We start from the raw sequence: 144,179 nt of genomic DNA on the forward strand, positions 1-144,179 counted from the left end.
TGTTGGAATCAGATTTGTTTCGGATATCTTTCTTCGGATTCGTTCGACTTTTTCTATTTTGATATTACCACTGTTCATGTTTTCCAGAATATCCTTTTCCGTTAAATTTTCGCAACATCCCTAACTACTCCTATGGTTTGCTTGAATCTCGCTGGTACATACACTTTGTATTTGAACTGTTCGTTTAATAATCTCGAATTGATCAATTGTTCCGCATCCCTAGGTTTCTTAAATGTCAGTTGGAAACGACCTCTACCCACTGATTTCATCTCTAAGTAGTATTGTATTTTGATACTGTGAAGCATCTTAGCCACTTCCATAGGGTGTGGATAATTATCTTTGTTGTTTTTGGAATTCTTGGTCGAGTTCTTAACTGAGTTATCATCATTGTCTCGTTCAATGAAAAAGGTTGTGAAATCAGTATTTTTAATCCAACCATCATTGTATCCCTCACTAGTCTGATCCTTTATTTGTCTCGAAGTCTGTTCATTTTTGCTTTCTGTCTGTGTTATTATGTCCACTGTTTTTTTAATTGTACCTGTTATCGTTTGTATTTGTCGTGTATTTGTGTGAGTCGAATCAAATGTCTTGTTTTCAGTTTGCGCGTTGTCATTTTGTTCTTGCGCTGTATTAGTATTAGTGTTCTTTTCCTCTTTGGTAGTCTGGATTGTCTTGTTTCGCTTGCAATCGACGCCATTTTCTATGTCGTTTTTGCCTGCGTTATTTGATTTCAACTTCCTTTTTTCTTTTATGATCTTGAACGTTCCATTATGTAATGGATCGTCGCCATTCCGTCCGTCCTCTTCGTCAATATCCATTATTCATCTAGCGCACGAACGTGCCCCCACCACAATGGTCTCAGTCTCCAAATGTTTTCTCTATTCAGCAATATGCTTATCCGAAAAAAATATGGTGATGGATGTTTTACTTACAATAGTTTAAATGAAATATTAACGGTAAATATCCACATCACTATTTACACTTTTGGATTATCCAAACTTTTTAAGAAAAAAAGCAAAATTCGACGCGATGAAAAAAAAACCACAAGCCTTGTTTCACTTTTCGATGCTTCCCTTTCAAACGTTGAAGAGCCAATGATTTCCCATATTTAGTTCCATTCCTTCCTTTTCTATTTTCCTTCAGAAATAAGACCCGAAACAACGTTTCTAGATAAAACTACCGAGAGATATTTTGTTTGCATAAACACTCGCATACTCTTTTTTTCGGATTAATTTTGCTGCCCTTATACATTAAGGCGGCGGTGACACTGGATGCAGAAAAGTGGTCGTACGAATTGTATGCAATAGTGAAAGTAAACAATCACATTCAGTTGTATTGGTTTGGTTACATTGCTTCCCCCTTGCTTCGTTCGAATTCGTTAGCTTCTATCGAACAAAATTGTTTGTTTCTATACGTACAATCAAATTGCTTCCCCCTTGCTTCGTTCGAATTCGTCAGCTTCTATCGAAAAAAATTGTTTGTTTCTATTCGTACAAACAAATTTTCGTGCGTACTCCGAGTCAATGTGGTTGTTTACTTTCACTATTGCATATAATTCGTACGACCAGGTTTCTGCATGGCATCAAGCACGAAATCGGTCCACTAAAAAAGGTAAAATTAAACTTCCTTTTTACGTTTTTAAGAACTATAAGTGTTGTGTCCATCCGTGTATAATATCAACAATGAGAAAATTGAACAATGTTTTAGAATAGTTTTAGAATTTTGTTGAACTATTTAATTGAACAATATTCTAAAACAGGAAAAAGTCATTTGTCCAAACAAGTTACTCCTATACTCGCATCGGTCTCACAAACCGATTAAAGTGAAAAAGTGACGCTCGTCCCCTTCGTACCAAAATATGCGATACGCTAAACAATGACGAAAAACCAATGAGTAGGCTACCAAGAATTGCAGTCATAGTGTTGATATTTTCTAAGAAATCAACGAGCTATTGATTTTTCGGTCCGTGAGACCAGTGCGTGAGTATAGGAGGGTTAAAAAATATACAGAGACCCAGCAGTTTACTGCATAACGGTAGGTCTAGACTAGTGCTATATTCATGTAAAGAAATATGATGAGATTTATAGTAATCGCATCAACCGTTTACACAAGCACGAATTTATATAATGAATATATTCATGAAGTCTTTCATGCTATTTGAAGTTATGAAAAATGTGCAACCCGTTTACATATGCATCTATTTATCTTTAATTGTGCATTATTCTACTACTTGAATGAACAGCAGTGAAGGGCAATTTTGGATCAGTTAATTGATTTCGACTCTCATCAATTCTTTTTGCTCGCTCTTATCGGTCATCGCAATAAACTGACCGTCGATGGCAGAAGCAAATCAATAGAAAAATTTTGGTTTTAAAAATAAGCATTGTTTACATCGGCTGGCAACAAACACATTCAATTGCCTATGAATAGGAGTGCAAAAAAGAAAGAATGAGCCGTCTCTCTCTTTTCGGTGAACTTACTCACCAGAAGTAAAACTTTAGTGGTTTATTACCAGTGAGAAATTCACCAGCGTTTACATAAGATGAATTTATTCTATTCATAGTACTTCTATATATCTCGAATAAGTGTATCATATATTTTCTCGGTCGGTTACAACTATTTTCACGTGAATAAATCCATCTATAGCTATAAATCTGCCTAATGTAAACGCACCATTACATAATTTAATCAAATGTGTCCATTCGTGTTGACAGTGGAATAGTATCGATGTCTGGATGCGACTTCCAATTAGGGGCCTTAATTTTAGTCCCAAACTCGTTAGTGTAATCTCTATCAGATTAGAAGACACGAAGCCAGTTTCCAAATTTTAAAATTTGAATGAAAACTTTTACTTAATTTTTTTTTAATTACTTGAAACACGAATTCCGATCTCTATTTTACTGTTTGTCTATACATTTCCAGCATTGTTACTGAAACTTTTCATTATAATATAAAGTTGTTTTCAACTTTCGCATTTCGAAGTTGTTTTCAAAAACAATTTTCGCATGAGATTGTTTAACCACCTGCAGAAAAAAAGTGTTTTCATTTAAAGATAATACTAATATGATACAGAAAAGTTAATTTTCAATCATGATTTCAATTTATTTTTTTTAAATTTGAACACGCCCATTTCGCTTGAAAATAAATTATTTTTTGACGCCCCCCTAAGCCAGTAAACGAAGCTCACTGCCGGCAACGCGGATTATTACTCCAATATCAACCTGATCAGCCACAGGGTAATCGCCGCATCGGCCAAACAGTTGCTCTACCATGATTGTCACACAAGAAAAAAATAAAGTAAAAAATAAGTCCTCTTCTGCAACACAAATACACAATTCATGTTCTGCCGAAACTCTGTTCGGATATTACGATTTTAAGAGTATTACTAAACTAGGTTAAATGTTTTTAGTGGAATTTTACTTAGGACACGCAAGTGCTATCTGCTAGATAAAAGAAAACATCTGAAAATCTCCAAACATATCGTGAAAGGGTGTGTATTTTCTTAGTTTCCAACAATGGCTGAGACGTCCGACATTTCTGTGAATGAACACCAGCAGCAGCAGCCGCAACCTACGCCGGATATTTTGGATGGTTCGAAAAACATTGATAACGTTGAGCCTGCCAGTGGTCGTTCGTCTGGTTTTATATGTGGAGTGGTAGAAGGCTTCTACGGACGACCTTGGACAACCGAACAACGGAAGGATCTTTTCCGAAAGTTGAAACAATGGGGAATGGATTCCTACATCTATGCCCCCAAAGATGATTATAAGCATCGAGCCTACTGGAGAGAACTCTATACCGTCGAAGAAGCGGATCATTTGACTGGATTAATTTCTGCGGCCCATGAGCAGAACATAGATTTTTACTATGCTCTTTCACCAGGACTAGATATCACGTACAGCAGCAGTAAGGAAATAAGTGCTCTGAAACGTAAACTCGATCAAGTTTCGCAATTCGGCTGTAAAGCATTTGCGCTTCTTTTCGATGACATAGAGCCGGAGATGAGCAAAGCGGATAAGGAAATTTTTCAAAGTTTTGCCTATGCACAAGTCTCGGTCACGAATGAAATCTACAATCATCTGAATTGCCCCCGCTTTCTTTTCTGTCCCACCCAATACTGTAGCACCAGAGCAGTTCCCACCGTGAAACAATCCGAATATCTCAACACATTAGGATCTAAACTAATTCGAAATATTGACATTTTGTGGACCGGATCCAAGGTGATTTCTAAAATACTAACTGTTGACGATATACAGGAAATCACTGAAGTTCTCAAACGTGCCCCGGTCATCTGGGACAACCTGCATGCAAACGACTACGATCAAAAGCGAGTTTTCCTGGGTCCATATTCTGGGCGCTCTCCGGACCTAATTCCTCTGTTGCGTGGAGTCGTCACCAATCCGAACTGTGAGTTCCATGCCAATGCAATTGCCATACAGACTCTCGCTTTCTGGAGTAAATGTAGTTCCGATACTAAAATTAGTTCGTCGATTTCGTCCGACATCAAGTTGGAGACGGAGAATGAGGAAGGAATCTGTCAAGAAGAAGCACCAGCGTTCCTACCGAAGAATGTTTACCATCCCAGATTGGCACTGAAAAATGCTATCGCCAACTGGCTACCCGAGTTTTTCCAGGAAAAACAAGCATGGGGACCTATTAGTAAACCGCAGCCGGCTGTCACTAGTAAGAAGAATATATATTGAACATTTCTGTGAGACTTTTGGAAAAACTTATGTTTATCTTTTCAGTGGTTATGCCAGTTATCCCAATTATACCTTCCGTGAATACCTGTATGACGTTAACCTCGACCAGCACAACTACAACCACCAGCGCGAATATCCTACCAGTTCCAGAGGTTAATACAACCCAATTACAGCTATTCGCTGACGTATGCAGCACAGTTACGAATGCTTCGGAAAATGTCCCAGCGCCCATAATGAACTCCTTAGTATCGGCAACGAAGGTGATAACTAATGAGACATTGCCGAATCCGGTGGCTGCTGCGGTAAGCAATATTTCGATCCCTTCAACCATACCTATTTCCAGTTATCCTCTCCCGATCATGAGTATTAAAGCAGTCGAGGATCCTGCGATCGGTGCATCTGTGTGTGAGGATTTAACGGTTAGGAAGGACTCCATTGAAGGTGAAACCGAAACCATTAGTAAGCCGTTGGATGGAGACACTGTTATTGAGAATGATTTGGATCATAAACAGCTGCTCGAATCCAGCGAGAAGCAAGCGTCGCCTGCCTCGGATATTCCTCTGCTAGCGGACGAGGAATTCAAGACTAACGAGTACGCCGAGGTCCAACTGGACCAGACGACTGAAATACGAATGGTGGAAGATGGCGATTCCGAAGTGAAAATGATTGATCTGGAGGAAAATGAAGTGAAGATGGTGGATGCAAGTGAAGTTGACGAAAAAATGATCGACAGTGAGGACGGGGTTCTTAACCCGATTAAAATTAATGTAGAGGATCAAGACGTGAAGGTCGATGGAGCGTTGAGTACTATTCCCCGACCATGTTCGACCACGATAGGTGCAGAACCAATGGAATGTGGAAGCAATTTTACGTCGCCAAAACACGTTCTGAAGGCACATTTTGATGATGTAATGATGTCGGAAACTACTTCGGTATGGCGGATGCTATTCTGGTATAGTCTATCTTTTCCAAGTTCTATTTTTCTTTCTTATTACAGACATGTTCAGGCAGTATGCAAGTGGAGAGTTCTGATACTTCCCTTATGTCGAATGCGGAAATGGTCGAGGACAAGTGAGGAACATCGAACATTCTTTTATCAACCGATATTTTTTCGTAACTCATTTTCAGAAGTGCTAGTGACAAGGAAATTACGACTCACGACATAATGCTACTCTGTGATCTGTTTTATTTGCCATTCGAGCATGGGAGCAAAGCGCTGCAACTGCTGGCTGACTTTTACTGGTTGAAAACGAACGCGAGTGTTCTTTCCCGATTAAATCTGAAAAAATCTACCCCTGGTTCTTCTGATGCCAAATCCACTGGAGCATGCAACAGTGCAACAGATAACCGTGGAAATGGTGAACAGCTAAACGGCATTCCTCCGGCCTGCCTAGGTTTAAATATAAAAGATAGTGGCATAAGAAGTGAAGTACAAGAGTGGTTACGTCGTTCAGAATCGTTTGAGAACCTTTGTCAGAATATTTTCCAGTTGGCAAGAAAAATTGCCCGATGTGCCAACAAAGAACTCTGTTACGATTTGTTCTCCTACGTGTGGGATATCGTTGCCGTTTTGTCGCTGTTAAGCGCGTTCGTCAAATGGTTAGCGCTAGGTCATTTCCCAGATAACGTGAATTCGTTTACTCAGGGTGGATATACCTGTAAGTATCTCTTATCTCATTTACGTTGCATTATAGATATTAAATGAGGAAATTTTCCATTTTGGCAGGGTTCAGCAAAGGCTGGAAGGAAACGTTCATGTCTGGTGATCAGGAACCTTGGGTTTTTCGCGGTGGTCTCGTGTCAGATCTCCAACGTCTTATCCCACTAGACGCCGGAAACGATTTGTTCCTTTACAAACTGCCCGAAACGTCTGCTGTAAACTTGTATACGCTACGACCCTACCTATATACCGACGAGACATCCTTGTACAGTATTTGCAATCGCACAATACAGGACGGTGACGAAATCAGTGAGAGACTACCGGATGGTTTGTCGAATTTGTATGCTGATCTGGACCTTGGACCATTTCTGACGCTTGCTCCGGAATTTTGCATACTAATTGAAGACAACAGCGCTGGTGTTGTTGGGTACGCTTGCGCTGCGCTTGACACGAAATCGTTCATTCGGAAAATCGAACAATGTTGGATACCGGAGATGTGTTTAAAATACCCACTTTCGTTGCTACAGGGCCACGATTCTAGCGAAGATTGTTCGAAAGAGACTTCAAACGCTGTTCCGCAGCGTGTTCATGATAGTATTATGTACTTCCATAACTTTAAGAATGATTATCCTGCCAGTGTTCTTAATACGCATCCGTCACTCATGAGCTGTCACATTCTGAAAAGCGTTCTCGAAGAAGACGAAACGGTCTGCAAGCGAGTTATAACGGTTTTATTGGCTGCACTTCGTTCGAACGGATCTTCATTCGGTGTACACGTGTGCATCGACCGTTCGGATAGATTTCTCCATCAGTTCTACACGAAATTAGGTTTTATCGATATTTACAGAGACGACGGCGACTCTAAATTGTATTTAGGAAGGAATTTCTGATAGAGGAATATTGCTGTAGCGTGTTTTTTTTCTTGTTGCAAATTTCGGTATCTCGCATTTGTTTTTTTATCGGTGCTCATAATCAGAACTTCGACATATGACATTATGACAAGGAAATTATCTTGCTATACTTTGTACTGTACTCCTATCAACTAGAACGAAACGATTTGTTTAGTCTTATCATGATCATAATATCCACTATCGTGCATATGAAATAGCGATTTTTTGGAATGCATCACTATTGTAAGCAGTATAACAGCTTCAAGCCTAATTAATTATTTGTAAATTTAGTTATTTATCGGAAATACAAAGAAACAATAATCATGTTCAATTTATTTCAACTCCTCTCGATCTGATGACTGTGTTCATACATTTTTAAATTCAGAAGCAAGTGGGAACGCCATTTGCCTTTGAGAACACTGGAGGCGATCTGGTGTAGTGGTTAACATCCGTGTCTCTCACGCTAAACATCGCGAGTTCGACTCTCACTCCCGTCATTCTTCCTTCGGAATGGAAGTAAAGCCGTGGTCCGTGTGTCGAACCCAGCCATAAGATTGGAAAGTCACTATATTACAGAATGCTGAACGACTTATCTTGTTCATAATCATAGAACGGAATTTATTAAATGAAATCAAACTAACCAGTGAGCAATAGGATTCGGCGATCTCGAATCGATTTTTTACATTCCGATTTTCGATTTAGTAGATCGATCTTTTGTACTCGAGAAAATCGATTTTTTCGGTAGAGGAAGTGGTGGCATAGTGGTCACCCTAAGAAATATGCCCATTTCCAGCGTCTACATACTGATTCAATCCCTGTTTCTCGAAGAACATTGTAGTTTAACTCATCGTTCTTCAAGATAGCAAACGGCTTTAACTATAAAAAATCAAAATAGTACACTTTTCATCATAAGAAAAATAAAGGTGAAAAATCACACTTTTTTTTGCTTGTATGTAAAGTGGTCACTCGCACATATCAAGTTAAATGGGATAGATTTATGCGTTTTTTTCGTCCACATTTGTTCAAATCATACTTGATATAGTAGGTACATGTATGAAATAAGCTTGGCCTATACACCTAGAGTCTCAATTTAAATTTTCTCATGCATACTAAAACGTAGTAAGAAACACAACGTTCCGCATAAAGAGGCTTGGTTTAGTGAGAGTCGCATATTTATCCAGGGTCAAAGCCACAAAAGGATCTTCTTCAAGAGCAGAATGTGATGCGGTATATCAACTTTAGTAAACAGAACGATGTAAGTTGTTATTCACCTATGATCACTTTGACCCCAAACATCAAAGTAATTTATATGCTAACTAATCGCTGAGGTTAAACTAAATATTTGTTCACCTCTCCCAAAATATGTTAACAGTCGTCCAAACTGATGATTTGTCCAATATATCAGTTTGAATAAACTAAATTTCCCGAGAAATTCCTTAGAAAGTCCGAAACTCGTCCCTCTACACTAGAATAACCCTTAAAAATGGTTACGATTTCACGAAGTATTGAAATTTCATAAATTTTCAAAATATAATATCTCCATTTTGGAGAGTCCGACACGGAACCACTATACATCAAACTTTGTCAAATTAGAAGGGCTTTTCAATAGAAATATCAAAAAAAAAAATCGAAGGGTGGGTGTTTTGAGATATTTTGAGATAGAAAAGTTTTTGAGCAAGATTTTTCAACAGTGTGTTTTAAAATGTTATTTTTTCTCCAATAGCTAATTGGCTTTCCAACAACTTTGTCGAACATTATATTTAAGTCAGACATCTGAATTTTGAATTACAAATTTTTGAACGAAAAATCAATCATTTTGAATGTGCCCTTTTCAAAAATCACTCGTAATTGAAATTGGTTATATTATAATGAAAATTATGATTTTAGGTAGTTTCCATCATAAGTACCCAGTACCAAAGAAAATTGGAGAGGATCGGGTCAGCGGTCGGTCGATTTGACATGGAATTGCTCTATAACAAAAAATTCCCGAGATATCTTATGTAACCGAGCCTGTAAAAATAAACGAATGAATAAAATTCCCGAGATAGAGCTGATTTTCAGCGTCCTGATTTTATATGGAATTTCTCAACTTCTGCCTAAACTCTGTGACCGTGTAAGGATTTTCATAATTTATTTATACTCCTGCTATTAGCACCAAGGTCTTTACTTCACTAATGTGTTATAAATAGTTAATTCGTAAATTGTCTCTCGTTCATAGAAAATCCCAACAAATACACTTACTTCTACCGTTCATTCAAGTCCAGCTTACGTTACTTTTGCGTTTGTTTCGAAGCCCGATTTACTTATTGCAGAGATTATTTTTTAAAAACTTCCGATCGGATGAAAATCGATCGACGGAAATTACGACTTGTGTTATGTCTCATCGCTTGTATTCTTCATGTTCTCGTTTTTGTTGCTGTTAAAGAATTTCATGGCAATTTGCTTCTAGCTCTCGATTTGTATCGCTTGGGGAAATGTTGAAATATTTCGTTGTTAATTGTTTCCAATGGGTTTGAAATTAGTCTACTTATGTACAAAAACCATTCGTTCTAAAATGTTACAAGTTCTCTATTCAATTGTTGCTGTAGTGGAAGCTTGAGCTTATTTTCAATATGTACAATATGCCTGCATTATGTCCGCTGTTCGCTTTTGGATAATTTTATTGCGTTCATTCCGCTATATTATTAACAAAATTAAAACATTTTTGGACATCGTACTCAGCGGCGTCCGTAAATTTGTTTCTCTGTAGGACAGGTGCCGAATGTAGGGATTTTCAACTACTATTGCCAAACTCTATTCTTTTGATATGTCCTAGACATTGCGTCGCCTCTCTTTTGTTTTCTTGAGGTAGTTTTAACCAGTAGTAAATGTTATTGGCTAGTTTCAGTCAAAGTACACGAGGTACTGCTATCTCTGCTGATGGTCATGGCGGAGGCTGTAGGGGCAGTTGACATTCCGGGGTGCACAGCCACCGAAGATCTGCGGAGAAGCGAAGCGATTAGATAGGGAATGTATGATGTGATTTCAGAAATGTACCTGTTGTGTCGCATGTGACTCCTGACTAGATCGCTGTTTACCAGCGCAGCCATGAGACTCAGTTCTCCAGCCATGACAGTAGCACAAATTACGCGGGCCAATTGTTTGGAGTGTTCGGCTGGATGTGTCGGGTGGGCACCCCTTACTCCTAGCATATCTAGACATGCACCCTGTCCGGGTAGTCCAGTTCCGCCGCCAACGGTTCCTACTTCAAGCGATGGCATAGTGCAGGTCATATATAAATCGTCACCGTTTTCACCATACAATTCCATGTTTGTCGAGCAATTACTACTAGTTACATTTTGAGCAGGGTCCTGACCGGTGGCAATGTAAATAGCTGTTACCATATTTGCTGCGTGAGCATTATTTCCTCCAATACTGCCAGCTACAGCAGATCCAGTCAAATTCTTAAGTTTATTGCACTGAACAAGTGTGCGGGAGTTGGTTTTAAGAATCGTTCGTAATTTGTCAGCAGGAACAATAGTCTCACAAATGACCCGCTTTCCACGTCCTTTGATCCAGTTGACGGCAGCAGGTTTCTTATCTGAACAAAAGTTCCCACTCAGCGAGATGATTTGCATATCGGCAAATGAGTTCTGCACAATACGGAGCGCCATCTCAGAGCCTTTCGAAACCATATTCATTCCCATAGCATCCCCAGTTAGCGCTCGAAAACGGGTATACAGTACCGGACCATCCATTGCGATGTAAAGTTCCTGTAGACGTGCAAATCTACTGGTGGAATCGAAAGCTTCCTTAATCTGAGCGAAGTTTTCCGGAGTTTCCATCCATCGCTTGGCCTGAGCTGCCCGCAACACATTCGGAAATTTAATACAGGGAGCACGAGTCATTCCAATATCTTCCACGAAGCTGGTAACTCCTTGCGTTGATATAGCTTTGCAGCCTCGATTGGTGCTCGCAACCAATGCACCTTCCGTAGTTGCCATCGGTACGTAGTAACGAGCGCCATCCAATAGAAGGGGTCCAGCATAACCTACAGGGATCTGTACGTATCCAAGAACATTCTCACAGCAAGCATTCATCACCTTGGAGTAGTCATAATTTTTGTAAGACAAATGCTTCAAAGTATGAACTGGTAAACCAGCCTCTTTTGTGATCAAATCTCGGCGAATCTTGACGCCACGCTCTGCATTTCCAATCACACTCTCAATTTTATATAACGGGCAGTATCCATTACCAGCCCTAACAATCATTTTGATTTCTTCATCCGTCAGATCCTCTGCACCATATTCGCTTCCATTCAGTATCTTCACGCAGGTATCCAACGGCCTGGGCTCTCTTTCCACCAACAACTCATCCTCAAATTCATCGGAATCTAATTCATCGTCAGCCCCCATACTCTTTGCCCGCAGTTTTCTTCCTGGTAACAGCGAAAGCTCGCTCTGGGTAGCCTTCTCCTCTACCGGAACTGTCTCGGCCAGTACGAATGTAGCCCTCTGGCCTACTGCTGCTTGTTCCAACGACAATTGTTGGACCTCACTGTTTACGGCCAGCTGCTTTTGTTTGTGGGCCGCAGCTGCTGCTGCAGCGGCCGCTGCTTCGTTTGCCACCGATAGCAAAATCTGGTCGGACAGATTGTGACGGTCGAAGAAGACGAATTTGACGCCTAGCGCGACGATGAGGATGTACGTCACGATCTGCTCGGTGCTGATCGAGAGCCACCTGGAAGGAAACAAGGAAAGAAAAGTTTTGATCAATTTGTTGTGTCTTGCTTATCTATGACACTCATCAGAACCCGTGACCGGAATAAATCGCAGCAGAAAATAGCTGCAACAGAAACGACCGCTCAGAAAAGTGTAGAACTAGAAACATTGTGGTGCGGGAAAACATAATGGGTATAAATACCTCACAGGAATTTTTTTTATAAATCTATCTATCTATCTATATATATAAAAATGGAGTGATGTCTGTCTGTCTGTCTGATTCTTATAGACTCGGAAACTACTGAACCAATCGACATGAAAATTGGTATGTAGGGGTTTTTGGGGCCGGGGAAGGTTTTCGTGATATTTTGAGACCCCTCCCCCTCTCTATGGGGGGGCTGCCATACAAATGAAACACAAATTTCTGCATTACTCGGAAATTAACCAAGCAAACGAAACCAAAGTTGGCATGTGAAAGTTTTAGGGTGCATTAAATGTTTCTATGATGGTTAGACAGTCCTTCCCCCACTCAAAGGGGGGGCTGCCATACAAATGAAACACAAATTTCTGCATTACTCGAGAATTAATCAAGCAAATGAAACCAAATTTGGCATGTGGAGGTTTTAGGATGCAATAAATGTTTCTATGGTGTTAAGATACTCCTTCCCCCTCTCTTAGAGGGGGCTGCCGTACAAATGAAACACAAATTTTTGCATTACCCGAGAATTAATCAAGCAAATTAAACCAAATTAGGCATATGGAAACTTTAGGGTGCAATGAATGTTTCTATGGTGGTTAGATACCCCTCCCCCTCTCTTAGGGGTGGCTGCCATACAAATAAAACACAAATTTCTGCATTACTCGAGAATTAATCAAGTAAATGGGCGGGACGAAGTTTGCCGGGTTAGCTAGTATTTTATAAATTAATAATCCGAGTCCACCGCCGACCCTTCTTCAGAAGCGGCGGTGTTTCACACCCAAATCTGTGTTCCACTGATTGCTTGGTTAGTTTGAAAAATAGGATCCTTTAGCAAGGTCCGATCGAGCTTTAGCGAGCGTTTGCCCGGCGCAAAATCATAACAAAATTATAATCAATACATACTCGCACACGGTATCACAGACCGTCTTCTACCCATAATATTTTCCAGTGTTGCAGTGTTCCATTCAGCTGGCCCCGCTTTTTCCTGCACTAATCAGCTAGGTGAACTATTAATAAGATTCCTTCTGAATTTTATTCATACTAAACACTTAAGAGACCCGCGTCGGTCCCTGGGGATTGACGCTGAATTTTCCGCCTTTTCACGCCGGTCTCATCGGACCGACAGTGGACTTTTCGTTTGAGGAGTGTCGGCACTGGGAATGACAGCAAAGTCCACTAACGATCCGCAGGGAACGATATGGGCCAGACGAAAAGTTCATTGTTCGCTCCCCAGTTTGGTCGAGGCTCAACGTATTAATGCTTATTTTTCACGCATCGAGTTTCGCGGGATCTTGTAATGAACACGGGTATTCGTAGGCACCAGTGAAGTAACGCGAAGTGATGTATGGGTTGTCCGTGAAGTTCGTGCCGCTACTAATGATATCCAAATTTGGATGACGATCAAGAATATCGATACACGACACACATAATCATTACAGATATAGGCAAACCCATTAACGATCAAGCTGTAAAAATTATTTTTTAACAAAAGCCATTATTCATGAATAATTTTTTCCGCTATTCCGTTTTCCGGAAAATGATAAAAAATCGAAAAATGGCCAAACAAGAACATTGGCCAAAACCTACATTTTTGTTCCTGTAGGAGGTTCGATCCAATGGTTTTTTCGTACATCACAATATCTTATCTTTGATCAAAGTAATACTGTAGAAAATATTACATATTTTTGTATTTCATAAGGTTTTGTTTTTCGTGGTTATGTGAGGTTATGTACTTTCCGCACATAGTTGATTTACACCGATTTTATTCCTCAACTAGCTGACCCGGCAAACTTCGTCCCGCCCAAAATTTGTTTTTTTGTTATCAATACCTTCAAACATTCACGTTTCTTACTAAGCGCAAGTTCATGAGTCCAATCGCAGAACTGTTCATTGATTGATCTTCTAATCGACCCCGTTCAATTTACCTTTTACTAAAAGTACTAGTACTTCTACCAAAACTCATAATTATTTTTAGATACAATTCTCGTTCAAGATTTTTCAACCACTTGCAAATAACATTTTTCTCCGTTACATGGAATAAATGTTCGATACAGAAAATATGATAGAATGAAGACAGACCCCTCCTCTCTTCTTCCCTTAGAGAGGGGGAGGAGTGTCTATTCACCATAGAAACGTTTCGTGCCCCCTAAAATCTTCACATGCCAAATTTGGCTCTATTTGCCTGATTAGTTCTCGAGTTATGCAGAAATTTGTGTTCCATTTGTATGGGAGACAACCTTAGAGAGGGGGTGGAGTGTCGAATAACCTTAGAATCACTTATTGCACCCTAAAACATCCACATGCCAAATTTAGCTGCATTTGCTTGATTAATCCTCGAGTAATGTAGAAATTTGTGTTCCATTTGTATGGCAGCCCCTCCTTAAAGAGGGGGAGGAGTATCTAACTACCGTAAAAACATTTATCGCACCCTAAAACATTCACATGCCAAATTTGGTTTCGTCTGCTTGATTAATTCTCGAGTAATGCAGAAATTTGTGTTTCATTTGTTTGGCAGCCCCCCTTAGAGGGGGGTGGAGTATCTAACCACCATAGAATCATTTATTGCACTCTAAAACCTCCAGATGCCTAATTTGGTTGCATTTGCTTGATTAATTCTCGAGTAATGTAGAAATTTGTGTTTCATCGGTATGACAGACCAACTCCCCCCCACCCCCTTAGATAGGGGGGAGGAGTACCTAACCACCATAGAATCATTTATTGCACTCTAAAACCTCCAGATGCCAAATTTGGTTGCATTTGCTTGATTAATTCTCGAGTAATGTAGAAATTTGTGTTTCATCGGTATGACAGACCACCTCCCCCCCACCCCCTTAGAGAGGGGGAGGAGTACCTAACCACCATAGAATCATTTATTGCACTCTAAATCCTCCAGATGCCTAATTTGGTTGCATTTGCTTGATTAATTCTCGAGTATTGTAGAAATTTGTGTTTCATTTGTATGGCAGAGGGGTCTCAAACTATTATGAAAACCTTCCCCGGGCCCAAAATCCGTACATACCAATTTTCATGTCGATCGGTTCAGTAATTTCCGAGTCCATAAGAATCAGACAGACAGACAGACAGAAATCCATTTTTACATACACAGGTAAAGTTATACAAAACTGAATTAAACTGATAGTATGTGGTAGCTAATAGACTAAGCTATCGTTTGATGCCAAAACCTTACCATATGGTTGCTTTCCAAAGCCATGAAAAATTATCAAAGTTGCCGTTTCTCGAACGCTTGGCATAAAATGCTTCAAAAAACAGTAAAAAGTAAATTTGAAAAAAAAATTATGGATCGGGACCGCATAAAAAAGTTTCCTTAAATAAATAACCTAAATCCTAATGATTTGTGATTAACGTCCGATTAGACATGTTACCTCTTCGTCTTTTTGTGCGATTACTTTTCAGCCATCCAGCTAGCAACCAGTCGGTGCCGCGGAAAGGGCGTCCAAAATGGCTTTTTTTACGGTTGAGAGTTTGAATGAGTTTCCCAATTGGCCTTTTTCAATGACGAATGAACTGAAAAAGCTTAAAGACTATAAGACTGTTTCTCTTTATCTTTTACACTCCATTACTATTGCGAAGCTAATCACACCAAAACCGAAGAAAAAAAAATATAGGAGGTTGTGCCCAAGATACGACCGCATTTTTGACGTAGAACTACGCTGTTATTGTATATAAGTCGCTTGTTTATACCTTCGGATATAATTCTATAATGCTGTGAAATTTTAGAGACAACTGCTTAATAAAAAAATCTCTGAAATGGTTTTTTCATTGCAGAATCAGTTCACGATAATTGATTGATCATTCATTCTTGTCCTCGCAAAACAATACACTAGCTGATCGTATATCGCAATTAATTTCATGTCAATGCATTGAAAATTTACCTCGAACGCTATTCCAGTGGCCTTTTTAACAATTTACTTCCTTGGTGACTCAATAAATGAAACGATCTCTTTCTGTTAACCACAATAACCTCGAAAAGAGAAGCATTGCTTCATTGTGATCGAGATTAACGCAATTGCAATCCTAGTTGAAGGCAGTTTTGCGACTGGCACGCGAACCCAAATAACTTATAATATTCCAGTAAGACATTCAAGATGCTTGGTATTCCCCAAATATTTTTTTAGCGCACAACCTTAACGCCTGCTTCGTCATAACGTCAGTTTAATGCATTGATGCATTCTCAAAGGCCCTTCTGATGACGGAAAATTCTCAATGAAGCCCTTATGATGACGGAAAACAAACAATGTTTACTGCTTGAAAAAAGACTGAATTATGCCACACAGCTTGTACTCTGCTGTAACACCCATCAATGCGAATTCGCTGATGAGTTTGTCAAGAGCGACCGCCTTCACCACCAGCGGGGGGAGCTTGATTTTGGTTGCTGCATAGGTAACGGCGTTTACATTTTCGACCGACGCGCCGAAGTCGCCTACTTCGCTGTTGTTTGATGCGGTGTCACACTCGCAAAGGCTCGGTTCAGTGCGAGCGCTTTTTACTGCACAAACATCGCGTGCATCATTAGATGACGCTTGCCTCGAAATTTTATTGCCCCTGGCAATGCGTTCATTTTTGGCAGGGCTCGAGCCTGCCTTCCTCTTCTTGCTCATCACACACTACGCGAAGCGTCCAATTTATGACGCGGAAAGGAAAACACGATACGAATAACGCGAAAAACGAACAGAAAAGTCAAACGACGATATCCAAGTTGGATTACCACTGGTGGGGTCCAATCTTAGATCGAAGCGCAGCGAAATCAAAGTGAACTGGATAGCTCAACAGTCCGATGCCGAATGAAAGTTTGCCTCAGCGAGATCCATTGTTTATACTCTAGGCAAGTATTCCCATTCATTCTTCTACTTTTCCTTTGTTCACAGAGACTTTAACTCCTACGATTTCCCCTTCGTTGTTCGTCGATAAGTTGCTCGTTATTGACAGCTCTGTTCGGGGCAGCACACAAATGGACAGAGCAAATGTATGGGAAAATGGAAACGCCTAAAGTTTCCATGAATTTTAACCATTTATAAACCAGGGGATTCTAATGTCTAGCATATTAAACAAATCTTAGAGAATTTCCGATTCGTTTGGTATGTAAATCGCCAAAATCCGTTCGCGCCAAAAATAGTTATTAACGTTAACTTCATTTCATAAAAACGTGACCTGTTTTCTGATTTGGCACCCTTAATGAAAGACGTAGTTCTACGTCAAAAAAAAAAAAGGATTCGCGCGGATAGTTCGTTCGCTGCTGCCTCTGATATTGCATCACAGAACCGAAACGACTTCATGGCAAGGCAAACATCATCAGAATGTTCTGTATTAAGGATTATGGATACGTTTTGACGACGAACGTTTTAATTTGTCACAGAAATCACTCATTAGTATCGATTAGCATTTCTTGGAAATACAAGTTGAGATGAATTATGAATAGAATAGAATGTAGAATGCGTTAAATGCGTTAGGAAACAAAACAAGGTGGATGCAAACCTTGAAGTGGGGGAATATGATTTAAAAGTCTCTTTTTTCTTCTGCTAGAAATCCGATAGCATGATTCAAAAACGAAAATTATTCGTACAAAGTGACGAATTTTGTGACTTCATGGAAACAGTTGACATATCTTTTTACTATAATTTTTTTTTCAACATTCAAATCCAAAATATTTAAAATTTCCGAACCGATTGACTAATAGATTAACTTTTACGCAGGTTCTCCAATGTTTGTTACATGCATCCAATTCTCTCATGACGATCATGACGCAAATTTTAGTTCAATCGAATGAAACTATTAACGAATTCTACTGACGTCATTATTGACGTCAAAGAGCTATGTTCATAGAAAACATACACAAATCGCCAAATGTCGAACAGTTCGAAAGAATAAATTTCCCTTTTGTGTTATCCAAATCTTGTTTCCTATAACTGCCGTCAACAGATTCCCGTTTTGAAAGGTCTTGACGACACCAATCCTTCTTTTTTTTGAATCGGATTTACGTACACATTGGATAGTTTGCATCAAAAAATCATAGAGTCATAAATAACAATATTAACTCTTTGAGGTTGTATGTCTACCAAAATAAGAAATCATAGAATCGTTCTGTGATCACAGTCTTGTTCTGTGATGGGAATATGTGCGTATTTTAAAACATTCTTAGATACAATAAATATCGTAAGACTAGCAGATGTTCGTCCTCTGAGATAAAAAGAGCTATGATAATGAAGATAATATTTTACGTAATGTTGCCCATGTGCAAAATGAAAAAATAGCGTCTACGAACGACAGAATTATTGAATACAGTTCAGAAAATATGTCTGTTCAATCTGAAATAACTTCCATCTGCGAAAGATAATTTATGTGGTATCTTGTTCATCCAGAGTTTCATGCTCACCTCATTATAAATTCGGAAATCTCGTTCGGTTCAGTCTTGTTCAATGCAGCCAAATGTTCGTGACTGTGCGAGTTGATAATATGTTCAGCAGTGTCCGAGTCCTTTTCGGAGATGGCCAGTCGGCTGAGCACGTGCACTATCATTAGTCCACTCGACATGATTAGCTTGACCCGCTGTACCACTGGATTTGGCTTCTGATCCTCCTCACTCAGCACACGGGCCAGTAGATTTTCCTTTTTGTTCTTCTGCACCAGATTGCCCGCGTTGCGAGAAAGGTCCAAAATCAGCGATAGGCAGGCAGGATAAAAGGTCATGAAAACGATGTAGTTTACGATCGCCGACAGGACGGCAAAACCGCTCAGCAACTCGAGCCGCTGAACGCCCGATAGGGTACCTACACCTATGACAAGAGTTTCCACCAACGTGTCAAGGGTGATGGCTGGGCCGAGAATTTCCAAACCACGGGCGATGTTCATCGTGACCTCCGACTGACTCGAACCACAGAGCGCCAGCTGAGCGAGGATGCCGGCTTTCGAGAGGTCAATCAGAAGCAAGAAAAAGAATAGAGCATCTCTGAAAATGAAAGTAAGATCGTTAATCGTATGTACGATTACAGTTAACAAAATAGATGTTACTGGCTTAACAAATTCACTCACTATTGAAGGTTACAGCAAGAGTTCTCAGCCAATTATCTTTGAACAGTGTTACATCATTGATTGACACCATTGAGAACATCGATGAAACGTTGAACTTTTGCGTTGCAGCCTTCAGCAGCAAATACAACCAGAAATATCTATCTGTTAAATAAAGCCAATTACAGTCCAATACTCACTTAAGATCGGAAACTTCACTACCGAGGAAGTTGATCACAGTCGACGTGAAGATGAAGCTGGAGAACACCGTAAAGAGACCTGCAATGCCTGTGAGATGAGAAGACAAAAAAATTGGAGTCATAATTTGGCAAAACTGCAAACATAAATAGCAAAAACTCATTGAAGTCTAGTGAGTGACATGTAGATTCAATACATTCTAAGTACGAGTTAATTCATGAAGAATTAATAATAAATTTAGAATGTCGTCGACGAGTGCTTATCGCTTATTTCGTGTGTCGAAATTAAGATTACAGCATAGCAGAGCCGTAAGGGTGCGTGACAAATGAGCATATCTCTAATTTTTATCATCGTATTTTGAACCAGACAGCTGCTTTCTAGTGCACAAGGTGTTCAATCTAGAAATTAGATCAATAGGAGATTCGAGTTCGAGAGAGAAGTTTACTTTCTATGATCCGACGCTATTTTGTATAAAATTCATATATTTCGGGGAGCTCGTAATCTCTAAGGCAAAGACCACATAGTTGGGACCCTTATGCAAATTTGTGTTTTATTCGATGTATATTAGATAAAGAATGCATAACTAATGTATCGTACAACAATAATGTAGTTAGTCTGTGCATTTAGTGCTCCTTTGCAGATGAAAACAACACAATAAAAAAAAACTGTCATTAATTATCACATATTAGCTATGATAATGAGCGAAAATGGGTTGTGTTTGTAGATTATTAATATTTGTTTCTAATAGCGTATGGTTCGAGTTTATCAGGTCGTGATGAGGAATACATTATATTTTATCATTCACTCGTGATTTTTTTTGGCATATAGCAAGCATTTAGTTTCTATGTTTCTAAAAATGGAAGGCCAAATGTGTTGCTAAGCGCAGAACCTGAAGAAGGAATAGTACGATTTGAGCCGTCTTCTTTTTTTGTATTTGTCTCGGCCTATAGATCAATATAGTGAAAAGAAAAATCGGAAAATTTTCGGAAAACTCTGAACCTTTTACTGTAAAATTCCTAGTACTATCACATTATTTCCAGACACAATTCTCATTCAAGATTTTTCAACCCCTTGCAAATAACATGTTTATCCGTTACATGGAAAAAAAAGTTTGATACGGAAAATATGATAGAATAAAGACAGCTTTCGAGTTTTGCTCTCATCAACACATTCGGTGATCCATTTTTATTTATATAGATAGAAGACGATATAGGGGTGCGTTTCATCATAATAAAATCCATTTACACATTCGAACAAATATCAATTTTATTTCATAGGAGGGAGGGGTACTTTACTTTCATAGAAACATTTCTCGTACCCAAAAATCCTCACATCCCCAATTTGGCTCCATTTGCTCGATTAATTTTCGAGTAATGCTGAAATTTGTGTTTCATTTGTATGGCCGAATAGAACTGGAGTGGTCCGTGTGCTCGTTGGAAGTTACTCCTCGTGTGAGCAAGCAAATGGAGAGATGTTTCCAATGTATGGGCTTCGGTCACCAGGCGAAGAAATGTAGCGGCCCCGACAGATCCAAACTGTGCAGGAAGTGCGGCGTGGAGGGTCACGTTGCTAGAGACTGCACTAAGCAACCGAGGTGCATGCTGTGCAAGGATGAGGAAGAAAATGGCCATGTGACAGATAACTTCAAATGTCCGGAGTACAAAAGGGCGATGTCGGGTTCGCTTTCATGGATGTTACCCAGATCAACCTCAATAATTGCGACATAGCACAGCAACTATTGTGGCAGTCAACAAACTAAGTGTGACGTTGCAATGATCGCAGAGCCGTATCGAGTTCCTCGCGACAACGGTAACTGGTGGCGGATAAAGCAGGGATGGTGGCAATATTGGTGATGGGAAGGTATCCCATCCAAGAAGTGGTAGAGAGCTCACAGGAAGGATTCGTGATCGCCAAAATCAACGAAGTCTTCATGTGTAGTTGCTACGCACCCCTAAGATGGTCAGCGGAGCAGTTTCACCAGATGCTGGACGTACTTACAGATAAGGTCATTGGCCGCAAACCAGTAATCATCGGAGGAGACTTCAACGCTTGGGCTGAGAAATGGGGAAGCAGATGTACCAACGCCAGAGGATACAGTCTACTAGAAGCCTTCGCAAAACTAGACGTCGCACTTCTGAACGTAGGCACTAGCAGCACCTTTCGAAAGGATGGTCGCGAATCCATCATGGATGTAACTTTCTGCAGTCCATCACTGGTGGCAAACACGAAGTGGAGAGTGTCGGAAGGATACACACATAATGATCTCCAGGCAATTCTGTATAGTGTCGGCCAACGGAACCCTGAGGTGGTACGAATAACAAGAACCTGTGAGCGGAAGTGGAGGACAACGGCTTTTGACAAGGAGCTCTTCGTCGAAGCACTATGCACAGACAGCAGAACCCCGTAGTCTGAATGCCGACGAACTGACAGGAGCATTGGTGAGGGCTTGCGACACAGCGATGCCGAGAAGACTGGATCCGACGAATAAACGACGCCCACTATACTGGTGGAACGAGACACACAATTTTGAAAAATACAGATCAGCGCTTTCACACTTCATGGCAACCCTTAGGTTGTCTTACTTACCAGATCCCGACGACATCTGATTCCAGGAGCTTTCCGAAACAGAAAAATTTGTTAAAGGTTCGGATCTGCCTTCTTGGAGAAAACCATCACTATCGTCCGGTGCCATATTGTGGGTTTATGGTTCGCTTTGGTTGAATGCAAATTCGTTTTTTTACAGTCTGCTACACAGAATTTTCCATTTGGAGCTATTGTCAATTGTACGAATGAAATGGTCACTTTATAGTCTATAGATTATTATTTTCTGCATCCTATGGTGTATGTAACACAATTTTGAAAAAATGGCGCTTGGTTCGTTTTGGCAGAACCCCGACCAAATGTGTTTCTAAGCGCAAAACCCGAAGAAGGAATGGCTCGATTTAAGCCGTCTTTATTTTGTTGCATTCGTCTCTGCCCATAGATAAAGAAAAAAGACGGGTGGGTAATGTCGGGGACATAACCGGAGTGACGTAGGACAATACAAAGGGGACAGCTTTTGTTAAATATATATTTTAAATATATTGTTTAATTTCTTCTCCTACGTGAATACCTACCTATCTACCTGAAAAATGGATTAGTTTACTGTTTACTCTTTATGAATATGTTGATGGTTCTGAAAAGAACCTTTGGTGTTGTGTTTTTGTTATCACTCGATATTCCCATCTTGTGTTAAACCTTCCTGTTTAGCTATTGCGTTTGCCACTCCCCACAGCTTTCACAGTTGGAAAATTTCTTCCCATCCAGCTTGGGACATGTTGTTCAGTAAATTACATTTAATGCAACGTGCCGGAGAAACACTTTGCCACTCACTGAAACTAATTGTTGCCTTGAAGCTGCTCTGTTCTTGATGCGGGTTTTCTGATTGTCGTGAGCAGCTTTGCAAGGCAACTCGAGCACTCCGACGGCCGAAACTCTATAATCGCTGTTAGGTATACTGGTGCTCCGGCACCAATCCGTTCGGCCTAGTTACCCTTGCGGAGCAATCAGTGAATGCGACCAACAGGGAACTGGAGACCTGCACGGTTCGAGTGAGACTTTGCCTTTCCCTTAACTTGTCCTCCTTTGTTACGTCCACGATGCCGATGCCGTACAACCACACGGGTTTACGGTTTGAAAGAAAATAAGATATTTGTTTGGGGTCCGCGTGTTTTATACTCTAGCGGTACACACTCACAGGATAGAGACAAATCGGCAGACTCAGCCAGAGGGGCGAGTCCAACGAGACGAACGAATGAGCGTTAAAAGGGAGCGATGGCAAAAAAATAGATTCATTACGATTTGTTCGCTCGTTGGATTCACATGCAGGCTAAAAAGGGTCCTTTTCAGGATCACAAAATTATCTTCAATCTAAAGAGTTTATTGTTTTGTTATCACTTGATATCCCCATCTTGTTCGGCTAAACCTTTCTGTTTAGCGATTGCATTTGCCACTCGCCACAGCTTTCACAGTTGGAAAATTTCTTCCCATCCAGCTTGTGACATATTTTACAGTAAATTACATTCAATGGCACGTCGCATTACCACCACTCAGTGTCGCATTGGAGGCGATTTTAACCTGTAATTGAACATTTGCGATGACAGTGGTACAGTGTCGACTTTCAATGTGGGGTCATAATTTGGACCCCGAACTCTATGTTTACAAAAATGTCCAACTAAATAAATCGCATTACATGTCCGTCCAATTAGCTAAATGTCGAACTAATTGTAAATTACTGTACTTTCAATCTGGAAACAATTTAAGAATTGGTGAAAATTGAATAATCAGGAAAGTCCTCAACTATCAATAAGCTCAGAACAACTGCCAAATTCACATACTCATCAGATCCTGGCAAACAAATTATGAAAACATCAATTTGTGTTTTATTATTATTTTGGATAATGTTTTAGAAAGCATTGAACTTTATTTCCTAAACTCTTTTTTGGAAGGTTTAATGGCCCTGAAAAGCGCCTTGTTTTATGGAATGGTTCCAATTTAGAAAACTTAGTACTCGTGGTTTTGAAAAAAACCATTTCGAACGCCCTCGATGCCGCCTTGTTCTGGATTTGCCACCAAAGCATATTATAAAAAGAACAAACTTTTTTCTTCTGCTACCTGCTGCCGTTTTGCGATTGCGTTTGCCACTCGCCACTCGCCACTCGTTGCAACTGCCTGTTGTCTTGATGTCCACCGAACCGAATGTGTTCTGTTCCGAATGCGGGCTTTCTTATCGTCGCCAGCAGCTTTGCCAGCTAACTCGATCGCTTCGGCGGCCGAAACAATATAACGCCGGCTAGGTGGACTGGTGCACTGGTACTAACGCGCTCGGCCTAGCTACCATGGCGGGGAACTCCAGATCAACACGGTTCGAGCGGGATTTTGCCTTTCCCTTCACTTTTCCTCCTTTACCATGTCCAGACATGGCTGCTTGGGTTTGTTTGTTGATGTGTTGTGATGCGAACCGATGTGGTGTTCGGTTTGAATGAGAATGATCGTTACAGGAAGGAAGGAAGGTATTGTATTATAGAGACTTTAAACTTTTGCAGTTCATTCGTCTCTAGCCCTGAGAAAGGCCCTTTGAAAACTCTACTCTATTCTACTCCAGCGCTACCACCTCCGCCCTCTTGCCTTGAGAAAGGCACTCGATCCCTCGCCGTTCAGCTCGTCCAGCAACGATGTTGTCCAGTCGGTGTCCACACAAAGAATGATCGTTACAGCAGCGGAGCGGGGATTTTTAAGCTGACTGGCTGGCACGAGAATTACGCATGTGTGAGACTGCGACCAATGTTTCCCTCATTTTTTTTCTTTTTCCTTTCCAATCGTGCTTCATTGTATTTCGCTGCTGCTCTGGTTGCCCGTTTTGGTCGGTACGAATTGAGAAGCACAAAATGGACCAATCAAAAATGGGCACATAGTGCATTTGGACAATGCTTGATATTTCACAATTATTCAATTATTTATCTCAAGAAAAATGAAATGTTATTCGTTATGATAGATGCGTAGATATATTTCCTATCAATTGATGCAAAAACCTTTGCGATCTATTGAGAAATGCTCGAGTTATAAGCGTTTCAAATCTTGCATTTTTTCCTTCTTGTTCAGTGCCTAGATTTCCATTTCACCCCCTATATCTTCCGGTTAGACGTAGTCCTACGTCAAAAACAATCTCATACGTTCCACAATGACATTGTTGTTAGTCCAATTGGATTACGCGTTCGCGGAATTATGCTTGGTGTTCCGTTAGTGTGAAGCGAAAATCATTCTTATAAGATTTCTAATAAATAAAAATTTTGGATGAAAATAGACTTTTATGGATCAAACACGTACTCCATGTAACGGAGAAACATGTTATTTACAAATAAATCAAGAATCTTGAGCGAAAATTGTGTCTGAAAATAAATTTATATTGCAATGGCGAGTTTTGGTAGAAATAATAGGAAATCTATAGTAAGTGAGAATCAATGGAGAGTTCTGCGATTGAACTCACGAACGTTCGCTCGGTAAGAAAATGTGAATGTCCGAAAGAATTTATATCAAAAAATAATTTTGGGCCGGACGAAGTTCGCCGGGTCAGCTATTTTTTCATAAAAATTTACCGTTGAAAACTTCTCTCACTGTAAGAAATGTCGCGGTTATTCGAAAAACCAATGAAAAAACTTCTGGTATTTCAAACAGACTTTAATATGACAGAATTGAAATACCCTTCGGAGTAAATTTAAGGAAATATTCGTACACAAATTACGTTATGCTATTTTCAGGACCATAGCGTTTCTCTAGTAATGACTGTTGCGTATACGATGTCGTATAGGATGTAGTAGATCATAAAACGACAAATCGCGTTAGAAACGGCTAAGATTTCATCCTGGTAGTAGACTAGACCTCAGAACAGACATGCCACGTAGCGTAGGTCTTCTGCTGAGATAGAGGATGGTGCAGGTTTCGCAAAATATACATGTATACATACAAGACAATACATACCACAATTTATGACTGGACGAGACAGATCGTAGCACTAGATCAGATTAGAGAAAATAACCCGAGAGAGGGTATTGAAAGTCTCATTCTCAATTTTATAAAGTCAATTTTCTTGACAATACCCGAATTCTGTAGCATATTCTGGACGTATAATCGTTTAGTGATGGTTTCAGCATCTGCGGCCACTGTGAAGCCTACGAGATGGATGCAAAAGTAGGTGGTTGGATTGCTCAAAACACGACATAGTCATTAAAATATAAGAGAAAAGTTCGCAGTGGTCATTTTGAGGCTCGGGTTGAATCTGCTTAATCACGAAAAGCCATATACTTTCAGCATAATCTCCTTTTATCGTAAGAATGCTTATACTTGTCTTGTCCGACTTGGATCTTTCCAATAACTGTCTATTTATATATATGTCCGACTTGGATCTTTCCAATAACTGTCTATTTATATCGACGGGTTCTAAATAGACACAGGCTTTTTATGGCGATTCATCAACAAATTGTCAAAGAAATGGAAAAATGTATGTTTATAAACTCTCCGTTCTGTTAAAGGAAAAGGAAGCCTGATTCCGGCCATCCGACGATTCTGTGCGACCGTAAAGTGCAGCAGAAGCTGACAAGGAAGACAGAGTGCAATGTGGCTTCCTCGTTCCACATTTTGGGTCGAGAGATCGGAGCAACCGGTCAAACGATGAAGAAGTATTTCGCCGTAATGAACAATTTCATGCGGAAACATCAGTTGAAGCTGGCCGTGACTGAGCAGCATACAATCACTCAGAAGGAGCAGCTGAATGTGCTTGTGGAAAATATCTTTACAGCGCGAAACCGGACGGTAACACTTGGCAGGGGACCGGGTAGTTTATGTCCCCCACCAAGGAAGTAAGCCATGATGTCAAATATATTTCCCACACAAAATTCCCGAACGACCTTCTGTGTTCCAAGTCGCTGTTCTTACCTTCGGGATTTGCGGTGAACGAGGAGATACACAGTACGAAGTGCCTGCCGGAAGTTACCAGCATCAAGAATTATCACGCGAAAGAGGATGTGGTCTTTTAACCGGATCTGGCCTCGACCCTTTATGCCAAAAGATACAGAAGAAGTAACGGATGAAGATAAACGTTGTACCGAAGACGTCCCCGTTCCCAGCTGCGACCGATAGACAACTTTCGAGCGAGCCTCAAATGGAGGATCTACTTCAATAATTTGGTGGCCACAACATGTCCCTACTGATACTAACCTCAAAAAAGTAGCAGATAACGTAACTCCGATCCGTTCTCCATTGGCGCGTTACGTGACGCAATAATTTTTTTCCCACACCCAATACTAACAGATAACAGCGTGGGGGTGATTTATTATGCCGAATGTGACGGCATTTTAAAGTAGTGCGGAAGCAGCAATAAGTGCCATCGCAACACTCCATGAAAGCTGTTGGCAATGATAGTCGTAATGGTACGAAAATTACTGCGAGTAGTAGCAGTGAAAGTGCTATGTAAGATCCTGCCCCCGATCCTTGATGTGATTATGCCATCGAGAGCAAGATGGATTAAATTGAGTGTAACTGATAGTAATCGAAATACCTGAGGCGCGTGTTACTATGGAAGCAGTTGTATCGGATATCTTTTTGCTGTAAAAATCGTCTAGTAGCTATGACGTCGTTTCTAAAGCAGAGATAAAAGCCAATGAGAATACGAAAGTTTGAAGACATATTAATTTGTTTATGTTTTGAATGAGCAACAACGCTTTTTATCGTTACTACAATAGCTGGTATTATGCGTTTCTAAGAGCAATGACTGGCGGAATGACCGCGTAAATGGTGCGGTTTTGTATTGACTTTATACTTTAAAACAACAACTGTGAAGATCCACCCGAGACACCGATCTTCCGTATGCATTGGTATGGCATGGTACTGTGCAGTGTGATGCGACAGGTAGTATAATATGAGCTATTTGAACAGTCATGTGCATGGTTGCATTTTATGTAACCTATTACTAAATAGACAGTGCAATTGGCTCAGCTAGGCGATGGTGCGGTATGGCAATCACTATGCGATTTTTCTTGCTCTCTGTTGTTTTCATTTGGCCATGTGCTTACTCGCAACTCATCGCTAGCGTCGAAGACGAGCCTCGGTCATGTGATTGCCAATATGAGTTTGGTTGTTTTTGTGGGGTGATTAGAGAAAAATAATTGCTTTATATGTCGGAACTTCAAGCCAACCGAATATGTTGCTTAACCTTTGTTAGAAATAGAATACGTTAGATAATCCCTATGAGCACTGAAGAGATGAGTTTGGTAAGGTATTTGGATTCACGTGCTGGTCGACCGATTACTTACCAACTTCATACAATTTCTACGTGAAATGTGAACTCCAACTAGTATTTACGCACCTAAAAGATTTCCGAAATACCGCTTACCGCTTGCGAAGTACCAAAGAGCAAGCAAACGATGCCATGCAATCTTCCTGTGTGATGTTTAGGACACAACCTCAATTTTGGAAGTATGTCGATGATCAATGCATGGAATCTACCGTCATCTATGTTAGTATTATTGGCTACAAGCAGCATTCTACCTTCTATTTTTTCGGTCCACAAAAAGAAACACAAAAATGAACATCGACAATTACTCTCAATACGGTTTTAAACTTTTCGAAGTCGTGGTTATCGAACCGATGTTCAAACACTACAAACGTTTATTTATTTATTTATTTATTTATTTATTTACAATCATACTACATCGCATTGAGGGATTAAATCTTCTTCACAATGTTTGCCAGTAAACCCGATCCATGGCTGCAGTTCTTCTATTCCTGACGGTTCCAATTCTTCCTAAGTAAACACTACGTCTCTTAGGTTCATGCCGAAGTGAAACTACCGCAACGAATCTTTTGGTCAAATATTTCGCTTTTTAGAGAAGAATAATCAAACAGTGATATTAGATCTTATGAGGAACAAATTAAGGGAAAACATAAGAACATGATATTTCAGTGCAAAAATTTGGACTATCTAAGTTTCTGTGGCAATATTTTACATAAAAGCTTGATCACAGTGAAAAATGGAGATTGCTTCTCTGAAGAATTTTCTGGGGAACATGGATAGTTTCATGGCCTTGAATATGTTTGTCACGTTCCTTCTCCGTCGCCTCGAAGAATTGATGTTCCGGAAGCTGCTTGAAGCCTGCACGACGAGGACGAGGAGTTTGAGGCTCTGAACGACGACGTCATAGTCAACATTGTTTTGCATTCAAACACATATTTCTACGATGATGAAAATTCAATTCCGATTGCCGAGGGACCATCAGTTTTTTAACTACATCAGTTTTGATGAAGATGAAGAGTCCGAAAATTGGGTTTCAAATGCTACAGCCTTATGTGGAATCGAAAAAGTTATTACTTGGACTAAGGAAGACGGATTGTCATTGAAAAGACAAATTCTGCTGCTAGAATTACCTTAAAAATATTTTAGAGAAAAATGTTAATTTTTCAATTTTGCTTTGTTGCGTATTATGCACATTAGAGTGCCAATGAATGTATGGAAAAAGGTGACCTTTGATTTTTCGAAAGGGATTTCCTGCAAAATGTTGATTCCCGCGAAAAAATACCGTATGCAAAATTTCAGCTCAATCGGGCTTTATTTACAGTCATCAAAGTTTCAGTTTTTTGAAAACCGTAGAATCACCCAAGAAATATCAAAAATCGAATATCGGAATTTATATCATAAAAAAATCGAGATGACAGTAGATCTCGGTACTGTACTATTACTTGTCTTCAATGTCCAGCAAAGCCAATTTAGACACCGGTCTGCGAAACACTCCGTTGGTCTGAACCCTTGCTCTTCGGATTCGTCCATCCGAACCTTTCATCACCTCGATGACTTGAACTCTAGTCCAACCGTTCCGCATCGATGAGTCGACCACGATTACCAAAACGCCTTCTGCGACATCCTTAGCATCCTCGAAGCACATTGCTCGAAGGGCAATAACGGGCAAATACTCCCTTATCCATTGACGTCATCGACGTTCAACACAACTTGAAGACATTTAGCATCAACTTTTTTTTTCAAAACTCCGATTCCAGGCACAGGCATTTTTCGGTTTTCGGAAGACTCAAACTTCGGCGTCTTTGCGACATTAGTAAATAAAGTCCGATAAAGCTGAAATGTTGTATAGTGTATTTTATCGAGGGAATCAACATTTTTCAGGAAGTTCCATTTATAAATTTGAGATTTCACATTTTCATTGGCACTATAATGCACATCGTTACTCATGAATTTGCTTTTAAATCGAAATAAATAATCATTTACCAAACAAGTTTTATTAAATCCATTCTGCGATAATTTCGTAACATATGAAGATGCTTATTAGACATTATTCGAGAATCCAACAAATCAAAGGACTATCCAAGCGGATTCAAAGATTCATCACTTGTTTTGTATTTTTTGCAACAATCTCAAAACTCCTATCCCAACTTTTCTTTTTCCTTACTACGTCCTTGATTATTCGAATGTTCATATTATACAGGCAAACCTGTTTTTGTGCGGTCCCTTTTCGCGTGATTCCTCGTTTGTGCGACTCTTTTTGTGCGATTTTGTTATGACTAGCTACGTTCAATTTTGTTCAAATGATCATATTTATGAAGTACTAGCTAATCCGGCAAACTTAGTCCCGCCCAAAATTTATTTTCCGTTATGACATCCACGTTTTCTTACTAAGCGCTGTCCATGGGTCCAATCGCAGACGCAGAATTATTCATTGATTGATCTTCTAATCTACCCTTTAAAATAACCTTTTACTATAAAATTCCTATTACTTCCACCAAAACTCCACATTATAATATCAGATTATTTTCAGACACAATTCTCGTTCAAGATTTTCCAACCACTTGCAAAAACATGTTTCTCCGTTACGATACATGCCAAATTTGGTTTTATTTGCTTGATTAATTCTCGTGATGCAGAAATTTGTGTTTCATTTGTATGGCAGAACCAGCTCCACCCCTTCCTCTTAAGAGAGTATCTAACCACCATCATTTATTGCACCCTAAAACCTCCACATGCCAAATTCCATTTCATTTTAATACTCGAGTAATGCAGAAATTTGTGCTTCATTTCCCGTATTTGTATGGCGATCCCAACACCCCCCCCCCCCTTAGAAAGTGGGGTGGGGTCTCAAACTGTCACGAAAACCTTCCCCAGCCCCAAAAACCCCTACATACCAATTTTCATGTCGGTCGGTTCAGTAGTTTCCGAGACCATAAGGATCAGACAGACAGAAAGACAGACAGACATCATTCCATTTTTATATATATAGATATTAACAAATTATTCAATATGTCTGATAATAAAATTAAAACTAAAATGTTCCAACAATAAAGTTCAAATTGCTAGTTTTATTAACGAAGATAGTTATATGGATATCCTACCAGTGTCTTAAAATATCAACAAATGTTCACGAGTAACGAATTTTATTTTATTTCAGTTTAAATTGATCTTTAAGCTTGAAACACACCTGACTATACATATTGGAGACAATCACCCCTATTCCATATTTCGATCGACTTGATAAAATTGCATTCTGTATTCCGTTCGAGTTGTTTTTGCATTTTGTTCGATCTGCTTCTCTTCGAACATTGAATGGCAAAACGTTCGAATTAGGGAATGCAAAATTATAACTCGAACGAAATAATGGTGTTGGCGAGCATCTATCACCTCGTACAACACATTGAACCTTGAGCTCCGCTAACTTCCGGTAATAGAAACTACGAGAATACGTAAAATCACAGTAGGCAATACCCGTGGAAAATTGGTTGCCATGAATACCAAACATATTTTTTCACTTTCGGACTGGCTTTCAGTGGAAGCGCACGTGCTTCTCAACGGTTTACATTTATAATTAGAAAATTGTATTTCTGAATTTAAAACTAATGTAAAAATAAATGTAATTGTTGCTAGTTAGAAAATACATGTGTTCGTGAATAAAAATTGGCTACGAGAGTTTATTGGAGAGGGAAATTGGAACTCTGGAAAATCTCCAATCGATGTGAGGGAGCCAATCTATCGAAGGAAGGCTACCACATCCACGGCTCCCCTACATTTGGTCCTTTGAACCGGATCAAGACCATCAGAAAGGATTGGAAGTTTGGATATTTTGGAATTAGGATAATTTCACACATTCAATCGGATTGGACTGGACATAAAACCCCGGATACAGTTTCCTAGGTGAGTGGAACTTACAGATATATGTCCAGTCGAGCTAGGCACCTGGAATGATACTAATTTTGGCATTCGATTTCCTCTGAACTCTATCTTGCGGATCCCGATTTCCTGTGAGGTTATGTTACGAGCGACGGAGCTTGACTGCCACTTGCAATTAGGACAACAGCACAAAGAGCAATTACTGAAATAGGGCATTGCAAAGCGCATTACAAGGAATATAGGAATCAAAATTACAATCTCGGAAATACTTGGTCTCAATCTGGAGAGTTTTTCATCACCGTTATATAATAACAAACCCGGAGAATCAAAACCATATACCCATGTGACAAAGCAGAGAAGAAACGAAGTACAGGCATCATCAACTGTTTTGTCAGGTCAGTGAAGGACAGTGTATGTCTAGCCGAGCTAGACCTACGCTATTGTTTACTACATCACACCTTTTCTGTTTCCCCACACTGGTTCAACCCTACAAATCATCATGCGGAATACATCATCGTCCAAGAAATCGCCGTCAATGAAGTTATTGACCACGAAGTTGCAGGAGATGCAAGCAACATTAAACGACATCGGACAATTTGTTGAGAATTTCAATGCGGACACAATTATTGACGAAGTGGAAGTTCGTCTTGAAGGCTTAGATGACCTACTAGAAAAATTTGGTGACATGCTGATCGAAATCAAGGTGCATGACGATTTCGATTCAACTGAGGAAGCCTACGATGAAGTACGAAAGCAATTCAGTGAACAATATTATAACGTCAAATCATTTCTCAAGAACAAGATGAGGCAAATGGCTGACTCACGAGACAAAGATCAATCAATTCAATCAAAGAGTAATCAAACACAACATACAATTGAGCACGTACGTTTACCACAAATACGACTTCAAACTTTTAACGGGGATATCGATGAATGAATCACCTTTCGGGATTTGTTCATTTCTGTGATCCACTCGAAAACGGATCTCCCAGAAGTAGAGAAACTACATTACCTGAAGGGCTGTTTGGTAGGAGAACCAAAGAACCGCATCGATCCTCTACAAATAACTAGAGCGAATTATCATGTCGCTTGGGAGATGCTGTTAAAGAGATATAACGACAGCAAACAACTAAGGAAGCGCCAAGTTCAATCACTTGTTTCGCTGCCAACGATCAACAAGGAGTCAATTAAGGAATTGCATAACCTTCTTGAAGCATTTGAAAGGACCGTACAGACGTTGGATCAAATAATTAAACCAGAAGATTACAAGGACCTTTTGCTGGTAAATATTTTGACATCGAGGTTGGATTCCGTTACACAAAGAGGCTGGGAAGAATTCACTGCTAACAAGGAGCAAGACTCTGTGGCCGATTTGACAGAGTTTATACGAAGACGGATCCATGTATTGGAATCGATGACTACGAAGAATAATTCCCAAGTTCAGCAACCTGTATCAAAACCGAAAGCGGCTGGTGTGAAGACTAGTTTTAGTACGGCAACAGCGATTCGCTGTATAGCTTGTTCATCGAACCATTATTTGCATGTATGTACAACATTCCAGCAAATGAACGTGTCAGATCGTGAAGCATTAATTCGAACGCATGTCCTGTGTCGGAACTGCTTCAGAAAGGGGCATCAAGCCAAGGACTGCCAATCAAAGTTCTCCTGTCACAGATGCAAAGGCCGCCACCATACTCTTGTATGCTTTAAGTCGGAGAAAGAGGGTTCTACAAGAGCATCGAATTACAGTAAAGGCAAATAGTTCGAACAATTTCGTGGACGACAAGGATTCAAGAAGTTTTGCTCCAGTTTCTAATCTGGCAGCCACAAACAGCATGGTCTCAGGCACTGCACCACAGTATTCATCACAGGTCTTGTTGGCTACAGCGGTCGTTTTATTAGAAGATAACGATGGTAACCAGTATGCAGCTCGAGCATTACTCGATTCAGGATCTGAGAGCAATTTTTTGTCCGAACGGCTAAGTCAACTACTGAGGACTCATCGAGATAAAGTGGATATCTCAGTATTAGGAATCGGTCAAACAACAACCAAGGTGAAGCAACGAATTTATGCCACAGTCAAATCACGAGTTTCGGACTTTTCACGTAAATTAAATTTCCTCGTATTACCCCGAGTGACGGTGAACTTACCTACCGCAAACGTAAATACAATTGGATGGAAGTTACCAGAAGGAGTAAAGCTAGCTGACCCGTCATTTTTCAAATCCAAAAGTGTGGATATCGTGCTAGGTATCGAAGCATTTTCCGATTATTTTGTGAGCGGCCGAAAAATCAACCTAAGAGACTATCTACGTTGCCGAATCAAACAAATTATGCTGGTTGCTGACGTAGAAAAAATGTTCAGGCAAATAAATGTACATCAAGAAGATCGTTTACTGCAATGCATTCTTTGGCGCGAATCACCATCTGAAGAAGTGTTCGTTTACGAGCTAAATACGGTGACGTATGGAACCAAGTCAGCCCCGTTCCTAGCGACAAGGACTCTGAAACAATTGGCTATGGAGGAAGAACAAGGATTTCCACTCGCAGCGAGGGCTGTCAGCGAGGACACGTATATGGACGACGTGTTAACAAGTACCGATGACGTTGATGCAGCTTTGCGACTGAGGATCGAGCTGGAACAACTGATGGAAAGTGGAGGCTTTCGCTCAAGGAAGTGGGCGTCAAACCATCCAGATGTTTTGAATAATATTCCTGAGGCAATTCCAGATGCAACAGGCATAGTTTTGGACGCATACCCTTCTGTCAAAACTTTGGGTTTAACATGGATACCAAAAAAGGATTTATTCAAGTTTCAGTTCAACATACCAACGGCAGATTCAAGCGAAATACTCACGAAGCGACTTATTTTATCACGAATTGCATCTCTCTTCGATCCAGAAGGAGATATTGGTCCAGTAATTACAACAGCTAAAATCTGTATGCAATCATTATGGACCTTGCTCGACCAAAACGGAAATCGGTTGGAATGGGATCAACCATTACCCTACACAGTGTGCGAAAATTGGAGAAAATTTCAACGGCAACTCCATTTATTGAACGATATCGAATTTGAACGATGTGTCGTCATTCCGAATGCTGTAGAGGTACAGATTCACTGTTTTTCTGACGCATCGCAGAAAGCATATGGTGCTTGCATATATATACGCAGTAGAGATGAGAAAAATAATATTATGGCTCGTTTGATAACAACGAGGTCCAAGGTCGCACCACTCAAGATCCAGACAATTCCCAGACTCGAGCTTTGCGGTGCACTCATGGGAGTTGAGCTTTTTCAAAAGGTACATAAGGCATTACGAATTGAAGCAGACGCATTTTTCTGGACAGACTCAACCTGTGTTCTTTGATGGCTTCAATCACCTCCGGCGACATGGGTTACTTTTATCGCGAATCGAGTTTCCAAGATTCAAACTGCTACCGAAAACTATCACTGACTACACATTCCGGGAATAGAAAATGGAATGGTGGAAGGGAATGGTGGAAGGGCCCAAGCTGGTTGGCGATGGATACGGAGAACTGGCCATCGACTCCGGATATGGCGAAGGGAGAAGGAAAGGAAGAAATACGTCGCCGTGTAGCTACAGCTTTGCCCACAAGCAGATTTCAACGAAAAATTCTTTTCAAGGTTTAACAATTATACACAAATGATACGGAGCACAGTGATATATCAAAGGTTCATCAAGTTACTTCACAAAAAAGGTTCAATAAACACAGGATTTCTCACCACAACTGATCTTCGGAACGCAGAATCAACACTTGTACGGTGCGTTCAGCGAGAGGCGTTCGCACAAGAACTCATGGCACTCGCAAATGGAAAACCAATTCACGGAAAATCACCCTTTTATTTCTGATGATCAAATTCTACGAGTAGGCGGAAGGTTAAAACATTCAGCGGAATCAGAAGAAACCAAACATCCAATGGTCTTACCAGCCAAACATAAATTCACACGGTTGCTGCTTCGTCATTACCACGAGAAGCTATTACATGCAGGTCCTCAGCTGTTGTTAGGAACGTGTCGTCTTCGATTCTGGCCATTGGGTGGCAGAAGTGTGGTTAGGCACATTATAAATCAATGCCGAACATGCTTTCGAGTAAATCCACGAGCTACACACCAGTTTATGGGAGAGCTACCATCACCACGTGTCACAGCTGCGCGTCCCTTCGCAAAATCAGGCGTCGACTATTTCGGACCCGTTTATATTCGACCAGGACCAATGCGAACAGCTGTTAAGGCTTACGTAGCTTTACCTGTGTGCCTTTGCACCAAAGCGGTGCATCTGGAGTTAGCATCAGACTTGTCTACAGAGCGATTCCTGCAGGCGTTACGACGATTTGTTGGGCGAAGAGGTCGTTGTACTGATATCTACTTCGACAACGGCACTAACTTTGTCGGAGCCCGAAATCAACTGAAGGAGCTACTAACCATGCTGAAAGATCATCATCACCACGAAGCAGTATACAAGGAGTGTGCTGCTGAAGGCATCAATTGGCACTTTAATCCCCCTAGCGCGCCCCACTTTGGCGGACTGTGGGAAGCAGCCGTACGTAGTGCGAAGTTTCATCTACTTCGCGTTATAGGAAATAATCCTGTATCCATCGAGGACATGCAGACATTGTTAGTGCAAGTTGAAGCCTGTCTTAATTCACGACCGATGACAGTTTCATCGGATAACCCAAACGATCTGGAACCACTGACTCCAGCACATTTTCTAACTGGAGCCTCCATACAGTTGCTTCCGGATCAGGACCTCCAGGAAATTCATGTAAACTGACTCAAACATTGGCAACTTGTGCAGCGCCGTTTGCAAGATTTTTGGAGCAGATGGCACAGGGATTATCTCAGCCAGCTTCAAGGGCGATCTAAACGGTGGCGTGCTCCGGTGAATATCAAGATCGGGAAGCTAGTTATCCTTTGTGATGAGAATCAACCTCCAACCCGCTGGAAGATGGCAAGAATCCAGGAGGTACATCCAGGCATCGACGGTGTAGTTCGTGTGGTCACCGTTAAGACAGCAACAGGGTTGCTCAAGCGTCCAGTTGTGAAGATCTGTATCCTACCAGATTCGGATGTTGAGAAGGAAGTTGAAATGAATTAAGAAATGTCCTTAATCTCCCTTCCTAACCAAGAGGAAGAGGAATCTTTTATTTTCAGAAATCCGGTTATTTCTGGGTGGGTCAGGATGTTGGCGAGCATCTATCACCTCGTACAACACATTGAACCTTGAGCTCCGCTAACTTCCGGTAAAAGAAACTACGAGAATACGTAAAATCACAGTAGGCAATACCCTTGGAAAATTTGTTGCCATGAATACCAAATATATTTTTTCACTTTCGGACTGGCTTTCAGTGGAAGTGCACGTGCTTCTCAACGGTTTACATTTATAATTAGAAAATTGTATTTCTGAATTTAAAACTAATGTAAAAATAAATGTAATTGTTGCTAGTTAGAAAATACATGTGTTCGTGAATAAAAATTGGCTACGAGAGTTTATTGGAGAGGGAAATTGGAACTCTGGAAAATCTCCAATCGATGTGAGAGAGCCAATCTATCGAAGGAAGGCTACCACATCCACGGCTCTCCTACAAATGGTTTAGAACGAAATGCAAATCCGGTGGAATGCAGAATCGGGGTGAATAACAAAAGTGTTATTTTTTTCTATCGCTGATACATGAATAAATTTACTGTAATGAATGAATACGACATTGAGTAGGGTTCAAAACTTCGCTGTTATTTAAACTTCGAAAGTCGGGCAGTGAATTTGACCCAACACTATCAGTTTAGCAGGCCCTAAGACAGTTTCAAATTGTTCAGATTTGAATGAAAATTTTTGCTTTATGTTATTTCATTACTTAAAACATGTAGTACTGAACCTTAATTAGCAATTTTTATATACATTTCCACTAAGTTTTTCAAAATTTTCGATTAGGAATAAACAAATTTTAGGTGTTTGATTGAGCAAAATCGGTCTTTTCTTTGGAGATCTATTTTTATGAAACTGCTGATTGAGTTGATTGATCTTATTTGTCATCCGAATACACCAGAGTCTCTATCTGAATTCAACCAAAAACTAAAGCACGTTTCTGGGAAACTGGTTTTAACACCAGTTATTTCCCCGGCCTTGTGTGGATACTTTAATTGCACGGAGCACACCCGGCCATGTCGTGGGGCTGTGTACGTTTTATGAATGAAAACAGCTTCATTGCTAGAAAGCAGACACATAATGAGCGCAAGGATCGGGCATGGCGCGTCGCGGACGTCGTGTAGACATGTATTTATACAACCAAAACACAACAGGCGACACTTGCAGTGACTTAAGCGTGGTTATAGCCAGCAAAACTCCGCTCGACTACCGCCAGCCCAGTGGCAGTACTACAACACACTTTCTCTGGTTCGATGGAAAGTGGAGTTTCTAGTTTGAAAGACCTTGACTATGGGGGCCTCAAACACGAGTACTTTTTAGCAATCACCTCCAGTATTGATTATTTACATGCTTGCCTAAAGCTTATCTAATGTTTATATTTACTACTGCTCACTTCTAACCGTGCCTCGCGATCCGTTCGCGGAAGTTTGATCACACCAAGGTCTTCCGATTCGGTGATTTGATTTTCGATAAGTTCCTTTGCTCATCTCAATCATCATAATTGCTCATACTCAATACGACTGGCACTGAACGCTCCTCAGCGTACATAATAACTACACTAATGATGTCCAATGACACACGTCATCGTAATAGCCACGATAATATCTAATGAGAACAACTTAATCACTCAGATTCACCCGTTCGATGGAGTGTTTTTGTTCTCGATGGCTGAATCCGAAAATCGTTTAATATTTGTCTACTATTTTTTACACAAACGAACAAAGAAGCATCGAATGTTAGCCAGTAATTTCCCGCTTGACATTCACGGTATGTTTCTTGCGCCTAGGAAATCATAGCTATGGTTACCACACAGCTTGTTTCGCAACGCGGCCAAGTGGCGTGTCCAAAATGTGCCAATAGTGACAAAAGGCGCGCCTCTGCTAAGTAGGTACGTATGTACGTACGTTGTCCATGCTTAAACTGTCGGCAGCGCAATTGTGGCTAATTCGGTTGTACGATAGTCGCAGCTTATAAAATGTCCAAATCTGAGACTTTCCTGACTCATAAAATAAGTATGATTCGGTAAAAACTAGAAGAAGCAATTATCGCTGAGCGTAAGTATGTTACTACTACTCGCTGCAGCTGATGTAGGTCAATGGTCTAGTCAGGTCGGAAAACTCTCTTATGACGAATGACCCGCCCATCTCTAGAGATCTGTGGTGTGTTTAAACGCATTCCGTGAGTAAAATTACAGAATTAGAGGTTTTATTTTCTTGCAGGGATTCCACTCCTGTCTATTTACGTGATCGTGATTACGTTTTCCGCCGACCTATGATGCAAACTTTTTTTTGCAACGTATGCCAACGTCAAAGCCGATCGAAATCAGAAAACCTCAGCAGCTGAGGTTCACCCTTTTTTCATGGTGTGGAAACACTCGCTCATACCATGGACTGCAAAACGCCGGTGAATGATTCATTCAGTGCGAATCTAGATCAGTTTTGTTGACATTGACTCCGCTGCGAGATAGAATTTCATACATGGCGATGTCTGGAGTGTTCGTGGGTTTCTACGCAGTTAGTCAATTGTATCTGTCGTGATTTTTCGCTTATTTTCCCTCGTTTAGTGCGAACCACTGCATCCATTATTTTGAACTATTGTGGTATATCCCATTTTTTTACTACACTTCAAGCTTATCTACTGCTTGTTGATGAAGAAGTAGACTGAAAGCTATAGCGAGATAAATGCCAATCAGGAATGATCTGTCTGATGAAATTTATAATCCTGATTGGCGACACTGACCAAATTTTCTTTGGGCTCCAGAATAGCCTTATCAAGGTGTTGAAGTCTGCGTCTTGTTAGAGCTCCGTAATTACAGAGCAAATGTCTCGAGGTTTCGCTTCGGCATTACAAAAGCGACAAATATCATCTTGTACTAAACCTATGTTTTTGAGATGACATTTACTCGGACAGTGTCCTTTTATAAGACCAGTGAATGTGCTGAAGTCTTTCTTATTAAGACTCAGCAACTGTTGAGTAATTTTTATAGTCGGTCTGATAAATTTTTTTGACTGGTTAAGTTGTACAGCCATCCAGTTGGCCGACACTTCAGGGTCTTCCCATTTCATCAACTCACTCTTCAACACATAATCAGAACTCCACACAATGGTTTTGGACCAGGGAAGGGTGAGCTTGGGCCGCGTCTTGCGAGTTCATCTGCTTCTTCATTTCCCTCTATACCGCAATGGCCAGGAACCCAGTAAAGTTGTACCTAACTTTTCGGAATTATTTGCCGAAAAAGACGAATGCATTCCCAGACAATTTCCGAATAATGGCCAGGCACCCAGTACAGTTGTACCTAACTTTTTTTTTGTCTGTATTATAGTGATTTTCAACACTTTTAGCTAGTTCGTCACTTTTACTTCCATTTTTGGAAGAATGTCGGGAGTGAGAATTGAACTCGTGACCTTGAGCGTGAGAGGTACGGATGATACCACTACGCCAGATCGCCTCCGACCATTGTACCTAACTCTTCGGACTTATTTGCCGAAAAAGGCAAATGCATTCCCAGACAATTTCTAAAAAAAAATATTCTGGGACCATACACTGCAGCACCTGTTCTGTTATCCATTTTCGACCCATCAGCAAGTATGGAAAAGTTCATTCGCTCATTACTCCACACCTAATTATAAATCACTCTTGTATCGAACAGAATGCAGCAAACAATCGTGAGATTTCACGATGGATCATTTTTCACTCTCAGACCATCTTCATTCGGGACTGAGAGTGACCATAACAAAACAAAGAATGCAAAACAACAGTCGATGCATGAGTACTCCTTTGGAAGGATCGCACGAAACAAAATAACGGTTGAGTCAAATATACTCAATCAGATTGAATCTGCGTATATGTATGATTTTATTTTCCCTTCTACTCTCTTCCATGTCAGCATTTGTTATCGGCAATGCACATGAATCTCCCTTCCCGCTCACCAATAACTTGCATTAATAAGGTCTTTTACGTTGGCTTAGTTCGTTCCATACTAGAAACAAAATGTCATGGCAATAGTGCACAGGAAACAACTCGATTTCAACTATCTACCTATATATTACTGCCGCGATCGAGGCTTCAAGAGGTTTTTGAGGTGCTATTTGAGTGAAAAACGAATAACACTCGCTGGCTCAAGCAAAAGTTTCCAATTTGATTCTATCACCATCTAACGTCATCCCGAGAGGGAAAAGAGAGAATGCAAAATTTTCTGAGAATAGATGAGCGGAATCGAGACAGTATTTTTCCGTTTAACTCGAGAATGAACTTTGCGAAGATAATAGGTGAATGTTTTCTGTCTTAAATAAAGTGAGACATAAACGGAGAATAGCAAGATGAGTTTTATCTGTGAATGAGTGTTGTTGAATGATTTTCGATGCGATTTTGGCCATACCTGCCCATCAGTATAGACCATAATTGAACCATTACGAACACTGGGACGACCTTCATTCCATACTGAACGAGAAAGCTCGATCACTCTGTATGGAATATCATAATTAATCCTAGGTTCCATCCAATCACTGTTCATGTCTGAGGCTGGTCCAACGGATAAGAGATTCAGGATGCTCAAGTTACCAGTTTTGTCCCTGTTTAGATTTTTTTGGCATCTATTAAGCTTTAGAGCACTTTTTTTGGCATCTAGCTGAACATGTTGGCCCAAAGGTGAAGCATAGCCTCCAATGCCTTTCAGGGTGGGGTTCGCATTGCTCCAGTTATAGCAATGCATGTCAGTCGTTAGAGTTTGTCTAGCTTTTTAGGAGCTATTGTCTCCTTAGTCTTTCACCACTATACTAATGAAGCATAGGTTATCCTAGGCCGCACAATGGTAGAGTAGACTCACATAATCATTTTTGATTCAAGGCCTCAGGTTCTTCTTATCATTTTAGAACATGTTCATAGAGAAATGTTGGCCATACTGATGATCAGTTATGTTTAGACTCTAGGATTACACCAAGATATTTCATTGAAACGTTGCATTTCATTTCCTCTCCTCCAAGATGTAGAGACTGCAGATGCAGTTTTTTTCTATTTGGTGAAAGGATCAATTATTGTCGTCGTCGTCGTCGTCGAACTTGCCATGTACCATTATGACTAGATCATCAGCAAAACCCATGATTTCGAAGTTTTTGCCTCCTAGCTTCCCAGAAGGTCGTCAGCCATTAGTGACCAAAGGGGAGGTGATAGAATCCCTCCTTGTGGACATCCTTTTGTTGCAATCACAGATATCGACGACCCGCATAGCTCCGAGGTGATTTGCCTGTTTGTGAGCATGCCTTGGATCCATTCGACTATACAGGCATCGAATTGTCTTCTTCTCATGGTCTGTACCACTGATAGATAAGGAGCATTATCGAAAGCATCTTCGATATCAAGAAACGCACAAAATGCAGTTTCTTTTGACAAAAAAGATTTTTCTATTTTTGACACAAGCATGTGTAACGCTGGACTGTGGATTTGCCTGATTCGTAGGCAACCCGGTATTTAGATAACGGACGTTTGGACATGAATACCGACTTTATGTATTCATGTAATACTTTCTCCATAGTTTTCAACAGTATTGACGATCAACTCATTGGTCTGAATGATTTTGGGAGTGATTCATCACGTTTCCCAGCTTTTGGAATGAAGACAACTTTAACGAGTTCCCTTGTAGAAGGGATGTGCTCTAGTATCAGTACTTGCCTTAAAAATTTCGATAAGAGATGGAATTAGCATTGATTCTCATTTTTGAATCAGGGCTGGAAAAATCCCATCTGCACCTGTGGAATCTCACTGCGTTTTTCAGCCGCTCGAGCCTTTTGTTCCACCAAGGAACGTTTCTTGTCGAAGAAACTGTCTTTAGTGGATAATTACTGTTATAGACAGGAACTATAGTATCGCTTAATTCTTTTGAAGTTGATACAAGCTGTTGAATAGAATTTATTCTTGTATTGAGAATTTTAGATTCAATTTCAAGTGAATATCGTTCACAGTTGCTTTTTTTGGATCACGATATTCATCATTCCATTCAAAAATAACTTAAAGTCCAATAAAAAATACAGTCCACTATAGATTGAAGGAACATTTTGGTCCTTCTATGTCCGGATACTGTGAGAAGTAGTGGAAAGCACATCGCGAGTGTTTTTTCCGCGAGAATTCGTTGAGAAGAAAGATAAATTGATCATTCATCGAAACCGTCGGTCGAACGTAGTGACGTGCTGTGACTTGCAAATGGCCGTCGTCGAGAAAAATTGAACGTGTTGTGTCATGTTCACGCCATACACACCAGAAAAATCGATCAGTGAACAAAAAGCTGCTCAGCAGCTGGAACTAATTCAGGCGAACATGGAAGAACAGCTGCTGACAGCCCGCTGTGATGACAGCTGGATCGGCGTCGCCTTTCCTCCCTCCTTTACAAGCGCCATTGCCGACCTTCGACGGGTCGTACGAGGGATGGTTTTCGTTTAAGTCTATGTTAACGACCATCATGAATCGTTACAAGTACAAGGAACTGGTAATGAAACTGTATCATTTGCGAAACTGTCTCGTGGGAGCCGCCGCTGGAATTATCGATCAGGACATCGTCAATAGTAACGACTACGATGCTGCATGGAAATTCCTGACGGAATGATTCGAGGATAAGCGGCTCATCATCGACAAACATATCGAGTGTTTGTTCAACTTGCCGAAGTTTAGCAAAGAGCATTCGACAAATCTGCGGAAATTGCTAGACGTCTCCACTACGAACGGAGAAGCGCTCAAGAAACTGGATCTGCCAGTGGAAGGGTTTGGCGAGCAAATGCTTGTCAACATCATTTCATCGTGGATAGATAAAACGACGCATGTAGCATGGGAGACACGATAGGAATCAGGAGTTCTGCCCAGCTACTCGAAGACGATGGCATTCCGGCAAGAACAGTGTAGAATTATTGAGAAAATTGGAACGAATACGAAAATGGAAAGTGGAAAAACGAAAGCGGAGGTGAATACAACCACGCTAGTAAACACTAATGAACCGAAGTGTGATATGAAAAATGAACACAAGTGCGCTGGTTGCAAAGGTAACCACGAACTCTGGAAGTGCGAAAACTTTAAAAAGATGACAGTGAGTGATGAATTTAACCTATTGGAAAAGTCGGGCTGCTGCTTCAATTGCCTGCAGAAAGACCATCGAACGAGCGGATGTGATTCATCACACAACTGCAGAGAGTGTGGCAAACGACACCATACTTCTCTTCACACCATCGAACATTCCGGAATCATACCAGCAAAAACGACCATTGTGCAGATTTCAGCCAGGGAGGAAGTTCAACCGACCCGTAGTGAAACGACATCGAGCAGTCAAAGCGAGGTGATTCGATCCGGCACAGCAGCAACTTTGTGTGCCAGCGTAGGAAGTCAGACGAAACAGGCGTTGCTGTCTACGGCTACAATAAAAATCCGTGTATTGAACTCTGCTGCTTACCCATGTCGAGTGTTGCTGGACTCAGCATCCCAGATGCATTTTATTACTGAGCGGTTTGCAAACCTGATCGGACAGAAGAAGCAGTCCGTCGATTTCGTTGTGAGTGGCCTCAACGGTGCAAACACTCGACTCCGTCGTATGGTACGAGCGACGATTTAATCGTACGTCGAAGATTCCTTCACTGAAATCAATGGCGACCTGCCGGAAAAACCGTTCGTATCGGAATGGCCGATCCCTGCTGACGTCAAATTTGCCGACCCGGAATTCAACAAACGAGGACGCACCGATGTGCTGATAGGTGCCGAGATCTTCTGGGATTTGGTGAAAGACGCCCGAATCAAACTTGGACCGAACCTACCAACACTCACCAACATGGAGCTTGGTTGGGTGGCGGGAGGCATTATCACCATCGACGTGTCAGTCATCGCAAGATCGCTCTGTCAAACGAGCAACGAAAAACTGAGTGAACTTCTACGAGACTTCTACAAGCTGGAGGCTTGCGACGTGTTCCAGCACCCCAGCAAAGCTGGCGAACAGTGTTTGGAACAATTCCGACAGACTTACCAACGAGACCAGGACAGAAGATATTGCGTACGACACCGTGACGTCCGTTTCAAGCGACGATGGCACTTCGCCAGGCATCAGGGGATTACAAAGAAGAGTTTCCTCGAGCAGCGAAGGTGATAAAAGGAGCACCTACATGGACGACGTTGTGGCGGGTGCATACAATCTTTCGGAAGCATGTGCACCCGCCACAAGCAAAATATACTAGACAAGATCGACGACGGACTACGTGGCACGGACTTAAAGGGTGGTGAGGACAACTCGAAGGTCATCACCAAGACGCTGGGAATCGTCTGGAACCCTCCCGCCGATTGGTTCTCGTTCTTCGTCACGTCAGATAACCCCGAAGAAAAAAAGATATTGTGTGAAGTGGCGAAGATTTACGACTTGCTGGGCTTAGTCGGTCCAGTTGTTACTACGGCGAAGCTGATTCTCCGGGAAGTGAGCGTTCACTCGTTGGAATGGGACGAACCGGTCCCACAGGAAATCGTACTGAAGTGGCGTCGATTCCGTGACGAGTTGACTTGCTTGAACGAACTTCGAGTACCACGATGGATTTCTTCGGCAAATGCGATGGTCGTGGAACTTCACGGCTTTTCCGACGCCTCGGACGTAGCGTTTGGAGCGTGCCTCTATACCAGAGTCGTCCACAAGGATGGCACCATGACGATGCATCTGATCTGCTGCAAATCACGTATCTTTCCGAAGAAAACTAGCAAGGGCAAGCCAATCAGGACTCCTCGTGCGGAACGGCTCGCTACGTTGTTGTTGTCAAGGCTGACAGACGATTGCTGCGATTGACATCGAATTCGAGTCTGTGAATCTTTGGACGGATTCGCAGAATGTGCTCTGCTGGATAGGTCAACCAGCTGGCATGCTGCAGCAGTATGTTTCGAACCGAGTTGGTGAGATTCAGCGCATCACCGATGCCTACAAGTTGTCGCGGTAACAGCATGTCCAGGCAATGTTTCAACTTTTTTGGTGGAGATGGACAGCTGGGTACCCACCGGAGCTGCAGAATAGGTCGAAATGGACGAAGCAGGTTGATGTTTCAGTAGGTGCCCTGGTATTGACGATCGATCGAGATGCACAACCTTTTCAGTGGCCACTGGGAAGAGAGATGGCAGTACACCCGGGGAAGGATGGCGTAACCCGCGTCATTACTGTGAAGACTTCGAAAGGCAAATACAAGCGGGCTATCACCGAGCGTTCTCTCTGCATCTCGCTATCGCATAAACCTCTGAAATATGATATTTTTCAAGTTTTACAATTTTTTAAAAATCGGGAAACGTAGAAAAAAAGCCATTTAAACCGCATTTTGTTTTTCAAACGACCGCCATTTTGCCAAAAAAGATGTTTTTGACTTGTCCGAGGTTCATGCGTTAGCGGCATCTTTACTGATTCAGAATCTGACCGATTTTTTTGGTTTCAGATGACCAGAAGGGCTTGAATCGTGTACGCTAGGCACAACTTTTTTTTGAACCCTCTCACTTCATCAGCTCTTAACTATTCTAGTTATGAATATTTTTCTCCGGGCTATCACCGAGGTGTGTCTGCTCCCCCTGGATGGCGAAAGAGATTGAAACCAGTTGTTCCAACGCCGGGAGGATGTTGGTTGAGAAATACAACCCTTCGTTCTGGGAGCACTGCAAATTGTACTAAATCTATAATACGCACACACACTATTGTATCTTCTTGAATAAAATCAGTTATGAGTAGAGTTAGCCATAATCGGACGTTTCTATTTCGGCTTGCTTACAGTCCAATAAAAACTATAGATTGAAGGAACACCACTTAATGAACTATGTTGTAGGGAAGCATTTGATACTTGCATTTGCTAAGACAGCAGCTCTTAAGACGCGTCCACATTACGCCAATCGGCCTTCGCCGCCCGGTAAAACCGACTAAATGTGGACGTACCGCCCGGGCTTGCCGATGTGCCGAAAACCGACTTGAATCAAATCAAACTGGTACAGGCCGATCGGCATCATTCGGCATAATGTGGACGCACCGTTAGAGAGTCATGCTTGTCATCGTAGAATAACTTACATTAACCTGTTTGAATACCAAGTATTCTTCCTTTGTGGACCCAAGGCTCTTGAATTAGGGCGAAATCCATAGCGTCTTTAGTAAACCTCCTAGACAGCACATTCGACGATGCTTTAGCATGATGAAAGTTTATTTGCAGAACCTTAGTGTTCTGCATTAGTTTTGACCGTTCGCTTGGTACATTTGGGAGATTTTCTAAACCTATTGTGGTAGCCACTGATTCGAAACCGCTTGGCCTAGGAACAGCCAGATTATCAAGCTTCGCGACCATACAAATGAAACACAAATTTCTACATTACTCGAGAATTAATCAAGCAAATGAAACGAAATTTGGCATGTGAAGATTTTAGGGAGCAATAAATGGTGGTTCCACACTCTTTTTTTCTCCTTTCAAACATTTATTCCATATAACGGAGAAACATGTTATTTGCAAGTGGTTGAAAAATCTTGCACGAAAATTGTATCTGAAAATAATCTGATATTACAATGTCAAATTTTGGTAGAAGTACTGAAATTTTATAGTAAAAATAGTAGTAGTAGAACGTGCGCTTAGTAAGAAAACGTGGATGTGATAACAAAAAATAAATTTTGGGCGGGACGAAGTTTGCCGGGTAAGCTAGTATTATATATAGTTTCGAAAAAAAATCTTTTAAAAATCTTAATGATCGTCACCCGTTAGAAATTATTCATTGTTGATTTTATAGAAGCTTTAAGGGGGGACCCCTGTTTAGAAGGTCGAAAAATGATGAATTTTCGTGATTTTTTTTCGGGTGTTACGAATATATGGAAGAGTTCGGGTGTTTTGGCTATTGTTGAAGGTATACTTGATGATGTGTTTTCCATTTTTTGAGTGCACGAATAATAATTATTACGCTGTTGACAGCTTGATGCGAAGATGCGAAGTGTCTGTTAATCGGTACCTGTGGAGGCGATCTGGCGTAGTGGTAACATCCATGCCTCTCACGCTAAAGGTCACGAGTTCAACTCTCACTCCCGACATTCTTCCAAAAAATGGAAGTAAAAAGTGACGAACCAGCCAAATGAGTTGAAAGTCACTATAATACAGATAAAAAAAAATCGGTACCTTGCTGATGGTATCGGTTCTGAAGCAACGAGATGTCGCAGAACGAATTCCAATTAATATTTTTAAATCTTAGGACAATACCTATAGCGCTACATAATAAAGGTTTTTGAAATTTTGAAAAAATCCCAAAATGGCGGCCAGTTTTGCTAAAAGAAAAATCGCTGTTTAGAGGCTCATAAAAAATCGAAAAAAATGATATCTAAAAACGGCTATGTAAGGCTTTAGATAATTCATTTTTACATGCTGATGAAAAATTTCAGCAAAATCGGTCGAGTAGATTCTGATATATCGATACCACCAGTTGAAAAAACATAGTTTCGAGAAAAACGAGTTTAAAAATTCGTACAATTGGCTGTAATTTTCCAACGAAACCAATTATCGAAAAATCCTTTTAGGACATTTCTGTGGGCATAAGCTTCCCAAAAATTCAAAAAACAAGAATTCTAGTCTAGAAATATGAAAAATCTATGGATGGGTTATACCTATAATATAACCGCAAGGTTGACGTAGGACTGCCGTTGGCTTAGTAATCATTTGTGTTTCTTCAATTAGCAATAATCGCACCACGGATGTTCCTCATTGGGTAGAATATCGCCGCTGCGCAGAGCTATCTTTTGTGCGTATTGATTAAATTAGTGTATGAATGAAACAATTGTACGAATTCAATTGTAAACAAATCCCAATTTAGGTCAATTCATGCATTATGGTAGTTGTTACGGCAGCAAAGAGTTATCAACATTCTTCCTAATCATCAAACGGTATGCCTAGAAGTTCAGTGGACTGGCGACATGAAGGGATATCTTCCAATGCAGTCTGGAATAACCGAGCCAAAACATTGCAATTATACCCGCTTTTGTAGTAGACCGTTTTAGCAAAATAAATTCCGATGTGTAAAAATGCATGGGGGTATAAAAGTACTGCCGACTTGCATGTATCTGCAATGCCGATTTTTTCAACTTCTTGGTTTCGGAATCTGTATTGAGAAAACACATTCCGGTTTAAAAAATCACCCGCAACTTGCATCTATTGTGCAATGCCGATTCCCCCAGGCTCCATGGTTTTGAAATCTGTGTTAGAGAAACATTCCGAATTGCAGAAACGCAAGCGAGCGTAAAAGTATCTGCAACTTGCGTATCTGTAAATCTTCTACTTTGCGATGCCGAATTCCCTAGGCTCCATGGTTTTGAAGTCTGTGTTAGGGAAACATTCCGATTTGTAAAAACGCAAACGAGTACAAAAGTAGCCGCAGCTTGCAATGCAAGCCTTGAATCTATTTTGCAATGCCGATTTTCTTAGGCTCAATGGTTTTGAAGTCTGTGTTAGGGAAACAACCATTCATTCCAGCGATCGTACCTCAGTCGTTGCGCAATCACAACTGAGTAGATTTCCGAGCGGATTTTTTTAGAGTTTGTCTTCACCCAAATTAGAATGATAGAGTTCTTTAGAAAATATTAGAAATGATGAAATGAGAAAAACTGTCTATGCACATCTTTTCTTCTTTATATATACAAAAAGGATTTTTTCACGTACGTGTAAAATATCATCACAGGAGAACGGCTTATCAGATCAGCACGGCCAATATATTTTTAGAGTTTATCATCACCCAAATTAGAATGATAGTGTACTTTGGAAAATATTTGAGATGATTCGAAAAATTCGAAAAAATTGACTGCATTTCTTTATATATAAAACAAGGATATTTAAAAGAAAAAGGGAAAATTCAAAAATAAGAGCTACGCTTATGTATGTCACGCTGTGAAAATCTTTTACAAAAAAAAAATTACAGATCTGAACGACAACATACAAACTCTCTCGAAATATATTCGTTATTTTTACGAACCAAAATATTCTCTAGAAATAAATTATATGGCAGAACAACGTTTACCGGATCAGCTAGTGAAGTATAAATTTCTTGCATAACTCAAAACCTAAGCAAGCAAACGGAACCAAATTTGGCATGTGGAAGTTTTAGAGTGCAAGAAACGTTTCTATGGTGAATAGACACTCCTTCTCCCTTTCTAAAGGGAGGAGGGGCCTGAATAACTCGAGAACTAATCAAGCAAATGAAATCAAACATGGCATATAGAGGATGGAAAAAAAGGGAAAAAAATGAACCAAATTTGGCATGTAGAGTATTTAGAGGGCACGAAATGTTACGGTGGCTCGACACTTCTCCCCGCTCTCTGAAGGAATATATATTCTTCTGTCTATACCAATAAAAATGGATCGCCAAATGTGTTGATAAGAGCAAAATTGACAGATTTAGGACTGTCTTTATTTTATCATATGTTCGGTATCAAACATTTATTCCATGTAACGGAGAAACATGTTATTTGCAAGTGGTTTTGTTGTCTATTGAAAGTAAATGTACTAACTCTGACGATGTGATCGAACAATTTCATTATAAAGACCTTGTTTTCGTTCTCTAATAGAAGTTCAATTTTACTGAACACATTATTATGAGCGCCGATTTAATTCATATTATCCTAGACACTAACATTCTAAGAGGAACAATTTCGTTTCATAATTAACGTTTTCTACATCCCTCACAGAAACTTTTTTGACGTAGAACTACGTCTTTCATTAAGGGTGCCAAATCAGGTCACGTTATTTTGAAATAAAGTTAACGTTAATAACTATTTTTGCCGCGAACGGATTTTGGCGATTTACATACCAAACGAATCGGAAATTCCCTAATACTTGTTTGACATGCTACACATCACAATGCCATAGTCTGTATATGGTTTAAATTGATGAAAATTGGAATCATTCCCATTTCCTCATACATTTGTTCTGTCCATTTGTGTGCTTTCCCGATCAGAGCTGTCAATAACGAGCAACTTATCGACGAGCAACGAAGAGGAAATCGTAAGATGTAAAGTCTCCGTGAACAAAGGAAAAGAAGAAGAACGAAGGGGGAATATTTGTCTAGAGTATAAACAGTGGATCTTGCTGAGGAAAACTTTCATTCTTCGTGAGGAAATCGACTGAACAACATCGTTGCTGGGTGAGCTAGACGGCGAGGGATCGAATGCCTTTCTGAAGGCAATGGGGGTGGAGGAGTAATATTATGGTTACAGACGAATGAACTGAAAAAGTTTAAAGTATCAAGCAAGGAAGGAAGGCAAACTTTCAGTATCGTTCTGTATTCAAAGCAATGAATATCGCTTGTTCTTCCTTGTTTTGCGTCATCACATGTCTTCGTTTCGGATTGAGCTGTGGACGCGACTGAATTACTCACTCGCTGATGTCTCTGGCATTGCAATCACTGCATCAAACTGACGCCATTGCATTAAAGTTCTGAGCTACACAATTGTGTGGGTAATCAAGCTAGGCTATTGTCAGCTCACCAAGAAAATAAATGTTCTGGAATTTTGTCAGTGATTTGGTTTCGCATGACGGTAGGAAAACTCTCTCCACAAAGGATGACAGCTAAGCTAATCTAGATTGGCAATATTAACAGAAAGGGCTTCTGTTGAGAAGAGCGCAAAACGGAAATATGTGTGTTCATATTTAGTTGCTTCAAGCCATCGATATATGGACATTTGTGTGCGTATGTGCGTGCTTCATAACCCGCACGTGAAAATAGTGCATCTTCGCTATGCTGAAACCCCATTCGTATCTGCTCCCGTGTGCATTGGCCCTGTAACGATACAACAATCACCTAATTTTTTTATGCTATGATTGACGATTGTTTGGTGTTGCAAATTATGCAGTCGTAATGATAAATATTAACAAGGAGTGGAGATAGCGGAAGGGAAATATTTACGCTAGTGTATTGGTAATGAATTTCTGCTGAGGCAAATATTCAGGCTTTTCCCAAGCAGTTAATTAACATTGTTTGTTTTCTGTCATCAATGCATTGAACTGACGCTATGGCGAAGAAGGTGTTAATGTTGTGCACCAAAAAAATTATTCGGGGAATACCAAGTTATTCAATAAGTTATATTAAGTTATTAATTTATTTGGGCTCGCGTGCCAGTCGCAAAACTGCTTTCAACTAGGATTGCATTTGCGCTAATCTTGATCATAATGAAGCAGTGCTACTCTTTTTGAGGTTGTTGTAATTAACAGATAGAGTTTATTTCGTTTATTTAGTCACCAAGAAAATAAATGTCGTTCTGATATTTTGTATGTGATTTGGTTTCACTTGCCAGTAGCAAAACTTACTCCAATAAGGATGACATCTGCGCTTATCTCTAGCATGTATTGTTCTGCAAGCACAAGAATGAATCATTAAACAATTATCGTCAAATGATTCTACAATAAAAGAAAATTTCAGGGCGACCAAACTGGTAGAATATTTATTTCAAAATTTTCGTAGCATTATAAAATAATATCCGCAGTTATAAACAAGCGACTTCAATTAAACTACAGCGTAGTTCTACGTCAACAACGCGGTCGTGTTTTGAACACAACCTCCTTTATTTTAATGAGACACCATTTTTACATTAGGATATGAGAATTTTTTGAAAAGATTGTTTCCCGAAAATTTTAGGAAATAGATACCACACAGTGAAATTGAGCTAAATAATATGCGAACTTTCTGCGGAAACGAAAAAAAAACCATAGTCACTGAATATCAAAGTTCGCACCACTTTCCAAAGCTGTTCGATACGCGCGTGTCGTTTACCTCATTCGTGCGGCCAATTATATCGGTAGCAATCATGGTTCAACAACGCGCGAATGGATAAAAATATAAAAAGGGGATACTAGTTCTGTCCACATCGTTGGTAATCAGAAGAAAGTGTGACTAAAATGGCCCCTTATTAAATCCGAGTCTTATCCAATGTTATTCAAAACTCAATCGAAAAAACTATTACATTCCAGGGAAACTATGGTTTCCAGTGAGACATTCATCAGCATGCAATGTATGTATTTCACGTCCTGTAGCATCTGCCTTGTGACGTCAATCTGTGTGTAAAAAATAGGAGCGCCCGGGATTCCCACCGTTGACAGTGTCTTATTAGAACCGGTTCGAATTGATCTCGCTTCAGCTGTAGAACGAAACGATCCGCACCGTTCATTTGTACCATGGAGCACCACGAAGAACGAGGCAAATTATGCATGTTCAATATCAAGTATTCCTTCTCTTGCTCGTGCGTCCTTGAACTTCTCAGCAGCGAGCGCAACAATAATTGCGAACGAGATTTGCGGCTTTTCTATAACGCATCATAGACATTCGTGGCGAGTTTTTTTTTTGGTTGCATGAACTGATCGTACGCGGAAGAGGAGATGATGCTATGGGTACACGCACGCAAAATAAGACCTGTGTGACGGGCTACGTCACGCGAACCTACATTCTAGATATAAATTTGGGAGACGAAGAAACATATAATGTTGTTTTTGCAATCGTTTTCAAACAAAAAAAAATGTCATGTGATCGAAAAAAAAACAACAACCGCATGCATGTAGTATTGACTAAGCCCTACTTAAGAACAAAAAACTCGAGACACGATCCAGTTGGAAAGATATGGTCAAACGGTTTTTGTTTGGCTGACAATTTCAACGTATAGCGCAAAGCCATCAATTTTCTACAAAAGAACACTAAATGCAGATATTTATCGTGTTCAGGCACAGTACCCCTCCGCTGACTTGGCCCGATTGAGGATCGACATACCACCACTGTGAAATAAGTTCGAGATAAAGATGCTGATTTCGTTGAGTTCATATCTAACTAGTTGTCCATAGCTTAGCCCTATTGAACGGCATTGGACTATCGTGAAGCACAGTTTCTTAAGCTATAAAGCAATAAATCTTCAAAAAATGTAATTTTATGTTTTATTCCTAAGAGATTGTAAAGCTATTTTACCGTTCCTTTTTCCACTTTTTTACTTTATGTGTTCACAATTTTGTTGTCGATACATCACCTACTGCAGCAACTTTTGCAGTTTCTTGTAATTGTCTTAACTGTGATATGTGTGAGATCGACATTTTTGACTAGTTTTCCGTATATTTCGGCGGATCTGTTCAAAGAGCACGGAACGTGACAAATTAAATTATACAACGAATGTACTTTTATATGAACAACATGATGCAAAGCGTTGTCCCGATGTAATATTACAACCTCGTATCTGGTCGACTCTCAGAAGACCTGAAAGAAGGCTTATGAATTAAGTCAGGAAAACTGCTTTACGCAAACAAGCTAAAAATCATGACTGCTGTGCGATTCAAAATGACATTGACGAGCAACATAGACAATGGTTCGAGAGCGAAATGGAACTGTACATTAAAAAATGTTAATTTATTTCTCTCTCTCGCCGATAATTTGCAACTCTGGAACCCATTGAATTCGTACGCGACCTCGGAGCGATCAACTATAATAAACTACGGTACCAACTACTTCAACGATTCTTACACAATCAAGCCCCTATAACGTAGTGTGGGACAAAGGTGGCACGGGGCAAAAGTGCGCATTGGCCTTATTGAAGCATACGAGCATAAAACTTCGACAACAGTGTATTCGTTCGATACATTATTACACCAGCAGCTCAAACATATAAACACACCAAAGTTTTGCTGTGAAAAAAGTTTTAAAATGTTTTCAACCAAATTTTTAACGGGTCCCACTAGAAGAAAACTGATTTGAAGAAATGCTCGAATGGCCCGACAAAGGCTTTGGGAGGGAGTCTCGAAGCGTCGGATTGCGGCAAACCTCGATATTTCAGAATCAACTCCGAGGAAGAGGCTCATATCAGTAAGTGATTTATGATTTGAATCTTCTTTTATTGCCATTTCTACTTCTGCTGGTATGTGCCAGCGAGCACTTAGGGCGGTTCGGACAAGTATTTACGAGTGAGCAGCCTGAGGATCTGGCGGACCACTGCAGAGCACTGGACAAAGCTTTCTATGGTATGACTCTCAAAGATTTACGTCGTCTGGCGTTTGATTTTGCGGAAGCCAAAAAACTTCCAGCACGAATTAAACCAAGCTGCAAAATTGGCAGGAAGAGATTGGGATTCTAGCTTTATGAGGAACCATCGTCTGTCTCTTCGAACCCCACAACAGCGCTCCAAGGCAAAGCGTCGGAATCCTCTGAACCGAAATCCAAGATGAGGAAGAAAAATAAATTGCTTAAAAATAATTCAAAATGAATTTCAAATGAAAAATGTTTTTATTTTCACCATGCGTTCAATTCAGAAACGATTATGTTTCGTTTATATTTATGGTTTCACAATGATTTAAACATTGTTTTTTTTCAACAATGAGTTTCAAATAAATCAAGTGAAGGTATGAAAGTATGTATTTATAGACTTGATCTATATTAATAAAAATGGTTTGGTGTCCGTTCCTCACGATTTAACTAAAGAACGGATCAGCGGATTTAAACAGTCAGTATCAGGATTGAAGCGTCTTCGTCTGCATAAGGTTTATATGTCAAATACGAAGTTATACACCGCGAGTATAGCTTATGCACATAAAAATAATTTTTGTGGGAATTTGAGTGTTCGAAAGGATTTATATCAATATATCAATTGTGGGTGGGACGATGTTCGTCGGGTCAGCTAGTTTTTTAATAAACACGAACTCTGTTTCACATGTTGGACATTTTCAGATATCTCATATTGTCAACCTCCTCCTTCCCAAAAATTTCCACGTAACATACCACGTGGAAATTTTTGGGAAGGATAATATAACATAACACCACCCATAAAACTTCATATAGCACCCTCCTTCTCCCCACTGGATGGTGCCTACACCCTCTGGTAATGATGCTTCTTCCGCTGGTTATGATAAAGCATTTATTTTTGTTACAAGTTACCTCAGAAGTACAATTCAATAAGTGCGCACTTTTGCCCTGTACGGTGCGCACCTTTGCCCCCACTATAGGGTAAAAGTACGCATTTGCTATTTTGTATTAAAATAGGTTTTTGTCTAACTACAAACAAAACTCGAGAAATTCCTGTATTACGTTTCGAAAGTAATATATATAGTTAGAATTTGGTAAGCGAACTGAATTTTATTTGCTTTATTTCAAGTGTTATTGGACAACAGTTAGGTGCGCACCTTTACCTTTACAATTTTACTGAACACATTATTATGAGCGCCGATTTAATTCATATTATCCTAGACACTAACATTCTAAGAGGAACAATTTCGTTTCATAATTAACGTTTTCTATATCCCTCACAGAAACTTTTTTGACGTAGAACTACGTCTTTCATTAAGGGTGCCAAATCAGGTCACGTTATTTTGAAATAAAGTTAACGTTAATAACTATTTTTGCCGCGAACGGATTTTGGCGATTTACATACCAAACGAATCGGAAATTCCCTAATACTTGTTTGACATGCTACACATCACAATGCCATAGTCTGTATATGGTTTAAATTGATGAAAATTGGAATCATTCCCATTTCCTCATACATTTGTTCTGTCCATTTGTGTGCTTTCCCGATCAGAGCTGTCAATAACGAGCAACTTATCGACGAGCAACGAAGAGGAAATCGTAAGATGTAAAGTCTCCGTGAACAAAGGAAAAGAAGAAGAACGAAGAGGGAATATTTGCCTAGAGTATAAACAGTGGATCTTGCTGAGGAAAACTTTCATTCTTCGTGAGGAAATCGACTGAACAACATCGTTGCTGGGTGAGCTAGACGGCGAGGGATCGAATGCCTTTCTGAAGGCAATGGGGGTGGAGGAGTAATATTATGGTTACAGACGAATGAACTGAAAAAGTTTAAAGTATCAAGCAAGGAAGGAAGGCAAACTTTCAGTATCGTTCTGTATTCAAAGCAATGAATATCGCTTGTTCTTCCTTGTTTTGCGTCATCACATGTCTTCGTTTCGGATTGAGCTGTGGACGCGACTGAATTACTCACTCGCTGATGTCTCTGGCATTGCAATCACTGCATCAAACTGACGCCATTGCATTAAAGTTCTGAGCTACACAATTGTGTGGGTAATCAAGCTAGGCTATCGTCAGCTCACCAAGAAAATAAATGTTCTGGAATTTTGTCAGTGATTTGGTTTCGCATGACGGTAGGAAAACTCTCTCCACAAAGGATGACAGCTAAGCTAATCTAGATTGGCAATATTAACAGAAAGGGCTTCTGTTGAGAAGAGCGCAAAACGGAAATATGTGTGTTCATATTTAGTTGCTTCAAGCCATCGATATATGGACATTTGTGTGCGTATGTGCGTGCTTCATAACCCGCACGTGAAAATAGTGCATCTTCGCTATGCTGAAACCCCATTCGTATCTGCTCCCGTGTGCATTGGCCCTGTAACGATACAACAATCACCTAATTTTTTTATGCTATGATTGACGATTGTTTGGTGTTGCAAATTATGCAGTCGTAATGATAAATATTAACAAGGAGTGGAGATAGCGGAAGGGAAATATTTACGCTAGTGTATTGGTAATGAATTTCTGCTGAGGCAAATATTCAGGCTTTTCCCAAGCAGTTAATTAACATTGTTTGTTTTCTGTCATCAATGCATTGAACTGACGCTATGGCGAAGAAGGTGTTAATGTTGTGCACCAAAAAAATTATTCGGGGAATACCAAGTTATTCAATAAGTTATATTAAGTTATTAATTTATTTGGGCTCGTGTGCCAGTCGCAAAACTGCTTTCAACTAGGATTGCATTTGCGCTAATCTTGATCATAATGAAGCAGTGCTACTCTTTTTGAGGTTGTTGTAATTAACAGGTAGAGTTTATTTCGTTTATTTAGTCACCAAGAAAATAAATGTCGTTCTGATATTTTGTATGTGATTTGGTTTCACTTGCCAGTAGCAAAACTTACTCCAATAAGGATGACATCTGCGCTTATCTCTAGCATGTATTGTTCTGCAAGCACAAGAATGAATCATTAAACAATTATCGTCAAATGATTCTACAATAAAAGAAAATTTCAGGGCGACCAAACTGGTAGAATATTTATTTCAAAATTTTCGTAGCATTATAAAATAATATCCGCAGTTATAAACAAGCGACTTCAATTAAACTACAGCGTAGTTCTACGTCAACAACGCGGTCGTATTTTGACCACAACCTCCTTTATTTTAATGAGACACCATTTTTACATTAGGATATGAGAATTTTTTGAAAAGATTGTTTCCCGAAAATTTTAGGAAATAGATACCACACAGTGAAATTGAGCTAAATAATATGCGAACTTTCTGCGGAAACGAAAAAAAAACCATAGTCACTGAATATCAAAGTTCGCACCACTTTCCAAAGCTGTTCGATACGCGCGCGTCGTTTACCTCATTCGTGCGGCCAATTATATCGGTAGCAATCATGGTTCAACAACGCGCGAATGGATAAAAATATAAAAAGGGGATACTAGTTCTGTCCACATCGTTGGTAATCAGAAGAAAGTGTGATTAAAATGGCCCCTTATTAAATCCGAGTCTTATCCAATGTTATTCAAAACTCAATCGAAAAATCTATTACATTCCAGGGAAACTATGGTTTCCAGTGAGACATTCATCAGCATGCAATGTATGTATTTCACGTCCTGTAGCATCTGCCTTGTGACGTCAATCTGTGTGTAAAAAATAGGAGCGCCCGGGATTCCCACCGTTGACAGTGTCTTATTAGAACCGGTTTGAATTGATCTCGCTTCAGCTGTAGAACGAAACGATCCGCACCGTTCATTTGTACCATGGAGCACCACGAAGAACGAGGCAAATTATGCATGTTCAATATCAAGTATTCCTTCTCTTGCTCGTGCGTCCTTGAACTTCTCAGCAGCGAGCGCAACAATAATTGCGAACGAGATTTGCGGCTTTTCTATAACGCATCATAGACATTCGTGGCGAGTTTTGACGTAGGACTACGTCTAACCGGAAGATATATGGGGGGTGAAATGGAAATCTAGGCACTGAACAAGTAGAAAAAATGCAAGATTTGGAACGCTTATAACTCGAGCATTTCTCAATAGATCGCAAAGGTTTTTGCATCAATTGATAGGAAATATATCTACGCATCTATCAGAACGAATAACATTTCATTTTTCTTGAGATAAATAATTGAATAATTGTGAAATATCAAGCATTGTCAAAATGCACTATGTGCCCATTTTTGATTGGTCCATTTTGTGCTCCTCAAATCGTACCGACCAAAACGGGCAACCAGAGCAGCAGCGAAATAGAATGAAGCACGATTGGAAAGGAAAAAGAAAAAAATGAACGAAACATCGGTCGCAGTCTCACACATGCGTAATTCTCGAGCCAGCCAGTCAGCTTAAAAATCCCCGCTCCGCTGCCGTAACGATCATTCTCATTCAACAGAACACATTCGGTTCGGTGGACATCAAGACAACAGGCAGTTGCAGCGAGTGGCGAGTGGCAAACGCAATCGCAAAACGGCAGCTGGTAGCAGAAGAAAAAAGTTTGTTCTTTATACTGCTATAACTATAACTACTATAACTCTATAACTGCTTTGGTGGCAAATCCAAAATAAGCAGCATCGAGGGCGTTCGAAATGGTTTTTTTCAAAACCACGATTACTAAGTTTTCTAAATTGGAACCATTCCATAAAACAAGGCGCTTTTCAGGGCCATTAAACCTTCCAAAAAAGAGTTTAGGACATACAGTTCAATGCTTTCTAAAACAATATCCAAAATAATAATAAAACACAAATTGATTTTTTCATAATTTGTTTGCCAGGATATGATGAGTATGTGAATTTGGCAGTTGTTCTGTGCTTATTGATTTTCACCAATTCTTAAATTGCTTCTAGATTGAAAGTACAGTAATTTACACTTATCTCGACATTTAGCCAATTGGACGGACCTGTAATGCGACATATTTAGTTGGACATTTTTGTAAACATAGAGTTCGGGGTCCAAATTATGACCCCACATTGAAAGTCGACACTGTACCACTGTCATCGCAAATGTTCAATTACAGGTTAAAATTACCTCCAATCCGATACTGAGTGGTGGTAATGTGACGTGCCATTGAATGTAATTTACTGTAAAATATATCACAAGTTGGATGGGAAGAAATTTTCCAACTGTGAAAGCTGTGGCGAGTGGCAAATGCAATCGCTAAACAGAAAGGTTTAGCCGAACAAGATGGGGATATCGAGTGATAACAAAACAATAAACTCTTTAGATTGAAGATAATTTTGTGATCCTGAAAAGGACCCTTTTTAGCCTGTATGTGAATCCAACGAGCGAATAAATCGTAATGAATGTTTTTGTTTGCCATCGCTCCCTTTTAACGCTCATTCGTTCGTCTCGTTGGACTCGCCCCTCTGGCTAAGTCTGCTGATTTGTCTCTATCCTGTGAGTGTGTACCGCTAGAGTATAAAACACGCGGACCCCAAAAAAATATCTTATTTTCTTTCAAACCGTAAACCCGTGTGGTTGTACGGCATCGGCATCGTGGACGTAACAAAGGAGGACAAGTTAAGGGAAAGGCAAAGTCTCACTCGAACCGTGCAGGTCTCCAGTTCCCTGTTGGTCGCATTCACTGATTGCTCCGCAAGGGTAACTAGGCCGAACGGATTGGTGCCGGAGCACCAGTATACTAACAGCGATTATAGAGTTTCGGCCGTCGGAGTGCTCGAGTTGGCTTGCAAAGCTGCTCACGACAATCAGAAAACCCGCATCAAGAACAGAGCAGCTTCGGTTCGGTGCTCATCAAGGCAACAATTAGTTTCAGTGAGTGGCAAAGTGTTTCTCCGGCACGTCGCATTAAATGTAATTTGCTGTACAACATGTCACAAGCTGGATGGGAAGAAATTTTCCAACTGTGAAAGCTGTGGCGAGTGGCAAATGCAATCGCTAAACAGAAAGGTTTAGCCGAACAAGATGGGGATATCGAGTGATAACAAAACAATAAACTCTTTAGATTGAAGATAATTTTGTGATCCTGAAAAGGACCCTTTTTAGCCTGTATGTGAATCCAACGAGCGAATAAATCGTAATGAATGTTTTTTTTTGCCATCGCTCCCTTTTAACGCTCATTCGTTCGTCTCGTTGGACTCGCCCCTCTGGCTAAGTCTGCTGATTTGTCTCTATCCTGTGAGTGTGTACCGCTAGAGTATAAAACACGCGGACCCCAAAAAAATATCTTATTTTCTTTCAAACCGTAAACCCGTGTGGTTGTACGGCATCGGCATCGTGGACGTAACAAAGGAGGACAAGTTAAGGGAAAGGCAAAGTCTCACTCGAACCGTGCAGGTCTCCAGTTCCCTGTTGGTCGCATTCACTGATTGCTCCGCAAGGGTAACTAGGCCGAACGGATTGGTGCCGGAGCACCAGTATACTAACAGCGATTATAGAGTTTCGGCCGTCGGAGTGCTCGAGTTGGCTTGCAAAGCTGCTCACGACAATCAGAAAACCCGCATCAAGAACAGAGCAGCTTCGGTTCGGTGCTCATCAAGGCAACAATTAGTTTCAGTGAGTGGCAAAATGTTTCTCCGGCACGTCGCATTAAATGTAATTTGCTGTACAACATGTCACAAGCTGGATGGGAAGAAATTTTCCAACTGTGAAAGCTGTGGCGAGTGGCAAACGCAATAGCTAAACAGGATGGTTTTACCGAACAAGTTGGGAATATCGAGTGATAACAAAAACACAACACCAATGGTTCTTTCCAGAACCATCAACATATTCATAAAGAGTAAACAGTAAACTAATCCATTTTCCAGGTAGATAGGTAGGTATTCACGTAGGAGAAGAAAATAAAACAATATATTTAAAATATACATTTAACAAAAGCTGTCCCCTTTGTATAGTCCTACGTCACTCCGGTTATGTTCCCGACATTACCCACCCGTCTTTTTTTTTTGGTTGCATGAACTGATCGTACGCGGAAGAGGAGATGATGCTATGGGTACACGCACGCAAAATAAGACCTGTGTGACGGGCTACGTCACGCGAATCTACATATAAAATTAGATATAAAATTGGGAGACGAAGAAACATATAATGTTGTTTTTGCAATCGTTTTCAAACAAAAAAAAATGTCATGTGATCGAAAAAAAACAACAATCGCATGCATGTAGTATTGACTAAGCCCTACTTAAGAACAAAAAACTCGAGACACGATCCAGTTGGAAAGATATGGTCAAACGGTTTTTGTTTGGCTGACAATTTCAACGTATAGCGCAAAGCCATCAATTTTCTACAAAAGAACACTAAATGCAGATATTTATCGTGTTCAGGCACAGTACCCCTCCGCTGACTTGGCCCGATTGAGGATCGACATACCACCACTGTGAAATAAGTTCGAGATAAAGATGCTGATTTCGTTGAGTTCATATCTAACTAGTTGTCCATAGCTTAGCCCTATTGAACGGCATTGGACTATCGTGAAGCACAGTTTCTTAAGCTATAAAGCAATAAATCTTCAAAAAATGTCATTTTATGTTTTATTCCTAAGAGATTGTAAAGCTATTTTACCGTTCCTTTTTCCACTTTTTTACTTTATGTGTTCACAATTTTGTTGTCGATACATCACCTACTGCAGCAACTTTTGCAGTTTCTTGTAATTGTCTTAACTGTGATATGTGTGAGATCGACATTTTTGACTAGTTTTCCGTATATTTCGGCGGATCTGTTCAAAGAGCACGGAACGTGACAAATTAAATTATACAACGAATGTACTTTTATATGAACAACATGATGCAAAGTGTTGTCCCGATGTAATATTACTACCTCGTATCTGGTCGACTCTCAGAAGACCTGAAAGAAGGCTTATGAATGAAGTCAGGAAAACTGCTTTACGCAAACAAGCTAAAAATCATGACTGCTGTGCGACTCAAAATGACATTGACGAGCAACATAGACAATGGTTCGAGAGCGAAATGGAACTGTACATTAAAAAATGTTAATTTATTTCTCTCTCTCGCCGATAATTTGCAACTCTGGAACCCATTGAATTCGTACGCGACCTCGGAGCGATCAACTATAATAAACTACGGTACCGACTACTTCAACGATTCTTACACAATCAAGCCCCTATAACGTAGTGTGGGACAAAGGTGGCACGGGGCAAAAGTGCGCATTGGCCTTATTGAAGCATACGAGCATAAAACTTCGACAACAGTGTATTCGTTCGATACATTATTACACCAGCAGCTCAAACATATAAACACACCAAAGTTTTGCTGTGAAAAAAAATTATAAAATGTTTTCAACCAAATCTTAACGGGTCCCACTAGAAGAAAACTGATTTGAAGAAATGCTCGAATGGCCCGACAAAGGCTTTGGGAGGGAGTCTCGAAGCGTCGGATTGCGGCAAACCTCGATATTTCAGAATCAACTCCGAGGAAGAGGCTCATATCAGTAAGTGATTTATGATTTGAATCTTCTTTTATTGCCATTTCTACTTCTGCTGGTATGTGCCAGCGAGCACCTAGGGCGGTTCGGACAAGTATTTACGAGTGAGCAGCCTGAGGATCTGGCGGACCACTGCAGAGCACTGGACAAAGCTTTCTATGGTATGACTCTCAAAGATTTACGTCGTCTGGCGTTTGATTTTGCGGAAGCCAAAAAACTTCCAGCACGAATTAAACCAAGCTGCAAAATTGGCAGGAAGAGATTGGGATTCTAGCTTTATGAGGAACCATCGTCTGTCTCTTCGAACCCCACAACAGCGCTCCAAGGCAAAGCGTCGGAATCCTCTGAACCGAAATCCAAGATGAGGAAGAAAAATAAATTGCTTAAAAATAATTCAAAATGAATTTCAAATGAAAAATGTTTTTATTTTCACCATGCGTTCAATTCAGAAACGATTATGTTTCGTTTATATTTATGGTTTCACAATGATTTAAACATTGTTTTTTTTCAACAATGAGTTTCAAATAAATCAAGTGAAGGTATGAAAGTATGTATTTATAGACTTGATCTATATTAATAAAAATGGTTTGGTGTCCGTTCCTCACGATTTAACTAAAGAACGGATCAGCGGATTTAAACAGTCAGTATCAGGATTGAAGCGTCTTCGTCTGCATCAGGTTTATATGTCAAATACGAAGTTATACACCGCGAGTATAGCTTATGCACATAAAAATAATTTTTGTGGGAATTTGAGTGTTCGAAAGGATTTATATCAATATATCAATTGTGGGTGGGACGATGTTCGTCGGGTCAGCTAGTTTTTTAATAAACACGAACTCTGTTTCACATGTTGGACATTTTCAGATATCTCATATTGTCAACCTCCTCCTTCCCAAAAATTTCCACGTAACATACCACGTGGAAATTTTTGGGAAGGATAATATAACATAACACCACCCATAAAACTTCATATAGCACCCTCCTTCTCCCCACTGGATGGTGCCTACACCCTCTGGTAATGATGCTTCTTCCGCTGGTCATGATAAAGCATTTATTTTTGTTACAAGTTACCTCAGAAGTACAATTCAATAACTGCGCACTTTTGCCCCGTACGGTGCGCACCTTTGCCCCCACTATAGGGTAAAAGTACGCATTTGCTATTTTGTATTAAAATAGGTTTTTGTCTAACTACAAACAAAACTCGAGAAATTCCTGTATTACCTTTCGAAAGTAATATATATAGTTAGAATTTGGTAAGCGAACTGAATTTTATTTGCTTTATTTCAAGTGTTATTGGACAACAGTTATGTGCGCACCTTTGCCCCGCACTACTCTACTGGTTTCCAGTTCGCAGCATTTTGCAATATGTTCGGGCGATGTTACAGATGTTGCTAATAGGGTGCATTCCTTCGATTTAACTGCATGAGCAGCAATTATAGGTGGCGTAGTTTGCGCGATAAAATGCGCTGCCCTGGCTACTTTTCACATCTTGACGTTAGTATTTGTGTTTATTTTATTGTCTTCCACTTCCAACTGAGAAGCCTGGGAAAATCGTCATTTCAGATACTAGAGGTGAATGAATTATAAAATGACTCTCAGAATGAACGATTCGTAACTTTCGTATTTATGAGTTTGTAGGTGAAGAGGGCGTGTATGTGTGGAAATGCGTATGAATATGTGTGAGTATCATCACTACTTACAATTTTTGTACCTGCAAATGCATGAAAACGAAAGTTACGAATCGTTCGTTCTGAGAGTCGCGTAGGATTTTGTACTTCTGATACGGTTGCGATCAAATGCTCCTCTAATTTTACTCCAAACTTTGAAAAATCGGCTAGAAAAAAAAGACTGAACGTATCAATATGAAACGTTCACAGATGTTTAGGGAATACACCAGGCTAAAAATTTGCCTGCAAACATTCGAGCTTACTGTGATATTTGCACAACTACAGTGAATTTTGTAAGACACTATGAAAATCCTGCAAAAAATTTAATTATTTTTTTTCGTCAGAGTAACAATTTATCCTTGTGCAGAATTCATTGGAGTTTTCAAAACTGCCTTTCGATTTGCGGTGCGATGGTTGCGTATTGAATTATTCATCATCAAATACGAAGTTTGCGAAAAAACATTATTATAATTTAGCAAGCAATCTTTATTTGCGGTAAGAAAACCTGGGTTTTTTTCTGTCGGATAAAAATATGAAATTGAAACTATACACTATAAACTATAAAGAACTATAAAGTCCCATGATAGGAGCTAGCAAGCTGCCATTAAAGCCGATGACCAATTGATCAGAAAAGAATCGAAACATCCTAGAATAGACGAATCATAAATCACACGTAATTGGCTGTTACAGTATTGGGACCAGGGCTCAGCAAAGTCAACTGAGGACAGTCAGCGGACTATGAAGACAATCACCTTCGTATTCAATTGGCAATGAGTTTTGACTTCTACCAGCAGTTTCAACATGACTCAACAGTCATTCGGACGTTACGACTCGACCATCGCTTTTCATTCTTCTCCGTCAAATGACTCAAGTGACTCCCCCCAAAATGAATTCGTTTCTCTCTCTTATGTATCACGTATGCATGTATCGACGTTTGAGTTCAACGTGGTTTGACATACACTACAGGTTAGCTAGATTTTTTGTATCGTACACGAAAATTACTCACACATATAAAATAGCGTGCAGTGTTCAGAGCCACTGACAAATTTGTGAATTTTGTTGATATGAACTCGTTTTTCCTTTTGTTTTTTCACAAAATTGAACTCGGAGACAAAGTGAACTAAAATTTTGTTTAGAATTCCTCCCAAGCTGCACGCTATTTTGCAGGCCATTTACTAATACTAACTCGAGGAGTTTTATGGAATACCTGATAACTGTCTAAATTTGTTGATTTGAGTTCACGGTGGGTAGACAATAAACCGTCCTTTAATGGTGTAACTACTTTTTCGCAACATAAATCAGTTTTTCTTTTCACTTTATATGGACGTAAACATAAGACTGCGTACGTGGGTAACAAGGTTCATGTCAGGGGGAGTAGAAATGTGGATTGAAGTCAGTTGAATGAAGAGGCAGATTTGTATTCTTTAGTCACGTCAATTAGAATTATTAGAATAGAATTGACTGGAATAGTTCATCAGTCATCCTCGCTCTCAACGCTCGTCAAATAATTTTTTAGTCAATTCAAATTGACTATCAATGTTGACGGCGTATGCCGAAGTAGTCCTAGTCAAAGCGAATCTGCTGAGAGGAGAGTCGATTTTCATGTTTCATTTTCGAAGATTTCGGGCCCTGATTGAGACTATAAACACCTCTCACCAATTCAGCTACCTGGTTAGCATTTTTGTTTTTATCAAAGAAAACTGTCAAATATACCCACTTTTTCCTTTGCTGATTTACAAATTTTAACACCGTGTAACACAAAGAATGAATCGTTTGATTGCTACTTCACGAGATATTGATCACTACCGCCGAGGGATGTATTTTGCTCAACCTAATTTTCTCGAATACACGTTCTAGTGTAAACGGTCGATGCGGTCGGACATCGGACATCCTATTTTAATGTTATAATTTCATGCGAATTTCTCACAGACATAAACGGCTCAAGGACGGTCAGCCACATTTCATCGTTATTATTGTGAAGAATTTAGAAAAGTTTACAAGGGGATCCTATAAAGTGATCGTTAGTGCGACTGGAATTGTCCCGATGTCGAGTACTATATATCTGCTCATATGTTTCCGACTTACGATCCAAAAAGAAACGAACAGGAAATTTAAAAAGCGCACGGAAGTGTACGAACAACAAAAACAAGTTTGACCTAGATTTCTATACACTATAATCGAAATAAATATGCCCAATCTTTTACATGAGGAAGTAAGCCTCAGTTTCGGACTAATAAATTTTACAGCCGTGGGCATGTGTTTATGATATAAAAAATAATTTCATACAACGTTAAATACGTGGAAGCTAAAAACCAGAAAATATAGCAGATAATCAATCCAGTAACCTAATAAAAATCACAATTCATTGCTACCACAAGTGATAAAAGTGAAAAAGTGTCGATGAATCACAGCCTTATTCCAAAGGCGCACAAAAAAAGACGCTTTCCTTCAAATATACTTAACTTTGATTGACAACTCGTCGTCTAGATTCGTATATGAACTTCGCTTCTGACGTTTGGAAAAAAAAACAATTCACACATCTCAAATCAAAACCCACTGCATTTGTAGCACTGAACTTGGGTCAAATACAACCAAGGATTAGTTAACATCTCTGGTTGCCCTAGAAATGAGCGGGCGCGTTCAAAATCATGGTCGCCGTCGTTTTTCAACACGCGGGCACCTCGGAAATCCGTGACGCTTCGGACACTTTCTCATCATATGATCCCTGCCGTTGTCCATCTTGGATTTTTTGTTCCAAATTTGTGGTTTCTCTTTTGCGATTCACGTCCGCGTAGTGTTAGTCAGACGGTGATTATCAAAATCAATCCACAAGTGAGTCGATGGAAAATTAAGGAACTATTGCTGTCGGTGTGCCAGATAAGTGGTGTTTTGTTTTTCTCACCGATCAAAATACGTATTATGTATCTCTATGATCAGTATGCGTTTGATAAAAAGGCTTCATCTCGCCCAGACAACATGACGCATCTTGCTATGATATGCGAACATCTCTAGGTCAGGCGTCGCGATAGACCATTCGTGGGAAACTTTCACTACTGTTACGCCATACGCCCAAATATGATCGAATAATAGTTCAGAATCTTGATAATCGATTAAAATTAGGGACACAATGCGGAAGGTCAATCGCTTGACCAGCTAAACACAAACAACCGGTATCAAACAATCACTCACCTAGAATATACTTGGAACCCAATTTCTGAAGGTTGCAGAAGTGGTAATAACAGTAGAGGATCGCCGAACAGCGAACGATGGTCATCAATATAACGTCGATGCCGTTCTGTTCCAAATCTTCACACCGGAAATCATCATCCGCGTCAACCGAGCTGAAACGCCAGCTGGGACATAGTCTACCACCAATTGTACGCGAACTCTGCTGGAACGGATCCGCACTTCCCGTGTCAAACGTTATGATACATGCTGTTAGTGTCACCAAAGCCACTATCACCTCCCATGGATGTGATGCACAGAATTCACCGTGAGCATGAAATAACCGACCGACCTTCATTTTCTTCACTCAATAACGTATACCTGGAGCCGTTGCGTCGAGGATAATTAAGAAAGCACCTTTCAGTAAATAAGCACTACAGCACACAAATTTGGAGCACTAATCCAGCCTGGGAGAGAGCACTTGACTACTAAACCGAAGAAGCACACGCGCACAACACCAAGGCGTACTTCCTCACCGCAGCACTGCTCAGGTGATACTGAAGAAGAAGACACCGCGCTGCATGCAAGCGACCGAAGATCTGTTTCTTCACAGTGTAGTTCCGTCGCACTCGGGACCGCACCCACCTGGTTCAGCAGCAGACCGTGGCTCGGCAATGACGTTTCGTTGGAAACTCCTGGCTGTGAAATGAAGAGAAGCGAAGATAGTTGATTTGTAGCAGAGGTTGCGAATTGATTCGTAGGAGAATTAATAAACAGTTCGCGGCTTGAATTCATTGAGGATCTCTCGGCTCGTGGCGATGAGAAAACAAGTTGTCACCAGTGTTTTCATGGTCATATTTAAATAAGATGCACAGGTTTTGGGTTGGGTTTATGACTTTTTGAACATTGACTCGGTTCAAACGTGATCATATACACGGCCCCCTTTCATTGATATTGATGTTTTGATTTTTCAATCTTCAAATGCTTGTAAATTGTGAGCGGGAAAAGCTCGTGGTGTTACCGCGATGTATATTCATCGTTTCTTCATCGTTTTTGGATATGTCATGTAAAAAACTCAACTTTCAAGAAAAAATATCATAAATATATCGCTCTCTAGTCCAAAGCCATATAAACAGCAAAAAACTAATACAATCAATAATTACAAGAACAAAATCAAGATTTTTTGCAAATGTAATATTTTTCCAAAGAAAACTAGAAAAATAGTACTATTTTTTTTATTTACCAAAAAAAACTTTAATTTGCAATATCCAAAATATGTATTTTTCATTTTTTTTCATATAAAATAAAAGTAATGTAGAAAATTTAAAAAATGAGTCAATAATAGTAAAACTATTTTTGACAAACTTTGTAGAACATCGAACTTTCATGAATTTTCGAAACTTCGAATTTTTGTATGCTAACAATCATTTTTAGTCACAAATTTCGAATTCTGATGTGATTTAAAACGAAAAAGCTGTTTATCAATCTCCTTCTTAATGCTGTCTTTCTCGAGATATTAGAAAAATATCTCCAATTTATTGTCTTTTTTATAGTTCTGCCTATTTAATTCCTGCGAAATGTTGTTTTTCATGATAAAATACCCTATGCAAAATATTAGCTCATTCGGACTTTATTTCCTATTGTCGCAGATGTCAAGATTAAAGTTTTGTGGAAATCGAAAAATCACGTGTAGGTGTAAGGAAATCGGGGTTTTCAAAAATATTTTTTTGATGCCAAATGTCTTAGAATTGCATGAAACATCGAGATTGACTGTTATCTCGAAGAAATTTTTTGCTCAAAAATTCGCTTTTGTGTACTTGTCGTTTTTTTCGCCTGAAAAGTTGATATTTGAGGATTTTTCAACGGTTCTAGTTAGCTTGCCCTGTAATCTGTTTGTATGTTTGTATGTTTGTAACATGTTTGTCTGTAGCGCTGACCCACATTAATAGAAATTTGACCCCCTTCCTGTTGACCGATTGATCTGAAATTTGGAACACACATTTATCTCTGTAGTCATTATAAAACTGCGTATTTCATGATCTTGAAAATCCAAGATGGCGGCAGCTTCAAAACGGCGGATCACATATTTTCTCAATACCTCATTAATATGGGTATCAAATGAAGGGGCTTGACTAGTAGAAAACCGTTTTTCAAGAAAAATGCAAATCCAAGATGGCTGCCACTACAAAATGGCGGACTACACATTTTCTCAAAACCCTATTATTATGGGTATCAAACGAAAGGGCTTGACTAGTAGAACACGGTTATTTATAAAAAATGCAGAGAAATTTGACCAATAGGAACTGACCGAATTTCTAAAATAACTTTACCTCGGTTGTCATTCTAAAACTGCTTATCTTGAAACATCCAATTTGGCCGCCGATACAAAATAGCTGATTCCATATCATCTCAAAAAAAAGTTGATTGATATATGTGTATCAAACGATCGAACTTGACTTGGAGAACACACTATGTATTTTCTGCAATCCACTCAATATCGGTATCAAATGAATTTTTTTGACTGATAGAATACAGTACAATGGTTTTATTGTAGAGAAATAATCTAAGGAAACAGATAATTAGTACATTACAGTACAAACTAGAAAATAAAAAAAGTAAAAAAAAACTTTTTAAGTTAAACGGTTTAATTGTGATTAAATATAATAATGTTCTAAAAGCTAGAAAATAATTAGGCAAGTAGCAGTTAGCAGTTATCACACCTCTCCTTCACTAGTCTAGGGCATTGATAAGGCTAAAATAAAATCGTGGGGCACATTGGATTTCCATTGTCCAAAATTAGCAAGTTCATTCTATATCCAATGATTTTATTTTAGTCTTATCAATGCCCTAGACTAATGAAGGAGAAGTGTGATAACTGCTAACTGCTACTTGCCTTATTATTTTCTAGCTTTTAGTACATTATTATGTTTAATCACAATTAAACCGTTTAACTTAAAAAGTTTTTTTTACTTATTTAATTTTTTTCAAAATAACAGTAAATCTCGACGTTTCATGCGATTCCAAGACACATGACATTTTTTGAAAACTCCGATTTCCTTTACTCTCCCTTTGGGTGATTTTTCGATTTTCAGAAAATTTAAATTTTGACATCTGCGACAATAGGAAATGGAGTCCGAATGAGCGCATATTTTGCACAGGGTATTTTATCGTGCAAATCAACATTTCGCAGGAAGTTCTGTATAAAAAATCGATATGAAGATTTTCATTGGCACCCTAAACCATACGTTTTGCCTCGTATTCCAAAGAAAAAACAAATAAGCTCCAAAGTGTCGATATTTGACAAAAAAAATCGTTTTTTTAAAGCCCCGATTTTTTTTTACTCCCCCTAGGGTGATTTTTCGATTTTCAAAAAACTCAAACTGTGTGGCATTAGTAAATGAAGTCCGATTGAGCTGATATTTAAATAGGATAGTTTTTGGTGGGGATCATCATTTTTAATCAAGTTCCCTTTGAAAATTCAAGATGGCCATTTTCATTGGCACTCTAATATACAGCCATTCCTTGCCAAAGCGATATCGTAGGTTTCAGATTTTCGTGAAAAGTAGTATATTTGTTCTTTATCGCAAAATATTAGACCCGTACTTTTTATTTTTCATTAGGGCGGCCATTTCGATTTTAGGGTTGCCCGAGAAATTCATTTTTCCGCCTTTTTTTTTCCAAAACTGACTTTTTTCGAAAATTCATAACTTTTGAACTACTGTACCGAATCAGATGATCGACATATCAAATTAAAGACAATTAGTTGTTATTTTTTGAAAAATATTACACTTCCAAAAATTTGGATTTTGCTTTCGTAATTATTGATTGTATTTGTTTTCTGTTGCTTTCATGACTTTGGACTAGGGGGCACTATCATTTTTTGTATTTTTACTTGAAAGTTGATTTTTTTACATACCATATTGAATTTTTTCGTTTTTCAGTTATAATTTTCAAAATCAACCGATGGTCCAAAAATCATTTTTTGCCTTTTCTTCCAAAAATGACTTTTTCAAAAATTCATAACTTCTGAACTACTGGACCGATTCGGATAATCGACATACGAAATTGAACCTAATCAGCCAATAGTCTTTCTTAAGAAAATAATACAGTTGCAACAAAAAAATTGATTCTAGTTGCATAGGAATATTGAACGAAGACCAAAAATAAGTTAAATTTGAAAACTCATAACTCAAAAACGAAAAAAGACACATCTTTGATTTTTGTATATGTTAGGTAAAAAATTCTCAAATTTCAAGAAAACTAACTAACACTCCCGTGGCCGAGTGGTTAGCGTCATAACTAACATGCCGGGTGTTCGGGTTCGATTCCCGTTCTGGTCGGTGGGATTTTTCGTCAAAGAAATTACCTCCGACTTGCACTGTGATCACGCGTATTCTAGAGCTTGCCACTCAGAATGCATTAAAGGCGTGTTATTTGGCATAGAAATCTCAACTAAGTACTAATAAAAATGACGCATGTAATACTACGTTGAGACGGCGAAGTTCCTCTAGGAACGTTAGTGCCATTGAAGAAGAAGAACTAACACAATCAATAAATACAAAAATGAAAATTCGAGTTTGTCGCTATTATAGTAATTTTTCGAAGAAGACTAGATCATGGGCTTCAATTTGATATGTCGATCATCTGAATCGGTCCAGTTGTTCACAAGTTATGATTTTTCCGAAAAAGTCTTTTTTTGGAAAAAGGAAGAAAATTTTGATTTTTTAACCAAATTTCATGAACATGGTTAACTTTGAAAATACACAACTTAAAAACAAAAAAATCACATCTCTGATTTTTGAATATGTTATGTAAAAAAACTTACAAGAAAAAATATAAAAAATATGGCGCCCTCTAGTCCAAAGCCATGAAAACAACAAAAAACAAATACAATCAATAATTACGAAAATAAAATCAAAATTTTAGCAATTAAAATATTTTTTTAAAAAACAGTTATTGGCTTTAATTTGATGTATCGATCATCTGAATCGGTCCATTAGTTCAGTTTAGTAGTTTAAAGTTATAAATTTTCTAAAAAAGTCATTTTTGGTAAAATGACTTTTTATCAGAAAAATAATTTTTCGAACCACTCTAAAATGGAAATGGGCACCCCAATAAAAAAAATTAAAAAATACTGGTCTAATATTTTGCGATAAATAACAACACTACCACTTTTCGCGAAAATCTAAGAACCACTACATCGGTTTGGCATGGAATGGCTGTATACAGAGGTACCTTGAAGATACCTGACTTCACGTACAATCTAACAAGTAACATAAACAAATTGATTATTTTTGTACCCATGTGTTGTTGGGATTTCAATTCTATAAACTGTTCATATTTTGATTGTGTAACACGAATAATAGTTTAAAAATTTGTATTAAAATTAAAAATAATTTTTTTAATATCGCTACGTATTAACTCACATGTCTTCAAATGTTTTGAGCTTGAGCTTGGGTAGACTGTACAATTCATAGTTGCTCTCCGTGATCCCCCCTATGTCTTCAAATGTTTTTGAACGTAACTCCTAAACATATATTTTCACCATAATGATGTATTTGGAAAAGTTGTTGAAAATTATAAGCAAATTCATAAAATTTCATGAACATGATGGTACAAAACGACAAACATATTAAAAGGGTATCTTCACTTTAAAATGAAGAATACATTAGAAATATTTTTTAAATATCTTGAGAATGGCTGCGTCTCGAAGATCGATAAAGAGCATTTTTTGATTTTAATCACATCAGGATTCATAATTTGTGGCTAAAAATGATTGTTAACATATCGAAATTGGATGTTCCACGAAATTCGTCAGAAATAGTTTTACCATCTTGGACTCATTTTTCAAATTTTCTACATGACTTCTATTTTATAAAAAAAAATTTAAAAAAATTAAAAACACATATTTTAGATATTGCAAATTGAAGTTTTTTTTTGTAAATAAAAAAAATACTAATTTTTTTCTCAGTATATATGTTTTTCACGGTTAAAAATCAATACTCTATAACTCTTTCTAAGACACTATTTCGGTACGACTCATGGTTTTTGAGATATGCATTATCAAAGATTTCTCTTACTAAAATTGATACGCTATTTTCAAAAGTTAAACTAAGTTACATAAAAACATATTTTTAGCACGTTTATGTTTTTTAGAATATTCGAATTTAAAAATGCGGTAGAGATGTACAAAGAATGTTTATAGCAAATTTGAAATAAATCTGCTCAGTAGAACTTGAGATATCATGTACGCCAGTTCGGAAAATGTAGTTTCGAGAAAAACGCGTTAAAAGTATTGGATCAAGGACGTACGGTAAACAATCTTGGTTTGTCCGATTTGGGGTGTTTTTACGCAACTAGTAAATGCAGATCGATTTTTCTTCATGATCACATACAGTAGAACCTCGATTATCCGCGAGCGGTGCGGATTATCCGCGAAAGTGAGTTCCCTAGTAAATATATAAACCTTCCCGAAATTTGTTAATGAGTGGTAGTCTTGCTTTTTTGTTTTGGTTCTGGCTTTCACATTATCTGATCAGTGATGTACACGACATTACAGATTGATAGTTCAATAATTTCTGTATTGATGAAACATAGTTTTCATGCTAAAATATATATTTTTCGTGTTTGTACCTCATTTTCAGTCTTGTATTGCGTTATCCGCGATTTTCGTTATACGCGATGGCCTAGTCCGACTGCTTCGCGGATAATCGGGGTTCTACTGTATAATCGATACGAGTTTCGGTTTGCTGAAAAGCCCTAAGTCTCTAGTTTCTAATTCTACCATAAGGCGTTGAAATTATTCAATTTGTTATGTTTTTTAATGATTTTCCCCAAAGAGAAATTATGATCATGGAGAACCACCTCTGATCATGGTTTGTCCAAAAAAATTATCATGGTTTATCCGGTTTTTAAAATCACCATTTTTGAATGAAAACATTCAAATTCTCAAGTAGATGTTGCATTTATCATTGCTTGTGTTTACTGTCATCATATTGATCCATTCATAATTTAGGTTTTCTTCAGAATATTTCCTTTTCATAGGCATTTTAAAAGTGTTACCCTCAACACACTCAACACAGAGAAACATTATTTCTGCTATCCGCGAAGGACACAATAAACAAACTGCTGCGCGCCAAACGGTTGCCGTAGAAATCATGTGGACAAAACAACATTAATTAATTGGACAACTCATGACCAGAATTGATTTCATCAAAATGCGTTAATTTAATGGTTTAGCTATGTAAATCTGATACAAATGGTGTGCAAGCATGTTTTTTACAATATTTGTAAATGTTATAATCCAGGAAAGGCCTGCATACGTGCCAAATAATCATCTGGTGATCGATTAAAAGTTAGCTCGAATGAAGGGGCGCATTGACACCAATAGAAGTTGTATTTTGTAATCCTTTAAAACATGTGATTCCGATTCCGTGATTCCAAAATCACTTACCTTACTAGATTAGATAGCGTGCACTAAAATGGTTATAACTCAATTAATATCAAAAATATCGAAAAACCTTTCCAAGGACATATTTTTGAATGTCTTAACTTATTAAGAAAAAGAAAAAGAAAATTAAGAGAAAAAAATCGTTTCTAGACTAGAATATCCTCTTAAGTACAAAGTGTATCGCTTGGTACAATTCATTTCGAAACAACATCATAATAAATGCTTGAGTAAATGCTCCAATGCCTCCATAGTCTCAACAGCCCATAAAACCGATTTAGGTCGTGTTTTTGACTATCTTGTCTGGTAAAATAGCACGGATTCCGAATCCAATTAATCGAGTCGATCGAAATGGAATGCTAAAGTTCATCTTATAATTTCCGCAAACCGTTGACACTAATTTCTTCAACTAAATTGCAAAATCTTCAATTTGGTTAGCTAGGTCACCCAAGCATCATCTTGGATTCCACAATTTCTAACATAGGGGCCAAGGGCACGTCTGATGCTGTTGCAGAGGGCAGATCGTTTCTCACGGTTCTCCACTAAGGCGCGCTCATATGCAAATCAGTTTGGATAGATTGGTAGCATTATTAAAATTGAAGATATGTGAGTCGAGAACACCTGGGGAATTTGAGTGTTGTTCGGGTCGAAGTTAATTAGCGGCTTTGTTCTATCCTTGGCTATCAAAACAGATCTTCAGTTAAACGAATATTTACACAGAAATACCGCTCGTTTCGAAGACCGTTTGTCGTTTGTGGAATATCGAAGAATCATCACTTTTGTTTGGGTAAGTATTGACGTTTGAATATGGAAATTAACAATTCCGTAACAGCGCGGACGATCACTTTCAATGCTAGCTTCCTCCGAAGACGCGTCGGTATTTACGGTACGATAGATTTCATATTCCTGGGCAAGGGAAAAATAAATAGCCCGCACACGTGAACGGATTTCGCGATGATCCAATGTAAACAGTTTCATCGATCGTTGAAACGATTCCGGGTTGATAGGCCACTATTTGGTATGAGTTTGTAATTCTCATCTCATGATAATGTGGAAAAAATCACTACTTTTAAAATAGAACCAAACAGAAACTTCGATTTGTTGTCCGAGTTTCTAAAACACCGCCTTAAAAAGCGACGTTTGTAATGTAAATTTTCGGTCGAACCGTTCACCCAAAAAGCCTTCATTTATGGGATCACCGTCAGAACTAACATTTTAAAAACAGTACCGAACATTCAATTGTTCAACCTTCAATTCCCGCAAGTGACGCTCTCGAGCAACCATATACCGGACTTGGGATGCTCGCAGTGACGAAAATGCTCGCCATTTTCGCTTTGTTGACAAAACAAATTTGCACGTGACGCATGAGACGCACGCTACCCCGGATGTAAATCATGGTTATGTAAATTGGCCTTTTTGCGGCTGTCAAAGAATAATTCGGATGGACGATTGCGCGTGGGAGTACAGCACAGTTTGCTTTGAATATATATTTAGCAGAGAGAATATTACAATGCAAAATATTGTATTTGAGGAACTATAGTTATCGACTTTAGTGCGATCTTATCATGTCACTAATTCTTGGAACATAACATTGCTGAGTAAGATCAGATAACATAACGCTTGTCCACTATTCATGTGACTGAAATATCCTATTTAAATCAAGTTTCTGTCTCAAAATTCATGAGCGTTTTGCCTAACCGGTTACCCAGAGCACTGAAGCGTCTGCACATATCGCCCAAGTGCAGTAAAACGGGTTTGGTTTAGATCTCACTATCAGTACCGGGAGCTTACGGTCCCGTTATAAAGAAGAAGTAATCAAAAATGTAAATTCTATATGCATCTCATTCAGATTCTCGAGAGGGAGACACTGAAATAGCATAATTCGGAACATACCTGACCCTACCCTAAGGAAATCTTTTCAGATTTCCATTTGAAAAGAGTCTGATAACAGATACCATATTCTGCCTTCATGTGCCTTCATCGCCTTAGTTTTAAGCCTTTTTCTCTCAGAATGAGTTCTTTTCGTTGACGCTCTTCACTTTTGCTGCATCTTAAATAAATCATGATGCAGATGATGAATATATAACGCGGCTAGACTATCCACTGAAGACATGTGGTAAAGATCAATGAAAATTATTGGAAAGGTCATTCAACCTATGCAAATATCCAATTGCCAGGAATCATCAACAGTGTCGCAGTTGTTTTTTTGGTTTTGGTTCAGCATTGACAGCCTAAAGTCAAGTTGTACACACGGCAGTTCGAATTATGACTCACACGTTAACACGCGATACAAATCGTCTATTCCTCGGAGGAGAAATACGTTACACAAGGCTTCAAAAACGGTCGAAGATGTTATTTTTGCCAAGTACTAGTTTGAACCAGGATATAATAATAAAAAAGTTTCATAGAATTGTGAAATCAAAGAAATAAAAAACGTTTGATAAACAAAATAATGTATTGATCTCTTCATTATCGACTTGCTCTCCTTATGGTGTCACTTGACATCATTCGTTCAACGATTGCAAATCAACGCAGATTCCCACAGAAAAACGAAGCTACTGAAAAACAGCTCCACGTGTTTAATTTCCTGGAGATTGGTTTATTTAGCGCTATTTCTAGATTCGCAAAAGGCAAAATGAAAATCCCCACAACGTAAGACAAATTTCTCGCAAATCGAGCTCAGAGAATTTTCCAGTAAGGGTGTTTGTTTCAATTTGGATTAATTACTATTTCGCAGCGGTCTATTTGCAGCAAACAGTAAACTGCAGAATCAGCAGAATTCCGACAACTCGAACTAAACATATGTTGAAATTGTGGTGTTTTTTATTATTCAAGGTCGTTGCATTAACCCAATCGTACACACATTTAGCCGCTCATCTGTCGTTGCTTTTGAGGAACATACTTGCTCAGTGTTGTGTCCCGATGTTGCGGTTCTGCTTTGGCTGGCCCATTTTTTCCATCTTGGTCACCTTCGTCATACAGACCTTGTAACCGATATTCAGTTTAAAATATGATGGAGCAATTTGCATAGCTTCGAAGAGCTATCAGCTGAAGCGGAGCGGAAGAGCAGCATTAAAATATCGGATACCATTCCCAGCCAGAGATGCCAGATCTACGGATAAGTTTCCGAATTTTCAATTCGTCGTTAAAAGCTACGACATTCAGTACAATCTCTATGAATTTATATTGACGAAGAATATATTTATTCATAATCTTGATCGACGCGTATCAAGAATTAAGAAGCGTATTAAGTGGACAGAATCGAAGCATCTCTCTCGTAAGATGGCGACAATAAAAAGTATTATTAAGTAGTGGTTCCGAGTGGCTTCCTCCACTACAATTTTTACAACCCATTTGAAGTACAGTTCAGTTCACACAACCAACGCCTTTTTTCAGGGTTTTCATTTGAAGTATTAAACGAAATTCATTCAGAATAGACAAAAAACTTCGATTCAAAGTCCTATATCAAGTTTCCGTCTATGCCTCTAGGTTCATACCCTTCTACTTTTTTCAGTTATATGAAATTCAGCTAAGCTTGATTTAAATTTGGTTTAAGATCATAACTTTAGGAAAGTTTTAGCTAATTTTCAGTATGAAAAAAATTAGTTACTATATGATAGAACTTCACTTTTTTAGTGCAAAATAAAAAATTCTGTAGTCGACTCGCAAATTTCGGCTCGCTCTCGGAATTTTCAAAATTTTTGTCTAATTAGAGTTTTATTTAGGTCAAGGTTTCGAATGAGTTTGAAATAATTTAATTTATTTTCAACTATTTTTCGCTAGATAAATATTAAGGTAGTTTGAGCAGAGGAGTAGATTCCATGGTTTTCTACGAGAGCTATCAATCCTCACGGCGTGTCTTAATATATTCCAAGGTTAACAGTCACGTATTCGACACATTGCAGGAATTTAAAAAATCTGAACAAGTCTACAGATTTACAAGAAAAAAAACTGGCCTCTTTGTTTCCAGATTGATGAAGATTGCTTCACGCTATCATATAACGCTCCGATTTGCAAGGCATTTTGGATGGTTACTGTTGTCGCACCCGATAGCGGCGGCTCCACGACATTGCAAATTATGGAATCTTATTGTTGCTAACTGGCCATGAAATGCTAAGATAAACAATAAACCAAGACCGGTTCGATGCATTGCAATGGAACGCACATATCGTACATAATATATATTAAACGTACCGCTAGATATAATCACGTAAAACATGTTCAACAAACATTACCTAAGCTTTGCTTCATCGGTCATCATTTGGAAGTTTTTTTATTCGTAAATACAGTATTTCCTCACTGGCAGGTACACTGAAAGATTTACCTATCCAAACGACTCTCCTGCATATTCGTTCACTGTCCAAAGTACCAATCTCGAAATCGAAAACAATATAAAGTTCTTCGTTTTCTACACAAAGTTAGACACTGAACTTTGTGCCATACGGTAACAAAAAAGACAAACATTTCAATTAAAAATAACTAGTTCGCCAAATTAACCAGCACATTAATCACCTCCGACTGATTCGGTTTACCTTCGCCTTCACATTGACATGAATGGACTTTGACACCTAGTCCACAGTGCGTTTCCACCGAGGGCGACACATAGATACAAGTGAATGAGTGAGCTTTCAAACAAACCACTTAACCATCGTGAGCTTTAAGAGAGGTGGTACAAAAAAAACCTACAACAAACTCAGTCAATCTTCGATAGATCCGGCTATATTTTATTGAGAAGTCCAGGGTCGGATCGCAATAGTTGTTTACCCCCTCGGTTTTTTTTTCGTTTCTCATTTTAACCCTCTTCCCTGGTTTCATTGCAACGATTTGATAGATGCGGATGCGAAACAATACATTTTGGTGAACTGCTAAATAATAGTTTCCTGAGAGGCGGGAAATCAATTACAGTTCCAAGCACCGCAATGATGTTAGGTGGATAATTACAGATTAGATGATTATCGTTGATTTTTTTTTACAATTTGATAATTTGTTTCGTCTTCCAGAGATACTTTCACATTTTAAGGTGGCGCTTCGCCAAATACCCGATTAATGCTCCATGAAATGCTCCATTAATCGTGTTATGGTTTTCATTTGAACCAAATCAGGAAGCATTCTCGGAATTCTTGATGAATTGTGTATCTCAAGCCAAATTTGATAAGTGATATGTGCAAAGATAACAAGGTATCGGACACATGAATAAGATTGTGTCCGAGAAACGACCGCAAAAAAGGGATTACGTTACGATATTTTAACATGCGGAAAAAAGATACGCCGCAGTCGCAGTCAACCACTTAGAGTTACGACCTTGCCCCAACTGACTTCAAACTATCCGTGGCGAACTCTTTGATATTCTCTCGCTCAGGTGCGCTCAAGAGTGCCGACAGCAACAATTTCGTCACGCTGCTTGATTTTGTAGTCCGTGTTAGAGAATCACCTTACAGTCTGCGCAAATTCAACCTTAACTTCAACTTTTTTGAATTATAGAGGCTTTAAACTTGGAAGTACATTCGCCACTTTGCTCGGTTCTGGGCGCACTATTTATTCCACTGCAGCGCCTCTAGTGGTCGGGTCTGGAATGTTTTGACAACAGTTCGTAGGGAAATGTTTCCTTTGTTAGTGTTGGGAATTTCGTCACGATGAAATCCGACGTGGTCAGATTCGAAAATTGTGAAGTGATTGAAATTGACTAAATCGTGTGCAGCATTCTCAAACAATTCCGTGAGTGGCATACTACACCGTCAGAAGGGTTAGTCTGCGAAGAGGATTTCGTAAAATATTTCAAATAGTGGAATTATGTAACATTTAAGAAATAAGAAACTTAGAAATTAGAGCTATTTAAGGTTTTTTTTTATTATTTTTCTCTCATAAATGCATGACAAACTTCATTGTTTCTGTCAACCAGAAGAAAACTATTAAACCGCTCTACAGTTCATTCATTGACATAACAATGCACTAGGTCTTTCCAGGCGGACAAAATCGAAAAAGCGACTGTCACCGATCAGTTTTTCTATATTTTCTATAGAAAGTAGACACTCTAACTAAGAAAAGCTCAAAATTTCATGCCTGAGATAGCGAGAAATGAAGATGAAAAATTGCAAAAAAGCGAGTTCTAACGAATTTTATTTTTGATCATAATAATTCAGAATAAGTTATAAGTATGTTATATTCTTATAAACGTTATTGATTAGGCTTTCCGAAAAACTTGTGGTTAATCGACTTTATAGGTGAAAATAAGAAGAAAAAACATAAGAAAAAGAAGAAAATAAGAATAAAATTCATAATTAGAACTTCATTGGTCGGGATTATTTTACTTCCAGGAGCTCCCGGGTCGGGGCCCCCTTCCTTAATGGTCTGCACCCCCTCACCTTTCACCATACTCTAATGACATATACATAGTTGAAAATCCTCAAATTTTTTATTGCTGCTAAATATGTTTGAAAGTAGAAAATCGTCAAGTGTCGCTTTTTTCTTGTCCCCCTATTTAAAGACTGGGAGCCCTAATGGGCAAATAAAAAATACGAGCAAATAATAAAATGGGTTTTTTTTGGCAGGTGATCAATCACCTCGATTTTGAGCAAAATTTAAGCACTTAAAAAAAAATATTTTGTCTTAGAATCACTGTTTGTTTTTATATAAAAATGGGTGGGTTATATCTATGATATAACCGCAAGGTTAACGTGGGACTACCTTAGCTTGGCAATCATTTGTTTGTATTGATCAAATTTTTGATTGAATGAAACAATTCCCGAATTCAATTGAATTCAATATGTTTGCTTTGTGAGTAGAGAGATTGCATAAATGCCTTATAAAGTCAGTTCATGAATTGTGATAGATTATGTTCTTCGTTAAAAGTAAATTTAATTATAGTCCCTTTACGTTTTGTATGATACCTAGGACAAAATATGTGAACGGAAGAATTATCAAACGATTAGTTTTATTCCACATTTCCCTCTGCATCTCTCAGGTGTACATACTTCTCGAACCGCGAATTTGCTTGATTTGATGAACTTCAGGCACTCAGTTTCGATTTCAGGAACTCAGTTTCGATTTTGACATGTACGTCGAACGCATATTATTTAATCAATAGGCGTTATCGCAGCTAATGGTTATCAACATTTTACCTAATCATCAAATACACATACCGTAGAAATTCAGTGAGCAGAAGATATGAAGGCATATTCTTCAATACAATCTTGGATAACCGAGCTAAAGTGTTGTGTTCGTACCTGCTTTTGTAATCCGTGTTAGGAAAACACTTTTCGAGGTGCACAAAAAAAAACATGCGGGTGCAGAAGTACCCCCGGCTTGCATGAATCAACAACTTCAACATCTACTTTTTATACTATAGAGGCTTTAAACTTGAAAATTCTCTAATGTATGCACGATTTTCCCAGGTTCCTATGTTTAGAAAACCATATTAAGGAAACATTCTAGTCTGCACAATGGCAAACGAGTACAAAAGTACTCGCAGTTGGCACTTATTTGCAATGCCGATTTCCCCAGATACCTTGGTTTTGAAGTCTGTGTTGGGGAAATACATTTCAGTCGGAACAAAATTACCCCCGACCTACATGTATTTGCTATGTTAATTTCCCCATGCTCCATGGATTTAAAGTCTGTGTTAGGGAAACAGATTTCAGCCGGAACAAAAATGCTCCCAACTTACATGTATTTTCAATGCCAATTTCCCCACGCTCCATGGATTTGAAGTCTGTAGGGAAACACATTTCAGTCGGAACAGAAATACCCCCCACTTTCATGTATTTGCCGTAGAGACGAATGAACTCTCAGAGTTTAAAGTCTCTCTAATTCATTACCGATTACCGATGTATTTGCCATGCCGATTCCTCCCACACTGCTTGGTTTTGAAGTCTGTGTTAGGGAACACATTACGGCGAGAACAAAAGTCCCCATACTTTCATGTATTTGCAAAGCCGATTTCCCCAAGGCTGCTTGGTTGTGATGGCTGTGTTGGGGAAACCGTAAATCGGGCCAATCAAAACGAGGCAGTTAGGGCGTTTAGATAACGCTCGACATATTACAGTTATTCACTTGTTTATGTAATAAAAAATAACATCTTATTAATTGCGATGGATGCGAAGAAATATTCGCTGTCAATTGATGCAAACATCTTTCCGATCCAGTATGAAATGTTCGATTTATAAGCATTCGGAATCTTTCATTTTTTTCTACATGTTCTGTGTTTAGGTTTTCATTTTACCCCCCATATACTCCGGTTAGACGTAGTCCCACGTCAAAATACATTACACCATATCTATGAGAAACCTTGACCGATATTCACTAAACTTGACGCACATGTTCCTTTAACATTGGAGGTGGTCAAAAGTGTATTATCACTGAAGGGGGGAGGGGCTGAATTCCGAGCAAATCCATGTATAATTTCCTCTGTTTATGTAAGAAAAAATACACGCCGAATACACGCAAATTTGACCGTAATATAGTTACAAATGATCTTAGGCAACTTGTTTCGATCATAACAAATGAAATAATACCAGATGTGTGGAAAAATGATGAAAATATTTTCGTCCGCTTGCTTATATGGAAATCGTCCATAGTGCACTGTTATCTCGCTTACTGCCGTTGTGATTTTATTTGAGGTACCTTAAAAAAACCACAAATTCCACTCCACTGTGTTCACGCTGGTAAATAATTGACGGGTTTGAAATGAAGTTAAGGCAGAACTATTTAATATTTTTAAATATTTGCACTGACACCCCGTATATGTTATTAATTTACTTCTGTAATATAGGATAACGAGCTCAGAATCCCCTCAGCAAGCACCTAGAGTCTTCCATAGCATTAACCCGGATTGAGGAGACCAACCAGGATACATCAATTCAAGTCTGCCACTCAACAAACCATCAGTGTGCGTTGCGTTGTCACCCACTGCCAATAAAGTGCCGACTTTCTCGGAAGATTTTAATCTGCCGGAGCACAGACTCTCACGCCGTTCGAAATGACGTAATATTGTTTTGTGCAGAAAAAGAATTATGAATATTGCGCGATGCTGCAAACACACCGACTATCATCACCAGGGTTTCTAATTTTTTTTTGTTTTGGTTTCTGCTAGAGAATGAGTGCTCTTGGTGCAATCCCAATAACTGGTTTAGCAAAACCACTGCCAGCATTCCAACACCTGTTACTACAAGTGACCACAGATGAGCCCGCGGTGGCCTAGCAACATACACATCTACTCGTTCTTTTTCGAAGTGAGAGGGAGTTCAATGCGGCGTAGATCAACGATCTTGGTGGATCAATTTGCCTGGCCGGGCTGACGACATATGCGAATAAAGTCGCCAGCTAATATATTCACAGCATACACAATCGTGACAAATAAGCTGCGTGTTTTTTGTCACGCTTTGTGTTTTTTGTAGCCCTATATAGCCAGCCAAATTCCTGTTTTGGTCTGGTCACCCTTTCTGCGGTGCGTGTACATTTTGAGTTCGCCTCGAGGCCTTCATCAGTGCCGACATAGCGATTTTGTTTTTTCTAGCCGCGTTTCATTTGCAATTTCCCCTTTCCGATCTAAGATATACGCATAGCCGGTTTCACGAGACCCTAAGACGGCGCAATGAAATCTGGCTGTAAGTTAATGCTTTTTTTTTCTCTACATTTCATAAAGAGATTTTGTAAGTTCAACAGTAGTCTACAAACCCATATCTCTTCGAGAAATTGACAAATTGTGTCTCTGAACGGATACGGGACAGGCATAAAAGGAATTACGATGTGCAATTGATTCCAGTATCAAGTTCCACGTTTCTTGCGGCGAACAAATGTAGGCTTTTAACTGGTAGATGGGTCGAATGAAGCACGAGGTACAGTACACGATTGGTACACTTCTATTGCAGACATAATTATGTTGGAAGGGAATTTCAAACCGGCGAATCGATACCTTAAACAGTTTTAATTATAGTACATTAGTTGGACTCTCGTTTCCGTGTAGCAATGTACGGGTGAGAAAAAAAGAAAAAGGTTTGAATTTCAACGTTATGCGCGTTTCAAAATACACACTGAACCCTTTTCAGCCAGTCGGAAATATACCACAAAACAGAAGCACTGAGTTAGCCTAATTAGTCAAGGTGAACTTTTGTTGTATGGAATTCAAAGAAAAATAGCACACAGGATTCAATTGAATTAATTTAAAAAATATAACACAAACGTTTGCTTACCATTTCCTGAATAGTTTTAAATATTACCACATTCACGATCAATGTTATTTCCTATTTGGTAAGCATTGAAAAAAAAGCGAAAGCTACACAAATCGGCCACTAAAACCATGCCAAAAGTACCGCTGGTAGGCACAATGGGCCGTTATACCGAAAAAGGCAAAGGCAATATGATGACTTTTCAGTATTAATAATTGTTTTTTGTTATCGTCGTATCGTGTCGAATGAAAAGTTATGCTGCGCGATTTTATGCCTGGCGTAGAACATTGAATACCTAGCGTATAGCATCCTCAATCTTCTAGCCGTGCTTTCGCTTTCATCATCGCTTCAGTACAAAAGATTGCGCAATACTGCGTCCTTATTCAGCGGGTATTTTCACTTAGTAGGTTTATTTTGTTCGGTAGAAGGCTTGTCACTTGCGGCACCTTTGTTTACCGATATTGAAGTGGCACCCAAGCTTCGATTTGATCATCATCATCACACATACTTTTCACACATACCCCAACGACAAGCATCACTCGTTGTAGACCTGCAAAACATGTGCAGCAGGCCTGTAGCACTTCACAAAAGGGTCAATCAACAAAAAAAAAAACGGCAAAAAGACTGTCACTGAAATCCACGGTCCACGGTCGACGGAGCTTGTTTTTCTTCATTCTTCAAAACAAAAACCTGATTGCAATTGAATGTGGGTTACACTGATTCACTCTCTCTTCTCGATATAAATATATGAATACCCACTAATATTTTTTTTCGTTTTTCCTCTGTGATCGGCCCTCTTTCTCTGTTATCGGAAGTGAGATATAGATTTAACAATCTCAGGACATGTAGGACGAAAGTAGAATAGAACTTCATCAAAGCATTATCCACTGTAGTAGCGTCTCAAATGCTCCGGGATGGAACAGATGCTTCATAATCAAACAAAGCAACGATTACCGTGGCTGTTCAGCACGATTTTGTAGCAATGTAGCATTTCCTGTATGCTCTATGAATGTTGTGTAGATTACTTCACTTCTGAACCTGTTTCAACTATCAACATGAACGGGTTGTATTTTTATCATCGATGGTTCTTTAACGGTGGTTCAGTCTACCCAAGCTTAAGCTCAAGCTCGGTGGTCCAACCAGAGAATGATGCACGAACATGAAATGGATGGCGTTTTGTTGTTCTGAAAATTAGGCGGCTTAATTTTGTTTATGCCGGAGAAACCTAATTCACAACAATGAGAACGTAACGTTGCCTCCCGTATGTTTCACGGAACTTCGAATATGTTGTTCCTGGAGATCTTCTCCCAGCTTGTGCAATTCATTTCGATGCTTCGTTGATGAATGGCAACTCCCAATAAGCTTGCTCATCAACCCATGGTCTGCGATTCTTCGACGTTTAATCACATACTGGCGGCTTAAGGGTTTCCTGTATTTCCTCACGTTGACTTTTGTTTTTTGTTTTGTTTTCGCACATTGTTTTTGGTATCCTCATATCCGTTTTGCATTTCTTGTCTCCTATCTTCCTCTGATTTGAGCGCCTTCAAACATTTTTTTCCAACGACTGCTCATATCGTATTTCTCTGCAGTATATTCTGCTGTGATTTGCCAATACCACACACAAAGAAATAGTTTTTGGAAACAAGGGATTTTCCGTAACTTCAAACCGAACGGCTCAAAAACAATGCAAAGAAGTTAATGTTGGGTTTTCAAATACCACAACTAGAGATCCTAAGACGTGGTACACACCTCGTTTCCGCTTTTTGAAACAGCTTTTTTGGGGTACTGATGTTTACCAAGTAGTCCGGTCTGGTAGCGTTTAGTGTTCCTTGATCACCATTGTGATGAGAAATAGATGAAGCATGTTTGGTGTTTTCAAACCATCTGGCGTTGGGCTGAGAGGAACAGAAGGTATAAATTGACGTTGATTTACACAAAAAGAAACTACTCCTTAGTTCAACGCAGCAGTTCCTGTCGTTATATTTCACTTTTTGCAAATCGTATTGCGATGTCCTCACGACCAAACCATTCTGCTGAATATCCTACTAATTATGCTTCATCGATTTGAGAGTTGACCGGCTCAACTCTATTAAACCAGCTGACTCCTGAGAAAGAGGAGTCCCAGGAGCACCAAGATTCAATTGATTAAATTGCTTATTGGCTGCTGTTAAGTATATTAATGTGGCGGAAATATAACGATAAAAAATAAGCGAAGATATAAAAGTATTTGAATTTTGTCGAAGTGTTTGTTGCACTAATGAATGGGTTGATGACTGTATAATGTCATCAGTCAGTGCGATGTACACCCAAAGTTAATTTTCAGCACATGTTATGGCATCTCGATTTATTACATTAAATGAGCCGAAAAATAACAGGAAATGTTCTACTCCCCAATACGTGTATATCATTTGTAAAATATATATGCTAGAGCCAATATGAGCGAGCGAAACAGGAGACACATTTAAATGAAAGCATATGAAAACTTTTCGTATAGTTTTCCAAATTCACGACCCAGACAGAGAAAGATATATTCTCTTCATTAGAAAACACTTTCCAACTTCAATTATGATGAGGTGTAATATTATCACGCTTTTGTATAACAGCACTGGCAGCTATATGGATAGCGTGATCGTATCAAATTGCTTTGCATTCCAGCCGCTCTTGGGTCGATCCCCATTAACGTAGTATGGGATTTTTTTTGGCACAATCCCAAATGAATGAGTAAAGAAAACAGAAAGAGATGTCTGCTCGTATACATACAAACCTTTTATAGGTTTTTAAAACAGCTCATTATTTGCGCATTTGACCTTCCAGCACACGAAATGGCATTATTTCTGCCAAAGATGAAATGTTTTCAGCCAAAGCTAGTTTGTGTGTAATATCATTTTGATCGGAAGGACAATGGCAATGGAAAAGTCATCAACTTCATCAACTTTTTCTTCAGTTAATAACTCAACTGCAAAAACGTTCCAATTTGAGTTTGCTATAGAACCCGATAGATGAGGCTCTGACCTGTCTTCCGCATTGTCAAATACAGCTGGGAATGTATTTGCAGCTAAGTTATGACCAAAAGAGAGAGTCGATGTAGAGAAATCAATTAAATCACTTACACCCCTTTCATTCTAAGCCCCTCAAGTATTTTACTTCTGAAATGTTAAGTGGCATAATTAAGTAACAATTTAAATGTTCTACAACTGTATTCAGGACCAAATATTTTCATCTTTGAAATGGATGTAAACATTGCATACGATATACCTGAATAGACCACTTCTAAAGAAGAACCTTTAATCGCAGAAGAACCGAAGATCCGATAATTGAACGCCGTTTTGACTATTTCTAATTCAAGTAGTTCCGCTTTTAAATAATTCATTTTTGTCAGAATCTACCCAAGCGCAAAGTCATATTAAGGATTTCATTTTTGGTGCCTTCAAAAATGAGTCGGTTTATTATAGCCGAAAAAATGTTACAGAAAAGCTTACAAACAAAGTCCCAAATATATTTTTTGCGGAAACTACAGTTATTTCAATAGACGGCTCATCAAAATCTTCAATTTCTGAAATCAAAGGAAAATGTAACTTATGATAAGTAGTATTTTCATCACCAACGAAAAAAATTAGCAGTCACAGACAAAAGGTTTTGGAGATCTATGAAGTTCATTAGATGATGTGAAAAATGACAGCCCTTGGAGAAAATCGAGGGAAACTTTAAAAGTCCTGATCTTCACATTACTTTGATGTTCACATTACTTTCCAACTCTAGGATTTAAAATAAAAAATAAATAATCCATCGAGATGGGGTGGGTTGTACTCTTAAAATGAAACCGAATGATATCGAAGAAATTTTAGAAACATAGAAGATGATGAAATTCCTGTGGATGGGACCAGCCAAAGCGAAGATTGCAATGATTATTATTCGAGTCAAAGAGAGGTTCAGATGAATCTACGAGAGTAGGCTGATAAGTAATGTACACACGCTTGTTGAAGATCATGTATTTATTTATCAACATAGACAAGGTTAAGCATTACACATTTCTCCCAACGTGTTTCGTCACCTTCAACGCATGGTGTGGGAAGTAAGTAATATAAACATTGTTCAAAGCGTTCTCAAGTTTAAAAGAAACACAGAGTGTCCATTTAAAATTCTTGGTTTGAAAACGTCTTTCCGATAAAGAAATTTAAAAAAAAATGTGGTTGAGTCAAACATGTCTGCTTTTCGAAAAAAACTTACAACTTTACAGAAATTGCTACTGTCTAGGTTCTTATTATTACCGTTTATCTGGTAAAATAGTGTTACATTTGAACCAACAACATAAACTATGAATCGGATCAGATTTTTTAGAATTAGACATATATGTCATATGGATATGAAGACACTAGATATTTGCCACTCGTTTTCGGGATACACATAAAGTTTTGATATTTAGTCGGCTAATGATATTGAACGTTCAACTGGCGCATCAAACCATATTTGGAAATTCTTGAGAGTTATCAGAGAAAATCGAAAACCTGAATCTAAAGTATATGTTCCTGGGTATAAAAAGCATTGTGCGTTAAGTGGGATTCTCGGCAATAAACTGCAAAGAGAAAAGACAATTCTCATTGCTTTCTATCTATGTGAGTGACAAACCAGGAGAGACTACGACGAAAGAGCTGAAAAAATGTAAATGTGGATATCATGTCTTCGAGTAATTGAAAAATAAAATTCCAAATGGGAAATTCCAGAAGGATAGTATGAAACTGATGATCAAATCGAGATAAAATCGAGAAAAAATACTCGGTACACGACACGTGGATTAGCACATTCACCTCTGATATATTAAACCACCGATCATAAGTATCTAGTGAAATTTGTTCACGTGAATCGCTACATTTGATAAATTCCAACAAGTATTGCTCGCAACTTGGCGAATTAAGGGCAGCGATCCGGCATGAATGTCCAGAATTAGCCAATATGATAGGCGTCGTGCTCCAAGCAGCGCAAATCTCCATGTCTCTTCCACAGCCCACCTTTTTTTAAGTCTGATATTGCACCCTCAGGTTATCACCTGTTCAGGTTAGGATTGGGCGATCTTTAGAAAAAGATCGATCTTGTCGAATCGATTTTCCAAACGGCGTAGAGATCGATCCACTGATTGAATCGGTACCAAAGAATCCATCTTTGCCGGATCGATCTTTGAAAAAACGAAAGCTTTTTTCGATTTACCTGCTTATTCTATATGAATGTCGTTTCTTTAAACAGGGAATACAAATTTCATATTTCTATTCAATGCTTTTTATACCCAATGCTTTTTATACCCAGGAACATATACTTTAGATTCAGGTTTTCGATTTTCTCTGATAACTCTCAAGAATTTCCAAATATGGTTTGATGCGCCAGTTGAACGTTCAATATCATTAGCCGACTAAATATCAAAACTTTATGTGTATACCGAAAACGAGTGGCAAATATCTAGTGTCTTCATATCCATATGACATATATGTCTAATTCTAAAAAATCTGATCCGATTCATAGTTTATGTTGTTGGTTCAAATGTAACACTATTTTACCAGATAAACGGTAATAATAAGAACCTAGACAGTAGCAATTTCTGTAAAGTTGTAAGTTTTTTTCGAAAAGCAGACATGTTTGACTCAACCACATTTTTTTTTTTTAATTTCTTTATCGGAAAGACGTTCATCAAAAGCATTCTGTTTTGTATCTCAGCATGTAGGCCACAGCCACAGGACCAAATGTTGACATTATGTTTAGAAAAAATGTTAGGTGGCCTTTGGTGAGTTAAAAAATCAATGTATACTGAAAAACTAATCTACAAGAAGATTTTCTAAGATCGAAAAGATCGAAAGCAAAAAAATCGATATTCTCGATTTTTTATTGTACTCAAGGTACAAAAGATCGATCCAAAAAATCGGAAATCGGAAATCGGAATGAAAAAGATCGATCTTCTATGAATCAATCCTAGAACTCCCAATCCTAGTTCAGATCCCCGCAAAATTCTCTAAAGGTTAATAGCTTAGACTTTTTGGACAGTATGAAAAGGGCCTTGACAAGTTTCCCGATGAGATGGATGGAATTTTCAAGCTGCTTTAACCCTTTTACGGGTAGCGACAACTATATTGCCACCAACAGAAAATATTCTTTTCGCTGCACTTGCAATTTTATTTCAATATTTTACTTAGGTAAAACCTTCTAAAGGTATCTGGCAATACTCTATTTTTGTGAGCTGCTAAAAATGTACGACATTAATTTGGGAGTAATTTTTATTACCAAAATCACGATTTTAGAGCGTCAGCAGAAAATTCTTTTTAAATTCGTTGAAAATGCAACAAGTTGGAAAGTTTTTAACTGTAAACGTACTATTTAGGATGCGTAAGATCATGCAGTTATTTCTATATTGTTTTCTAAATTAAAACCGTTGAATAAAAACGCTGATCTATATAAATAAGAATGGAAGGCCAAATGTGTTGCTAAGCGCAAAACCCGAAGAAGGAATGGTCCGATTTGAGCCGTCTTTATTTTGCTGTATTCGTCTCTGCCCATAGATCGATGTTATGGTAGGAAAAGTTTTGATTTTTTTAAAAAAGCTTCAAAAGTTCGAAAAAAAATCTCATATGTTCTACAATGACATTGTTGTTAGTCCAATTGGATTTCGCTTTTGCGGAATTAAGCATCGTGTTCCGTTACTGTGAAGCGAAATCGATTCTCAGGTGGAACATAAAAATTATGAATGAAAATTTACTTTGTGTTCCACTCCATACACATCGATGGTAACTCAACAGTGACTCTGTGGGCTTAGTTGAGTGATTCTAATGGCTCTTATTCTCCCTAGAAGGCGTACTTTCGCCTTTCCAACAGTATTACTTGTTTCATTTTCAATCAATACTTAGTTGAGGTTTCTAAGCTTCAATTTCTTTGCTAAATAAAGCCAAATATTAAATAATTAATTGATAATTTCTCAAAAGGGACGACAAAGGCATTATGATTATACCTTTTTTTATCAATAAGGTGGCATCCGTTATTCTCTACAGATCAATGAAACCTATGAGTTAACCACTGCAGCGAGATAATCGTATATTACAGCGCGGACTCGATTATATACAGTTTCTGATTTCTTTTCACTATATATAATCGAATCCTGTATATAATCGAATCAAAAAAAATTTTTTTTTTTTTAATATAAAAGATTTGATTTTTGATTCATCCACTTAAAGTCAGAAAATACCTTTCTCACATGAAAAAAAAATTATCCAGATTCTCTCAGAGGGTGATAGACGATCATATTTGATGGAAAAAATCCTTCTACGCATATATTCGAATTTCAACAATGACAGAGTTATAGAACTTTTTTTTTGTTTCGGACTCTGTTGCCTAGAACTCGCTCTACATTACAAAGTACGCTACGGAAGACGATTCTGTTGCTTTCATTTGAAAGATGAGAAAATTTGATACAGGATATAGTAGTGGAACACCTAAATTAATGGATTTTAATAACATTTTGGAAGTGAAAAACTTAAAAGTTAGTAATTGTTATTGTTATAAAAATTATTATTAATGTCATCCTGATTTTTTTTATTTAACTGGATTGTTTCTATCAATCAAATTGAAGCTCTGTAACCGCTCTACAATTTGTTCTTTGACACCCAACTTATATCTATCTTAATTTGGCTGCAATATCGATATAATTAATTCTTGGTGAAAATTCAAGAAAAATCTTCAAAAATCACGATTTTTACCCCACTGTATATGAATTAGTCACTTAAATTACACCTTAACGTTGAAAGGTTACATTTCTTCTTGAAATAAGTCATATTTGAAACATTAAAAAAATTTTTTTTTTCAAACTGTATATAATCGAGTCCAAAATTGTATATAATCGAATCACATATAATCGAGTCCGATCTGTACCAAGTAGCATTATCATAGATTAATTCAAAGAAATGTGCTTTCCTTTTTAGACTGTTATCAAAATCAAGCTAAATTCATATATTTATTGCGAGGAAAAATATCGTTTTCTGCCATATCATGGTGGAGAATACAAGCCGTAAAAATTCAAAATTTAGTTGGGGTTTGGGGCATCACCCCATCGATGAGTTCATAAACTAAAATGCATACCGCAAACGGTATCAAAATGTTCAATGAATGACATTAATTACCCTGATGTATCGTGTTATTGTTGTATACCAAATATATACCAACTAATCCAAAGCAGACAAGTGCGCTGCATAATCAAAATCACAGCAATTTTGGGCCGTTGGGCATAGTTTTTATAGCTACGTCTCACCGCGAGTATACGAGTTCTGCCCCACTCGAGCAACGGTGCGCAGCGTGACCAGTTACGTCTTATTCGGCAGGTACGCATCGGGCCTAGTCTCGTAGTGGGTTTGGAGAAGAAAGCGCGAAACTCGTCGTCAATCGAGGCCAATGTTTTGGGTTGGCTGTTACGGAATCATCCAACAGAGAGGTGGAGGTACACATGCAACATAAAGCCAACAAGCTGACCACTACTACTTGATAATGTTTGATGACCAAAGTCCAATGTCAACAGCTGGATAGAAAAACGAACGTTTGCTTATCGGAGACGGAACATAGTTTTGGCTAGAAAAACTACAGATTGCTCGATAATGCTAAAAGAGCGGTAAGCTGTGTGGATCATCGCGAAATCGTTGGGAATCGAAGGCTGGGTTGATAAATTACACGGTACAATTCGTTATACAGCTAGCGTCGACTGTGGCAAACGGAAAACACCACCAGAAACACGATCAATTTGATTATTGTTAACGAATTACACACATTAATTATAATCGGTACGCGTATCTACGTATATTGATGGCGTCATGCATTATCAACTATGTCGCTTGTTTTATTATTGAATAACTTATATTGTTTCGTGGAAGAAGTGGAAAAAGATATATTTACAGGTAGAGTAACATGTTAGTACACATATAAGTACTCATTGCATAGTTGTATCGAACAAACTAAATTTCAAGCTCTGTTTTTGAGACGAGAAACGCTCTCTTCGCTTTACTCTATATGAACCTTATACACTGCGTTTCATAACTATAGAACCACTCATATTTTCTGAGTATTTTTCTGATATTTCCAGAGATATGTAAGAAGACGTTTGAATTGAAGTACACTGAAGTCGCTTTTTACGCGGTTTTTTTACGCGGTTTATTTTTACGCGGATTTTGGAGTTTACGCGGATTTCTGAATTTACGCGGATTTCGAAATTTACGCGGCACGTATCAACCGCGTAAAAATTCAATAATTGATGCTAATTGATGTTACTTTTCACGAAATTAGTTTGTATTGTATCACTAGTTAGTAGCTGATAAATAAAAGAAGATACAGATAGCATGATTGTAGCATGCAAAGAACTCAGGTAATCAATTGTTAGAATATGGGTTGCATTTTAAACTAATAATTCAATGTTTGTTAGATTTCTAAACAGATTTTAAAAACTACCTGGTTTATTTTTACGCGGATTTTAGAATTTACGCGGTTTTTTTATACGCGGATTTTGGAATTTACGCGGTTTTTTTACGTGGATTTTGGAATTTACGCGGTTTTTGTTTACGCGGCACGTATCCCCCGCGTAAAAAACGATTCCAGTGTATATAGTGTAGGATATAAAAACTTTCTTCATTCATAAGACTGGCCATTTGAACTTTATTGTTGTGTCCAGGCACGAAACATTCAAAGAACTAAAATTCAGAACCAGATGGAAAACTCTCACTTCTTTACAAAATTCACGTCAATTTCACATGAATTACAATAAGTTTCAAAATTTCCCAATTATCAAGATGTTTTTGATGCAAAAACAGAAGTGAATAATTCTGAAGTACCGTCGATGGGGGTGAAAACGGGTTATGGGTTTTAAAAAAAAAATTATTCTTTATTTTTGAGACTTTCAGCCTCCTGGGCTGGTTCGTCTCAGGGTTATGGGGATGAAATTGGGTCAAAAATAGAGGAAGTTGCTATTAGTAATATCTTGACAAATATTGCAAATATTTTTGAAGGTGTGAGCCGTTTAATAGGAGACATTTCCACAACTTCCAATGCATAATACTTAACTGTAGTACAAATAGTTATTATTTAATAATTCATCAAAGTTTGATGTGTAAATAGCCATCAAATAACACCTCAAAAAAAATCTCATACCCAGCATTATACAGAACAACTAAAATTGTAAATATTGGATAGAATGATTCTTTAAAGTTTTGCCTGATGAGTCATTATTGATTTTGAACATAATTTTTTTTTTTCGTTCGAATTTCAATATTTTCGTAATTATCTCTTATTTACACTGAGTGGAGGTGAGAATGGGTCAAGCGCAAAATTGAATTCCATGCCAAACCGATATAGTGATTGTAAGATTTTCATGGAAATTGGTAGTTTTATTCCTCATCGTGAAATATTAGATCCGTATTTTTTTCATCAGGGTGGCCATTTCCATTTTATGGTGGTCCGAAAAATCAACTTTTCCCCCTTTTTTCCAAAAATTCCCCTATTTCAAAAATTTATAACTTTTGAAATACTAGACCAGTGATTTTCAACCGGTGGGAAATTCCCCCTTAGTGGGGAATTTGGTCATTACAAGGGGGGAATTGTGCAAGGGAATATTGCGCATTTACTTCGCTTTGAAGATGATAATGGTAAGCAAAAGTAGCCACAAAAACTTTATTCTCAAGGTTCTCAAGGATTACGATTTTGGCGGAAATCGTTCAGGCGCAGGTGCCATACTGATTTGCCAAACTTTATATAACTTTTTTGTAATCAGATACAAGCATAAAATCGAATGTGTTGCAAATATATCAGGAAACCCGTTTTTGTATTCTTACATTACTTTAGTGATATGCTACATACTTTCTTACAAAATACCTATAGGGGTGAAGTTCTGGGATTAATTTTCGTAAAGGGGGGAATTGAGAACAGGTTGAAAACCACTGTACTAGACCGATTTTGACGGTCAATATACCAAATTAAAGCCACTGGTCTGGTCAACTGGTCTTCTTTGAAAAAATACTAGACTACTAAAAAATTATTTTGTTTCTGTAATTATTGATTGCATTTGTTTTTCATAGCTTACATGGTTTCATGGTATTTTTTCATGAAGGCTGAGGTTATTTTTACATAACATATCCGAATATCAGAGTGGTTTTTTTTTCGTTTTCGAGCGATTTTCCAAAGTTAACATGTTTTCAGTTTTCATTCAATATTCCTATGCGACTAGAATCCAATTTTTATGCATATGTGGTATTTCATGTGGATTCAAATTAGTATATCGATCATCTGAATCGGCACGGTAATTTAAAAATTATGAATTTGAAAAAAGTCATTTTTGGAAAAAAGGGAAAAATGATTTTCGGACCATCGGTTAATTCATCAAAATCATAATTCAAGAACAAAAAATAACGCATCTCTGAATTTTGGATACATTATCTTTGAAAAATCTTAGCTTTCAAGAGAAAATATAAAAAAATATAGCGCCCTTGGTCTCGAGACAATATAAGCTATAAAAAATACAATTAATAATTATCAAAATCCAAAATTTCTGCAAGTACAATATTTTTCGAAAAGAGTATACCTAAGTGGCTTTAATTTGATATGTCGATCATCTGAATCGGTGCAGTAGTTCAAAAGTCACGAGCTTTTAAAAAAGGAAATTTTTGGGAAAAATGAAAAAAAAAATATCTTTGTGAAGCAAAAGATTTTTTGGATAACCCTAAAATGAAAATGATCATCCTAATGATAAAAAATACGGGTTATAAATAGTGGAAGTTTTATTCTTTATCGCAAAGCATTAGATAAAGAATAAAACTTCCACTTTTCACGAAAATCTGAGAACCACTATATCGGTTTGACATGGAATGGCTGTATATAAACATTTCCATTGTCATCCACTCTATGGGGTTTTGATTGAAAGATTGGGTCAACTTTCATTTAATTGTAGTTCAGTGCAAAATTTATATTATTCAAGAATACCTAGAACACTTACGAGTGTTTATTATTAGAGAACATTTCAACGTAATCAGAATTTTGTTTTACTCTAATTTACGATAGTTATTCAACAAAAAGTTCGAAAACTACAATTTTTGACCCATTTTCACCCCCATCGACGGTACTTCATTGCTTCTTGACTTTTGATTTGATTCATGTTGATAAAAAGCTATCTGCACCAGGCATTTTTAAGAAAATTCTCCCCATCGCAAAATGTTGGTTTTTATAAGCTCTGAAAGTCGTACGAAGACAATTTTGATGTAGAATTAATAATATAAAAGTTAGAGCAAAAAATCCGTTTTTTTATGGTCACCCTAATGGAACTTAGAGAGAAAGCGCCAAAAAACACTTTGTGGAAGATTTTTATTGTCTAGACAAAAACTGTCTTCGAAAAGGGTATTATATATGTTGGAGCGCTTTTTTCAATGTTGGCCTGAATTTTATGTGGAATCAAAAATCTAACTTTCTTATCTTTATAGATAGGGATAAACATAGTTCGACAATGTTGTAGCCCCAATTATTTTAACCAAATTGGTATCATATGTAACAACTTTGTCTAGAGCAGGGGTTTTCAAATGGAGCTCCGCGAATATATAGCAAATGCTCCCACTTGAAAACCCTCCTTGAGAAAAACATTCTTCAATTTAATTTCACTGGGCATATAGTGATTTATCTTGTTCACTCCGCGTCAGATGTCGTGTAACTGAGATGCGTTACCGAAATAGAGTTGTTTCCTGTTGGGTAATGGCAAGGAAATTTTTGCAAATTTTTTTGCAATAAAAAGTGCTCTGCCATAAAAAAAAATCTGAAAACCCCTGGTCTAGAGAATAACTGTTGAGCTATAAATGCTAATTTCTACTTAAATGCACCTCCTGCATCATTGTGCAGTGGTACAGTGTCGACGTCTGGTGGCGACTTTCAATCCGGAGCCATAATTTGGGTCCCAAACTCGATGTTTACAAAAATGTCCGATTAGAGGCGAAAATGTTCAATTATTCGTATCGCGTTACATGTCTCTCCAATTAGCTAGATGTCGAATTAGATGTAACTTACTTTTTTTTTTGAAGAAAAGAGCAACTGAAAATCACCGTTTGCTTGTTGAAGCTTACAAATAATATGCTCCATCGGTAAGCACGTATGAAAAGTAGTTTATACCGTTCAGAAGCAATGATTTGTATGTGGATGTGAAAGAACAACCGAAAAAACAAGACACACAATTGGAAACATTACTTAAGGGGTATTCTAGCCTTGAAATTCGAAAAAAATCGAAATCTCCATATTTCTGGATACTCAAGAATACACAATAGAATTTTCTTTTCGAAAGAACTATCATTTACCGGGTTAAGTGCGATTCACATACAACATCCACGTCACGTTGCGTCAATTATTCTTCCATTGAATTCCTATTGAATTCACATACACCAGCAACGGCAAGTCAAAGTTCCCGTTGCCGGTGTATGTGAATGTTTCCATAAGAACTGCTTGGAAGAATAATTGACGCAACTTAAAGTGCGATTCACATACAACACCCACGTCACGTCGCGTCACTTCACGTCACATCACGTCACGTCTGATATTTTACCATGCAATTTTTATGGAAACATTCACATACACCAGCAACGGCAAAATGAATCCAAAAGTCCATAATAAGTATGTGTAACGAACGTTATACCCATTTTAATGATACGCCATTCAATTTAGTAAGGCCTTGACCAGAGATGCCAGATTTGAAGACTTACTGTGAAGACGCTTGATTTTATGAAGACATTTTGTAGACATTATGAAATATGTGAAGACATTTCAATACGATAGTGTACGTGGGTTTTTGAGAGATATTATTTTCATGAAATTCCAACCATTGGCCGAAAATATCATCAAAAGAAGTAGAGCTTTTGTCTCAGTGTCATTCGCTCCCTTCAAAACTTCAAACTTTCAAACGATCACTTCACAAATCGAAGGTTTTCCGGTTACACACCGTTTCAATAATTAGTTTTATGGATATGGTTTGAGTTACAACCAAAACATCAAAGCTGAATAAACCAATTGTGTTATCACAGTTACGTTTTTGTGGAAGAACTGGGGCTTTATTCACTCATTCAACAGTTAATTGGGTCTTTTATCATTTCTAAACTCATAAAACTTAGTTCGCAGTTGCACTATATATTCTTTGTTTACATTCATTGATATAAACTTCAAAACCTCAAGGTAGGGTAAGAAATACGCTATATAAAAATAAAAATTAGAATAAACATTGAATAAGCTATCAAACTTTGTTTAAAAGTAAGTTATTAACTTTAGTTTCCTCCGAAATGATTGTGAAGACATTTGAAGACATTTTTTCGTACCATGTGAAAACATTTGGAAAAATCACTTTTCTCGAATCTAGTTTTTCCAAGGTTCTACTGAACCGATTTATTCCAAATTTGATTCGAATAAACCTTTGTACATCTCTCTATCGCATGAACCAATAAAATTTTTTTCCTTTTTTAATGGAAACCTAAGGGGGTAGAATGGAAACCTAAGCACAGACCATACAGTAAAAAATGAAAGATTTCGAATGCTTATAACTCGAACATTTCTCAATAGATCGGAAAGATGTTTGCATCAATTGATAATATTTCTACGCATGTTTCTCCTGAGATGAACAATCGACTGTAAAATGTTAAGCGCTATGTAAAATATTAAGCGCTATCTAAACGCCCTAACTGGCCCATTTTGATTGGTCCGATTTACGGTTTCCCAAACGCAGCCATCAAAGCCAAGGTACCTGGGGAAATTGGCATTGCAAATACATGCAAGCAGCGGGAACTTTTGTTCCCACCGACACGTGTTCCCTAACATAGCCAAGGAAACCAAGGTACCTGCGGAAATTGACTTTGCAAAAACATGCAAGTTGGGAAGCTTTTGCTCCCAACGAAATGTGTTCCCTATCACAGCCAATAAAACCAAGGTACCTGCGGAAATTGACTTTGCAAATACAAGTCGTATATATACAGACTCGATTATATGTGATTCGATTATATACAATTTTAGACTTGATTATATACAGTTTGAGAAAAAAAATAGTTTTATGTTTCAAATATGACTTATTTCACGAAAATATATTGCCTTTCACCGTTAAAGTGAAATTTAAGTGGCTTTTATATGTATAGTGGGGTCGAAATCGCTATTTTTGAAGATTTTGCTTGAATTCTCACCAGGAATTGTTTATATCGACATTTCAGCGAAATTAAGATAGATAGGAGGAGTTGGAAAAAAATTGTAGAGCGATTAGAAAGCATTAATTTCATTGATAGAAACAATCTATTTCAATATGAATTTTAACGATAAAATTAATAATAATGCATTAAAAATTACTAACTTTTAATTTTTTGACTTCCAAAATGTTATTTAAATCTACTAATTTAGTAATTTACTGTTTTACAACTATATTCTGTACTAAATTTTCTCATCTTTCTAATGGAAGCAACAGAATCGTCTTCTGTAGCGTACTTTTTAATGCACAGTCAGTTTGAGGCAACACAGTCCGAAGTTCTACAACTCTGTCATTGTTGAAATTCAAACATATGCGTAGAAGGATTTTTTCATCGAGAATGATCCTCTATCACCTCCCGAATGAATTCGGTTTTTTATTATATGAGAAAGGTATTTTATGACTTTAAGGGGATGAATCAAAAATTGAATTCTTCTTTTATATTCAAAAAACAAAAACAATATATGAATAAAAAAAATTTTTTTGTTTTGGCTCGATTATATACAAGATTCGATTATATGCAGTGAAAATAAATCAGAGCCTGTATATAATCGAGTCAGCGCTGTACATGCAAGTTGGGGAGCTTTTATTCCCACCGAAATGTATTCCATAACACAGCCATCAAAACCATGATGCCTGGAGAAATCGGTTTTGCAAAAACATGCAAGTTAAGGGAACTTTCGCTCCCACCAACATGTGTTCCCTTACACAGCCATCAAAACCAAGGTCCTTAAATTACATGGCGTTTGTTCATTCATTGTTTCATTCAATCAATACAAACGAATGATTACTGAGTCAACGGTAGTCCCACGTCAACCTTGCGGTTATATCATAGATATAACCCCCCATTTTTATTTTCGCTAACCAGAAGAGCTAGAATTGTGTACACAATAGCACACCCCTCACTTCACCATGTCGCCTATAGACGACGCTCGTAGCGAAAGGGTTAATTGTATGTCGAAACTTGTTACTATTAGAAATCATGTCATGCGCAACATAGCGCATTTAATGGAAGAATGGGAATGATTTGAGAAGTGAATAATTTAGATGCAGATATGCTTTTTTCGCATCATATAAACTATCGAAAAAAAAACTAATTGGACGATAACTTTGTCAAATATGCTTCTTTTCATATACCCCGGGATTTTTTAATGAGAGCAATCGTTTTTTTGGTAAGGCTGTATTTATTCCTCAACAAAGTTTCTTTCGAGGGCGATATACTTGGTATAGCGAGTTTCCAACATTTCGATTCCCTTTCTGTAGTACGAAACGTCTAAGGCTTCGAAATGTGCCTCAATTTCTTCGATGACTTCCTCATTCGATGTGAATCTTTTTCCTTGGTGTCTTCGCTTGAGGTTTGGAAGCATAAAGTAGTCGCTGGGGGCCAAGTTTGGAGAATATGGTGGGTGAGCAACCAATTGGAATCGTAATTGGTCCAACTTGGCCATCGCTTTCAAGGGCGTATGCAACGGTGCGCTGTCATAATGGTACAAAACTTTTTTCTTCGCTATATGGGGCCGTTTTTTCTTTATATCATCGTTAAGTTTGCCCAATAACGCTGCATAATACTCTACGGTAATTGTTTTTCCTTTTCGCAGGTAATCGATGGAGATTATGCTTCCCAAAAAATGGAGGCTAAAACCTTCCCGGCCAACCGATGGTGCTTTGGCCGCTTTGACCGGATTTCGTGACTCGTCAGCCACTCTGCAGACTGCGTATTGGACTCAGGAGTGTGGTAATGGATCCACGATCCACAAAACGCCGAAAGAAATCCACAACGCCAAACAACGTCTGATGAATCATCAACGCACGGTCAGCAAACGCGGCACCCATCGCGCGGATAGCTTTTTTATGTCCCAAATGTCGTGCAAAATGTATCTTACTAGTTCTTTTGAAATGCCTACGGCCTCAGCTAACTTCACTTTACGATCGTCCAAAACGAGTCAATGCAGTTGTTCTACGATTTCTGGATTCATAGCCTCTTTTGGCTCTCCAGAGCAAGGTGCATTTTAATTTCACTAAACCACCGATAAACTGTTGTTCTCGAAGGAGCAGAAGTGGAATAACATTTCATCAACCAGTTCAGTAGTTTTTCCCATCAAAAACAATGTTTGATCAAAATACGATGTTCCCCTTATTCCATTTTCTATACGATTGCTCAGGTAGTGACACTTAAACAACTGTAGTTTGCAAACAAATGAACGAAATCTCATGAATCTTCACACATAAGCAGATGAAACTCTTGAATGAATCTTGTTAAAAAAAAATCCGGGACTTTTCAGCCCATGTAGTAAACCTTCCTTCCTTGTTTGTATTAGAGAGGCTTTAAACTTTGCAGTTCATTCGCCTCTACTGTAGTAAACAGCCTCGTGCTCTGTAGTACCTATACTTCAAGAACCTTACATGTTTGTCCATTATACTGATTTCAAAATATCCATGTCTTATATGTCTCGAGGTTCCTCTATTATGACTCTGTTATCGTCCGCATCTCAAGGCTATTATACTGATCACTTCGTCACAGCCTCACAGGCACTTCTGAATCACCTGTTTCCGTGAGTAACCGCCTGAAACACGATCAAGCTTTGTCTGGTTATTAAGAGAATTGTTTGTTGTTCGATCTGCACGGGTTTACGGTTTTATTGCTCATACATTTAATAGGCTGATAAATTATTGTGAGAAAAAAACTAATTATCCAATAATGAACATAATTTTTGCCAAGAAAAAGAAAACATTTAATTTGGGAAAATTATTCAATGAGACCAATCATACCCCTGAATGTGTCTCAAAAACAACCGGAGTGCGGAAGCAATTCGCGATGACGATTTTTTTTCTTGACGTTATTCAACTACATAAAGTACGTTTTCACTGGTCCTAATTTAAGCTATTTTCTATAAATTTTCAGATGTTCTCATCAAATTTTACCGTTTTTATATGATAGACCATCATATTATGATATGATATATTATCTTTAGACACTAATTTGGTAAGACATTTTTCCAATTTTCGTTCATAATTATTATTTTAAAAGTGTGTTCATTCCTTCTGCAAACCCATATTGTCATGCTCACTCCCCCAATTCGTAATACGAAGCTCAATGTGCGAATATAAGCAAAACATGTGCATAGTGACATTGATATTTGACAAAACAAAATCATTAACAGTGACTACAATTAAAGTAACAACAAATAAAACAAAAGTAACAATAATTGTTGTAATTTTTACACCCCTGTTCACAAAAGTACGAAAAAACTGTAAAATGAATTTTTTCCCCCAAATAAACCTATATATAATAAATTTTGGAAAGAAAATATTGAGAAAACAAGTACTAATTGCAACAGTGGCTCTTAAAATCCGTACGTTAAACCGAACCTCCTAAAAAAAATCACAAAACCTAAACTCGAACGCGGCCCGAGATTCGTGATTTTTGAAAATAAGGAGAAAGTGCAAATATGCTTCGCGAACGAGTGTGAGTCGACTCTATAAGCTTGGGCTCAGTGAACCCAGTGTATATGACGGAACCGCTAAAGTATGTCTTATTAACGCATAATTTCGTGTCTACACGCCACTACCGAAAGAAAGCCACGTTCGCGGTATTTAAAATGGCATAAAACGGGGTTTAATTTATATTTGACATTAACACCGCTCTTGAAATGTTGGACTCTATTGGGCTATGAAATTCTAATATTGAATGGTGTATATCGACATAGTAATGATGCAAGATCCACTAAGGTTGGAATTCATATTTGATACTACGAATCGAATTAGAAAATCACATACCTGATATTTGTGAATTAGACCAATTCCTGTGATGTTTTAGGCTCTGAGACTTAAATCCCTTTCAATATTCAATTCACGATTTCGAAAAAACCTTCACGATTTCAGATGACTTTATCACCACTCAGGATTAGATAGATTTTGACATATCAATTTTGAGAAAATAGCGCTTTTCTGCAGTCTTTCTCTTTCCACTTGAGTTCGACCATAACAAGATTTGCAATAACATACACATGTGTCAGATTCACGGCTGATCTGTGTTGTATGCAATCTAGTACCGCACTTTTGACAGCAGTTCACTTTTACTTTCAGTTCAAACGAGAATATTTTTGTTTTGATCAGAACATATGTTTAGAACGAAACTCCACACTGCATAAGTGCATCGTAGCAATGCACGAAATCATTCGAAAACTGCAGACACCATGAATAACTGTTCTCTAAACGGTATAACGAAACGTCATCTGTTCAACTCCGATGTTTTATTATGTAAAATTGAAACAAATTCGTAAATTACTTTGAGGGATTTCGAGATCTTTTATGCACTTAAAAAATCACAATCCACTAGAAAAATCCTCTCTGAATTAATCCTTGCCTTGAATGATCGCACAATGAAAAAACGGGAAAAACGACCGCCTGCTATATTTCCACTAAATTCAACAAATCACCCAGCCCAAGCACATGAGTGCTCAAGAAACGTCAACATAAGACTGAAGTTGAAAGTTGTAACTTGCTCACCACGAAACTTCGCACACAATAAACGGTAGCCATACACTATGTTTAAGAACGAGCTAACGCCAAAAAGAAATCCTTTAGCCAGCCGTTGCCACACTTACGATACATTTTCATTCATTAGCGTCATTTTCACTCGCCTGCATTTCTGGCGCTAACGAATGTGAGTGATATACCGTGTCACAACACTAACAAGATGAGATAAGAGTATTGAAGCCGCGTACAGAGTGTACTACTCGAAAGTATGTCCATGCCAAAACAACTCGAGAGCAAGGCTGCCAAGTAATTTTCTTGAAATATCTTCACATAGCCAGGAAGAATGCCTTCATCCATAAATGGCACTTGTTTTGTATTCATCGCAACGACATGGTTGATTGCTGTTTAGGCTTGGCGCAAATTGAGATGCGTATAGCGCGAATAACGTGCTCCCTTGGCCGAGTGGTTAGCGTCATAACTAACATGCCGGGTGTTCGGGTTCGATTCCCGTTCTGGTCGGGGGAATTTTTCGTCAAAGAAATTTCCTCCGACTTGCACTGTGATCACGCGTATTCTAGAGCTTGCCACTCAGAATGCATTCAAGGCGTGTTATTTGGCTTAGAAATCTCAACTAAGTACAAATAAAAATGACGCAAGTAATACTACGTTGAGACGGCGAAGTTCCTCTAGGAACGTTAGTGCCATTGAAGAAGAAGAAGATAGCGCGAATAACTTGGCGTGTAGCACCTGTTTTCGTGGCTAATGAAAACAGATAGAACAGCGCGGATTGGGCAGGTGACGCGAGATGGCGCAGCGCTGGTAGATGGAGTTGGTAGTTTCGTGTTAGCTAACGAGCGCTATACGCTTCTCAAATTGCGCCTAGCCTAAATGTGGCCGCACACTGTTCTTCGGCTTGAAATTTGTACAAACACTATTTTGTTTGCCATTCTTCAATTATCAAAAAATGTCAAACATCGAGCATGGGAAAAAATCGACTGAAATATTTAGGGTAACCTAACCATGTACCGACAGGTTTGACGAACAGACCGAAAAAGTATTTTAGGCATCCAATAACTGAATATTTGCTTGTCGTATTTCGTGTCGAATATATTTGAAAAGTACACGTTGAAAAAACAAAAAGTCAGATAGTTGGCTTAGCCAAACAGTGTATGAGAATCCTAAAAATACAGGGATTGGCCTCTAATTGGACATCTAACTAATTGAACAGATCTGTTATGCGACACGAATAAGATTGTGTCACATTTTCCTGGAAAACAGTTACCCGAACGACAGCTACCCGAAAGACTGAATTCCAATCACTCGAATGTAACAAATAACTGAATGTTTTTATAATTTCTAATGATACATTCGATTAAGAGACTAGACCTTCTTCACAATTTTTCGACGGGATCGTACGGGATCGGAGTTTGTTGGACCTTAACGATTTGTGGAGCTCATAGTAGGAACGACTTCCGTACACTATGCGTCTTTGAATTTCAAGGCAGTTGTTGTTGTCAAGGCGCCTAGAAGTATATCCCAAGGTGCCTGGAAGTATTTCCTAATGTGATGCCGTTTGGTCACTAAGTTGGTTAGGGGAGCGTTATATGAAAACAGTACGGAAGAAAGCAGAAGGGAAATTATTTGCCTGTAGCGTGACAGACTGATCACGAGCGAGCTTCGGCACTAGCGTATTGTGTTTTGTTTACAAACAAAACACAGTAGACTTCCAAAATGGCTGGAGAGTGGTTTTAGCAAGTTGGCCCACCTTAGGATATACTTCTAGGTGCCTTGGTTGTTGTCAGTTGTTATCAACAAGTCAAGGAAGACAAATTCATCCACCACCTTAAGCTCGTCGCCGTCGATCACAATACTACTGCCAAGAAAAATTCTGTTGCGATCAGTCCCTCCAACCAGCATGTATTCAGTCTTGATCCCAAGCCCAATCAGCCCTGCTTCTTTCTGATCTTCTGCGATGATGTGATGTTGCTCGCAGTGGGCAAAAACATTGGCGGCTATGACTCAGTTTAATTTCTTGTACGAACTCGTTAGGCAGTCTGTCTGTAGTTTCATGGGTTCAATATGCAATCTTATTTTTACGTCCATATAAAGAGGAACGAAAACTTTATTTCTGATGCAAAAAAAGTTGTAACCCCATTAATGGACGGTTTATTGTCTAGCCATCGTGAACTTGAACCAACGAACTTATACAGTTATCAGGGATGCTATGAAGGTCCTCGCGTTAGTATTAGTAAATAGCGTGCAAAATAGCGCAGACACACTGCACTATTTTATATGGGTGAGTAATTTTCGTGTACGATACAAAAAAATCTAGCTCACCTGTAGCGCATGTCAAACCACGTTGAACTCAAACATCGATACATGCATACGTGATACATGGGAGATAGAGAGAGGAACGAATTCGTTTTGGGGGAAGTCACTTCAAAATGTAATGAAGACAATTTGACTGGGAAGAATGAAATGATATAGTCGAGTTGATAGAGGGAGATAGCGACTAAACGCCCGACTGACTGTTTAGTCGTTTTGGCCGAGAAGCCAAAAGTCATTTCTAACTAACGTTTCAGACGTTTTGTTGGGACGCTCAATTGCTGTACCACTGTCAAGTTTTTCTGAGCTGGCGAAGTTCAGTAGGCCGCATGATCACAGCAACTTGGCCATATAACTTCGCCGATCTACTGCCTTTTTTGTACGCCATCAGCTTACCAATTGCGGCACACTCGGCAGACTCACGGCTTTCACGTAGGAACAGTCCACCTCTTGGTCTTATACGGTATCCTAAACTTTTAGCGTCGCTACAGCAGCACAGTAAGCTGTCAGTTCCAGCTCCTCCATGTTCTCAGCATCAACCAATTGCAGCGAAAGAACGTGCCCGGTCATGCACATGAACAGGAACGTCCAGAATTGGCCAACAGAAAAGGTGTTGTGTTCCTTCAGGACAACGTAAGGCCACACAACTCTGGGAGCTTGATTGGGATGTTTTAATGCATTTACCATATATTGGGTTGGGGAAAAAAAATGTCGTATATTGCCAATATATGGCAACACTTAAACATATCTTGTGTTGTACTTATCGCATCGGGTCATACTATACGGCTATTTAAAGACGACAATCTGTGCTACAAGTGTCGTTTTGACAGTGTTGTGATTGTCCTTTTCAGTCTCAAGTTATAGCGCGTCAAAGACGGAGTCCACCAAGCAAGAAATTCGCCATATTTTACGTTTTTACTACCTGCGAGGTAAAACTGCTACGAAGGCGGCCGAAAAAACTCGTGTAGTTTATGGCCCGTTACTGTAACGATTCGCACTGCATAGCGTTGGTTTAATCGATTTCGTTCTGGTGTAGTGGCTGTCGAAGATACACCCCGTACTGGTAGGCCAATCGTCGTGGAAACCGATAAAATCTTTGAAATCATTCAAGTAGACCGGCATGTGAGCACTCGCTCGATTGGTCAGGAACTGGGTATTGACCATAAAACCGTTTGGAACCATTAGCAGAAGATTGGATTCCAAAAAAAGCTGGATGTATGGGTGCCACACGAGTTGACGCAAAAAAAAATCTTTTAGACCGAATCAACGCCTGCGATATACTGCTGAATCGGAACGAACTCGACTCATTTTTTGAAGAAGATGGTGACTGGTGATGAAAAGTGGGTCACGTACGACAACCTAAAGCGAAAAAAGTCGTGATCGAAGCGCGGTGAGCCGGCCCAAACCATCGCCAATCCCGGATTGACGGCCAGGAAGGTTTTGCTGTGTGTTTGGTGGGATTGGAATGGAATCATCCACTGTGAGTTGCTCAACTATGGCCAGACCCTCAACTCGGTTCTCTACTGTGAGCAGCTTGACCGTTTGAAGCAGGCGATTGACCAGAAACGGCCAGAAATGATCAATAGGAATGGTGTTGTATTCCACCAGGACAACGCTCGGCCTCACACATCTTTGATGATCCACCAGAAGCTACGGGAGCTCGGATGGGATGTCCTATTGCACCCACTGTATAGTCCGGACCTGGCTCCAAGTGGTTTTTATCTCTTCCGGTCCATGCAAAACGCTCTTGGTGATACTAAGTTGGCCTCAAAAGAGGCTTGCGAAAACTGGCTGTCTAAGTTTTTTGCAAATAAGGAGGGGGATTTATAAGGGGGGGGATAATGAAGTTGTCTTCTAAATGCCAACAAGTTTGCGAACAAAACGGCGCATATTTGACTTAAATTGGATAATTTTAAGAACGTTTAATAAAGCGTCAAATTTCGATCAGAAAATACGACATTTCTTTTTTCCCCAATCCTATATATTGTACAGCATTAAGACTTAATCTGTGATAAACAAAATCGAGATTGTCGCATTCTATACGATTTTAAATGTACACAATGTATCCTTTGATCGACATTATATATGATTTTGATTCGATCTTACTTAATATGCGACTTAGAATATGCCAAAATATCCGATTTAATGTTTGTTGGGCAGTGGCTCTGCTCGGGGCTGTAATAAGGCTGTGCTCCGGAAAATGGTTTGAGCAGTGCAGAGTGAATACATCGTGTTTGAGTACTATCAGCACTTTGTACTTATTAGCGAGTAATTTCATCACGAAAAAGCTAATGGATTTTTCAGAATCTTTCTTGGAAAAAAAAATTAAGATTTTAGCAACGACATCCTTCATTAATTGAAGAGTGACGGTTCAGATTTAATGAAAACATAATCCCTATTTGAGAAAGCAAAACATAAATCCCTATTAAAGGGTTTGTAGACCACTCTGCGAACTTATGAAGACAACATGCATTTGATGAGAATCCACAGTGTGGGATGTTTTTCAGAACTGTTGAATCTGTTTACTCGTTTTTCGAAGTTTCAACTCATTGCTGAGATATGCTTCTAAGCCACACAGGTGTGATCAGAGATGCCAACCTTCCTTCCAATTTTGCCTGATTTTTCTGAAATGATCCTGATTTTTCCTGATTTCGTACATTTCAATCTGAATATATGAATGAGAATCATCTGTAATAAATATGCAAAGTTTTCCAGGTTGAAATGATAACTGTCATAATGGCCTTCATAAGGAAAACTGTCCGGTCCGCTATTGAATAATATTTACAGAAGCAATTAGCTTTGCTTTTATTAAAGCTTGAATTTGACGTGGAAGAAAGATACTTGATCAGATTAGTACGCCCAGAGGCAGTTTCAAATCGTTATATTTTTAATTAAAATAATAACTTAATGTTTTTAATGCTTAAAACACGTACTCTTTATTCCTCTTGTCTATGCATTTTGAGATTTTTTCATAAAAACTCATCATTATAATATAACATTATTATTCGTAACAGTTTTTGTTTGATATTTGTCACCATTTACAAAAAACGTGTTCCTCTATTAAGTAGAACACACATTCGATATGGAAAAGTAAATTGTAATTTACAATTGTTATTCTAAGAGCCCCCGCACACTACAGACTTTTTTTCAACCGACAGTTTGGTCGGATCGGCCTACTGGTGCAAAAATCGACCCAACTGAATAGGTGTAATGTGCGCACATGCATACCAAGACGGGTCTATGGTACTAGGTGAGGCCGTTTCGTCACTAAGTTGGTTAGGGGAGCGGTATATGAAAACAGTACGGAAGAAAGCAGAAGGGGAATTATTTGCTTGTAGCGTGAAAGAGACAGACTGATCACGAGCGAGCTTCGGCACTAGTGTATTGTGTTTTGTTTACAAACAAAGCACAGTAGACTTCCAAGATGGCTGAAGAGTGGTTTTAGCAAGTTGGCCCACCTTAGGATATACTTCTACGCGCCTTGATGCATACCTCTCTGTACTGATTATACCATGGACAGACATACAGCTGTACTTGCGTTGTACGTGTACAGCGTTGTACGGGTACCATCGTAGCATGACAGACATACTTTGGTTGTACATTGTACCGTATGTCAAACTGACAATCAGAAATTTGACCAATTTTCATCACATATTTCAATGAAAGAGGTTTTTAATTAGCGTCTAAACTATCAAACACAACAAACAAGTTCCCAATCTGAGTTATTAACTCAAGAGAAAGCCAGTGAAAAGAATGTTTACCAAGTGTTTTGATTCGGTTTGTTCATGCTACCCACCACTAACCGCGTATGGCGCTGTGCACATGTTACAAACTCCAGCAAATGGAAAGACTTGTTTGATAGTATGTCTGTATTCTTCGGATGTTGGAACAATACTTAATAGTGAAAATTATGCTGTCAACCAGCTTGATTATTCATGGGCTTCTAGGATGATCGTCTAATGTGGTTTCTATGGAACATCTCCCCCTTAAAAGAGATCGTACGGTGCAAGCCATGCTGGAAGCCTACGGTTACGAACGGGTTGATTGGAGCACTGTGGTTCAATGACTTCAACAACGGCTTCAGAGACTGGAACCTCTTCTTGATCCAATGTTGGTTCGGTAGGAGGTGGTACTTCATGTGGTTGTTGACCTGAGGGTGGCATCTCGGGCAGTACTTCAGGTGGTTGTTGGGCTTTTTCCAAATCAGGATCGGCAGTTTCATTGGGGCATGGGGTACACAAATCTTGCATACCAAATTCCTCAAGCAGCATAGTCCATGGCAAACTTGTCTCAGTAGCATCACTAGAGGATTCCAGATGACGCTGTCGTAGCTGATTCGTATGAGAACGGATAAGACGACCGGATTCCAGGAGGACAGCATACATGACGGAACCTTTCTTCTCGATCACCTTGCCAGGAACCCAGGAGACTTGATTGTGATGATGAACCTCTGCATACACCAAATCATTAGTCTCTCTTGACGGTGCCATGGTGTCGATTGAACTGGTTATTTTGCATACTGTTTACAGCTGGTGTCGGTGTCTTCCGGGGTTTGAGCAAATCCAGAGTAGTAGTGATGGGTCTACCAAGGAAAAGCTCTGCAGGAGACTTATGATCAGGAGCACTTCGATTGGGCGTGGATCGATAAACGGAAAGGAAAGTTTGAAGATGTCGGAAAGTTGCTGGATTTCCTCCCTCTCGTAACTTCTTGAGTCCTCTCTTGAGTGTGTCCACAAAGCGCTCAGCCTGTCCATTAGACTGTGGATGGTAGGGCGCAATCGTTAAGTGGGTGATTCCAGCTTCTTCACAGAATTGCTTGAATCTGGCGCTAACAAATTGCGATCCATTATCCGAGACGAGAGTTTTGGGATTGCCGTATCTTGCAAACATCTCGTCTAGCATCTCCAGTGTCTTTGTTGTACTTGTGCTTCGAGTGCGATAGATTTCTGGCCATTTTGAATATGCGTCGATGGAATGGGCCACGACTCCAGGTCCGTCTTGCGTGGTGACTTAGCAGCTTCAGCACAGGATCTACAGCAGCGGACGTAGTCTTCGACGACATCATCGATGTTGGGCCAGTACACGAAACTCCTTGCTAGGGATTTCATCCGCTCCATTCCTGGATGGCCTCGATGCAGTTGGTGGAGAATGCGTTTGCGAAAACGGTCTGGCACAACGACTCTATCGCCGAACATGATGCAACCTTGAACGATCTGCAGACTGTCTCGGCGAGTGAAGAATTGTTGAACAACTGGATCATCAATTTCCTTGGAATACTTGGGCCATCCTTCATTGATATGGAACACCACCGATTGGAGAACAGGATCTCTTGATGTTTGATGTTGAAAATCAGCGCCAAAGCTTCTTTCTCGATCTGGCCGTAATTTTTCTCTGCAGGGGTCAGTGATCTTGAAATGTGCGAAATTGCCTTCACTGATCCATCCGGGAAGCGATGCATAATAACAGCGCCCAAGCCGTCTTTGGATGCATCACCTGCTACGATGATTTCCTTGTTCGGGTCGAAGTGCGTCAGCAACAAGTCGGAAGTGAGCAGCGTTTTGAACTTGTCGAATGACTTCTGGCAGCTTGCAGTCCATTCCCAATTGACGTTTTGTTTCAGCAAGTAGTCCATGGGTGCTCTCAGCTCCTTCATCTGCTTGACGAAACGCCCATAATAATTGATAGCTCCAAGATACAATCGAAGCTGTGATACGTTCATTGAAGCTGGCATCTGCGAAATTGCGGTAGTCTTCGCTGGATCAGGTCGTAAGCCGCCTTTGTCGATTATATGACCTAGAAACTTGATTTGCGATAGGCCAAATCGACATTTTTCGATCCTCAGATGAAAACCGTACATCTTGATCCGTTCCAGAACTTCATGGAGGCTGTGATCGTGTTCTTCCTTTGTCCTACCGGCAATCATGATGTCATCCAGATACGGTTTCACTCCAGGAATACCAGCGACCATGCTATCGATAATCCTTTGGAACGCACCAGGAGCGGACTTGATTCCAGGCGGCAGACGGTTGTATTTGAACAGTCCACGGTGAGTGTTGATCGTTAGATACTTCTGAGATTCCTCCTCAACCTCGACTTGCAGGTACGCATCAGATAGATCGAGTTGGGAGAAATACCGGCAGCCAGCCAGATCAGCAAAAACATCATCTGGATGCGGAAGCGGATGGGCATCTGATTCTAGTGCGTTGTTCAACCCTGTAGAATAGTCGCCGCAGATACGGACGGAAACGTTGTCTGACTTCCGGACCACGACTATCGGGGTTGCCCAGTCGGAAAACTTCACTGGTGAGATTATTCCCTTGTCTTGAAGACGTTGAAGTTCGGCATCCACCTTTGGAAGGGCAGCATATGCAACTGGCCTCTTTGGACAGTACACTGGACGGACGTCGGGCTTCAGGTAGAGTTTAACCTTCGCTTTGGAGCACCGGCCTAGTGTACTCTGGAACACTTCAGGAAACTTCGTACGCAGCTTTTGCTCAGTGTCTTCCGGTTTATGATGGATAGCATTAACCAGCGAGCTGAATGGAATTGACCACAGATCGAATAGGTCGATTGTTTCAATTCCGAGGACATCCAAATCGGAGCTTGATGACACGTAGCCTGCGTATGCCTGCTTTCGTCACGCTTTGGATGGTTAATTCAGCAAGGAACTCACCAGTCATGTCGATCTTATTTCCGGAAGCGCTGATGGCGGTGATTTCAGTTTCGCTGATGGCTGGTTTTCCGATCGCCTTCCAGGTTTGCGTAGAAATGATCGTGATATCGGAAGCGCAATCCAACTGGAGAACAGAATCGTTGCCATTGATTCCGACGGTAACGTATTTCCTCTTCCCTTGGAGATCGATGCGTTTCACCGAAATTCCTTTGGACTTCACATATTCCTTGGATTTCGTTTTTTCGAATTTCTTTGCAGACTTCGGTTTTAATTCCACGGATGAGCAGTAACCTTCTTTATGCCCCTTCCGTTTGCACTTGCTACAGCTGTGGTCTTGATAGGGGCATTCCTTCACAAAGTGTAAATCACCGCAGAACCAGCACGGAGATTTCGGTTGCTTCTTCTTAGCAGGCTTGGTAGAAACGGCGTTGACGACGGATTTTTCCGGAACGGGTTTCTCTACCATCTTGGTGTCCTGCTTCAGATTGTTAAACCGATGGCACTCCTTGACGAGATTTTCCAGTGTGAGCTTCGTGCCGTCTGCTGGCGGAGCATGCTCTTCAGCTTCTAACTTACCGATCAATCGAGTTCGGATGTTTGCATCGCGGGGAGATTGTAGACCGCAAACAAAACGTAGTGCCTTGAATTGGTCGTCGGTGAGCTTGGTCAGCTGGAATGCTTCGCAGTGCTTGTTCACAGAGGCAGCGTAACTTGAAAAATCGTCTGCTTCGTTCTTGACATATTGTAGACAACGGTAGCGATCGTTAAACAGCGAGGTTTGGCGGCCAAAAAGCTTCTTAAGTTGCTTCACCGTGTCGTCCAGGCCGAAATCGCGGGGATGCTTTGGCAGGATACTGTTTACGTACCGCTCATGGAACTTGGTGCCGATCTTCCTCAAGAGTAGCCTCACCTTCGCCGGATCGTCCAGATTCTTGCCGTCAACCTTGAAGATATCCTCGTAGCGCGCGAACCATGCATCGAAAAACACTCCACCGTCAGGATCGTAGTAGAAGTCTTCAATTCCCGTGGCCAACGATTCGATGATTTTCTCACTTCCCGGTTGGTTGGCTTGACCGGTTCGGTTGAGAAGTTGAATCTGCTCTTGTTGGCTAGCTACCAGTTCAGTGAGCCGGAGAATTGCGTTCCTCAAATCCTGGTCGGACATCTTGCAAGGGCTTGATCTGGATCGTCTTGAAGTGGGTTGAAATGACCTCGTCGCCAAAAATTGTTACAAACTCCAGCAAATGGAAAGACTTGTTTGATAGTATGTCTGTATTCTTCGGAGGTTGAAACAATACTTAATAGTGAAAATCATGCTGTCAACCAGCTTGATTATTCATGGGTTTCTAGGATGATCGTCTAATGTGGTTTCTATGGAACAGCACAGTACAGCTGTAGCCATGTACAGCGGTAAAATATTTTTTTTTTTTTTTATCTGTATTATAGTGATTTTCAACTCATTAGGCTGGTTCGTCACTTTGAGAGGCATGGATGTTACCACTACGCCAGATCGCCTCCACAGCGGTAAAATAGGTCGGTACAGGTACAACGATTGTACCGAGTTGCTTGCATGGTTCTAGCGCTGTACATGGTGACAGACATACAATTTTCGAAGTACAACGCTAGTACAGTTGTATGTCTGTCATAAGTATTAAGAAGCCGACCGAACTATCGGTCGACAAGTCAGTTTACAGTCTGCGGGGGTTCTAAAGGTGCATTTATTCCACTCCACTTCCGATAAGATTTTCTTCTCACAATATTATAAATAAATTTATAAATTTCACGAATTGAATAAATGAACAATGAGGATAATGTTACAAGTTTTTTTCCTCTCACTCTAGAATGTTACTTTATGACAGATGACAGATTAACACTTGGCAGTTTTTATATGCATCACAGGAAATTATCCGAATAATTATCTGAGTAATGAAGCGACAGGAATCAGTGATTGTGGCAGTGTCACACGATTTGACCGAAAAACCTTAAGTGGATTGCATCTTCATTGCACTTATGAAACGACTCGCTTCATAAATGCAACGAAAAATTATTGAATCTGGCTAGGATGTGCTATCCCAGCAGCGGAACTAACCGGATATTACACCTACAGATTATCACAGGTTTAGGTTCCTGCAAAATTTATTTAAGAGAAAGAACTTCGACTCTGTGGACAGCATAAACGTTACCTTGAACAGTTTTCGACGAGAAAGCAAACATATTCTGGAAGGATAGAATTGTAATTGTTTTGTTTCCCAAAAAATTGGCTCGATCTTTTCAGACAACATATGAGCTATCCTGATTACTTCCCGATTTTTATTTTCGTTTTTCTTGATTTTTGAAAATTATAGTTTACAACCCTGAATCTGATGGATAACGGATGCCAATATCCGAGGACATTTGAAGTTCGCTGGATATAACCTGAACTATGTCAATTGTTAGATTGCATTGTGTGGATGTGTTACAGTTATATCCTTGCTTTGACGATGTGTTCAAACAATTTGTTGCTGTTGAGTCGAGACGCGTGAGAATTTTGCGGTTTCATGTTCGTTTCGACTACAGTAGAACCCCGATTATCCGCTAGCGGATGAACCGCGGTGCGGATTATTCTATATATAGATAGTTTAATGATTGGTGTGTTGATAAAACATAGTTTCCATGCTGAAACACCTTTATTTCGTGTTTGAACCTCATTTTAAGTCCTTTATTGCGTTATCCGCGATTTCCGTTATTCTCGGTGAGCTTGCCAGACTATTTCACGAATAATCAAGGTTCTACTGCAATATTATTACACACATAACCATCTCTGGCTCAATCATCATTTCAATGTGTGTTTGCAATCGTTCAATAATGTTTGTGAAAAATGTTATTTGACATCGTCTAAAAATGTGTTTAGACTAATTGAGTTTGTAAGTAAACTTGGTGATTAAATGAATGAATAAATGAATGAATAGATGAAATAAATGAATAAAGAATATAATCTCTGATGTTAAACATGTCTAGATATTATGAATTCTCTTAGTCCGAAAAGGTTTCTCCCCTCTGAATTCCTCAAAAAATGTTCAATTCCTAAAGAAATCCTCAATTTTAAAGCAAGTGGAAACAACGAGGACCGAAGCATATATAACGAAAATATGATATAACATAATGCGAACATTGGAAATTACAGACAGGAGCATCATAATTCTATAGACTTTGCGTAACTCGTCGGTGAATGGCAGGCTCTTGAATTTTGATTTAGTTCTCACATTATCTGAACACTGATGTATACGACAAAGTTTCTATATGGGGGTAAAATGAAAACCTAAACATAGAACATGCATGAAAAAATGAAAGATTCCGAATGCTCATAACCAAAATATCATCATACCAAACGTAAAATACTGTCATTAAATTTACTTGTAACGAAGAACATAATCTATTGCATGAATTGACCTCACATGGCTTGTACAATCTTTTTACTCACAAAGCAAATATATTGAATTCAATTGAATTCGGAAATGGTTTCATTTAATCAAAATTTTAATCAATAAAAACAAATGATTGCTAAGCTAAGGATGTCCCACGTCAACCCTGCGGTTATATCATTGATATAACCCACCCATTTTTGACGTAGAACTACGTCTTTCATTAAGGGTGCCAAATCAGAAAACAGGTCACGTTTTTATGAAATAAAGTTAACGTCAATAACTTTTTTTTGCCGCGAACGGATTTTGGCGATTTATATACTAAACGAATCGGAAATTCCGTAAGATTTGTTTAATATGCTATACATTAGAATCCCCTGGTTTGTAAATGGTTAAAATTCATGAAAACTTTAAGCGTTTCCAATTTCCCATACATTTGTTCTGTCCATTTATGTGCTTTCCCGAACAGAGCTTTCAATAACGAGCAACTTATCGACGACCAACGGAGGGGAAATCGTTGGATTTAAAGTCTCCGTGAACGGAAAGGAAAAGTAGAAGAATGAAGGGGAGCACTTGCCTAGAGTATAAACAGTGGATCTAGCTGAGGCAAACTTTCATTCGGCATTCGGTTATTCGTATCGTGTGTTTTTCTTTCCGCGTCATAAATTGGACGCTTCGCGTAGTGTGTGATGAGCAAGAAGAAGAGGAAGGCAAGCTCGAGCCCTGCAAAAAACGAACGCATTGCCAGGGGCAATAAAATTTCGAGGCAAGCGTCATCTAATGATGCACGCGATGTTGGTGCAGTGAAAAGCGCTCGCACTGAACCGAGCCTTTGCGAGTGTGAGACCGCATCGAACAACAGCGAAGTAGGCGATTTCGGCGCGTCGGTCGAAAATGTAAACGCCGTTACCCAGGCAGCAACCAAAATTAAGTTCCCCCCGCTGGTGATGAAGGCGGTCGCTCTTGACGAACTCATCAGCGAATTCGCATCGATGGGTGTTACAGCAGAGAACAAGCTGTACAAGCTGGCATATTTCAGTCTTTTTCCAAGCAGTTAACATTGTTTGTTTTCCGTCATCATAAGAGCTTCGTTGGTGCCTTTTACAATGCATCAGTGCATTAAACTGACGTTATGGCGTAGCAGGCGTTAAGGTTGTGCACCAAAAAATTATTTGGGGAATATCAAATATCTTGAATGTCTTACTGGAATGTTATTTGGGTTCGCGTGCCAGTCGCAAAACTGCCTTCAACTAGGATTGCATTTGCACTAATATTGATCATAATGAAGTATTGCTACTGTTTTCGAGGTTGCTATTAACAAAAAGGGTTTATTTCGCTTGTTTAGTCACCAAGAAAGCAAATGTCGTTCTGGAATTTTGTATGTGATTAGGTTTCGCTTGCCAGTAGCAAAACTTCCTCCACTAAGGGTGACAGCTGCGCTTCTCTCGAGCATGAGAAAGTAATGCTTTTTTTCGAGGCCAGTAATATTAAAAGGAGCGTATCTTTTGAGAATAGCGCAAAATGATGCGAAGTGTTTATATTCCTAGTAGTTTCATTGGTGGCTTGAAACTATGGTTATGTATGCATGCTATGGTGAACGCTTGTTTGGCGCTTGGTTCACGTTGTATGAACGATGCTTAGAGGTGCGATTCCTTTAAGGCAATACTAGATAACATGTAGCATTGATATTTGATACTTGCAAGTGTTGTCATAGTTGTTGTTTCCATGGGGTGCCAAAGATAAATTGATGTAGTTATGAGATGTGGAATAATGGTGCTGGTGCAACATGTATATAATCGACTGTAGCCGAGTCTATGTCAATTGCGAAAAAGGCCACCGGAATAGCGTTTGAGGTAAATTTTCAATGCATTGACATGAAATAAATTGCGACATACGATCAGCAAGTGTATTGTTTTGCGAGGGCAAGAATGAATCATCAATCAATTATCGTCAACTGATTCTACAATGAAAAAACCATTTCAGAGATTATTCTACTAAGCAGTTGTTTTTAAAATTTCACAGCATTACAGAACAATATCCGAAGGTATAAATAAGCGACTTATATAAAACAACAGCGTAGTTCTACGTCAACGATGCGGTCGTATCTTGGACACAACCTCCTATAATTTTTTGCATCCGATTTTTAGTTTCTTATTGCGTTATTCCGTGCTGATGGTGACACTGTATTCTGCACATAATTGGGACTCTACTATTCATTGCAATTTTAAATAATCTGTGAGAATGAGTTTTCTTCTATATCTATATATAAAAATGGATTTCTGTTTGTCTGTCTGATTCTTATGGATCGGAAACTACTGAACCGATCGACATGAAAATTGGTATGTAGGGGTTTTTGGGTCGGGGAAGGTTCTTATAATAGTTCGAGACTCCAATTCAATACAAATGAAACACAAATTTCTGCATAGCTCGAGAATTAATCAAGTAAATGAAACCAAATTTGGCATGTGGAGGTTTTAGGGTGCAATAATTGTTTCTATGGTGGTTAGACAGTCCACGCCCCTCTCTACGGAGGGGCGTGGAGGGGCTGCCATACAAATGAACGACAAATTTCTGCATAACTCGAAAACTAATCAAGTAAATGGAGACAAATTTAGGATGTGAGGGTTTTTGGATACGAGATATGTTGCTATGACACCCCTCCCTTCTCTAGAATCAAGAGGAGGTTCCATAAAGATAATACACATATTCCAACCAAACATGACAATTAATTTTTTTCGGAAAACTCTGAAGAAAAATGGGAAAATTCAAAAAATTCAATTCTCATGTGTTCTACAATTACATATTAACAAGCGTTGTTAGTTCATTTGATGTTTGCGATAGCGAAATTGATCTTCGTTCGAAAGTGGAAATGAATTTTAATGTGGTAAAACGCACTCCTATATCGTCTTCTATCTATATAAATAAAAATGGATCGCCGAATGTGTTGATGAGAGCAAAACTCGAAAAAGGAATTGTCCGATTTAGGGCTGTCTCCATTCTATCATATTTTCTGTATCAAACATTTATTCCATGTAACGTAGAAACATGTTATTTGTAAGTGGATGCAAATCTTGCACGAGAATTGTGTCTGAAAATAACCTGATATTATAATGTCGAGTTTTGGTAGAAGTACTGAAATTTTATAGTATAAAATAATTTTAAAGGGTAGAGTAGAAGATCAATCAATGAACCGTTTTGAGATTGGATCCATGAACGTGGATGTGATTACGAAAAATAAATTTTGAGCGGGACGAAGTTTGCCGGGTCAGCTAGTAAACTAAATTAAAAGATACAAATCAAATAGAATGGATGAACATTCTTTGATAAAATAATTGCTTTTTACAAAATATCAGTTCACTGGATATGTATATTGTTCCACACGACATGTTTCAGCTTCGTCGTTATTACCAGACTCTTCACATTTGTATTCAATTGTCAAACATCTTGTGCGAGCTTCCAGATGAATTTGAATTGTAAAAAGGTACACCGGAAAGAGTGTATGATTATCATCTATATTTTCTTGTCTGTTCTCACTTCACTCACTCAACTTTTGTATGTTTATTCTCGAACTCTCAAAAGTGCATAATACACATATTTGGACTAGAAACGAACTAAAATAACTTTGTACGCAGGTCGTTAGTGTCTTGTTTTCGAACCAAAAATACAACATTTCAACTCCTTCTGTTATTTAGATTCAGTATTATCGTGAAATAACAAAATCATGTCCATATTCATAGGAAAGTTTATTCCAGATCAGGAGACATATTACGACAGATTACGACTATATATGAGTTGCAGATTCTAACGGAAACATTTTAACCCATTAGTGCCCAACGTATGAAATTTAATACGCAAAAATGCCCGTTTTGAAAAACTGTTTTTGATGAAACTAAAGTGTTAAGCGCATTTTAAATGATACCACATGACAATTTAAGAATGTTTTATGTGTCAGTGTCATTTTATCTGTCATTTTTGTTGTTTTTTTGTATATTGAAGCTTGCAAAGTTCGAGTTTAATGGAGTCACAAAAGTAAACAGAAATTTATCAAAGTTTTACCTCTTAAAGGATTCTAAATTGCTCAAATCTGTGACACAACACTACTAGACGAGTGTAAAAAATGATATCTAGCAAAAAATTCGAAGAAAATTATGAAACAGCAAAAAAATCTATGTTTACTTTTGAGCGTATGAAATTTCATACGCTGTGCAACTACGGTATATTTTTTCTCAAAAGGATACATCAGCTTCCCGATAATCCGGAGAAGCTGTACAATTATCTGATTGATTTGGAAGAAGACGCTTTCGAAAATATAGTGTCAACAAATGATATTGACTTTGTCATCGTGCCCCCAAGCGGTGGAGACAGCGATATGGATGCTGAAGATAGTGACTCGGAGGACGGCCCTTCCGGTTTTGGCAAACAAGTGAATGTCGAGAGCAACATTGAACGAGGCCAATCACAAGAATGCTCCTCGGGTAGCAGCAAGAAGTGGAGAGCCAGACACTGGGAAAAAATGACCTTAAATTTGGATGCAGATGCAGCCGTTGTTCTTGAAGGACATTCATCTGATCTTAGTGATCTCTGCTCGAAACATAAATGGTCTGCCGTTCAAATGTTCCATTACCTATTTGACGCAGATTTCGTCGGACTAATCACCACAGAGACAAATAAGTACGCACTGCTAAAAGGAGATACAAGATTCCGTGTGACCCTACCGGAAATGTACGAATTTTTAGGAATTGCGCTCGTTTCCGGATACGTAAAATTACCAAGTAAGCAGTTCTACTGGGAAGCAAAAGATGATACGTACTGTAGTAACGAAGACCGTTGGAGAGAAAGTAAAACACGTTGTTAACTGTTGCTGTCCAAATCTGCCTTTCTGCCTTTATTATTTGTACTCTACCATCTCAGTCATCTACTCACACACACGTGAACCATACCGTTACATCTGCATACAAGCAAACTATTTGTCATGACAATGTCATGCGAAAATGCGAAAACAGAATAGAAACTGAGAGAGGTTGGCGCTCATACGGTATGAGGCATGATGTCGACGCCAACCTCTCTCAGTTTCTATTCTGTTTTCGCATTTTCGCATGACATTGTCATGACAGATGGTTTGCTTGTCTGCATAGACTGATTACTATACTACACGTAAAATATGCAAATCATGAAATATCTGCATTTCAACGACAATTTACTTAATGATGGGTCCGACAAATTGTTCAAGGTTTAACCTTTGATTGAACATGCGAATGACAAGTTTCTGAAAATGGGACAGCCATTGGGAAAACATTTTTCTATCGACGAAGCTATGGAGCCTTACTACGGCAGGAACTCTATGAAGCAATTCATCCGAGGAATGCCAATTCCTTTTGGCTACAAATTTTGGTGCCTTTGTACTCATGACGGATATCTCATCAAATTTATCCCGTATGAAGGTAAAACACAAACATGTTTAGATTTATATGCATTTTATAATGTTTTATTGATATACTTTGTAGGAAAAACTGATCGTGACCCTGGAGAACCATTGGGATCGAAGGTTGTGTCCAATTTGAGCAAAAATATTGTTGCTGAAGAAAGTTACGTGTACATAGATAATTTTTTTACCAGTTTGGCTCTTCTTGAAGATTTTGGCAAGAGGGACATAAATATCATTGGAACTAGAGATGGGCAAACCGTTCACGAACGGTACGAAAGAACTAGTTCGCCGAAAAGAGTGAACGAACGGTCGTTCTTTTTCAAAGAACGGTAGTTCTCCCCACGAACTGATTGCGAGCGAACGGTTTGTGAACGAACTAGATCCGAAAGAACGGTTTGCGAGTGAACTGTTTGAGAGTGATCTGTTCGTGAACGAACTGGTTCAGAACGAACTGTTTGCGAGTGAACTGTACGAGAAAGAACTGATTGAGAGTGAACTGTTTGGGAACGAACTGTTTGAGAACGAAGTGTTGGCGGGCTGGACGGTATGGATAAATATAACGAGAACGCTTGTAAGGAAAATAAAACGATATTGTCATTTATGAGCAAAACGCATCTAACGCAGGGTTTATTTTGTTAATGTATACTCAATTTTGTGCGCATCAGATTATTACATAAACTTTTGTTGACCGATAAAAATATTTTCACATACAGTTTGCGACTTTTAAAGAAGAAGCAGCTTATCTTCCCCCACTAAATTTCAAAAATATAATCCAATCCAACGATATCAATTGATAGCTGTCTATTGATGTTGGATTCCGGCTAACATTCTATGTTGTTCTTAATACCGCTGAACGAAAGAGCGAAAGAACGGTTCAAAAGAACTGATTCACTTAGATGAACGGTTAATGAGTGAACCGTTCATCAAAATGAACTGTTTTGCCCATCTCTAATTGGAACCATCCGTAACAACCGCATTGAAAAGGCGCCGTTAGAATCCATGAAAAAGCAAGCTCGTGGATCATATGACATTGTGCGTTATACTGAAACAAACATCACCATTGTTCGTTGGAATGACAATAATGTTGTCAATATGGCTACAAATGTCAAAAACGACAACATTGTCCTACGTGGAGGTACGTGTAAGAGATACATTAAGGCTGAGAAAAAAAGAGGATCAATATCCCAACCCCATCTTTGCAAAATGTACAACAAAGGAATGGATGGAGTTGATCTCTTCGACTCTCAACGAGGGCTATACCGCTGCACCATCCGTAATAAGAAGTGGTATTGGGCCTTTTTCCGATTTGTGGTGAACGGTGGGGTTGTCAATCTTTGGCATATCTACAGAAAGAATCACGGAAATGGACCTTTGATTAATTTCGTCAGAGCTATCTGTGAAGGACTTCTAAGGGGCTGTCCACATACCACGTGGACAACTTTAGGGGGGGTAGGGGTTACGGAAATGTCCACGCTTGTCAACGGCCAGGGGGGAGGGGGTTTAGATAATGTCCACGTGGAATCGGTAAATATTTTTTATATAAAACATTCATGTTTATAGTCAAAATTGAATGAGGTCTGTTCTGTATTTTCAAGATTGTTAAAACTATACGCCCACCCTGAGAATTCTGTATTCATCAATAAAAATACTAAGTTGCCTGAGAGTGCTGCCTGGTCAAACATCAATATTTTTTCATAATACTGAACTTCTTCCCTGAAATGTATATTCTGAAAGAAACGCACATGAACTTGGATCGAATAATTTATTCCAATCGGTAATAGAGGCCCATGGGTTCCGTCAGAACAAATACTCCCAAAGACACGAAAAATGTTGGAATATTTGTAGTATTGAAAATCACGACTTAAGTGCGGGTTTCTATTCAGCTTCCGCTCTTGATGACAAAACTGATTCGTTTCTATTTTTCGAAATCTCTACAGGTTTTCCGAAAATTGGAACGTACAAAAAAATCTTCCATATTTACAGTGGTGTATTGTAGATTGAAAGAACATATCCGATGTCAAATATCGCAAATATATCAAATATCGCAAATATCAAATATCACAAGTATCTAATCTCTCTCTAGAGATGCAAAACGAGTTCATTGAAATCCTGATGGGTCATGTAAAGTAGGAAATAGTTATGTATAATACATAGATCATCGAAACAATATGGGATTATGTTCGACAGTACTCCTGGTTGCATCGCACAATTATCGAATATTTGAAATAATCCCACACGTCAATATTGAAAATGGTATGGTCTATGTAAAACAATTTTTGTTTAGATGGAAAATTAGACTGCTGATTTGGGTAACGACCTCCTTCATCAACTGTCGTTTTCCGCGTCTTCTTTAAGATCCACTTGACGAGAACTTACTATCTCTCTATGGGGCTCTGAGGTTTTGTTACGATTGTAATCTTCGAGCACCACAATCACGTTCTTTAGGCATACAATTCGATCGCCTTCAATTCACGATTCAGCCGAAAAGACCATTCAATAATAACGAGTTCGCTGCTGAAAGGAAAAATCGTCATCAGATAAACAAGCTAGACGGAAGAACTAGACTAAAAATGGCTAAAAAAAATAAGACGTGAATGCTGGAGTACTTCGTCGTTTCATCGGAAATGCAGGAGCGGTCAAAATCGTCCAAAGAAGTAGCCGGAATTTTTGAAGCCATTCAAGCTCGGCGCCTGTTATTAACATCTGATAGTGAACTAAAAACGTCGATTCTGCAACTGGAAAATTAATACGACGAAGTTTCAAAAAGTGAGTTTTTGTTAGAGATACCAATATTCCGTAGGTATTTGAATGCCCCTGAAATCACGTGGACGATACCAATCATTGGACTAGTGAAAATCATAATGAAATCTTCCAAGAAACGTTACCTACAGTGTTAAAAACACACAAAAAACTCGATAACAAGGGTTGATTGGAGGGATGACAACCAAGACATCCGTCTCAGGTCATGTGTCACCCGGTCACGCTACGCCACTGCACGGACCGTATCTCTGGAGATCTATTTCATGCAATGATGTTTTTTTTATTGATATCTGGCAATTTTTATAATATAATTCTATTAGGTTGTATGAAAAGTTCATGATGCTACGGACGACAATCAAATCGAGACACTTATCAAGATTGAACTTCGGTACACGCCACATGTATTAGTAGATTAGCTACAGTTCTCTAAAACCATCGTTCATGAGCACCAGATGAAGCATGGGTATGAAAAGCGCTTCAATGTATGGACTACCTACTAACCCATATTCCGGATCCCGATCGGATTTAACATATTGCAATCCGAACGAGATCAACTTTCGCATTCTGCAATCCAAGGTTGCAACATTCGTACAACCCGATGGAATTTGACTCAATCAGATTAAAGAATGCGACATTGTGCTAATTTCAAATCTATTCGGATCCCGAAACGCATCTCAATGTGCAATTCGTTTCCTAAACGCAACGAAAATACATATTTGTAGTGAACTGTGAAGGGCAAATCAATCACAATTATGTTGAATTAAAGAAATCTTAGGCATGTGAATTGAATCCCAAAACAGGTTTTCGCCTGAAGGAAGTCGTGATCTGGGTCTGGTGGGCCTGGAAGCAAATCTGTGTTATGAGCTTTTAACAAACCAATAATCTCGATGAATTCCAACTAGGATTGGGCGCTCTTGGATCTATGTTCAGAATATCGATATTTTTCTCTCTGATTTCCGATTTTTTGGGTTAATTATTTGTACTCCAAAAATCATGGAAATCGATCTTTTTTTTCGATATTTCCGATCTTTTTAAGTGCAGATATTTTTTTTGTAAATTTGTTTTTGATTGGACATTGATTTTAACCTCATCCAAAACCACCTGACAAATTTCATAAATATTTCAAATTTCAAAGTCGTAGATTTAGGATATGGCTGTTTTGTAAGATTGGTCATTACAAAACAAGTGATCGCAAATTATATTAACACCATCACATTAACACATTGCGGACCACTCACGAGTTTTCTCGTGTTTCGCGTTCCGTCTGCTACGGATGGATCACGAAATAACCCGTGTTTTCTACACTTGAAGGTTAAATCCTTGGTTTGCCAAGAATCTAACAAGGCCTACCGATGACTCGCCTTCGTCTCATCCACATCGAAGGAAACGATCTCATTCGTTGAATCTGAACAAATGAAGCGTTCAAGTTTGCCTCAAAACGCGCGGTCCTAAATGTGCTAACCAGGCTGGCAGTAAAAATTGTGAAGAAATTGGATTACATCGGGGTTAGCTGAAGCGTTCTTTTCTAGACCTGAGACTTATACAGTAAACATTCATTAACTATGCGAAAAAGGAAGACCAGTTATCGACATTCGCGTTTTAACTGGTCCGACATGTTAAATGTCAAATAAAATCGAGTGGAACTTCAATAAATTGTTTGATTCGCGTTGATCATGAAATTGGATGAACAAAAAGATTCCAATGGAAGTTTCGCACTGAGTGCGACAACTGGTATGAAATTTAATTTGAAGAAATTATTTCTCTGTAATTTAATCAATATTTTGTCATGCGAAAATAATCTCAATTTTCATAACATTTCAAATTACATTGAATTTCCCCCACAGCAATCCTTCCATTTGAATATGGCGTCGATTGTTTACGAAATTCTGCTTTTTAACTGGTCTAGGGCCAGCGAATCCATATATAATATGGATTATATGAATAAAACATGGATTAGAAAGTAGAATCAAACTTGAAATAAAATTTAAGCGAAAAAATAGAATTTTCTTCATTTTTTTTTCCAAAAACTATAGGAATGTCCACGTGGACAACAGGGGGAGGGGTATAAGAAATGTCCACGCTTGTCCACAGAGGGGGAGGGGGGTGTCTAAAATCATGCTTTTTCTGTCCACGTGGTATGTGGACAGCCCCTAAGTGACATGAATCCAGCAAGGATCGAGTTCATGCAGATCAAGCCTAAACACTCGAAGTCATCGGAAGTTAGGTTTGATGGAATAAATCATTTCATTAATACGAATCCAACTGGTACCCAACGAAGGTGTGTATGTATATATGTAGGTTTAAATTAGAATGTTAAATATTAGAATTACTCTAGGACATAAGTTAGCTATAATCACACGCACACACATATACACACCAAATACACAAACCTGGAGTTGAGCGACATACCATAAAACCACAATAGCTGAAATACACATGTATATGTTTCGAGAAGAAACATACGACATAAAAACTTGGGGAAAAGGAAAGCACTACTGGGTCTATAAAAAAGCTCTTTATCCAAGGCACAATGGTCATAGAAAACTTGGAAACTGTAGTTCATACAGAGCGGACCGAAAAATTAGGTAAAGAGCATTTTATAATAGAAGAATTATACCCACCCAGTTTCAAATATATTCGAGCGGTTATAAGCACCACGTCGGTCGGGCGACGAAAAGGGCTACAAAAGTGTTGGAATCTAGCTCCTCTTTGCCCCCGCTTTCACCATTTCCTATAGTTGCTGCTATAAATGAACTCGATACTTTCACTGACCGAAATGGCATCACTGCAGTGATTGTTTTTTCTCTTTCTCCCTGAACTGTCATTCAAAACAAAACAGAGAATGGATAGAGAATCATATTTCGTAGGTATGAAAAGTTTTGACGTAGGACTACGTCTTTCATTTCTATACCGGGGTGTAAAATCAAAGTTTCGAAAACGAAAGCGTTAGGCCGGAGACCGAGATTTTGAGCGTTAATAGCTCCTAAACAACTGAACGAAATGGTATGATAAACACTTCATTCGAAAGATAAAATGTCTACGCGTTCTATACTTGTTACTTTTGACGTGGGACTACGTCTAACCGGAATATATGGAGGGTAAAATGAAAACCTAAACACAGAACATGCAGGAAAAAATTAAAGATTTCGAATGCTTATAGCTCGAACATTTCGTACTGGATAGGAGAGATGTTTGCATCACTTGATAGGGAATATTTCTACGCATCTATCGCAACTAACAAAATGTTGTTTTTCATTAGATAAACAATTGAATAACTTTAAAATACTAGGCGTTATCTAAACGCCCTAACTGCATCGTTTTGATTGGCCCGATTTACGGTTTCCCTAACACAGCCATCAAAACCAAGCAGCCTTGGGGAAATCGGCATTGCAAATACATGAAATTAGGGGGACTTTTGTTCTCATCGAAAAATGTTCCCTAACACAGACTTTAAAACCAAGCAGCGAAATCGGTATTGCAAACACACGAAAGAGCCTAGAGGCGAGTGAACTGAAAAGTTTAAACCCTCTTAAAGCCAAAAAGAAGAAGAAGAACACACGAAAGTAGGGGGAGCTTTTGTTCCCACCGAAATGTGTTCCCTAATAGAGATTTCTAAACCAAGGTGCCTGGAGAAATCGGTATTTCAAATTCATGCAAGTCGGGGGTATTTTTGTTCCGACTGGAATGTGTTTCCCTAACACAGACTTCAAATCCATGGAGCGTGGGGAAATCGGCATTGCGAATTCATACAAATCGGGGGTATTTTTGTTCCGATTGAAATGTGTTTCCCTAACACAGACTTCAAAACCGAGGTTTCTGGGGAAATCGGCTCTGCAAATAAATGCAAACTGCGAGCACTTTTGTCCTCGCTTGCCTTTGTGCAGAGTGGAATATGTCTGTCCTAACATGATCTTCTAAACTTAGGAACCTGGGAAAATCGTGCAGACACTAGAAGCGAATGAACTTCCCAGTATCGAGAAGTATGTACACTTTTGGGATGTTCAGGATGTTCAGAGGGAAATGTAAAATAAAATAATCGTTTGATATTTTTTTTTTTGTCTTTATTGGAAAGATTTTCAGCCTTAGGCTGGTTCATCAAACGTTTGATAATTCTTCCGTACATATATTTTGTTCTAGTCATCATACCAAACGTAAAAGGTCCGTCATTAAATTTCCTTGTAACGAAGAACAATCAATCACAATAAATGAATTGACTTTACACGGAATTTGTTCATTTTTTTCACTCACAGAGCAAATATATTGAACTCAATTGAATTTGGAAACTGTTTCATTCAATCAAGAATTTAATCAATACAAACGAATGATTGCTAAGCTAAGGTAGTTCCACGTCAACCTTGCGGTTATATCATAGATATAACCCACTCATTTTTTTGATCCAAAAACTTGTTTCAATAGTCTTAAAATTGCTTTCAAAACAGGCTATTGAAATCACCAATCGGTATATAAGCGAGCGCCGCTCGGAAATCCACTCAGTTCTAATTGAACAGCGATTGGAGCATGTTGTCGCTGTTCTGGTGAAGCTCTTCATTTATCATGAAAGCGCGGATGAACGGATGAACCAAGAGCCTGTTTGTGCACCTTAGGCCAGAAGGGAATCCATCAGGAGGAGAGTGATGCCACAAACGGTTCCCCGGGAAGACATCGCTACACACACATACACGCGCAGAATTCTTTCCGTTTGGATGCCATTCAGCATCGAGAAAGTTCCGGAAAGATCTAATCATTACTGGGAAATAATCAGCCAGTTCCTCTGGGAATTTAAAAATACATTCATGTGAAAGAGTTTATTTGAATGTTTTCTATTCATGTAACACTGTGACCAAATATTTTTCAATCAAGTACTATTAACAGGTTATCGAGTTAGTATTAACCACTGGTGGGCTTCCAGTATCGAGGAAAATGTGGAAATATCTAATCGTTACTGAAAATAATCTGCCAGTTCCTCTGGGAATTTAAAATTACATTCATGTGAAAGAGTTTATTTTAATGTTTTCTATCCATGTAACACTGTGACCAAATATGTTTCAATCAAGTGCTATTAACAGATGGTTATCGAGTTAGCATTAATCACTGGTGGGCTTCCAGTATCGAGGAAAATGTGGAAATATCTAATCGTTACTGAAAATAATCTCCCAGTTCCTCTGGGAATTTAAAAATACATTCATGTGAAAAAGTTTATTTGAATGTTTTCTATCCATGTAACACTGTGACCAAATATGTTTCAAGCAAGTGCTATTAACAGATGGTTATCGAATTAGCATTAACCACAGGTGGACTTCCAGTATCGAGGAAAATGTGGAAATATCTAATCGTTACTGAAAATAATCTGCCAGTTCCTCTGGGAATTTAAAAATACATTCATGTGAAAAAGTTTATTTGAATATTTTCTATCCATGTAACACTGTGACCAAATACATTTGGTTTTGTGGTTTTTCAATCAATCGCAATTAACAGGATAGTTTCTGAAGATTATTCTTCCCCATCAGTAGGATATTTCCGTATCCAATATTGTATGCGCCCGCAATCGATTATTGCTCAGTCGCCGAAAGTTCCGAGCTCAGAGAGTTCATTCCCCTCTAGTTTTCCTTCCAAATTGCCATCGTAAACCACACCTTCTCTCGATTCAATCACACACAAAAAGCATACTTAAGCGATATCCTGGTGGTGAGACACATTCATTTTTCGTGAGGACATCGACAAAACAACATCGTTGCGTAACGTGCTGGAGGAGCTGGACGGCGAAGGATCGACACATACACGCACAGAATTCTTTCCGTTTGGATGCCATTCAGCATCGAGAAAGTTCCGGAAAGATCTAATCATTGCTGGAAAGTAATCTGCCAGTTCCTCTGGGAATTTAAAAATACATTCATGTGAAAGAGTTTATTTGAATGTTTTCTATCCATGTAACACTGTGACCAAATATTATTCAATCAAGTACTATAAACAGGTGGTTATCGAGTTAGTATTAACCACTGGTGGGTTTCCAGTATCGAGGAAAATGTGAAAATATCTAATCGTTGCTGGAAAATAATCTGCCAGTTCCCCTTGGAATTGAAAATTACATTCAAGCGAAAGAGTTTATTTTAATGTTTTCTATCCATAAAATATCCATATAATACATTTGGGTTTGTGATTTGTCAATCAAGTACAGTTAGCAGGTTAGCTTCTGAAGATTATTCTTCAGAACAAAGTTTTTCGTATCCTATATTGGATGCATAAAACCTTGTGCCTCCAACGTAACGCTCTCGTTTTCGAAGTCTCCCAAATATTCATCATTTATGATAATGATAATTCGATGCAGATGGGTGCCATTGACTATGGATTTGAAGAAATTACATTGAAGATTTTTTTTTTTCGAATGCCGTAAGCGATCGTCGTTTCCAATCGTTGGGAAGGGGGGAAATATTTGTGCTAATTAATTCCGAGCCGGAATCCATTCCGCCTTTAAGCGTTAATAATTCTGATCCGGATCAATGATGATTCCAACTGTCGGGGCTTGGGGAGGGGGTACTATTTGCGCTGGCTCTTTCCGAGGAGGAATCGATTTCTCCTTTGAACGATCCTTTCCAAGGTCCGACCGAGGCATAGCGAGTATAGGACGGCATACGTTTGCCTGATGCATTACGTCTGCCCGGCGCAAAATCATAGTCTATACATACTCGCGCACCAGGGTACGTATATGAGAAGATAACCTGGGGTGGCATTGCGCATTTCGAAACGAGCAACTCGTCTCGAGAAAATTCGAACTCAAATCGAATTGGTTTTAGTATTATGTATCTTTTTCAAGTTCATATTTTTGGTGTACTAGATTTAGAGCAAAATTTGTCTCGTAGAGAGATGTAAAATGTTTGGGTTCGTAAACAAAGCTGGTCAAAGGCATGTCGAAATGGTCGAAACGAACAAAACTCACTCTTTTCGAAATGCGCAATGTCACCCCTGGACTCGAAGTGTGTAGCGACCTGATTCACTTATACAATGACATCTTAGCTTTGAAGAAAGGCAACGATCGCAAAGCAACTCATAACAAGTGTTTTCTTTGTTGCAAATATTACGTGTTTTGCCACTTATTTTATTGAAATACATATTATCAATAATACGTGATATAGAGGAGTTAGTGAACCATTAAAGTTAAAATAACGGGATTAGTACCCTGGGTGTGTTGTTTCTGTGCTGCTTTTTGAAACTGGTCTATATACGGCGGCTCGACTGCGAAGGAATATATATAAAATATTTCCATTTTCAGACAAATTGGTATACAAATGCATACAAATTGCATACAATTCTTTTCGTTTTCACCGTGAAGTGACGTTCGTGATCAGGCCCTATGGCTCGATGTGTGGCACCCGGATGCGTGAGCGTTCGGTCATTGATACCCGGGCTCTAGTCCAACTCGAATTATGAAAAAATATCCCACAAATTATCATTCCATCGACTCCCGGGGGACAGGACCTAAACAGCAATACTAAAAACATGTACATTTGTTGGCTTCACTTCAGTCCAGATTGTTTCATGCATATCGATGGCTTGGAGGTACAATATCTTCGATAACTGATACCAAAAGGTAAATTTAAACAAATCCATACTATACAATTAATACACGAAACAGTTTATTTTTAGCTTTTCCTACTGTCCAACGATTCACATGCCTCTGGAAATCAAAATTGGAAGACTCACCAAAAAGTCTTGATCGATATAAATCCAGAGTTGAATCCATTAAAAACATCCATAACATCCGCGAAATCGGTCCAGTTTTCTGATGGGAGGAAACATGACTATCCCGAGAGGGATATGCCGTCAAAGAAAATCGGGAGCAGCAGGAGCACTATCAACATTTCTAATGAGAAACATAACGATTCGGCCGGTTCTGATAGCTTAATTGAAGCTCTGCGGCAAGAGGTATCGGAGAGCTACAGAATGCTTCAGGTTTCCCTTTACCCTAGGTTTTGATTAGAAAGAAAACCTAATTGACGAATTTACGTTAGATTTGCAACAAGATGGCGCAGCGAGTAAAATGATGTTTTGTTTTTTTGACGTAGGACTACGTCTTTCATTTCTATACCGGGGTGTAAAACCCGGTATAGAAATCTGACACCTAGTTTCGAGAACGAAAGCGTTACGCTGGAGACCGAGATTTTGAGCGTTAATAGCTCTTAAACAACTGAACGAAATGGTATGATAAACACTTCATTTGAAAGATAAAATGTCTACGCGTCATATACTTGTTACTTTTTGATCCAAAAATTTGTTTCAATAGTCTTGAAATTGCTTTCAAAACAGGCTATTGAAATCACCAATCGGTATATAAGCGAGCGCCGCTCGTAAACCCACTCAGTTATGATTGAACAGCGATTGGAGCATGTTGTCGCTGTTGTTGTGAAGCTAATTTCGTTTATCATGAAAACGCTGATGAACGGTGTCACCAAGAGCCTGTTTGTGCACCTAAGGCCAAAAGGGAATCCATCAGGAGGAGAGTGATGCCACGGTTCCGCTTGAAACATCGGAGCAGCCGCCACACACACACACATACACGCGCGGAATTCTCGTTGTTATCATCGTTGCTGAAAAATAATCTGCCAGTTCCCCTGGGAATTGAAAAATACATTCATGCGAAAGAGTTTATTTTAATGTTTTCTATCCATATAACACACCAAATACATTTGGTTTTGTTATTTTTCAATCAATCGCAATTAACAGGAAAGCTTCTGAATATTTTTCTCCCCATCATGAAAAACGGAAAATGTTTCACATCGCGAAAATCAAGTCATTTTCGAGCGATTATTTGCTTTCTACTCATATAATGCTGCGACCAAATACATTTCGTTTTGGATTTTTTCAATCAAGTGCGATCAACGTCAGACCACGTCTTTCGGCAATTTGTTAGAGGTGCAATGAATCTTTAGGAATTCCCGCTCTACGCGCACTGGCAAACAATGTTTACTCAACAATTTCTCAAACGAGAAATGGGTGTTGTGAGAAAGGATTAGCGAACGCGAAAACGACAAACGGGAGAAAGATACGTTTGGAGGTTGAAGGAAATTGGCAGAAAACTTCTTCATTCTATCATTCAAATAATGTGATTCATACCACATCGTTTTGCCAGAAAGAGATTATTAATGTTCAAAGGAGGAATCGAGTCCTCCGAGGAAATTACCCAGCGCAAATTAGAGTCGACTATCGATTGCGGCATTCGTACACAAATAATTTTATAATGCAGTTTCACCAAAGTGATTTCTTCGGATATATTCACTACATCATGTCATGTATTTCATATTCTTCATTAAGAAATCCATATCCATGGCACCTATCGGTAACGAATTATTATCGAAACCACGATTTTCGCTAAATGCTCCTTTCAGTTCGGCCTGTAAAAAACTTTTCTGAACTCTAATCCATCAAATTTGGAGCCCTGAAAAGGGCCGTTGATTATATGCTAAGCTAATATAGCACGCTCTCCTCGGATACGATGGGCCAGCTGGATGTCCTTGGGCATGATGTGACGCGTTTTGCATGGATAGCACACAAATTGGTATCTTCGAATAAGCCTCCTGCAGCGTCATAGCCGCGGAACTTTGGAAGCGCAAGTCGGTTTTGAAGTCCTGAGCAATTCCACGATCCAAATGCTGCAAAGGTAGCTGCGGATCAGCAATTCGGTCGACTTCTGATAGCGATGAATTTCACGCAAAGTTCCCGGTCGATAGCGATGTGGCTTCTCCACCTATCCTGCTACTGGTGCGCTTATCCGAGCTGACTTCGTGTGCCTTACCACCGAATGACTAACGAGCTGTCTGCGAAAGACTAACGAGCTCGTGTCCTCACGGTGCGAGAGTAGAGTAAGAAATGAACATTATTATTTATTATTTATTATTATTGCTGAGTAAATTCCAAGAAAAAATCCATTCCTTCTTTATGCGTGATTCATTCTGCTTCGGATCAACGGAACAGTGATAATCATTTCATACAAAAGATAAAATGTCCAAGAGTTATATGATTGCTATTTATTGAGTCGGAAAATTGTTTCAATAGCTTAATGATAGCTTCGAAAACAGGTTATAAAATGACGCTTCCTTTGCTTTCGTTCATTTCTTACTCTACTCTCGCACCGTGACGACTCGTTTGTTTGGGACCAAGCAGATAGCAGGTTAGTCTTTCAGTGGTAAGGCACACGAAAGCAGCTCGGATAAGCGCACCAGTAGCAGGATAGGTGGAGAAGCCACATCGCTATCGACCGGGAACTTTGCGTGAAATTCATCGCTATCGGAAGTCGACCGAATTGCTGATCCGCAAGCTACCTTTGCAGCTTTTGGATCGTGGAATTGCTCAGGACTTCAAAACCGACTTGCGCTTCCAAAGTTCCGCGGTTATGACGCTGCAGGAGGCTTATTCGAAGATACAAATTTGTGTGCTATCCACGTAAAACGCGTCACATCATGCCCAAGGACATTCAGCTGGCCCGTCGAATCCAAGGAGAGGGTGCTATATTAGCTTAGCATATAATCAACGGCCCTTTTCAGGGCTCCAAATTTGATGGATTAGAGTTCAGAAAAGTTTTTTGCAGGCCAAACTGAAACGAGAATTTTCGTTTGGATGACATACAGCATCGAGAAAATTCCGGAAAGATCTAATCGTTGCTGAAAAATAATCTGTCAGTTCCCTGGGAATTGAAGAATACATCCATGCGAAAGAGTTTATTTTAATGTTTTTGAATTATATGGCGAACACAGCGACCAAATACATTTGATTTCGTAATTTTTCAATCAAGTGTAATTAGCTGGAAGGCTTCTGAAGATTATTCTTTCCCATCAGTAGGATATTTTCGTATCCAATAATGGATGCATAACATGAAAAACGGAAAATGTTTCGTATCGCCAAAATTATATAATTTTCAATCGATTATTGCTCAGTCGCCGAAATTTTCATACTCAGAAAGGATGCATAAAACCTTGAGTCTTAAAGTAACACTCTCGTTTTTGAAGTCACCCAAATATTTATTTATTCATTCATTCAGGATGGATTTAGATTCAACTTCAAACAAATGATATCTAAATCAACGATAGTCCTACGTCACCCTTGCGGTTATACCATAGATATAACCCACTTCCTGTTTTTTTTAGTATGGATTTGGTTTGTTTTGTTTTGAAAAATCAGAAATTTTCTGCAAATTTCCCGGATTCAAGTATTCTTTCTACGCTGAAAAGGTTAGAAAATCGTCATTTTACATTGTTTCATTCATAACATATGACGAATGATTCGGTACAAGTATTATGATTTACATTTTTTCACTATGTAAATGATGGGTGGCATTTGTTGCGCTTCAAATATTGCAGATCCTTCTCGTGTCTGATGAAAGGAAGCCCCTGCATAATCAATGGTATCCACCAACTTGATATGATATCGATTGCATCGTCGATATTCACAGTTTGAGCTTCTGAAAAATGTCCGGAAGTTAGTACTCAAAACCTATAATCACCATCAAACATAAACATTTCGAAGATTATCTATGACTTTGGTTCAATATCGTGTTGAGACCGTTGTAAATAGACAAAAATATAATTTTCTTACCATTTACTGATAACATTTGATGGCTAAAATGATTCTAAATAGAAATTAATGGAAATAATCACGACCGAATCGCGCTTTTCAGTGCGTAAAATAAACAAACACCCTCACTTTTGTGGTTCTAAGCTCTAATGTAGATGTCGCATAAGCTGATTCAGCTTTGCGTAAATTCGTCAATTAGCGATCTAACGTACAAATCTACACCTAGGCGGCGCTGCGGTGAAAGTGATGATGGTTTTAAATTTTGCCATGTGAGCTTATGGAAGGTTTGTAGTTCTATTTCCATAAATTACATTGTTATAATCATAAAAGATTATTTGATTGCGATAAGTTTGTAAGAAATTTAATTCTGCACAATTTTATATATAACATGTTATTTATTTACCTCTTTCAGTAGTGAATACTACAAAAATGTTGACAATGGTTGAATTAAAGAAGGAAATTAGAGAGCACAATCAAACACAAGTAGAAAAATGCACGATTTCTGCATGTGAGAACTACCTTGGAAAGCCCGGAAGTAAAATATACGTGATTTGTTTTTTGAGTTTTAGGTTACATTAGCATCATTTTCTTAGTTCAAAAACAAAATCCAGATGTCTCACTGATCGTTTACGTTTTGCGTTGGATCGCCAATTTGCGGTCTAATACCAGGGACAGACATACAGCTGTACTTGCGTTATACGTGTACAGCGTTGTACAGGTACCATCGTAGCATGACAGACATACTTTGGTTGTACATTGCACCGCATGTCAAATTGACAATCAGAAATTCGACCAATTTTCACCTCATGTTTCAATGAAAAAGTTTTTTATTTAGCGTCTGAACTATCAAACACAACAAACAAGTTTCCAATCTGAGTTATTAACTCAAGAGAAAGTTATTGAAAATAATATTTACCAAGTGTTTTGATTCAGTTTGTTCATGCTACCCACCACTAACCGTTTGTGGCGCTGCGCACCGTACAACTGTAGTCATGTACAACGGTGAAACAGGTCGGTACAGATACAGTGATTGTACCGAGTTGCTTGCATGATTCTAGCGCTGTACATGGTGACAGACATACATTTTTCGAAGTACAGCGCAAGTACAGCTGTATGTCTGTCATAAGTATAACGTAACATAAATCTACACCTAGGCGGCGCTGTGGTAAAGTGATGATGGTTTTAAATGTTGCCATGTGAGCTTATGGAAGGTTTGTAGTTCTTTCCACAAATTACAATGTTATAATCATAAAAGAATATTTGATTGCGATGAGTTTGTATGAAATTTAATTCTGCGCAATTTTATATATAATATGTTATTTATATACCTCTTTCAGTAGTGAAAACTATAAAAATGTTAACAATGGTTGAATTAAAGAAGGAAATTCGAGAGCACAATCAAACACAAGTAGAAAAATGCATGATTCCTGCATGTGAGAACTACCTTGGAAAGCCCGGAAGTAAAATATACGTGATTTGTTTTTTGAGTTTTAGGTTACTATAGCATCATTTTCTTAGTTCAAAAACAAAATCCAGATGTCTCACTGATCGTTTACGTTTTGCGTTAGATCGCCAATGGAAGGTTTGTAGTTCTTTCCATAAATCACAATTGACGAATTTACGCAAAGCTGAATCAGCTCATGCGACATCTACATTAGATCTCAGAACCACAAAAGTGAGGATGTATGTTTATTTTACGCACTGAAAAGCAAGATTCTGTGGTGATTATTCATTTTATTTCAATTCAGATTCATTTCAGCCATTGAATGTCGTCAGTATATGGTAAGAAAGTTGGAGTTTTGTATATTTACGATGGTTTTAACACGCGATTCGACCAAAGTCATATATAATCTTCGAAAATTTTAAGTATGATAATGCATACCGGTTATTGATACTATCCCAACAAACATTAAATCGTATAACTTTGCACATGATAAGTCACATATAATTTCGTATCAAATCACAATCGCATAAAATATCAATCAAAATATCGATCGAAAATATCGATATCTAAAATCGCATAAAATGCAAAAACACGATTTTCCATGTCATCGATGGATTGAGTGGTAACGTTGTCGTATCAAATCGCATATCAGTCCAAAAAGCATCGCATATCGTTATATACGGCTTTATATGCGTACAAAATATGGCATATCCCAGCAAACATTAAGTCGTATGAATAGCTATAATTGGAGGCGATATACATACAACCAAGACACATTTGTATGATATATGATGCAGATAACTAGCATATACACACAAAAGTGGAGGCAATATACGTATATGCCATATTTTGTACGCATATAAAGCCATATATAACGATATGCGATGCTTTTTGGACTGATATGCGATTTGATACGACAACGTTACCACTCAATCCATCGATGACGTGGAAAATCGTGTTTTTGCATTTTATGCGATTTTAGATATATATGATCGATATTTTGATTGATATTTTATGCGATTGTGATTTGATACGAAATTATATGTGACTTATCATGTGCAAAGTTATACGATTTAATGTTTGCTGGGATATGTATATCGCCTCCACTTTTGTGTGTATAGGCTAGTTATCTGCATCATATATCATACAAATGTGTCTTGGTTGTATGCATATCGCCTCCAATTATAGCTATTCATACGACTTAATGTTTGCTGGGATGGATACCCAGCAAACATTAAATCGTATAATTTTGCACGTGCCAAGTCTTACAAGAAATCCGAATAAATCAGAATCGCATATAATATCAATCAAAGTATGTATCGTGTATATTTGAAATCGCATAAAATGTAAAAACTCGATTTTATATACCATTATCAAATTAAGTAAGTGTATATTGTCGTAAAAAATAATTAATCGGCATCATATGCGTATATTAGGCTGATGCAGTTTATGTGTCGTATAAGCGTATAATTTAAATCGATTCAGTACTGTAGTAAATCGTGTTGCATGCTGAAGAAAATCATGAAACAGTAATCATATTAGATCCTAATGAAGAACATATTACATCATATTGAAATGTCAATGAAATGCTGATGCACTCGAAAGTTTTAACCGCTGTTGAATTAATCTTCAGATAGCCGCGCGAGATAGTTGTTGGTGGATGATAATCCAGACGATCGGAGTTCGAACCCACATCGGAGCAGTTTCCACCAAACATTAATCTGTGTCATTTTAAACATTCATATTCCACTCCCAACATAAGTCAATCAATCAATTATTTTGACGTAGGACTACGTCTTTCATTTCTATACCGGGGTGTAAAATCAAAGTTTCGAAAACAAAAGCGTTACGCCGGACACCGAGATTTTGGGCGTTAATAGCTCTTAAACAACTGAACGAAATGGTATGATACACACTTCATTCGAAAGATAAAATGTCTACGCGTTATATACTTGTTACTTTTTCATCCAAAAACTTGTTTCAATAGCCTTAAAATTGCTTTCAAAACAGGCTATTGAAATCACCAATCGGTATATAAGCGAGCGCCGCTCGTAAACCCACTCAGTTATAACTGAACAGCGATTGGAGCATGTTGTCGCTGTTGTGGTGAAGCTCTTCGTTTATCATGAAAGCGCGGATGAACGGTGTCACCAAGAGCCTGTTTGTGCACTTTAGGCCAGAAGAAAATTTATCAGGAGGAGAGTGATGCCACAAACGGTTCCCCGGGAAGAGATCGGAGCAGCCGCCACACACACACACATACACGCGCGGAACTCTTCGTTTGGGTGCCCTTCAGCATCGAGAAAATTCCGGAAAGATTCAATCGTTGCTGAAAAATAATCTGCCAGTTCCCCTGGGAACTGAAAAATACATTCATGCGAAAGAGTTTATTTTAATGTTTTCTAATCATATAACACAGCGACCAAATACATTTGGTTTTGTGATTTTTCAATCAAATGCAATCAGCAGAAAAGCTTCTGAACATTATTCTTCCCCATCAGTAGGATATGTTCGTTTCCAATATTGGATGCGCGCGCAACGGAAAATGTTTCACATCGCGAAAAACATAATTCTCAATCGATTATTGCTCAGTCGCCGAAAGTTTCAAACTCAGAGAGTTCATTCGCCTCTAGTTTGCCTTCCAAATTGCCATCGTAAACCACACCTTCTTTCGATTCAGTCACGGACAAAAAGCATACTTAAGCGATATTCTGATGGTGAAACGCACCATTCTTTGTGTGGACACCGACTGAACAACATCGTTGCTGAACGAGCTGGACGGCGAGGGATCGAGTGCCTTTCTCAAGGCAATGAGGGTGGAGATGTAATGCAGGAGTTAGAGTAGAGTTCCAAGGGCCTTTCTCAAGGCTAGAGACGAATGAACTGGAAAGTTTAAAGTCTCTATAATACAAAACCATTCTATCCATGAAACACATTCATTTTTAGTGAGGACATCGACAAGACAACATCGTTACTGAACGAGTTGAACGAGCTGGACGAGCTGGATGGTGAGGGATTAAGGGATTCATTACCTGGCCTGACCTAACCTGAAACGCATTCAGTTTGTTTGGGACTGTGACGGAGCGCAGAAAAGCCGATCCATCAGAAGAAGAGAAGACGACCGAGAGAATACCAGCATCGAAAATTGGTTCCGCTTGAGACATCGGAGCAACCGCCACACACACACACACACACATACACGCGCGCAACTCTTTACGTTTGCTGGTTATCGAGAAGAATCCGGAAAGAAGTGATCGTTGCTGCAAAATAATCTGCCAGTTCCCCTTGGAATTGAAAATTACATTCAAGCGAAAGAGTTTATTTTAACGTTTTCTGTCCATATAATACTGCGACCAAATACAATTGGTTTTGTGATTTTTCAATCGAGTGCAATTAACCGCTAAGGTAAGATACCGCTGCTGCAAAATAATTTGCCAGTTCCCCTTGGCATTGAAAATAACATGCAAGCGAAAGAGTTTATTTTAATGTTTTCTAACCATATAACACTGCGACCAAATACATTTGGTTCTTTGATTTTTCAATCAAGTGTAGTTAGCAGGGAAGCTTCTGAAGATTATTCTTCCCCATCAGTAGGATATTTTCGTATCCAATATTGGATGCATAAAACCTTGTACCTGTACGTGACGCTCTCGTTTTCGAAGTCCCCCAAATATTCATTTATTCATTCATTCAGAATAGATTCAGATTCAACAACACTAAATCAACGATAGTCCTACGTTACCATTGCGGTTATACCATAGATATAACCCACTCCCTGTTTCTTCTACGAACATAAATACTCATATATGAAAATGGCGATTCGTGAGGTTATAATAAACATTTCACGAAAATATTTTGCGCCATTTGTTTTTTTTTTCTATGTCTGTAATAAATCGTATATGAGTATGGCAAAAGTCGTATTTGGTGCTTTGACAATTCATGAGTATATTCATATTAGATCGCAATTCAATTCCAACACAATCGCTATTATAGCCGGTCAAAGGTGCATATTCATCCAAACAAATTCGGTAAGCATTTGCCATGTATGTATATGGCCTCCACTTTTGCATGCATATGCCAGTTAGGCGCATTATATGCCAACCAAATTTTAGGGCATATGATGTTATATATACGCTTGTTATGCGATTTAATGTTTGCTGGGTAATTGCGATGAAACCGATTTCATATCAAATTGGCTGATATCATTGATTATGTAGGGGCCGATACGAGAAGGATTTGCAGTATATTTAGCGCAAAACACCCTATTCATCGTTTACTTAGTGGAAAGAATACATGAAACCGGGAAATTTGAAGATAAATTCAGATTTTTCTAGAAAATTTGAACGAATTTCATACCAAAAAACAGGAAGTGGGTTATATCTATGGTATAACCGCAAGGGTGACGTAGGACTATCGTTGATTTAGAGATCATTTGTATGAAGTTGAATCTGAATTCATTCTGAATGAATGAATATTTGGAGAACTTCGAAAACGAGAGCGTTACGTTGGAGGCACAAGGTTTTATGCATCCAATATTGGATACGGAAATATCCTACTGATGGGGAAGAATAATCTTCAGAAGCTATCCTGTTGATTGCGATTGATTGAAAAACCACAAAACCAAATGTATTTGGTCACAGTGTTACATGGATAGAAAACATTCAATTAAACTCTTTCACATGAATATATTTTGAAAATTCCCAAAGGAACTGGCAGATTATTTTCAGTAACGATTAGATATTTCCACATTTTCCTCGATACTGGAAGCCCACCAGTGGTTAATGCCAACTCGATAACCACCTGTTAATA

At 38.8% G+C, this 144,179-nt stretch overlaps 3 protein-coding genes across 4 annotated transcripts; 1 reads left to right on the forward strand and 2 right to left on the reverse strand.

Annotated features, from left to right (window-relative positions):
* The first annotated feature begins 3,297 nt into the window (after positions 1-3,297).
* On the forward strand, positions 3,298-7,584 carry LOC129762635 (protein O-GlcNAcase). Its single transcript, XM_055761097.1, has 5 exons — positions 3,298-4,683; positions 4,749-5,635; positions 5,701-5,774; positions 5,832-6,361; positions 6,430-7,584. Exons 1-5 carry the CDS (start codon positions 3,516-3,518, stop codon positions 7,251-7,253), a joined length of 3,483 nt encoding a protein of 1,160 aa, XP_055617072.1. The 5' UTR covers positions 3,298-3,515; the 3' UTR covers positions 7,254-7,584.
* A 1,783-nt stretch (positions 7,585-9,367) lies between these two features.
* On the reverse strand, positions 9,368-105,973 carry LOC129762156 (3-hydroxy-3-methylglutaryl-coenzyme A reductase). Of its 2 annotated transcripts, XM_055760157.1 has the most exons (6): positions 105,079-105,973; positions 68,466-69,140; positions 19,376-19,463; positions 18,544-19,116; positions 10,290-11,972; positions 9,368-10,232 (listed from the first exon to the last, which is right to left on the reverse strand). In XM_055760157.1, exons 2-6 carry the CDS (start codon positions 68,797-68,799, stop codon positions 10,124-10,126), a joined length of 2,787 nt encoding a protein of 928 aa, XP_055616132.1. In that variant the 5' UTR covers positions 68,800-69,140; positions 105,079-105,973; the 3' UTR covers positions 9,368-10,123. The 2 variants fall into 2 exon arrangements, with proteins under 2 accessions (XP_055616132.1, XP_055616133.1); XM_055760158.1 differs by lacking the exon at positions 68,466-69,140 and having other exon boundaries at positions 105,079-105,972.
* A 7,236-nt stretch (positions 105,974-113,209) lies between these two features.
* On the reverse strand, positions 113,210-115,943 carry LOC129782322 (uncharacterized protein K02A2.6-like). Its single transcript, XM_055789590.1, has 2 exons — positions 114,779-115,943; positions 113,210-114,723 (listed from the first exon to the last, which is right to left on the reverse strand). The coding sequence occupies exons 1-2, from the start codon at positions 115,941-115,943 to the stop codon at positions 113,210-113,212; spliced, it is 2,679 nt and encodes an 892-aa protein (XP_055645565.1).
* Between the last annotated feature and the right edge of the window lie 28,236 nt (positions 115,944-144,179).

This window comes from Toxorhynchites rutilus, chromosome 1 (genome assembly GCF_029784135.1).
Source record: "Toxorhynchites rutilus septentrionalis strain SRP chromosome 1, ASM2978413v1, whole genome shotgun sequence".
NCBI classification, from domain to species: domain Eukaryota; kingdom Metazoa; phylum Arthropoda; class Insecta; order Diptera; family Culicidae; genus Toxorhynchites; species Toxorhynchites rutilus.

What these genes read in the sequence shown, in the direction of transcription:
- LOC129762635 (XM_055761097.1), top strand. Translation starts at nt 3,516, where the DNA reads ATGGCTGAGACGTCCGACATTTCTGTGAATGAACACCAGCAGCAGCAG. An exon ending in ACCGCAGCCGGCTGTCACTA is followed by an intron (nt 4,684 to 4,748) that starts GTAAGAAGAATA and finishes TTATCTTTTCAG; the next exon opens with TGGTTATGCCAGTTATCCCA. An exon ending in TACTCAGGGTGGATATACCT is followed by an intron (nt 6,362 to 6,429) that starts GTAAGTATCTCT and finishes CCATTTTGGCAG; the next exon opens with GGTTCAGCAAAGGCTGGAAG.
- LOC129762156 (XM_055760157.1), bottom strand. Translation starts at nt 68,799, where the DNA reads ATGAAGGTCGGTCGGTTATTTCATGCTCACGGTGAATTCTGTGCATCA. An exon ending in AGTGAAGTTTCCGATCTTAA is followed by an intron (nt 19,117 to 19,375) that starts GTGAGTATTGGA and finishes TTTCATTTTCAG; the next exon opens with AGATGCTCTATTCTTTTTCT. An exon ending in ATTTCCGAATTTATAATGAG is followed by an intron (nt 11,973 to 18,543) that starts GTGAGCATGAAA and finishes GTTTCCTTCCAG; the next exon opens with GTGGCTCTCGATCAGCACCG.
- LOC129782322 (XM_055789590.1), bottom strand. Translation starts at nt 115,943, where the DNA reads ATGTCCGACCAGGATTTGAGGAACGCAATTCTCCGGCTCACTGAACTG. An exon ending in AAATAAGATCGACATGACTG is followed by an intron (nt 114,724 to 114,778) that starts GTGAGTTCCTTG and finishes AGGCATACGCAG; the next exon opens with GCTACGTGTCATCAAGCTCC.